General features: G+C 54.3%; 9 protein-coding genes across 29 annotated transcripts; 6 read left to right on the top strand and 3 right to left on the bottom strand.

The window, feature by feature from the left end:
- The first annotated feature begins 15,294 nt into the window (after positions 1-15,294).
- TMEM219 (transmembrane protein 219) lies at positions 15,295-38,038 on the top strand. 2 transcript variants are annotated; one of them, XM_004587132.3, is made up of 5 exons: positions 15,295-15,318; positions 28,571-28,772; positions 28,880-29,069; positions 36,407-36,636; positions 37,901-38,038. In XM_004587132.3, exons 2-5 carry the CDS (start codon positions 28,608-28,610, stop codon positions 38,036-38,038), a joined length of 723 nt encoding a protein of 240 aa, XP_004587189.2. In that variant the 5' UTR covers positions 15,295-15,318; positions 28,571-28,607. The 2 variants fall into 2 exon arrangements, with proteins under 2 accessions (XP_004587189.2, XP_058537090.1); XM_058681107.1 differs by lacking the exon at positions 15,295-15,318 and adding an exon at positions 27,521-27,640.
- Positions 38,039-44,809: 6,771 nt separating this feature from the next.
- TAOK2 (TAO kinase 2) lies at positions 44,810-58,356 on the top strand. 4 transcript variants are annotated; one of them, XM_004586868.2, is made up of 18 exons: positions 44,810-44,941; positions 45,113-45,184; positions 45,289-45,390; positions 45,814-45,859; positions 45,987-46,083; positions 46,184-46,297; positions 46,396-46,487; positions 48,087-48,180; positions 48,269-48,350; positions 49,055-49,222; positions 49,401-49,661; positions 49,823-49,984; positions 51,587-51,952; positions 52,041-52,244; positions 52,541-52,780; positions 55,763-55,975; positions 56,886-57,068; positions 57,165-58,356. In XM_004586868.2, the coding sequence occupies exons 1-18, from the start codon at positions 44,810-44,812 to the stop codon at positions 57,687-57,689; spliced, it is 3,153 nt and encodes a 1,050-aa protein (XP_004586925.2). In that variant the 3' UTR covers positions 57,690-58,356. The 4 variants fall into 4 exon arrangements, with proteins under 4 accessions (XP_004586925.2, XP_058537089.1, XP_004586923.2 ...); XM_058681106.1 differs by having other exon boundaries at positions 49,383-49,661; XM_004586866.2 differs by lacking the exons at positions 55,763-55,975; positions 56,886-57,068; positions 57,165-58,356 and having other exon boundaries at positions 52,541-54,644.
- A 1,161-nt stretch (positions 58,357-59,517) lies between these two features.
- On the bottom strand, positions 59,518-62,976 carry HIRIP3 (HIRA interacting protein 3). Of its 3 annotated transcripts, XM_058680573.1 has the most exons (8): positions 62,469-62,976; positions 61,719-61,839; positions 61,528-61,618; positions 61,260-61,351; positions 60,372-61,223; positions 60,134-60,302; positions 59,954-60,052; positions 59,518-59,868 (listed from the first exon to the last, which is right to left on the bottom strand). In XM_058680573.1, the coding sequence occupies exons 1-8, from the start codon at positions 62,531-62,533 to the stop codon at positions 59,711-59,713; spliced, it is 1,647 nt and encodes a 548-aa protein (XP_058536556.1). In that variant the 5' UTR covers positions 62,534-62,976; the 3' UTR covers positions 59,518-59,710. The 3 variants fall into 3 exon arrangements, with proteins under 3 accessions (XP_058536556.1, XP_058536553.1, XP_058536554.1); XM_058680570.1 differs by having other exon boundaries at positions 60,372-61,351; XM_058680571.1 differs by having other exon boundaries at positions 59,521-59,868; positions 60,378-61,351; positions 62,469-62,972.
- Positions 62,977-63,062: 86 nt separating this feature from the next.
- INO80E (INO80 complex subunit E) lies at positions 63,063-72,034 on the top strand. Of its 5 annotated transcripts, none has more exons than XM_058680577.1 (8): positions 63,063-63,256; positions 63,425-63,495; positions 63,663-63,715; positions 67,218-67,296; positions 67,393-67,501; positions 67,864-67,983; positions 70,423-70,511; positions 70,959-71,086. In XM_058680577.1, the coding sequence occupies exons 1-7, from the start codon at positions 63,176-63,178 to the stop codon at positions 70,489-70,491; spliced, it is 582 nt and encodes a 193-aa protein (XP_058536560.1). In that variant the 5' UTR covers positions 63,063-63,175; the 3' UTR covers positions 70,492-70,511; positions 70,959-71,086. The 5 variants fall into 5 exon arrangements, with proteins under 5 accessions (XP_058536560.1, XP_058536559.1, XP_012783019.2 ...); XM_058680578.1 differs by having other exon boundaries at positions 63,065-63,256; positions 67,867-67,983; XM_058680576.1 differs by lacking the exon at positions 70,423-70,511 and having other exon boundaries at positions 70,959-72,034.
- Positions 71,908-76,554, bottom strand: DOC2A (double C2 domain alpha). 3 transcript variants are annotated; one of them, XM_004586863.3, is made up of 11 exons: positions 76,358-76,554; positions 75,184-75,466; positions 74,739-74,818; positions 74,548-74,622; positions 74,290-74,399; positions 72,950-73,076; positions 72,799-72,858; positions 72,551-72,714; positions 72,345-72,426; positions 72,160-72,256; positions 71,908-72,073 (listed from the first exon to the last, which is right to left on the bottom strand). In XM_004586863.3, the coding sequence occupies exons 2-11, from the start codon at positions 75,455-75,457 to the stop codon at positions 71,928-71,930; spliced, it is 1,215 nt and encodes a 404-aa protein (XP_004586920.2). In that variant the 5' UTR covers positions 75,458-75,466; positions 76,358-76,554; the 3' UTR covers positions 71,908-71,927. The 3 variants fall into 3 exon arrangements, with proteins under 3 accessions (XP_004586920.2, XP_058536557.1, XP_058536558.1); XM_058680574.1 differs by having other exon boundaries at positions 71,908-72,256; XM_058680575.1 differs by lacking the exon at positions 76,358-76,554 and having other exon boundaries at positions 71,908-72,256; positions 75,184-75,567.
- Positions 76,555-82,286: 5,732 nt separating this feature from the next.
- Positions 82,287-83,212, top strand: C24H16orf92 (chromosome 24 C16orf92 homolog). The gene is made up of 4 exons (XM_058680831.1): positions 82,287-82,383; positions 82,562-82,720; positions 82,842-82,929; positions 83,068-83,212. The coding sequence occupies exons 1-4, from the start codon at positions 82,320-82,322 to the stop codon at positions 83,087-83,089; spliced, it is 333 nt and encodes a 110-aa protein (XP_058536814.1). The 5' UTR covers positions 82,287-82,319; the 3' UTR covers positions 83,090-83,212.
- A 660-nt stretch (positions 83,213-83,872) lies between these two features.
- On the bottom strand, positions 83,873-93,535 carry TLCD3B (TLC domain containing 3B). Of its 5 annotated transcripts, none has more exons than XM_058680660.1 (6): positions 93,184-93,535; positions 92,725-92,855; positions 87,730-87,813; positions 85,082-85,316; positions 84,543-84,638; positions 83,881-84,301 (listed from the first exon to the last, which is right to left on the bottom strand). In XM_058680660.1, exons 2-6 carry the CDS (start codon positions 92,847-92,849, stop codon positions 84,014-84,016), a joined length of 828 nt encoding a protein of 275 aa, XP_058536643.1. In that variant the 5' UTR covers positions 92,850-92,855; positions 93,184-93,535; the 3' UTR covers positions 83,881-84,013. The 5 variants fall into 5 exon arrangements, with proteins under 5 accessions (XP_004586919.1, XP_058536643.1, XP_058536645.1 ...); XM_058680662.1 differs by having other exon boundaries at positions 92,725-92,851; XM_058680659.1 differs by having other exon boundaries at positions 93,219-93,535.
- A 6,891-nt stretch (positions 93,536-100,426) lies between these two features.
- LOC118757783 (keratin-associated protein 10-2) lies at positions 100,427-110,273 on the top strand. Of its 2 annotated transcripts, XM_058680601.1 has the most exons (7): positions 100,427-100,487; positions 100,900-101,112; positions 101,462-101,561; positions 101,826-101,862; positions 102,549-102,692; positions 102,879-103,034; positions 109,989-110,273. In XM_058680601.1, the coding sequence occupies exons 4-7, from the start codon at positions 101,857-101,859 to the stop codon at positions 110,100-110,102; spliced, it is 420 nt and encodes a 139-aa protein (XP_058536584.1). In that variant the 5' UTR covers positions 100,427-100,487; positions 100,900-101,112; positions 101,462-101,561; positions 101,826-101,856; the 3' UTR covers positions 110,103-110,273. The 2 variants fall into 2 exon arrangements, with proteins under 2 accessions (XP_058536584.1, XP_036348753.1); XM_036492860.2 differs by lacking the exons at positions 100,427-100,487; positions 100,900-101,112 and having other exon boundaries at positions 101,296-101,561.
- Positions 110,274-110,656: 383 nt separating this feature from the next.
- Positions 110,657-116,014, top strand: ALDOA (aldolase, fructose-bisphosphate A). Of its 4 annotated transcripts, XM_004586860.3 has the most exons (9): positions 111,934-112,152; positions 113,118-113,272; positions 113,525-113,657; positions 113,754-113,965; positions 114,406-114,460; positions 114,580-114,740; positions 115,012-115,095; positions 115,197-115,371; positions 115,503-116,014. In XM_004586860.3, exons 2-9 carry the CDS (start codon positions 113,132-113,134, stop codon positions 115,796-115,798), a joined length of 1,257 nt encoding a protein of 418 aa, XP_004586917.1. In that variant the 5' UTR covers positions 111,934-112,152; positions 113,118-113,131; the 3' UTR covers positions 115,799-116,014. The 4 variants fall into 4 exon arrangements, with proteins under 4 accessions (XP_004586918.1, XP_058536583.1, XP_004586917.1 ...); XM_004586861.3 differs by lacking the exons at positions 111,934-112,152; positions 113,118-113,272 and adding an exon at positions 110,657-110,766; XM_058680600.1 differs by lacking the exons at positions 111,934-112,152; positions 113,118-113,272 and adding an exon at positions 111,058-111,081.
- Positions 116,015-117,423: the final 1,409 nt, after the last annotated feature.

Here is a 117,423-nt window from a genome sequence, read left to right as displayed (position 1 = left end):
AAGTTGTCACCTTGCGACGAGGATCCCATATGGGCATTGGTTTGTATCTTGGCTCCTCCACTTTCCATCCAGCTCCCTGCTTGTGGCCTGGGAAAGCAGTTGAGGACAGCCCAAAGCCTTGGGACCCTGCACCTGCATGGGAGACCCTGAAGAAGCTCCTGGCTCCTAGCTTTGGATTGGCTCAGTTGCGGTTGTTGCAGACACTTGGGGAGTGAACCAGTGGGTGTGGATGGAAGATCTTTTTCTCTGTAGATCTTTATTTTTTAAAAAAAATTTATTTATTTAATTGAAAGTCTGAGTTACACAGAGAAAGGCAGAGAGGGAGAGACAAGAGAGACAAATGGTCACAACAGCCAGGGCTAGATCAGACCAAAACCAGGACTCAGGACCTTCTTCTGAGTCTCCCACTTGGTGCAGGGGTCCAAGCATGTGGGTCATCTTCTACTGCCTTGCCCAGGCCAGTAGTGGGAACTTGGCTTGGAAGTAGAACAGTTAGGTCTTGAACCGGCACCCATATGGAATGCTGGGATGGCAGATGGCAGTTTAATTCCCTATGCCGAAGTACCAGCTCCTAAGTTGACTTTTAGATGATATCGCTTCATTATGTTGCCAAACGCCTACATGATTGCTTACTTACTTTTACTATTTACTTCTTTATTTGAGAAGCAGAATGACAGAGAGAGAGAGAGAAGAGAGAAATCTTCTGTTGATCGACTTTCCACATGGTTGCAGTGGTTGCAGCTGGGCCAGGCTAAAGCCAGGAGCCAGGAATTCCTTCCTGGTCTCACACATGGGTGGCGGGTGCCCAAGTTAAGTCAGTCATCATCCACTGCTTCCTTCCCAGACCCAGGGAGCAGGATCGGCCATGGAGGAGCTGGGGACGCCAGCTAGCGTGTGACATAGGATGCTTAGTTCACAACCATGATGGCAGCCTCTCAAGCTGGCTGTTCAATCACACCGCTCTGTTGCACTGCCAAGTGCCTAAGGTATTTTTTTTTTAATCAACTGAAATGTCACTGTGCGTGTATGTGAGAGAGAAATAGTTTAAGCCATCTTCCCTCTCCATGCAGAAGGGACATAATTTTAGGCTTTCCAAATGATAATTTCATATTCATCTGAAGTAGCTCCTTTTTTTTTCTTGGAAATCTTTAAAGATTATCTAATCAGAAAGTTGTCCTGTTTTATGTGTACACTCTAGGGAAATCTCATCCAGTTAAACAGTCAGAAGTGTCTAGGAGAAATAAAAAGTGAATATAATGTGATTCCTTTGTGGGCACCAAAAAGGGTCTTTATGTCAAGTCTTTGTTATTCTAGGAGCAAGATAAGGCCTTAGAACTAAGACATAAGAAACCCTTTTGGCATGATCTAGTTCTCTAACATTTTGTTCCAGTTTTGTTTTATGTATTTGAAAGACAGAGTGGCATACAGAGGGAGCAATAGAGAGAAATTTTCTATTTTATGTTTTTAAAAGGTTTATCTATTTAAAAGGCAGAGTTACAGAGAGAGAAGAAGATGTAAGGTGAGAAAAAGATCTTCCATCCACTGGCTCACTCTGCAAATGGCTGCAACAGCTAGAACTGGGCCAATCCAAAGCCAGACCCAAGAATTCTGTCACATGGTCGAAGGAGCCTAAGAATTTGAGCCATATTCCACCGCTTTCTCAAGCCATGAATGGGGAGCTGGATCAGAAATCAAACAGCTGGGACTCAAACTGGCATCCAAATGGTTGCTGGTGCTGCAGACAGAGGCCTAGCTGCTACACTATGGTGCTGACCCCAAGAGAGAGTTTTCTGTCTGTCTGTTCACTTACCAACTGGTTGCAATGGCATGGGTTGGACCAGGCTAAAGCCAGAATCCAGGACCTCCATCTGGGCCTCTCACATGGATGACAGGATCCAAATACCTGAGCCAGCCTCTGCTGCTTTCCCAGGCTCATTAGCAGGGAGTTGGATAAGAAGTAGTAAGGTGGGTGTCTCTCCCTCTCTCCTTTGGAGAGGCACCCCACCGCCCAGCTTTCTCTTGGGAGGTCTATTTCCCTCCCCTCTTCTTTCCCTGCTTCCCTGGTCCCTTTGTAAATAAACTTTTCTGTCTGGAAAATTAAAAAAAAAAAAAAAAAAAAGTAGTATGGTGGGCCCAGAGTACTAGCCTAGTGGCTAAAGTCCTCACCTTGCACACACGAGAATCCCATGTGGGCACCAGTTTGTGTCCCAGAAGTCCTGCTTCCCATCCAGCTCCCTGCTTGTGGCCTGAGAAAGCAGCAGAAGATGACCCAAAGCCTTGGGCCCTGTACCCACGTGGGAGGCCCAGAAGAAGCTCCGGGCTCCTGGCTTCGGATAGGCTCAGCTCTTGTCCTTGCAGCTACTTGGGGAGTAAATCAGCAGATGGAAGACCTTCCTTTTTGTCTCTCCTGCCCTCTGTATATCTGACTTTCCAATTTAAAAAAATAATAAAACTTGAAAAAAAAAGTAGTAAGATAATGCAGTCAGGACGGGAAACTGAGCTCCAGGCATGGGATGCCAGCGTCACTGCTGGTGGCTCAACCCACTACCAGCACCCAGCTCTTTAACTTTTTACTTTGCATTTAACAGTAATTGCTTGAACAATACTTCGATTTTTATAAGATCAGGGATAATTTTCTCATGATTTAATCATTTTCAGTTTTTTATATTGATTTTATGAATTAGATAAATTATTCATTGTTTAAAGGATTAATTTATTTCTTGAAAGGGCAGAGTTACAGAGAAAGAGAAGGAGAGACAAAGAGAGATCTTCCATCTGCTGTTGGTTCATTCCCCGAATGGCCACAAGGCCAAGACTGAGGATGAAGCCAGGAGCCTGGAACTTCATCCAGATCTCCCCTATGGGTGGCAGGAGCCCAGCCACTTGGGCTGTCTGGAGCTAGGTAAATTGTTTTTGTTTTTGTTTTTTTGGAAAGGCAGATATACAGATAGGAGGAGAGACAGAGAGGAAGATCTTCCGTCTGGTGGTTCACTCCCCAAGTGACTACAATGGCTGGAGCTGAGCCAATCCAAAGCCAGGAGCCCGGAGCGTCTTCCAGGTCTCCCATGCAGGTGCAGGATCTCAAGGCTTTGGGCTGTCCTCAACTGCTTTCCCAAGCCACAAATAGGGAGCTGGATGGGAAACAGGGCCGCCGGGATTAGATCCGGTGACCATACGGGATCCCAGCGTGTGCAAGGCGAGGACAACTTAAATGTAAGAAATAAATATAAAACATTGGTCACTAAACTCACCTTGTTTTCCTAGAATGAGAATAAAATGCAAAAAAAATGTGAATGCTTTTGATGGCTTTTTAAAAAAATTATTTATTTTTATTGAAAAAGCAGATCAAATTTAGAGAGAGTGAGAGTCAGAGAAAAAGATCTTCCATCTGCTGGTTCACTCCCCAAATGGCCACAATGACCTGAGCTGAGCTGATTCAAAGCCAGGAGCCAGGAATTTCTTCCAAATCTCCCAAGTGGGTGCAGGATTTTAAGGCCATCCTCTGCTATTTTCCCAGGCCACAAACAAGGAGTTGAATGAAAAGTGGAGCAGCTAGGTTATGAAGTGACACCCATGTGGAATCTTGGCGCTTGCAAGGTGAGAATTTAAACAACTACCATTGTGTCAGGTCCCCTTTGATGACTTTTATAAATATCCTTTGCCATGATAAATTGATTGAAATGGCTTTAAATTAATAATCACAGAAAAAGTTTCCCAAATAATTTTTTATCTTGTGGCTACTGGTTTTCTGTTCTATTGTGTCTGGAGAAAAGGTTAGTTACTTTTCCTTTCTCTCTTTCTCTCTTTCTTTCTTCTTTTCCTTTTTTTTTTTTTCTGTGTGAAAGAGAGATAGAGAGGGGACTGAAAGAGGGAGAAAAGGGAGGGAGAAATCTATTCTACGCTTCACTCCCCAAATGCCTGTAATAGCAGGGGCTGGACCAGGCCAGGAACCGGGAGCCCCATCCTCAATGTAGGCCTCTTGTGGGTGGTGGGAATCAAATCCTCGATCCATCACTGGTGTCTCCCAGGGTCTACACTGGCAGGAATGTGTGGTGAAGAGGCAAAGTTGATTGTCCAATACAGGATGAGGAAGTCTTCTGCTGCTTTCCCTGAATCAGAAAAGAAACATCCAGGATCGGAACCTACGCTTGTATGTGACGCCGGCATAGCAGTTGTTGGCTTAGCTTGCTGTGACAAAACTCAAACCCCTAAAATTTTTGAAAATGAGAAAAGAGCTTGGACAGACATTTCTTCAAAGGAAGAATACAAATGGCCAGCAGTCACATGAACGATGAAAGATGATCAGTGTCACTGAGCATTAGGGAGATACCATCTTCTACCCAGAAGGAAGGTGTTAAACAAAACAAAGACTTAGGCAAATAACAAGTAATAAAAGGATGCAGTGAGGCTGAAAGCTCTGTGCCCTGCTGAGGGGAATAGAAAACAGTGCAGCTGCTGTTGGAAGCAGTGTGGCACTTCCTAAAAGAAAGAAAAGGAGAATTGCCGTATAACCTGGCAGTTCTACTTTTAATGTGTATCTAAAGCAATTGGAAATGGGGGCCTGAAGAGCTTTGTGTGTACCCATACTCACAGTGCGTTGTTTGTAGGAGCTGAAAGACAGAAGCAACTTGAACACACCTAGGAACAGTGTTCAGATTCAAAAGGAGGTGGAGCTGGTGCTGGTTGGCATAGTAGGCTAAGCTTGTGATGCCACCTGTTGGAGCACTGGTTCATGTCCCAGCTGCTCCATTTTCAATTCAGTTCCCTGTTAATGACGTGGGGAAGCAGCGGAGGAAGACCCAATCTTCAGGCCCCTTCATCCCCATGGGAGACCCAGAAAAAGCTCCTGGCTCTTGGCTTCGAACTCCCCACCTCCAGCTGTTGTGGCCATTTAGGATATGAACCAGCAAAAAAAAGATCTCTCTCTCTCTCTTCCTAATTCTACCTCCCAGATAAATAAATAAATAAAATGGCTACAATCAGGTTGGCCTTGCAGCACAGTGGGTAAAGTGCTTCAACACTGGCATCTCATTTACAAAGGCTGGTTTGAGTTCTGGCTGCTACATTTCTTTTTTAAAAAATTCATATTTTTAATTCAAAATGCAGAGTTCCATAGGGAGGAGAGACAGAAAGAGACCGTTCATCAACTGGTTAACTTTTCAAATGACTGCAATGACCAGAGCTGGGCCAGTCCAAAGCTAGGGACCAGGAACCAAGAGCTTCCTCTGGATCTTCCATGTGGGTTCAAGGGATGCAATGCCAGCATCTTGTATTGGAGCGTGGATTCAAATCCTGGCTGCTCCACTTGTATCCAGCTCCCTGCTAATGTGCCCTGAAAAGCAGAGGAGGACAGCCTGGGTAGTTGGGCTCCTGTTCCCACATGGCAGACCCCAATGCAGTTTCAGTTGCCTGGCTTTGGACTGGCTTAGCCTTTGAGGCCATTTTAATAGTGAATCAGCAGATGAAAGATCTTTGTTTCTCTCTCTCTCTCTCTCTTTCTCTCTCTCTCTCTCTCTCTCTTCTTTTAGATTCATTTAACAAAAGGAAGCAAACCGTGTTATCAAAAAATTGGATTTAATCTAATAAGCTTCTCTTAGACATTAAGTCATCTTGGATAACAAATTGATTACCCCCATTCAGTCATACAAAGTGACATTCATCCTGATGGTAGATACAGATTTTGGGGTTTAGGTTAATCCATGACTACAAAATGTTCTAAAAACAGAGATTCCCTGACATCTGTAGGAAACCCTATAAGATGGGCAGCAAATAAAAACGCTTTTGAGGCTGTGGCGTATTCAGCTTCCACCTGTGGCACTAGATCCCATATGGGCACTAGTTCAAGTACCGGCTGTTCCACTTCTCAATCAGTTCCCCACATCAGTGAAGGATGGCCAAAGTCCTTGGGACCCTGCACCCACATGGGATACCCAGAGAAGGCTCCTGACTCCTGGCTTCAGATTGGCTCAGCTGAGGCTGTGGCAGCCTCTTAAGGAGTGAACTGAACATGAGTATGGAAGAGGTTGAAAAGCAGATGCAGAACAGAGAATTCCCAGCCAAATCGCATTTATTATCAAAGAGGAAAAGAAATCCACAGAGGGTGGCCGCCTGTCATGTGTAGATGCAGTGACCACATGTCGGAGGCCCGGTCGTTCAGCAGACTGGCTTTTTTATAATTCCCAGTCTTGGGGTAAAGAAAATCCCAAGAAAATGGAGGAGAAGGTGGGAGCCATACCAGTTTTCATAAACATTTCAACCTTTGTAAGCCTTGTTCCCTGGAGGCAAGGAAATGCAGGCACCAAGGTAGGGCAGGTTGGACTCGTCCTTGGAAATGGAGAATCCTAGTTGGAGATTCTCTATACCATCCCTGGGAAGCAAGGGAAGGGCGGATGTAAGGTGTAAACTTGTGTTCTTGTTCCCTTCAAAAGTTCTCTCTCTCTTTCTCTCCATTTCTCTGTAAATCTGACTTGCCAATAAAATAAATAAATAAATGTATATATATATTTAAAGATTTATTTATTTTTATTGGAAAGGTGGGTATACATAAAGGAGGAGAGACAGAGAGGAAGATCTTCCATCCGATGATTCACTCCCCAAGTGAGTGCAATGGCCGGTACTGCGCTGATCCGAAGCCAGGAACCTGGAACCTCCTCCAGGTCTCCCACACGGGTGCAGGAACCCAAGGCTTTGGGCCCTCCTCAACTGCTTTCCCAGGCCACAAGCAGGGAGCTGGATGGGAAGTGGAACTGCCGGGATTAGAACCGGCGCCCATATGGGATCCTGGTGCTTTCAAGGTGAGGACTTTAGCCGCTAGGCCACGCCGCCGGGCCCCATAAATATATATATATATATTTTTAAATAAACTTAAATAAATCTTAAAAAAAAATTTTAATGCTTTGCTATTATTGTAGGAAGAGACATAGTCACATGTGGTCTGACACAGACCCTTCTGGGTATCGCCCACTACAGCAGGGAACAAATAGGAAGAGTATTGAACCGATGTGGGTAGAGGTGATTTTAAGGGTATTTTTGAGAATGCTTCCAGTATGTGTCCTACTTGCCAATGATATCATCCTGGCACAGCTATAGATGTAGGACAAAAGCCAGGAACCATAGCCTTTGGACATTTTCAGCAGAGCTGTGAGTAGTCTATGGAGAGAAGCTTTCTCTTGAGAATTATGGCTGTCATGGTGGAGATTAAAAAAAAAAAAACTGCTTAACTTTTAAACTTTATAACATGGATTGGGGCTACAATCTGTCTTTCCAGTGACAGATATAGATTTTCCTGATGGCTTGTTTATTTTTAAAAGCCTCTGTTTATTCATTAAAATTTTTGTTTGTTTGTTTTTTGAAAAGCAGAGAGAGCTCTCCCATCCACTGGTTCACCCCCCAGATGACACTCAGGACAGGAGCTTCTCCAGAGCTGCCAAGCCAGGGGCTGGGGTTTCCAGCCAGGGCCCTCACCTGGATGACAGGCATGCAACTGCTACCTCCCAGAATATGCACTCACAAGAGACTGGAAGTGGGGGTAGGCCTCCAACCCAGGCACCCTGACATGGGTGCGGTTGTCCTGGGTGGCTCTCGACCGCACTACCCAACACCCACCCCGTCTTTGAGAAACACACTGTCCATATTTTCTACAGGTCTCAGGAAAAATACCGAGAACTAAAGAAACAGGAAAATGCATCATTATGAAAGCTCTCAGAAACCCAGCATTTTGCCACCAGCACAAGAAATAATCCCCTCCAGTCCCTGGGAGGGAGAAAATAACAGACTGCCCTGTGCAGTAGGAATTCCTTCCAGTTCCAAACCTTCCAGTTCTAACCTCAGGGGACTCATTCCTGCAGGGCATTCACATGAAGCCCCTGGATTTTTCACCAACAAGGACAAACTGCATTTCCACAACACTCACCTGAGGAGTCAATTCCATGTGATCCAAACCCTGCAAAAATATCAGGGGAAAAAATGCTCTTGATCCGCCAGGTGACACATACAAGAACTCTCCAAATTGTTGAACCTTGGGTTCGTGTTTCCCAAACTCAAACATCGTCCTCACCCTCTCCGCTTGAAGACAATGCAACTAGATGGGTTGTGTGCCTCTTTGTTCTCTTACAGCTAAATTGTTCATTACTGCCTTTTATACCGTCTTTAACCAAAGTTTTCTTTTTGTTTTAAATTTATATTTTGTTTGAATGACAGAGCGACAGGGAGAGACAGAGAGTGATCATCCACCTGCTGGTTTTCTCCCCCAAAAAGACCACAACAGCTCAGGCCCAGCCATGTGGCAGCCAAGAGCCTGAAACTCCATCCACGCTCTACCCGGAGCCTGTTCCATAGCAAACCTCAGGCTTGCATGCTGCATGCCAGTTTACCCCGTTCACTTAGAGCAGCTGCTGGATCTTTTCATAGATATCAGGTGATGATGTTTGCCTGAAACTGAGGCCCAGAAACCTCCAGAATGAGGCCAAGACTGGCTCCTTGGGGAGCCTACCAGGAGCACACTCTGGAAGTGGCCCTTCCCAGGACAGGATGCAATGGCTGGAAAGGGAATCCACAACGTGTCTCTAAAAGCCATCATCATCAGCAACATCCCTTCTACTCAAGAGCCTTATGGCCAATTGAAGCTTAAAATCATAAATCCAGAGGGCTGGCGCCATGGTATAGCAAGCAAAGCCTCCATCTGTGGCACAAGCATCCCATATGGTCACCACTTCAAGTCACAGCTGCTCCACTTCCCATCCAGCTCCCTGCTATGGCCTGGGAAAGCAGAGGAAGTTGCTTCAAGATCCTAGGTCCCTGCATGCCTGTGGGAGACCCAGAGGAAGCTCCTGGCTCCAGGCTTTCAATCGGCTCAGTTTTGCCTATTGCGGACATTTGGGGAACAAACCAGTAGATGGAAGATATCTTTCTCTGTCTGTCTCTCCTTCTCTCTGTGTGTGTGCCTTTAAAATGAAAATAAAATAAATCTTAAATAAAAATATATATAAACTCAGGAAATATTATTTATAGAAAACACTGCACTACATCTATATAAATATAAACATTTTGGATTTCTTTTTAAAATTTTTTTAAGATTTATTTATTTTTATTACAAAGTCAGATACACAGAGAGGAAGAGAAACAGAGAAGAAAATCTTCTGTCCGTTGATTCACTCCCCAAGTGACTGCAATGGCAGGTGCTGCGCCGATCCGAAGCTGGGAACCAGGAACCTCTTCAGAGTCTCCCACACAGGTGCAGGGTCCCAAAGCTTTGGGCCATCCTCGACTGCTTTCCCAGGCCACAAGCAGGGAGCTGGATGGAAAGTGGAGGAGCCAGGACTAGAACCGGCGTCCATTTGGGATCCCGGGCGCATTCAAGGCAAGGACTTTAGCTGCTAGGCCACGCCACCGGGCCTGGACTTTTTTTTTTTTTTTAAAGATTTATTTATTTATTTATTTTATTGGAAGCTTTCTCTCTGGTTCTTATCTAGTTCCAGCCTTGACTCCCAGCCCTCTCTTACACCTACCATCAGGGTTGCTTGTGAGCCCCAAAATTAGTTCAGATACAGAGACTAACAAAGGTCAGCTAGTTGATAATCACTCAGCTTGTACCTTACTGCTCTGGCTTCCCATTTGGCTTTCCAGATAGACAGAGAGAGACACTGGTACAGAAAGTCTGGAACAGTCAGGGAAAAGGCCAACTAGCCTATAATTACTCAGCCTGTACTTACTGGTCAGACTCCCTATTTGCTTCTCCTGGACTTCAGTAGGTAGAATGTAGGGTTAAATTCTTCCTCATTCACTAGGTTGTTGGGGATTTCCCTGCTCATCTGCCTAAAACTTTTCTATTCTTCAGTTGTTAAAATACAAAGTTCTGTAAAACCGTGCTTAAATCACTATATACTGCAAAACTTAAATTGTGGCTTAAGATTCTCCCCCCAAACCTTTATCAATTTATTACTGTTAATGTTAAGATGTAACTGCATAGAAACTTTGATGTTACGTTTGTAAAATAAAATAAAATAAAATGTCAGAAAACAAACAAACAAAAGATTTATTTATTTATTTATTTATTTATTTATTTATTTATTTATTTATTTATTTATTCTTTCTATTGGAAAGTCAGATTTACAGAGAGGAGGAGAGATGGAGAGGAAGAGCTTTCATCCACCTGTTCACTCCGCAAGTGGCCGCAACAGCCGGAGCTGAGCTGATCTAAAACCAGGAACCTGGAGCTTCTTGCAGGGCTCCCACATGGGTGCAAGGTTCCAAGACTTGGGGCTGTCTTTGACTTCTTTCCCAGGCCACAAGCAGGAAGATGGATGGGAAACAGGGTAGCCCATATGGGATCCTGGTGTGTACAAGGCAAGGACTTTAGCCACTGGGTTATCACACAAGTTATTTTTTATTTTTTTAAGATTTGTTTGTTTGAGGGCCCGGCGGCGTGGCCTAGTGGCTAAAGTCCTCGCCTTGAAAGCCCCGGGATCCCATATGGGCGCCGGTTCTAATCCCAGCAGCTCCACTTCCCATTCAGCTCCCTGCCTGTGGCCTGGGAAAGCAGTCGAGGACGGCCCAATGCTTTGGGACCCTGCACCCGCGTGGGAGACCCAGAAGAGGTTCCAGGTTCCTGGCTTCGGATCGGCGCGCACCGGCCGTTGCGGCTCACTTGGGGAGTGAATCATCGGATAGAAGATCTTCCTCTCTGTCTCTCCTCCTCTCTGTATATCTGGCTGTAATAAAATGAATAAATCTTTAAAAAAAAAAAAAAAGATTTGTTTGTTTGGGGCCCAGTGCAGTAGCCTAGCAGCTAAAGCTCTGGCCGTTGCAGCCACTTGGGGAGCGAATCATCAGACGGAAGGTCTTTCTCTCTATCTCTCCTTCTCTCTGTATATTTGACTATCCAATAAAAACAAATAAATCTTTCTTTTAAAAGTATATAAAAAAGATTTGTTTATTTGACAGAGAGATGGGACTTTTGGATGGAAGATTGAGCTCTCCCCCTCTTTCTCTCCCTGTATCTCTACCTTTCAAAAATATGTACATATATATATATATACATATATTTATAGGAATCATTTTTTTAATCTCTGAAATAGACAAGCTCGAGGCAAGGGGAATTAACCTAGCAGTTGAGACACATGCTAATGGAATGCATGGGTTTCATCCTTGATAAGGCCCCTGACTCTCTTCCTCCAGGGCAGACCCTGGAGGCAATGGTGAGAGCTTAAGGTCCTGCCACCCACAGAGAGACTGCAATTCCAGTTCTTGGATTTGGCCTGGCCCATAAAGAAGGAGCTTGGGAGCCAGCACTGCTGCTTGGTGGGGCAATTTTACCACCTAGGTTGCCAGCATCCCACATGGGTAGCGGTTTAAGTCCCAACTGCTCTACTGCCGACGTATCTGATGTCCCTGGGAGAAGCAGCAAAGGATGGTCCAAGTGTTTGGACCCCAAAATCCACATGTAAGACACAGAAGAAGCTCCTGGCTTCAGCCTAGTCCAACATGGCCCAACCCTGACTAATGCCACATATGGGGAGTAAACCAGTAGACAGAATATCTCTTCCTCTTTCTCTTTTCTCTAACTACCTTTCAAATAAATCCTTATGAAGAAGAAGGGGCTGGTGTTGTTTCATGGCAAGAGGGTGCTTGTTCAGGTCCCAGCTCCAATCTAGCGCCCCACTAATAAAAATCCTTGAGCTCCCACCACACACTCATGTGGGAGATCTGGCGGAAGCTCCTGGCTCCTGGCTTCAGGCCAGCCCTGCCCTGGCCATTGAAGCCAACGGCGGTGTGATTCAGCAGATAGATTTCTTGCTTACTCTTTCTAATTCTGACTTTCAGACAACCAAATAATATTTTAAATTAGAAGATAAGTTGAACTTTGAAGCATATTTTCATGGTCTGGGTTTAATAATCTAGCTCCCCTATCTTTGAGCCTATTAAAGGGATTAATAACCATCTTTGTTTCTGGACATTTCTTTTTAAAAATTTTATTATAATTTTTTTAGGTGGAAAGGCAGATTTACAAAGAGAAGGAGAAACACAGAGAAAGATCTTCTATCCACTAGTTCAGTCCCCACGTGGCCACAAGAGCCGGAGCTTATCTGAAGCCAGAAGTCAGAAACCAGGAGCTTCTTCCAGGTCTCCCACGTGGGTGCAGGGTTCCAAAGCTTTGAGCCATCCTCTGCTCCTTTCCCAGGCCACAGGCAGGGAGCTGGATGGGAAGTGGAGCAGCCAGGACATGAACCCAGCACCCATATGGGATCCTGGCACTTACAAAGGGAGGATTATCCAAATGAGCCATCGTGCTGGGCCCTGGACATTTCCTACGCTGCGTTACTGTGAAGTATTCCAGAGTCTGAAAAGCTACTGTGTGACCATTGTCACATCAGAGAATCTTTCAACAAAAGGAGAGAGAGAGAGAACAGCCTTCATCCAGCTCAAGACAGTCACCTGGTGAGCAAAACTCCAGCAACGCAAAGGCTATAACAGGCTATAACGCAAAGGTATAACAGGCTGCAGCCCTGAGGCCTGTCACCATCTACCTTGGCCACCAACGGAGACTGAGCAAAAGGAAGTTGGCTCTGACACTGTACGGGTAGCCTGGCATGGCCATCTTGGGCTTCATGCTTGACAGGAGTCAGAGTGACACAGCTTGGCGCCTGTTTTCTCTTGACAAACAAGTTTATAGAACAGCGAGTTCACCAAGACAAGGTCACTCGGGGCTGTGTGAGATCAGTCTGTACTCACGTCTGAATGCAGACATTTAGAACATTATCCAGGGGCTGTCGCTGTGGCACAGCATGTTAGGGTGCAGCCTGTCATGCCAACTAAGTGCTGGTTCGCATCCCCCTGCTATACTTCCCATCCAGCCCCTGCTCACGGGCCTGGAAAGCAGTGAAAGATGGCCCAAGTGCTTGGGGCCCTGCACTCATGTGCGAGATCCTGATAGAGTTCCAGGCTCCTTGCCCCATCCCAGCCTTTGTGGCCATCGAGGGAGGGAATTAGCAGACAGAAGAGCTCTCTGTCTCTCCCTCGCTCTCTGTAATTCTTTCAAATAAAGTGATCAAATATCTCTCTCTTTTAAAAAATTTTCTCTTTTCTTTTCTTTTTAAGAACATTATCCAAACTATTTAATCTTGCTCCTTTCCTCTTACCTCTTTTTAAAAAGATTTATTATTTTATTGGAAAGTCAGTTATACAGAGATAAGGGAAGACAGACAGAAAGATCTTCCATCCATTGATTAACCCTCAAGTGGCCGCAAGGGTTGGAGCTGAACTGTTCCAAAGCCAGGAGCCAGGAGCTTCTCCAGGTCTTCCCCACGGGTGCAGGGTCCCAAGGCTTTGGGTCATCCTCAACTGCTTTCCCAGGTCACAAGTAGGGAGCTGAAGGGGAAGTGGGGCTGCCGCAATACGGACCAGCACCAATATGGGATTCCTGCAGGTGTAAGACAAGGACTATGGCTGCTAGGCTACTGCGCCAGGCACTCCTCTTACCTCTTAGATAAAGCTCATTAAGATACCCGGACATAGGAGTGAGCATTTGGCTCACTGATTCAGCCACCACCTGGAATGCCTGCATACTGTAGTAGAGTGCCCAGGTTCAAATCTCCGTTCCACTCTCCATTCCAACTCCTGGCTGATGCACACTCTAGGAAGCAGCAGGTGAGGGCTCAGGTACTTGAGTCCCTGCCACCCACGTGGGAGTCCTGGATTGAGTACCAAGCTCCTGGCTTCAGCCTTGCCCAATCTCAAATATGTTTGGGATGTTTGGAGAGTGAACCGGCAGATGGCAGATATTTCTTTGTCTCCCTGTATGTCTGTCTCTCAGTCTTTCAAATAAGTTCAATGAATAACTAAGTGATATTTTACAAAGATATCCAGGCATACCCCTCCCGCTAGCAGGAGTCAAACCCCTTTCCCTGAGATTCCCTAGAAATCTGTAAGTCATTTCCTGTAAGTCATTTCCAACACCTACTGATGACATGCACACAGTTGCCGTGCTGTGTGGTTGTCCTCACTGCATTGACTTAACCCATATTTGTTCAACTTTTTAAAAGATCTATTTACTTATTTGAAAAATAGAGTAACAGTGTATGTGAGGGAGGGAGGGGGAGAGAGAGAATGAATGAATCTTCCAGCTACTAGTTCACTTTCCAAATAGCTGCGAGGGCTGGGACTAAACTAAAGCCAAGAGCCAAGCTCCATCTGGGTCTCCCACATGGGTGACAGGTGTCCAAGCACTTGGGCCATCTCCATCTTTTGCATTTTTTTTAAAGATTCTACTTATCTTATTTGAAAGGCAGAGTTACAGAGAGAGGAAAAGATAGCAAGAGAGACAGAGTTCTCTCATGTTTTGGTTCACTTCCCAATTGGCTGCAGTGCCCAGGATTGGGCCAGGCCAGAGCCAGGAGGCAGGAATTTTATCTGGAACTCTGATGTGGGTGGCAGTGCTTGGATCACCCACTGCTGTTTTTCCAGGTACATTAACAGAGAGCTAATTCATAAGTGGAGCACCTGGGACTTGAACCGGCACCCATATGGGATGGCAGTACTTACGCAGCTTATCTAGGACGCGTTAGCAGAGAGCTAGATTGGAGGTGGAACAACCAGGACTTGAACCCCATTTCAATATGGGATGCCATTGTTGCAGCGGCATCTTAATTCAGTAAGCCACAATGCCAGCTCCAAGTTGATTTTAGGTGGGTACTTGGTGGCCTTGACACAGAAGGGCTGTGGTTGGCTTTTTTTTTTTCATGAATGATATTGATTTTTTAAAAGTTGACGTCAAACAAATTTTCAACCTGAAATCAGACAAGACATATGTGGATTAAGGCTTGGCTTGGAGGCTGTTGGCTTGCATACCTTGCCCTGGCCGTCTCCCTTCTTGGATGTAAAAGGTTAATGCTGCTATGAGCAATTCCCAGCTATTAACCACCTCGGCTGAACCAGAAATAGAGCACCTCCTTCCAGCTGCACTATTATATTTAATGTTCTTTTCTCCTAAGTCATTCAGAACTCTGTGCACGCTATTCACGCTGTGCCATTTGCAAGGTTGCCTGGTGCATGTGTGACTACAAATGAGGTCAAATCTCTGCTTTACCGGAAGATGCTGATGCCTTCCCATTGCCTGTCGCTTCGTGAGCCTGTCGCCATGGGAACTGTAATCAAGTACACAAGAACACCTCCGTGAACAAATCCAGGGGGAACAAAGTTCATTTTAATGAAGCTGGTCTGACCGCCTAGCGATCTGGAGGACGTCCTGGGCTTCTCTGAGGCGCTGTGCCGCCTCCTGACTTTAAGCTGGCTCTGGAGGAGGAAAAAGTGGAGCTGTCTCAGGTAGGAGCTGGGGTGGAGCCCGAGCAGGGAAAGTCCTCCCAGGCCTGCCCCTCCTGCAGAAGGAGCAGGAGAATGGTCTTGGTTTCCCTGGGGCTGTGCCAGCTCTGCGGGGGTGGGGAAGGCATGCTGGCATCCCAGACTTGGGCTGGAATGTCTTTAAGGATTGCTGCAGCCCAGGAATCCTAGGTCAAAGGGATCCAGTCCTACAACACTTGCTCTGGCCCGTGCAGATGGGAGCGGACAGGCGGGGGGATGGAGTCGCCCCTCCCCTCGTTCTTGCCTTGTGCTACAAAGTGTGCCCTTTACCTGCTCTCCAAAAAGCCTGGGGGTCTGGAGAGGAGTTTTCTTCTCCTTTCCCTGCAGGCAAAGAGCCTGGGGACCCCTAGGCCCCTCGGGTCCTTGCCTCCTTCCTTTCCTCTGTTGGGAGAACCAAGCTTTCTGCCTCGGTTTCCCTGGGCCTGGGGTTAGTCCTGGCCCTTGCCATACCAGAGTACCCTGTCCAGAACTAGGCCCTGGAGTGAGGACCATCATGGTTCCTATGCTTGTCATGGTAAACTGGGCTTGGCAACAGGAGAAACCAATGCTTAGAACCAGTGTCTTATTGGTGTATTAATTGCATTTACTTGTTCTCTTTAATTCTCATTTTATTTATTTGAGAGATGGAGAGACAGAGAGCTTCCATCCACTGGTTCACTCCTCGAATGCCCAGGAGTGGGAACTCAATCCAGGTCACCTGGGTGACAGGAACCCAGTCCCTTAAGCTGTCTCCTGCTGCCCTCTGGGAGGCACCCTGGGTTGCCCATGAGCAGGAGGAACCCTGGAATCAGGAACAGAGCCAGGACTCAGACTCAGGCACCGCTGTCGGATGTGGAGCCATCTAAGTTTTTTAATGGCTAGGCCAAATGAGCCACCAGAACCACCATTTAAAACATAGTTACTATAGGGCCAGTGCTGTGGCATAGCACACTAAGCCTCTGTCTGTATTGCCGGCATCCCAGATAGGCATCAGTTCATGTGCCAGCTGCTCTGATTCCTATTCAGCTCTCTATTAATAACCTGGGGAAGCAGTGAAGAATGAATCAAGTGTCCAGGCCCATGTACCCACATGGGAAATCTGGGGCAAACTCTGGCTTCTAGTTTCACACTGGCCCAGGACCAGCCCTTGAAGCCTTCTGGGGAGTGAACCAGTGGGTGAAAATTTCTCTCTCAATCTCTCTAAAATCTGTCACTCTCCTTTTTCTGTAAGTATGCCTTTTAAATAAAAATAAGTTGGGGGTTGGTACCATGACTCAACAGGATAATCCTCCACCCTGTAGTGCCAGTATCCCATTGTATGAACCAGTTTGTGTCCTGGCTGCTCCACTTTCTATCCAGCTCCTTGCTTATGACCTGGGAAGGCAGCAGAGGATGACCTGGGGCCTTGGGACCCTGCAAACACGTGAGGGACCCGGAAAAGGCTCCTGGCTCTTGGTTCCTGCCTTCGGACCAGCTCAGCTTTGGTGTTTATGGCCATTTGAGGAATGAACCAGTGGATAAAGGACCTTCTCTCTCTGTGACTCTGCCCCTCTGCTGCAGTTTCTTCTTTAGCTTCCCCAAACGCCCTAGGTCTGTACAAGGAAGTACTTGCCTAGTCTTAACAGCTTGAATCAAGCTGATTTGGACACAGTCTGGCGTACCCTGGCCACATAGGAGTGGGTCCATGGCAAGGTCAGGTTTATAGTTCAGGCTTCCAGGCTCACTCCTAGTCCCTCTCTTACACCTGCCCATGCAGCTGAGAAGGGTAGGTAGGAGAGAAGGCGGAACAGAGAGAGAGTGTGTGGGGCAGAATATGACAGAGAGAACAGAGCCTTCTAAGCTTGACCTGGCCTTTGCCTGTCCGTCTTAGCCCCTAGGCCACGTGGAAGGCTGAAGCTTTTTCCTCTATCCCTGTCCAATAAGCAGAAAGGTTGACTTAAAAAATACTATGTTAGTGAAGTTGTAACACACTTGATTTAGAAAAAAATCCCACAGATTGTGTCAAGTTTCCTGTACCTTGACCCCTTGTGCTCCAGCTCACCTCCCAGAGGCCATCACCATGCAGAGTTCCTTGTTTACCTTTTCAGAACATTCTACGCATAGATAAGCGGGTATGTATTTAATCACCTTCCTTTCACAAAGCTGAAATGTCTATGTCGCATCTCAGCTTCCTTACATCATGCTGTTTCCACCTGATGTATCTTAGGGTTTATTCCATGCCTGTTCAGGTAAGCCTGTCTCATTGCATTTCACAGACAGACCACAGCTGGTCCACAGCCCCACTAACAGGACCATTAGGTTGTTTCTGGCCAACTACAAACAACACTGTAATGGACGTCTTTTAAAAAAAAAGATTTATTTATTTTTTGACAAATTTACAGCCAGAGAATGAGAGACAGAGAGAGAAGGTCTTCCATCCATTGGTTCACTCCCTAAATGACTACAATGGCCAGAGCTGAGCTGGTCCGAAGCTTCTTCTGGGTCTCCCACACAGGTGTAAGTTCCAAGACCTTGGGTCATCCTCTACATCATCTGTGCCCTCCCTGGGCCATAACCAGAGAGCTGGATGGGAAGTGGAGCAGTTGGGACACAAACTGGCACCCATATGGGATGCTGGTGGCACAGGGTGGAGGGTTAGCCTACTGAGCTTTGAAACCTGCCCATGTCATGGATATCTTTGCAATACTACTTGGAAGACATGAATGAAGACAGGGTCAGACAAATTTTGAAAAGAAGAGTTGCTGGGTGGGAGGTGTGTTCAGCTTGGCAACTGTTTTCACTTGGTCCTTCCTGTGGCGAACTGCAGCCAGCTTGCATCACTTGCTTTCCCATCCCTTCACCAACGCAGGGTGTTCCCACATTTTGGATCCTGTGGCTTAACTAGTTCGCTCACCACCAGAATCTTCTGAGAATAACCTAAGCCCTCTGAGGGACACAGATCCTAAGGACCCCTCACCGAGCCTCACCTCTTTAAGAGGCCACCCCTTCCCAGTACTGAAACCCTGGGGACAACACTCCCAACACAACCCCCTGGGAAACACCCAAATCCTGACTGAACTACAGCACGAGGTGACAGGTAGAGGAAGTTTTGGAGGGAAAAATGAATAATTTAATTTAGTATATAATAAGTTTCAGGGACCTATATACCTCATATGTCCAAGTGAGATGTCAAACAGATACGGACTGTATGAGTGTTTGGGACTAGAGACATAAATTCGGTGTGTGGGCAAGGAGTACGCGTTTGTCAGACAAAGTAGCAAACATTCTGAGTCAAACAGCTCCCATGGGACTGGAGGTTTATGGTGTGGCAACACTGGTTTGAATCCTGGCTACTCTGCTTCCAATTCAACTACTTGCTAAAGTGCCTGGGAAGGCAACAGAGGATGGCCCAAGCATTTGGATCCCTGTTCCCATGTCGGAGACCCAGATGGAGTTATGTGGTTCCTGTCTTAGCTCCAGCCATTATGGCCATTCGGGGAGGCTCTGGGCCATACTCTGCTGCTTTTCCAGTCCATAAACAGGAGGCTAGATGGCAAGTCAAGCAGCCGGGACTAGAATCAGTGCCCATATAGGATGCCAATGCTGATGCCTGCCTGCAGGTAGAAGGTTAGCCTATAGAGCCACGGCACCAGTCCATTAATTTGGAAAAAAAAAAAAAAAGACAAGAAAAAGAAATAGCTGAATACAGATGCAAATGTCTGAAGCAGGAACTTGTGTTTGGAGAACCATGAATATTTGGCTCTGCTGGAGTTGAAGTACAGGGAGGACTGTAGCAAAGACGGATGAGGCCTCAGAGCTGAGGAGGAAGATGAGTACTAGGGGTGGTTGAGCAGAGAGAGAAACCACCTTTCCCGGGGAAGTCAGTGGACGGTGACCACACAGGCTGGCATTCGAGGCTGAGCTCTCTGACTCAGAGAGAAGGAGCACAGGGAAACAAGGGTGGTGGCACTTTTTGCAGGAGTGACATTGAGAGCCCACAGAGAGGCAACAGCCACAGCAAAGGGATAGGAGTGGTCCGTCTGAAAGACACCTGTGAAGCAGGAACGTACCAGAGACAAAATGGATGAGGCTGAGGAATGGGGATTCATCAAGCCAATTCTTAGCTCGTGAGCTTCCCTGAGAAGCTGGATAGACGGTGGGGTCAGCCAGGGCTGAGCACAGGGAGCGCAGAGAGGGATGTGGAGTGGATGTGTCCTGAGCTCACTGCGAGTTCTGGTCAGTGGTGCCTGTGGGGCTGTCCAACATGTAGTAAGAAGTTGGATATATTGGCCCAGAGGTCAGTGTCGAGATGTTGGCTCCATCTGCCTTAGTCATCGGAGAATCATTAAAATCACAGTGCCAAGAGAAAGAAACCAGTAGAAAGAAGGGCTCCTTGATTTCTGCCTTTCCTTCCATCGCCAACTCCTATTGGCTCCGTAGGCACCTCCAGTTCATCGACTTATCACCAGCTCTGTGGTGACAAATTGAATCCTCCCTGCATCCTAGGGGGTTACTTCTAAATTGTTTCCTTCTCTGCTACTTTGGTTCCTTGTCAGTTCATTTTTTATCTTAATATCCAGAGTGATGATTTTGTTTTTAAAAAGAGAGAATTATTTATGTATTTGAATGAAAGACCATCAGAGAGAGAAAGAGAATCTTCCACTTGTTGGTTCACTCACCAAATGTCCACAATAACTGGGCCTTCACCAGGAACCAGGAAATCCATCCCAGTTTCCCACATGGGTGGTAGGGCCCCAAGCACTTGAGCCATCCATCATCTGCTGGCTTCTGGGGCTCATTAGAAGACAGCTGGATGGGAAGTGAGCTGGAACACTCAAGCTGGTGTTCTGGTATGAGATGCCAGCATATCAGGCAATGGCTTAACCCACCGTGCCACCAGTCAACCCAAGTGATCCTTTTAGGATGAGAGTCCTAACATGTAATTTTCCTTCTTAAACATTACCATCAGCCTCCCATGCCTCCTCTCCAGTCTTCTTGCCATGGTGTGCACACAAGGTCTTGGTCACAGAGCGGCTCTCTGTTCTCTTCTCATACCACTCTCGTCTACTGACTGGTGTTCACTTGCCCCAGCCCCTACAAGCCAAACCTCTCCTCCTCTGGTCTCCTCATGGCTGTTGCTTCTACCTGGAACCCTCACCTCCTAGATCTGCGCAAAACATGCTGTAGGCGTCAAACGTCACTATCGCCAAGACCCCTGCCCTCACCTCTGTCTTCATCTTCGCTTCTGTCCTGGACATTTCAAAGGTTTCTTTCTCAATTAAAAGGCAGCTTTGTGAAGGGTGGCACGTCACCCGACTCATTCCCCACCATAGTCCCAGCATCAGGAATATAGCATTACTTTGTAAGTGCTGAAGGAGTAAGGATGGAAAATGCAGAGAGATGATGGAGGAGCTCTGTGGCAAGGAGAAGTTTCCAGAACACAGTGAGGAGGAGGATCACCTTGGTTGAAGAGGGAGCAGGGGAAGGAGAGAGGCAAGGTTGGATGGGTAAGCAGCGAAAAGTGTTTTTGTGGGGTGAGCAGCACGGGACTTCATGACTGACTGGTACAGCGGTCATCTGCCAACAGTTCCGATGGAACTTCTTGGGGCTGGGTTAAGGATTGGGGAACTGATGCTAAGAGTGGGAGAGCTTTAGGACAGCTGCTGGGAGCAATGCGCGAGGACTCCCACTAACATTTTTGGGGTATGCCATGTGCTAGGTACAAGATTGGGTGTCAATGTCATGGACGTGAGGAGGAAGATGGCTTAGTCATGGCCTCCCAGGAATTCAGAATCCCAACAAGAGAGGCTTTATCCACACAAGTTAAAAAGCAGGGAGGGTTGGGTTTGGAACAGACATAGTTCTGCAGGGACAGGGAGGGGCATTGATGCTGAGAGTGAGGGGACAGGCATTCCAGGGCCTGCGACCCCTGGGCTTGATCACAGGCAGAAGGAGAGGAGGGAGACACGGCAGCCTGGAAGAGAGAGCAGTGTTAGGACAAACTGTGCAGTTGCGGACCAATAGAATTGCAGCTTCGGCGAAGATGGGCGCTGATGGTGGCTGCGAGGGCTGGCCCTCAGGCGCCAACAGGGGGGCACCTGAGCTTCCTGTCCCGAGGTGGGCAGGAGCCTCATTAGGTGGGCAGGCAGCAAGGGAGGGGCTGGGGTCAGCGGGTGGGAAGGGTTGGGAGACAGGTAAACCCTACAAGGAGGAGTGAAGAAGGAGGGTAAGGCCACCAGACCCCTCCCTAGCGATTCGTGGATGACTGAGGGAAGGACGGGCAGCTTGCTTGCTTGCAAGTCTGCCAAGCAGGTTACACTGGTCCAGAGATGTGGAACAGCAAGTAGAGTCCAGGGGGTACTAAGAGAAAAGGAATCACTGTAACATTTTAAGAAACTGCCTTAAGTTACACTAACACAGTTTACCCTTGTCACTGTCCTAATCTTTACTGCTCAGTGGTACTAGCCTATTTCACGTGCGGTAGTCACCACTTCTATTGCTTCTATTGAGTTCCAGAACATTCTCTCTCTCTTCTCAAGGACTCTAATTATGTTTGCTTCTTTGTTTATTTTACTTTAAAAGTCAGAGTTACATGGAAAGCGGGAGAGACAAAGAACAATTTTGCATCTACTGGCTCACTGCCCAAATGGCTGCAGTGGCCAGAGCTGCTCTGAAGCCAGGAGCCAAGCGCTTTGTTCGGATCTCCCACATGGGTGTAGAAGGCCCAAGGACTAGAGCCATCCTCTACTACCTTCCCAGGCCATAAGTAGGGAGCTGGATTAGGAAGTGGAACAGTCAATACATGAATCGGTACTTCTATGAGATACTGGTGCCAGTAGGTGGAGGATTAGCCCATTACACCACCATGCCTCTCCCCGGTCAGAATCTTTTCATCTGCCCAAAGGAAACCCAAAACCATTAATCAGTAATCACTTCCCTCTCCACTGAATCCTTTATCCTCATCAAGCTACCGACTCCATCTGCAGATTTCCCTGTTTAGGATATTTCACAAACATGGACTCAGACAGCACATGACTGCTTATCTCTGGACCTTTCATTCTGCATGTTGCTTTCGAGGTTCGTTCGTGTTGTAACACGTATTAGCATGTCGTTGTCCTTCCTTGTGTCTGTGTTTTAAACACCTCCTACAAAAATCAATTTGTCTTCATTTTATTTGTAAGGCAGAGATACGGAGGGAAACAGACAGAACTTCCATCTGATGGCCTATTCCCCAAATACACACAAAAGCTAGGGCTGGGTCAGGCTGAAGGCAGGAGCCTAGGATTGCATTCAAGCCTCCTCCAAGTGTGGCAGAAGCCCAGGGACTTGAACCGTCATCTGCTGTGATCCAGAATGGACATTACTAGGAAGCTGGAATTGGAAGCAGAGGCAAGAATCAAACCCAGCTCCTCAGGGTATCCCAAGTGGTGACTTCAGTCTGGGCACCAAATGCCCATACCTCCATTTTTATCGTAATAAAACATACATAAAATTCACCAATTTAACGTGCAGCTCCTAGGTGCTGGGCACCTTCACACCGCCGTGCAACCATCACCACTCTCCAACTCCAGAGCTCTCATGTCTTCCCAAGCTGAACCTTGGTGGCCAACACCAACTCCACATTCACCCGAATCCGGGTCAGCCACCTTCTACTTGCTGACCCTATGAATCTGACTGCTCTAGGGCCATGATACAAATGGAATCATACAGTCTTTGTCTCTTTGAGAACAGCGTGTTTCATTAGAAATAAATCCTTAAAGAGAAGTCCACATTACAGGATACGCTAGAATTCCCTTTTTCCCTGAGCTGGAATGCACTGCGTTACACAAGTATACCCCATTTCCTTCACCCATTCATCTACCTGATAGGCTTGGAGGCTATTTCCGTCTCTTGGCCATGGTGGATGGTGTGACTGTGGACGCTAGGACACATCTTTTTTTCTTTGTCTGAACACCTGTTTTTTGATTCAAACAGTATATGCGTCAGGACGGAACTGCGGGGTAAACATGGTAATTTGGTATTCGATTCACTGAGCACTGCCAAACCGTTTTCCACACCACCTGGAACCCTTTACGTTCCACCAAGCCTGGGGGACGCTTCCAATTTCCCCACATCCCTGCCAACACTTGGGAGTTTCCATTTTTTATTTTTTAAAAAGGTTTGGTGTTAAGTATTCTCTAATGGGGCTTTCGATCTGCATTTTCCTAATGACTAATGATACTAAGCATCCTTGAAAAGATGATGATTTGACCATTTGTATATCATATGTAGGAAAAAATGTGTATTCAGAGTCTTAAAAATAGTTCTGTTGACTTGAAAGGTGGAGATGCAGAGAGAGGGAGATGGCTAGAGAGGGCCCACTCACTGGTTAACTCCACAGATGCCCAAGATGAGTTGAGAAGACCTCTTTAACGCTAACGGAATGGTTTTGTTCTCAACAAATTAACCCAAGTCATTCGACATAGCTTTGCTTATTCCTGAGTTTAGTGGGTGTTCAGTGAATGTTCACAACAAATTTATGACCATCGAGAGACTTCCGTGGGACATCTGTGGCACCAAACTTCCCAGCTGTCACAAGTTCCAATCTGTATGTCAGCCAGGACTCACTTGGTGGCATCTTATCAGCCCTGCTGCCACATCCCTGTGCTCTGCTCATTGTCCCACGATTTCTGCTTCAAACTGTAGCAGAATAGTATGTAGCTTCCTACTATTTAATTCCCACACATTTGTGAATTTTCCAGTTTTTAGCCTGTTACTTTCTAAACAGATTTAATTTTTACTTTTAAAATTTGATTTATGGGCCCAGCAAGGTAGCCTAGTAGCTAAAGTTCTCACCTTGAATGCACCAGGATCCCATATGGGCTCAGATTTTAATCCCAGCAGCCCTGCTTCCCATCCAGCTTCCTGCTTGTGGCCTGGGAAAGCAGTCAAGGACGGCCCAAAGCCTGGGATCTCATACCCATGTGGGAGACCCGGAGGAGGCTTTGGGCTCCTGGCTTTGGATTGGCTCAGCTCCAGCCATTGTGGCCATTTGGGGAGTGAACCATCAGATGGAAGACCTTCCTCTCTGTCTCTTTTCCTTTCTGTATATCTGCCTCCATATCTCCATATTGGAGTGCTGGTCTGGTAGCTGCTGCTGCACTTTCCACCCGGCTGTTAACATTCCTGAAAAGCAGCGGATGGTGGCTCAAGCATTGGCGTGCCCACCACCTGGATGGGAGACCTGGATGGAACTCTCAGATCCTAGCTTCAGCTTGGCCATTCCCTGCTCTTCTAGCCAGCAGGAAATAAATCAGCAGACAGAGGGGAGATTTCTCTCTCTCTCTCTCTCTCTCTCTCCCTCCCTCCCTCCCTCCCTCCCCCCGTTTCAATTAAATAAATCCAAACAAATTAACCAACGGAGGAGGTTCCTCAAGACCCCCACATCCTACATGGGAATACCTGGGCTTGAGTTCTGGTTCCACATCCAATTCTAACATCCTGCTCACACATACTGGGGAGGCAACAGGAGATGGCTCAAGTCTTTGGGTCCCTGCCATACACACAGAAGACCCAGATTGAGTACTTACCTCCTGGTCTCAGCCTGGCCCTGCCCTTCTGCTGTGAGCCTCTGGGGAGTGAGCCTGATGAAAATATTTATCTTTAGGAGTTGGTGCTGTGGCAAAGTGGATTAAATTGCCACCTGCCATGTGGGTTCCAGTCCCAGCTGCTTCACTCGCAATCCAGCTCTCTGCTAATACACCTGGGAAAGCAGCAGAGGATGTCCCAAAGTGCCTGGGCACTGCTCCCATGTGGAGGACTGAACTCATGTGGGGCTCCTGACTCATGGCTTCATCCTAACCCAGTCGTTGTCATTGTGACCATTTGGGGAAGTGAGCCAGCAGATGGAGGGCCTCTCTCTGTCTCTAACAACAGCAACAAAAAAAAAAAAAAAACAGTTCTCTGTCCATCTCTCAAATAAAAATGAAAATAAATGAGTGAAAAGTATAGAAGGGGGCACAGCGTGGTGGCCTAGCGGCTAAAGTCCTCGCTTTGAATGCGCCTGGATCCCACATGGGCACTGGTTCAAATCCGGCAGCTCCACTTCCCATCCAGCTCCCTGCTTGTGGCCTGGGAAAGCAGTTGAGGACGGCCCTTGGGAACCTGCACCCGTGTGGGAGACCTGGAGAAGGTTCCTAGCTACTGGCTTTGGATCAGCACAGCACTGGCCATTGAAGTAACTTGGGGAGTGAATCATCGGACGGAAGATCATCCTCTCTGTCTCTCTTCCTCTTTGTATATCTGCCTTTGCAATAAAAATATATAAATCTTTAAAAAAAAGAAAAAAGTATAAGAGGGAATGTGAGTAACTTATGTGCAGATTGCCATTTTATATACGAAACTTGAATTATTGCCAATTTGGGGATCCCTGGGAGGGGTCTTGGGGACAGAGCCTGCTGGCCTACTGAGGGACAACCATACACCTCAAACTAGAATCACTGGGTCACATCACACTTAAGAGTTTTTTTAGCAGGGAGCTGGATAGGAAGTGAACAGCTGGGATAAGAACCCACACTCCACTAGGGGATACCTTTATTGCAAGCAGTGGCATAACTCACTGCATCACAACACTGCACCCCTACACTCCCTAAATAGTCACAATATTCCAGACTGAACCAGGCTGAAGCCAAGGACTACAGACTTCATCCTGGTCTTCCACAGAGACCCAAGCACTTGGGCCATTCAACATTGCTTTCCCAGGTGCATTAGCAGTGAGCTGGATCAGAAATGGAGCAACAGGGCCTTGAACTAAAATCTGTGCTCACGTGGGATGCTGGCATTGCAAGTGACAGTTTAACACAATGTGTCACAGTGCTAGCCTGGGTCCCACTATTCTTATTAAAATGTTTGTAATTTTTATTTGTTTAATTTAAGAAGCCGAGAAATGGAGATCAAACTCATCTTCGGGTTTGCTCCCCAAATAACTGCAATGATAGGGCCTATGAGCCAGGAATTGACGTTAAGTCTCCCAATAGGAGGACAGGAACCTAGATACTTGAGCCATCACCACTGCCTCCCAGGATCTGAAATGGCAGAACGTTGAACAGGAACTGAATCAAATTCAGGCATTCTGATATGGGAATCAGGCGTTTTCTAAACATGCATTCTCCATAGTAGCCAACGATTCCTTCGTGGGTATCATTCATCTTCGGTTTTGCATTTCCCTAATGAATAGTGTGCCCTGAGCATCTTTTTAGGATCTCGCTTTTACATCGAGTTGGTTTGTTGTTGTTGCAGAGTTGTAAGAATTCTTTAGCTTCTAGATAGTCACTTCCTACGGGATACACGATTTACAAATATTTTCTCCCATTTCACTGACTGTAGCCTTTGACGCACATCCCCCAGGGGTTGCCCGGTCCTGACTCCCTGGTCGGAGATCATCTGCCCATATATGGAGAAGTTTGATGCCACACACTTGGGAGAGTGGTGGGACCGACAGGACACGGGCTCTGTCTTCAGGATAGAAATCCTCAACATTCCGCTTCAGGCAATATTTGTCCAGTGCTTAAGGCCTGCGCTCAGTGGTCACTAGAACCCGTTTTCCCACGCTTACTGTCGTCACTTCCTATCGAGATAGTAAAGGAGATAGGACGACCCCACCACCCCGTGCTCAGTGCAGGGCCCGGCGTGGCGGGAGCACGGACAATGAATGCCTGCCCCCTCAGGAAGATGCTCTCGTCTCTAATACAGGGGGTACTAGAAAAATGAAATGTTCAGATGGAAGCCTTAGGAGCCTATGATCAGAGTGGCTAAAAGCTGCGGTGCTGTCCCTTAGGCAGTGTAGCGAACCCCAAACCCCCGCTAGCAGCCCGCAAAACCAATCCTAAAGCCGGAGCCTCACCCTGCCAGGCGTAGCCCGCGTCCTTTCCCGGAACCTGGGCGCGGCTGGGCTGTACTACCGGCGCGGGAGGGACACGAGCAACAGGCACACGCACAAAAATGCCTGCGACAAGATGCTCTTCGCATTTGTGCCCCGCCGCTCCAGAGGCCGTGAGGGTCCCGCCACGTCTCCAACACTAGCTCTCCGGGGGCCCCCTTCGCTTTTCTTCGCCTCCCTCCGAGTTGCTTCTTGGCCTTGACCCCTCGGCGGGTCACCCTCTTGGTACGTCCCGATCCTGACTCGCCAAGGAGGGGCGGGCGCCGGGAGGGGCACTGCGCATGCGCGCGCCGCGAGGGTGGGTGGGGCATGTGGGAAGGGAGGGAGAGGGAGCGCGAGCGCGGACCCCGCCCCTCGGCGGCTGCACGCGTGACGTCGCCGGGGGCGCTGGCCTCCGCCCGGCTCTGAGCGGTGAGAGCGAGGGGCTGGCGGACCCGACGCCGCCAGCGAGATTGGGAAAGGGATGAGGGTGCTGAGGTCCCTCGGAGGGGGCGTGCGGGGGCGGGGAGGCCTAGGTGCGCCAGAGGCCGCTGCTCACCCTCAGGCTCTGGCCTCCCGGGTCTCTTTAGTTTCCCCTTTCCAGAAAGTCCCAGGACTACTGGAGGCAGGGCTGGGGCTGAGCGTTCCTGGCGCTTGCATTTTCGGGTCTCCTTCCTTGCCCCCCTCCCCGTTTGCCCGCCTCTGGCCTTCCAGATGTTCCTTGTCATCAGGTTGTCGCAGCTGCTAGAGGAGCAAATGTCCGGGCCTCGGTTCCTTCGCTGTGTGTGTGCGTGTGTGTTCTTTGCCTCACCTGACTTTGCGGATCAGTTGCATATAGAGAAAAAAGGGAAAGGGGACGGACATTTATGGAGTTTCTGCAGGGCCAAGGAGACACCTGCTCTGCCACGTTTAGTCTTTATCTGATGTTATTCCTGTGTCACAGACTCCTGAGCTCACTGGGGTTGCTCACCGCCTGTCCCTTGGTGAATGAGTAGCAGATCTGAGTGATGGGCTCCCAAGAGCGGTTCTGGTCAGATATTCCCTGCCGGGTCTGGGCTCTGGAAGGAACTGTGTGGCTTCAGGCAAACCCCACACCTCCAGCACTGCTTCCTCCTGTCTGAAAATTCTCCCTTCCTCCTTGTAAAAGGCTGGGGCCTGAATGTCATCAGAAGCGAAATGCTGTGGACATCTTGGGGAATTCAGAGCCTTGCATTCTGATCCTGGCTCTGTTTGCTAGAACAGCCTGTGTGGCCCTGGCGGCATCACCTCTTCACCTGGAGCCTCGGCTAAGCTTTGCATCCATGGGGGGTCAGTGCCTCTTGCAGGCTTTATGTGGCTTACTTTTCCCTCCCTGTCCTCTAGCCGCCTCTCCCTGGAGGCCCGGCTGCCTTTGCTCCCCATGGGCAGCTGCCAAGCAGGGCACAACGTGCAGCTGTGTCTGGCGCACCACCCGCCCCTGGTCTGTGCCACCCTGATCCTGCTGCTGCTCGGCCTCTCCGGCCTGGGCCTTGGGGGCTACCTCCTCACCCACCGGAGCGGCTTGCGCAGCCCCGACATTCCTCAGGTGAGCGTCCCCCTGCCCAGTCCCATCCCTCCTACTCCCCCTCAGGCAATCCTGCACTTGCTACTGCTCCCCTCTCACCTGTTGCCCGTGTTCCTCTTCGCACACAGGACTGGGTCTCCTTCCTGAGGTCTTTTGGCCAGCTGACCCTGTGCCCGGGGAATGGGACACCTACAGCACAACGGCCAGGCTCTCATGTCGTAGGCTTACTGACCACGTTGACTTTTGGGGATGGTCCAGGCAGGAACAAGACCCAGACATTCCAAGCCAGCATCCCAGGCCATCAAGTGGGATTGAAAGGTGAGCTGGGTGGAGGGTGTGGAGGTGGGAGCATGTGACATGAAAGTGTGTAGAGCTGGGCCCTGCCTCTCTCCTCACCAGCCTGGTGGCTATGGGCACATCCTTGGATATTACTTACCACCTCTTTAGTAGAAATTGGGTACTTGTTACCCACGGGAAGCGTCTCAATCAATGGCTTTTCTTTGCGTTTCCTGATTCTTTGAGTCTCTCCTTGTGGTGTGATGACAGGCCAGGTTTGACCCAGTGTTCTTGCTGTCTCCTCTTGGAAGTACCTTCTCTTTCCATGTCCTGTTCAGTTAAATTAGTGCCTTCAGTGCTTGCTGTGTTCTTAGATGAGCCACTGTCAGTTTCCAAAGAGCTTGTCTGCAGGGAACAAGTGAGGGAGAGCGCATCACCAAATGGCCTCTGATGCCCGTATGTATTTGGCTTTAGGTGCCTCATCCAAACAGTAAGGGAAGGGTGCTGGGGTGTGACGGGGAAAGCCACTGCCTGTAATACCGGCATCCTGCATGGGCTCAACATCAGCATGCCTCATGGGTTTGGGTACATGGGAGTCCCAGCTGCTCCACTTGCAATCCAGCTCGCTCCTTGCTAAAGCACCTGGGAAAACTGTGGAAGATGGCTCAAGTCCTTGGGCTCCTACCACCCATTTGGGAAGCCTGGATGAAGTTCCTACATCTGGGTTTAGCCTGTCCCAAACCATGGCTGTTGTGGCCAATTGCAGGATGAATCAGTGGATGGAAGATTCTCCCCCTCTCTCTTTCTCTCTATAACTCTGACTTTCAAAATAAAAGAATAAATCTTAAAAAACGGAGAGATGAAGAGGAAGGAGGGAAAGAATTTTTCTAATTTCCAAGGTTGGAAGGACCTCACAGTTGAAAGTGATACTGTCATTCTAAGATGCTTCTCTGAGTCACGTGGGTGAGTGTATCCACTCAGGCATGCATGGATGTGAACAAACTCCAAGCTTGAGGGGTGCCTGATACGTACAGATTTGACACAGTTTTTTCTACCTTTTGAAAAAAAAATATCTGGGGACCAGTTTGGTGTTGCAGTACGTTAAGCCAGCACTTGCTGCAGCCGACATCAGCATCAACCTGAGGCTTTGAGTCCTGGCTACTCTGCTTCCAATTCAGCTACCTACAAATGCATGACTTATGGCCCAGGTGCTCAGATCCCTGCACCTTGCCCCCAGGGGAAAGGCCAGGGTGGGGTTCCTGGCTCCTGGCTTTGCCCTGGCACAGACCCTGCTGTTGCAGCCTTTTGGGGAGTGAACTAAGAAAGGAGGATCTCTCTCTCTCTCTCTCTCTGGCTTTCCTTTTCAAATGCATACATCTGAAACAAATACATTGCAACTGGTATCTTGGCTTGGTGAGCTAAGCCGCTGCTTGAAACACCCACATCGCATATCAAGAGTGTTGATTCAGGGGCTCAGCGTGGTAGCCTAGTGGCTAAAGTCCTCCTCTTGCAATCCCATATGGGCGCTGGTTTGTCTCCTGGCTACTCCACTTCCCTTCCCGCTCCCTGCTTGTGGCCTAGGAAGGTAGTGGAGGATACCCTAAAGCCTTAGGACCTGACACACATGTGAGAGACTGGGGGAAGCTCCTGGCTCCTGGCTTTGGATTGGTTTAGCTCCAGCCATTGCAGCCACTTGGGGAGTAAACTAGAGGGTGGAGGGTGGAGGATCTTTCTGTCTCTCTTTCTCTCAGTAAATTGACTTTCTAATTAAAAAAAAAGTGAGTAAATCTTATTTCAGTACCCATGCTACTTTCATCATTCTCATGCAACAGTTGAAATATGTGTTGTCACTGATGTTAGTTCAAAAAATAAGTAAATCTTGAAAAAACGTTCAGGTTTAATAAAAATAAAATTTGCAACAAGCTTTTTTTTTTGCTGTAGTAAACATTATCATCCCTGAGATTTATTTGAAATATACTTATTGCTGATTGGAAAAAAATACATTGCTCTTTGGAGTTTTCAGGAAGTTCATAGAGGGGCTGGTGTCCTGACATAATGGGGTAAGCCACCAGTTGCAATGCTTGCGTTCCTTGTGGAGGCCAGTTTGAGTCTCACATGCTCTACTTTCCACCCAGCTCCATGTTTGTGGCCTGGGAAACCAGTAAAGGGTGGCCCAAAGCCTTGAGACCCTGCACCCGCGTGGGAGACCCAGAGGGAAGCTCCTGGCTCCTGGCTTCAGCCTGCCTCAGGCCCAGCTGTTGAAGCCACATGGGGAATGAACCAGCAGATGAAGGATACATCTCTATATTTCACCCTCCCTTTCTCTTTATGACTGTGCCTTTCAAATAAATAAATAAATAAATCTTTTTTGTAAAAAAAAATTAGAGAAATGAATGTTACAAAAGAAATATGATGAAGTTCAAATTTTTTGTACTAAAATAAGCTTGTTTTTGAATCCCGTTTTCCCAAGGTTTTTGAAGTACCTTTGTATGATGGCTTTACAGAGATAGGATTCATAGATGATACAAGTCCCTGCTTTCAAGGGTCCGAGGAAATGGCTTTTAGTGTGTACACAACAGCCTGCAACTGTCACCAGCACGATTAATTTTAAGAGCATCCCCATCATCCTTGAATGGTCTACACCCATTAGCAGTCACTTCCCTCCCCCGTCCCAGCCTCACAAGCCTGGGCAGTCACCAGTATGTTCTCTGCGTATTCATCCTTGCAGGCTTTTTTGTAACTGACTCCCTTCACCTAGAAGCATGTATTTTAAAAATAATAATCATCATGAAATAAGATAATGTATTTATTGTATTTTATAATATAAATATTCTTATAATTTGGATTATATTAAAAGTTATATTTATAACTTATCATTAATAAGATAAATTAACGTATTAAATAAAAGATGAATTATTTTATTAATAAATAAAAAACATTTGTTGACTTGAAAGGGTGACAAAAAAAGAAAGATCTCATATCCACTGATTCAGTCCCCACCTGTTCACAAGGGTTGGGCCAGGCCACAGCCAGGAGCTTCCTCCAGGTCTCCCACGCGGGTGCAGGGCCCGAGGACTTGGGTCATCTTCTCCTGTGTTCCCAGGTGCATTACCAGGAAGCTGGCCTAGAACTGGAACAGTCAAGTCTAGAACCAGTTCCCTGATATGGGATGCCAGCATTGCTTAACTGACTGCGGTACACCACCCCTGGAATCATGTTTTAGAGGTTCGTGGGGTTTTATTTATTTATTTATTTATTGTATTGTATTGTTGTTGACAATGGTTACATAGTTAATTATGGTTAAAAAAAAAGGTTCGGGGGGGGGTATAGGGAAGTGGGTAGTACTATTATGTCCATATTGTTTCCATCATGTATCCGAGGTAAAGGGGAATATTGAGGGAGAAGCCTCACCCGGTTTCCCGCCCACCCCAAGTCCCGGGTGTGGGGCATGCTCTGAGATATTTGCTCAAGTGGTTTTAATAGTTCTCCAATTATGAATCGCTGCCAGTTTTGCTCGATGAGGTTGTCCACTAATTGATATGGTCCATCATAAAGTCTCCGTTCGCCCCATATTTCGCTGCCAACAACATACAGCTGAGATGAATGATTGACCTGTTCTGTCTTCTGTCTTTTCTTGGTTAGAGTTCTGAGTCCAGCAGTTCGATTGGGGAGATCTCCAAAGAAACTTTGAGGTATTCCCAGACCAGATTCTTGTATGTTCTAGAAAGCACAGGACCGGGCACAGTCCATCCCCCCGATCAGCTGGTGGTTTCAATTGCTAGGTTAGTTCTGTTTTCAGCCCCGACTTCCACTGGAACCAATGGGTGTTGCAGTCCAGTCTGGTTCTGCCCAGCACATACTCGGCCCTTACATCAACCAGTAGGAGCTGCAGCCTAGTCGGGGCGACCCACAATAACCCCCACCAGGCCCGCCCCCTACCCTGGTTTGCCAGTATGTGTAGCAGTAGACCAGTCTGTCCCCCATCCCATTTGGCTCTTGTACTTGTCAATGGGTATTAAAGCTTAGTTCCATCTAACCAACTCAACCATCCAGCCCTCACGGATGTTGTTGAGTGCCTCTCTGTCTAGCCACCCCAGCCCCCGTCCTAGTTTTCATGCCCTCCCGCGGGAGTAGTGACCCAAGAAGGGGGAACCCACTTTTTCCCTCCCAGGTCTCTCTCACTCCCGGTTTATGCACTCTTTAGGTGGTTCTGTGGTTTGACTTGACAGAATTAGTCCCCACTGCCAGCTGATGCTGTGGCTAAGCCCAACCATCCCTCACCCACTCTAATTTATGCTTGCACCAGCAGGAATAATCAGCCCAGCCTGGCTTTTCCCTGATCTAGTCCACATGCAGTGCACAGGTGTTGCAGCCTTGCTTAGTCTGGTCTGTCCCCATCCCAGCCCACGCTCTCCAGTGGGAGTAGCTGTCCGGCGAGGGGACCAGCCCCTTTTTGGTTTTTTTTTAAAGATTTATTTATTTGTTTTGGAAAGTCAGATATGCAGAGGGGGAGACAGGAAGCTCTTCCGTCCGATGATTCACTCCTCAAGTGACTGCAACAACTGGAGCTGAGCTGATCTGAAAGCCAGGAGCCAGGAGCTTCTTCTGGGTCTCCCACGCGGGTGCCGGGTCCCAAGGCTTTGGGTGGTCCTCCACTGCTTTCCCAGGCTACAAGCAGGGGAGCTGGATGGGAAGTAGGGCTGCCAAGGTTAGAACTGGTGCCCATACGGGATCCCGTCGAAGACCTTAGCTGCTGGGCCACGCTGCCAGGCCCTGTTTTTTTTGTTTTGTCTTGTTTTGTTTTTAAGGCTCATCCTGTATTAGTTCTTCATTTCTTTTTATAGCTGAATAACATCCATTGTGTGAATCTTACACTTTTTTGTTTACTCATCATTTGATTTCTGTTTGGGTTGTTTCCATTTTGTTGCTATTGTAAGTGATGCCGCTATGAATACTTGTGTACATTTTTGGTGGGAACATATGTTCACACTTCTCTGGAGAATATACTCATGAGTGGAATATCCGATCAGGCTGTGCTTAATCTTTTGAGGAACTGACACACTGTTTTCTGCCCAGCTGTGCCACTGAATGTGCCCACTACGTGACTTGCACTTTCCCTGCCATGTCACCAGGGCTTGTTATTTTCTGTCTTCCTAATGGTAGGTGGCCAGGGTCTGTGTCCCTCTGAGGTTGTGATTTGCATATTCCTGGTGACTCATTTTCGTGTGCTTCATAGCCATTTGCATATCCTCTTGGAACAAATGAATATTTAGAATCTTTCGCATGTTTTTAAAATTGGATGATTTAATTACTATTTTAATTATTACATTAGATTGATTAATAGAATTATTAAGTTGTAATCATCCTTTAATTTATTATTTTATTTTATTTTTCATTGGAAAGTCAGATATACGGAAAGGAGGAGATATAGAAAGGAAGATCTACTGATTCACTCCCCAAGTGGCCGCAACGGCCGGAGCTCAGCCAATGTAAAGCCAGAAACTCCTTCTGGGTCTCCCACGCTGGTGCAGCATTATTTTTTTTAAGATTTATTTGGGGTCCTGGTGCAGTAGCCTAGTGACTAAAGTCCTCACCTTCTATGCACTGGGATCCCATGTGGACTGGTTCATATCCTGATGGTCCCGCTTCCCATCCAGCTCCCAGCTTGTGTCCTGTAGTGACCAGTAGTCTAGGACGGCCCAAAGCCTTAGGACCCTGTACCCATGTGGGAGACCTGGAAGGGGCTTCGGGCTCTTGGCTTCAGATCAGCCCTCTGCTCCAGTCATTATGCCCACCTGAGGAGTGAACCATCGGATGGAAGATCTTCCTCTCTGTCTCTCTTCCTCTCTGTATACCTGAATTTGCAATAAAAATAAATATATCATTTTATTTTTTTTAAAGATTTATTGAATTTTTATAACAAAGGCAGATATACAAAGAAAAAGAAGAGAAAAATCTTCCATCCATTGGTTCACTCCCCAAATACCCACAATGACTGAAGCTGAGCTGATCTAAAGCCAGGTGTTTCTTTGTTGCTTTTAAGTGGGTTCAGAGGCCCAAGGCTTTTTATCACCCTCCGCCGCTTTTTCAGGTCATAAGCAGGGAGCTGGATAGGAAGTGGAGCTGCTGGGATTAGAACCAGTGCCCATATGGGATCCCGGAGCATTCAAGGCGAGGAGTTTAGCCACTAGGCTATCATGCTGGGCCCAGTATTTTCTTATAATACATATTTAAGGCTTTTGTTTTTGTTCTATAGCATTCTTTTTTTTTTTAAGATTTTATTTATTTTTTATTACAAAGTCAGATATACAGAGAGGAGGAGAGACAGAGGGGAAGATCTTCCGTCCGATGATTCACTCTCCAGCGGCCGGTGCTGCGCCGATCCGAAGCCAGGATCCAGGAACTTCCTTCTGGGTCTCCCACGCGGGCGCAGGGTCCCAATGCATTGGGTCATCCTCGACTGCTTTCTCAGGCCACAAGCAGGGAGCTGGGTGGGAAGTGGAGCTGCCGTGATTAGAACCGGCGCCCACACGGGATCCCGGTACGTTCACCAAGGACTTTAGCTGCTAGGCCATAGTGCCGGGCCCTGTTCTATAGCATTTTTAAATATATGTAGATTTTAGTTTACAATGAGAACTAACAGCTTAATGGTATATATATTTTGTTCCACACAGAAATTGTCCCAAGGCCATTTACTGACAAGGCCATCGTTTCCCCACTGATTTAAAATAGGGGTGAGCCTTTTCACAGAGTTTGATATCTGCTGGAAAGCTGCTTTCTTGAAAAGGAAGAACTGGTTTATACAGGCTGAGGTCAGCAGCCTTGCCGGTATTGGCATGATGTGCTGTAGCGATTACAAGCTAAATTCCTTTATGCTGCTGTGAAAGCCCAGTTATTTTCATTTTGCAATGATACAAATGAGGGCATATGAAGTACTTAATTTGAATAGAACTGATGTGGCCGTGCAGCCATCTTCGGGCCTTAGCCCTGCCCTAGTGGAAAAGCTCCACTCCACGGAGAGAGGCCACAAAGCCTTCCCAGAGGTCAGTGTGTGCACAGAACCCCTGCCTCCATGTGTCCAGCCCAGGACCCATTGGCCAAGAAAGGGAGCCACCAAACTGGGGTGCAATATGATTTCCCCCTTGGGGCTTACTGCATTCCTTCCTCCCTTCTGATAAGTCCTGCTCCCGTTCTTATCTCGGCTTGAAATTCGTTTCTTATGCAGAGACAAAAGCTTGAATTATGAGACCCACCCCCATAATATAATCGCTGCCCAAGCACTTTGTGTTCACACAGAGCCTCAGAACTGGGTGAAGTCTGAAGCCAGCCCCCGTCCCACCCCTCATTTTCTCCTCTCTCTTCTCCTGTGCCTCCTGCAGGGTCTTCTGCAGATGAGTCCATCCTCATCACGGCCAAGGTGATCCCAGGAAGGACCCCAGGAACTTGCCTGTATTTTAATGCGGGTGCAGGAATCCTGCCCTCCAGCCAGCCACCCATGCCCTGCCCCGAGGAAGCAGCAGGCAATGGCATCGTGAGCCTTCGGGTGAGGCAGGAGTGTGTCCACATCTGGAGCCACGAAGGCCTGGTGCTCACCAAGCTGCTCACCTCGGTAGGAGCTCCGGGGCAGTCCTGGGAACTGCCTGCATGCTAAGGGTTGAGTCTCAAAGGTGTCTGGAAGCAGTCTTACCTGGCAGCAAAAGTACAGGCCTTCTAACCTTGTCTCGGAGGCCGTGTGACCTAGAGCAAGCATCTGAATGTCTCTGAGCCTCAGCTCCCCAATGTCTAAGAAGGCATAGCCAACACCATCCTTCAGTTCCAACAAATGACTTAAGTGAGAGTGACTGCAAAGTGCCCAGTGCCTGGTTGGGCACATAATAGAGCTGTGATGAATGACAGTGATCATGGTCTCAAAATACAGAAGAACTCCATCTCGACCTCAGAGAAGTTCAGAAATGGAATGGCCTGATCGCTATCCTAGGCGTGTGAGCGGAGTTTCACATAAACCAAGCAGGGGGCAGTTAATCCTCATGCAAACCCATGTGGAGGGCGCCCCAGAGAGAAGATGGCATCTGAGAAAGGGACTTTGGCTGTAGCAGTTTATAATATACAAAGTGCTTTGAGATCCATTATCTTATTTGATCTTCAGGTAACCTTTTGAGGTAGGAGTTATTATGATCCCATTTTGTAGATGAGGAAGCAGCTTGAGAAGGAGGGAGGGAGTTACCTCTGACCACGCAGCTGGCTAAGTGGCAGAGCCAGACTTGTAACCACACCCTCTGCCCTGTCCTGTCGGGGTGATCCTTGATGAATGCGGGAGGCTTGGGAAGGGGGTGCAGAAGGGGCAGGTGAGACTGCTAGGGCCCGATCACCAGGCCAGAATGCTGCGGTTTGGCTCTGAACAAGGGTCCTAAGCAGGAGAGAGAAGTGGGCCCTGAGGCTGGACACAGGAGGTGGGCTGCATTGGAAGAGGGAGGCGGACCAGGAGGCTGCTGTGCTCTGATCTCCCTGGTTGGCAAAGCCCCCCACCCGACCCTGGGGGGAGCATGCCCTGGGACTCAACAGTCAGGGAAAGCCAGGATTCTAGATCTGGCACTTCTTGCACGGCTTGAAAACATCTATGACACTGAGCTTTCCTGTCTTTTGTCAAGGGCTGGGCAAGAAGGTGGTGTGGGACCCATCACGACAAACTTTGGATCATGGAGAAATCACCTTTGCCCTTTGGTTGTTCACTGGATGTAGGGCCTGCTCCCCTTGTTGCAGGCTTCTCACTGTCTCCCGTTGGGCTGGGGTCAGGTGTCTTCCCAAAGGAAGATGCCTCTCCCCGCAGCAGCTCCCTGCCTCATGCCCTCTTTCCTCCCAACACCTATCCCTAGGAGGAGCTGGCCCTGTGCGGCTCCAGGCTGCTGGTTCTAGGCGCCTTCCTGCTCCTCTCATGTGGCCTGCTCTGCTGTGGCACTGCCGTGTGCTTCCACCCACGTCGAGAGGCCCACTGGTCCAGAACCCACCTCTGAGGGCGCTGCCCTCCTTCCCGCCTGGTTCCTAGGTGAGCATTTTTTGTTTTTGTTTTTTTCCTTGTCAATCCTGTGGGAACAGGGAATGGGTGGGATAGGGTGAGGGTAGCAGATCTAGCCTCAAATATGGCTACTTCTGGCCCCCTGAAAACCCAATTCAATGACAGCCTTCCCTGCAGGGATGGAGGACAGTACATGCCCCGAGCAGTCAACATTTTTCTTTTCTTTTTTTTTTTTTTTTTAAAGATTTATTTATTTTTATTGGAAAGGCAGATATACAAAAAGGAAGAGAGACAGAGAGGATGATCTTCCGTCCGATGATTCACTCCCCAAGTGAGCCGCAACGGCCAGTGCTATGCCGATCCGAAGCCGGGAACCAGGAACTTCTTCCAGGTCTCCCACGCGGGTGTAGGGTCCCAAAGCTTTGGGCCATCCTCGACTGCTTTCTCAGGCCACAAGCAGGGAGCTGGATGGGAAGTGGAGCTGCCGGGATTAGAACTGGCGTCCATATGGGATCCCGGGGCTTTCAAGGCGAGGACTTTAGCCGCTAGGCCACGCTGCCGGGCCCAGTCAACATTTTTCTTACTTACTTTTGCTTTATTATTACTATAGAACATTTGACACTCATAGAAAAGACCAGAAAACATAAAAGTACAGCTTGGCAATTTATCTATTTATTCATGTATTTATTAATACATTTGTAGATCCCACTCTGGGGACAGACTTTCTAGCAGCCCAGAAGTCTCTTCTGGTTCCCTTGCAGTGGTGCCCTCCCTTCCCCTGTAAGTAACTGTCCTGCTCTGTGGTTCATCACCAAGTACATATTCCTAGATGGTCTGGTTTGGCTTTACTTATTTCTGAGTTATGTATAAATGACAAAGGCAGGAGCCAGGAACTTTTTCTGGGTCTCCCACATGGGTGCAGGGTCCCAAGAACTTGAGCCATCCTTCTATAACTTCGCAAATCATACACAGGGAGCTGGATCAGGCAGTGGGACAGCCAGGACAGCAATTGGCACCCAGATGGGATGCTGGTGCTTGCAAGCAAAGGATTAGCCTGTTGTGCCACCATGCCAGCCCCACTTTATAATTTTTTGAAAAATATTTTTATTTATTTGAGAGAGGAGAGACGCACAGAGAAGGAGTTTTTCCATCCATGACTTCACTTCCCAAATGGCTGCAATAGCTTGGACTGAAACAGGACAAAGCCAGGAGCCAGAAGCTTCTTCCAGGTGTTCCATGTGGGTGGCAGGGGCCCAAGCACTTGGAACATCTGCCGCTTTCCCAGGTGCATTAGTCAGGAGCTGAGTCAGAAGTGGAGTAGCCTAGACTCAAACCAACACCCATTTGAGATGCCAGGCCATGCTGACAGTGGCATAATCCCGTGTGCCACAGCGCTAACCCCTAGAGTAACAGCCTGCCTGGCACTGCCTTTACCTTGATTTCCCATCCACACTTTTTGGCAACAGTTGTTCGTTGCAAAGCTTCAGGTTTGACACTTTATCTGGATTATGAATCAAATTTGTCTTGCCTTTGCCCTGAAATTTGGAATCTAGCTTTGATGTAAATTTTATGAACTTCAGCTTCATCAGCCCAGAATAATCTGATGACATCCACTTCCTGGGCACAGCCTAGTCGTTCAAGCATTTTACACACACTTCCATTTAGTCATCACCGTGTTTAGGAAAAGCTGAATCCACTAGCAGGATCTTTGGAGGAAGTCAGTGTCACAAAAGTAGCAGTAGGTACAGGGCATGCTGGCCAACCATCTAGCATGTCAGATCAGTAAAGGGGCAGGATAGTTATGCAAAAAACTTCACCCAGTCAGGTGTGTCTCATACAGTTTGTGAGCCATTTGTGCATTCCGCTCTGCCTCAGTTTCCACTGGCTGCTCTGCGCTAGGAAGTTACTGTGGGAAACCCAGGGAACTACTCTGGCCAGAGGAAATGGAAGATCAGCATCAACTCCACTTGCTTTGCTGAGGCCAGGCCTGACAGCCCCAACTCTCTCCTTGGCAACAGGAATAGTGTTGCCCTTTCAGCCATGGACAGCAACCAGAAAGCTGCCTGGCCCTAGAAGATTCTGGGACCCTGATGCCACTTGGTTGGTTGATTGACAATTGACAGTTGATTGACAGTTGTTGCTCCCTCTGCTGCTGCTTGTGTTTCTGGCCCATCTCAGAGCTTCCTCCGAGGGCCTCTGACATGTCCCGTTTGTTGATTTGTTTTCTCTCCAGGTGTAGATCAGCTTCTTGGATCTTGGTTCTGAGTGTGAAGATACAGAAAATGAAGAACTGGAATGTGGGAAGGGGGGAAAAATAAAAGGTTTTTTTTTTTTTTTTTTTTGCCCATTCTTGGCTTAGGTACTTGTTGGGGATGGGCTGACGTGGAAATTACAGTGTAAGCAGGATTGGCAAATTTCTGGTTGATGCTAATTTTTGCTATAGATTACATTAGGTTGGGAGTTACCTTTAGCTCCTCCATGACTGGGATTGGCTTTTGGAAAACCAGCAGATGGTTTTGGTCCCAGGCTTGCCACTTTAGGTCTTGTTCCCTTCCTTCCTGTCTTTCTTAAGATTTATTTTATTTCTTTGAAAGGTACAGTGACAGGGAGATACAGAAAAAAGATCTTTCATCCCCTGGTTCACTCCCCAGATGGCTCCAACAGCCAGGAGCCAGGAACTTCATCCAGGTCTCCCGCAAGAATGGCAGGAGCCCAAACACTTGGGCCCGTCTTCTACCACCTTCCCTGGCGTATCAGCAGGGAGCTGAATCAGGTGGGGCAGCCAGGACTGAAATTGGCACTCTGATATAGGATACAGGTGTTGATTATTTCTTCCATAAAATCGATCTTACTAGCCAATCGTGGAGATGCGTCTATATTTGTTGCCCTGTGACCTGGGGCATGTCATACAACTCTGTAGAGCCTAGGTTCCACGAAGGAATCTGGCCAACTGAGTTTCATTGAGTTGCAAAGATGCCTCGCACCTGGGCCCCAGCGTCCAGGTTGGATGGTTCCTAGCCCCGCAGCCATCCACTTTCCCGCCTTTTCCGCGCCCAGCAGTGGCCCTCCCTTCCCTCTCCCAGCCGCCCGCCGTGCACGCAGGCGCAGACTACACAGCCTGCCTTCCACCCGCGCCCCCTCCAAGCTTCCCCTAGCAACAAGCTCTGGCTCGGAAGGAAGGCGGGGCCGGCGCAGGCGCCGCAGCTCTCTCCACTGCCAGTCGCCGGAGAGACTCGGCAAGCGGAGCCCTTCTCCCCGCCTCCTCCCACCCGGGGTCCGCGTGGCGGGGCGCGCGCGCACTCGGGCTCGCCGGCTGCCGGGCTCCCGGGCCAGGGCAGTCAGGGGAGAGGGGCGGGGCTGTCCCTCGGGCGGCCCCGCCCCCTTTGGCCCGGCGTTCCTACTGCGCCTGCGCGCTCCCGCCCGGTCTCCATCTTGGAATTGGAAGGAAGAGGGAGACCGGGACGAGACCGGGGCTGTGGTGCGGAGAGCGGCTGAGACGGACAGGCGAGGGAGAGAGTGCAGAATTGTCAGCTGCGCCTTCGCTACAATCTTCCGGTTGCTCTCAGGAGAGAGAAGGGGCTAGAGAGGAGGCTAGGGCTGAAGCGAGGGCTGTCACCCTCGGACCCCAGCGGAGAGGGGCCGTGTGGCCAGACGTCCTCGGGGTGGGCCCCCTGTCGGTAGCCGAAGACCTGGGGCTGGCTCCCCTGGGTCCCATATTTCCGGGCTTAGCCCCTCGCTGCTCCAACACCCAGGTATATCAGCCCTCGTCTTGCCGATACCTGGGACTCCGGTCCCGACCTTTCTAAACCTGGGTCTCTGTTTGATAGAATTTCAAGTCTCTGGGATTCAGGCCCCTGCGTGCATCCGTCTCCGGGGTTCATCCCCCCACAAGGCGTTCAGATATTGGATTCCGTTTCCCCCTGCTCCAATATACGGGGTTCAGACCCCACCGTCCGAAATCCGGGATTCAGCAACCATCGCCCTCGAGGTGGGGGAGGACTGGACCGCGAGGTCAGATCGGGTTGTCACCCCCTCCCCTCCAGGGGAGGCTTCCCGGGCCCGCCCCTCAGGAAGGACGAAAGTCGAGGAAGAGGTGGCAAGGGGAAAGGCCTCCTTGCCCCTCTCCCCGCTGGGCTGTGCCGCTGGAGGACCCTGGGCGGAAGCGGAGGCGCTGGGGCACCAGAGTGACCCCTACCAGGTGAGATGCTGGGTGCACGGGCACGGGGTCCTGAGCAGGCAGTGTGCACAGGAAGGCCTTCACAGCTAGTGGTCAGCCCCCGGCTCGCCTGGCCTGGCCTGGCCTCCCTCTTCCCCTTCCTCTTCCCTTCATTGTGTCTGGATGATAGGGGACCACCACGGGTGACAGGGGTTTTTGTATCACCAGGGGTCACATCCTGAAGTGCTGGAGCCCATTGGGTGGGTTTCCCCCTCTGGCCTCTGCCCCTCCCTGATTCTGCCCTGGGGATTGAACCTCATGACGGGGTTGTACGTCTGCTTTTCAGACCTGGTCTGGCTGGGTTTGTTGTGCTGTGTGTGTGTATGTTTGGGGGTGGTGGTGATACCTGGCTGTGTTTCCCCCACCCAAGTGCCTTCTAACCTTTTGCTGTGATGCTGTAAGCTCCTGTGTTTGTCAAGCCGTCTAGTAGAAAGCGCCTTTTCCGCCATTCTCTCTTGAGCCACGTCCCCCTCCTTCTCCCTGTGGGAACTTTCATGTTTCCATCCTCCCATTTCACAGTTAACAACACTGAGGCTCTTGAGAAGTCGCCCAAGGTCACCCAGTGGTCGAGCATTGGAACCCCGTGTCCTCTAACCAGCCTGGGCCCTGATCCGCAGTTTCCTGGCATCTTTTCTGTTGAGCCTGGACTTGGCTGGGGCGGGGGGAGTCCATAGGAGAAGTTAGGGTGAAATGTAAAGCTGGGGGTGAGATGAGCCCCCTTCCTACTGGGGACTGCCCTCAGGTGCTCTTCCTGGGGGTGGAGTCCGCCTCCCAGCTTTGCTGTGACCTTCAGCTCTACCCCTGATCCCAGACATTGGCCTGGTGATCACCCTTGTGCACAGCTCCTAGCAGTTGGAAGCCCAGCCATCAGGGTAGGATGAGGGGCCAAGGTATGGGGACCTCGTGGTGAGAAGTCGTAAGGAACTTCAGAGCCCTGTTGCTGTCCCTTCCCAGCAGGGGTGGGGGGGAGATGGGGTGGATGTAGTGCAGTTTAGAGACAGATGGATTTGGGCTTCCTCACCTGCACACCAGTTAACGCTGTTTGCAGTTATCGGGAGGAGGTTTCGCGAATAGCCCCATCCCTTCCCTGTGGCCTGCATCCTAGGTGGACATTTGTGAGTGTGGGGCTGGTTCAAGAGGCCAGGAAGCTTTCTTTGGCAAGTTGGGGAGCACCTGCTTCTGTGTGTGGGTGTGTGGTGCAGGTGATGGGGGCTTGGCACAGCCGCTGGCAGAAGCCGGGAGAAGGAGGCTTGCCTGGAGCCGCCTGCTGAGGGCTGGGCTGAGGGCTGTCACTCAGGCTGGCAGGCTATTCTGAGTTCTGAGCCCCCTGGGGGCTGCTGGAGAGGCAGGCTCCCCACCACACCCGTGCCCTCTAGCTTCCAGTGGGGCTGAGAGACAAAATTAACAACACAACAGGAAACAATGCACAGCAGAATATAATTACACGCTAAAATTGTTAGGTGCTTTCAAGTAGCTAGAACTGTGCCATGGGAGTCCAGCTGCGCTGAAGGCTGTTGGTGCCGGATTCCAACAAGTGCTTAGCCGCAGGGGCATGTGCTAGAGTCCCCTGAAAGATGCTGGTTCTGCAACCCTGCAGGCACTTGGGCTAGGTGCTGTCCTCTGAAGTGTTCCCCAAGGGCTGCTGTGGTCAGGGAAGGCCTCTTGCAGGAGGCTGCTATGCCCAGGGTGATGAGCGCACAGGCTTGGCCAAGGACGCGAAGGGGCTGTTGTCTGACCTTGGACTAAGTCCTGTTCCCCTTGGGTACCTCACTGTGACCTGTGGGAAAGGGTGGCCTTCCACCTCACCTCTGCAAGCCTATTTGTTTTGTGTACAGTGCTGGCAAGGTCGTGCTGAGGGGCTCTTAGGAGGCACTTGTGGTACCTGCAGATCCACAGGTGTTGCTTGTACCCTGCAATTGGTCCTATGTCATGCGGTCCCGGGAGTCCAGACCAGGCAAACCAAATGAGACCAGTGAGGAAGGCCAGATCAGAGAGACAGCCAAGCCAGATATCATTTCTATCCTGTCTTTTTGCATTCTAGCCCTCCTCCCTGCCACTATGTCCCTACCCATTGTGAGAGGGAGTGTGGGCCAGTACCCACTTGTAACAATGGCCGGATTTCCACCTCCTCCGGCCCCAGCCATTTCCTGTTCTCTTCCAGGGTGTGAGAGGCTGAGGGAGGAGGGGGCCTCTGCACCCAGGGGAACAGGAAGATGCTGGGAAAGAATTGAGCAGGCTGGGGGACCAAATTGGGGTTCCTAGGACGTGGGGGCTGTGGTGGACTGAGGAGGTGGGGAGGGTGCTGAGCGTCCCAGAGACTTCCTGGCAGTTTCAGGACTCCAAGGACCTGCCCCCCTGCCAGCTGGTTGCCAGGGCAACTCCATTTTTGTGGAGCTCTGGTATTCTAATCTCCCCCCTTCCCTTCCCCAGCAGTTCTTCCCCCTCATCTGGGAATGAGGGGAAGAAGAAGGCAGAAACTTGAGAGGCCCCTCCTAAGAATCTCACCTCCCTCCCACAGGCCAGGCCCTACTGTCGGGGCCCCCAGGGGCCACCATGCCAGCTGGGGGCCGGGCCGGGAGCCTGAAGGACCCCGATGTGGCTGAGCTCTTCTTCAAGGATGACCCTGAAAAGCTCTTCTCTGACCTCCGGGAAATTGGCCACGGCAGCTTTGGGGCTGTGTACTTTGTGAGTTGTGTCTTGGGCAGGAGAGGGTAGGTGGTGGGGACTCCATTCTAAACCCCTGTGGACCCACTTGACCACCTGGCAACCTTGCCTGGCCTCTCCAGCCGGGCCTGCAGGTTTGCCCCTGCCTCGTGCTCACCATGAGCCCTCTCCACCTCTGCTTTTGTCCCCCAGGCCCGGGATGTCCGGAACAGCGAGGTGGTGGCCATCAAGAAGATGTCCTACAGTGGGAAGCAATCAAATGAGGTTGGGCAGACCCCAGAGGAGCTGGAGGGGTGGGAGCAGGGTGCCCCCACCCCATCTCAGGGTGCAGCCTTGGTGACCCCACTCTCACCCTGACTTCCTCCTAGAAATGGCAGGACATCATTAAGGAGGTGCGCTTCCTACAGAAGCTCCGGCATCCCAATACCATTCAGTACCGGGGCTGTTACCTGAGGGAGCACACAGCATGGGTGAGCTGGTCTCTGGGCTCTGTTCGGCATTCTCCTGTGGGATCTTGAGAGAGAGGAAGTCTCTCAGGACCACTTTGGTTTTCAGACAAACCCGAGTCACAGTGTCAGTGCAGAGAGAAGCTAGGCTCCAAGAGTGACGTGGCCTGTTAGCAGGTGGAAAAGGGCATGTGGGTTGGCATGGATGCAGAGAGCCTAGAGCTTTGAAGAGTCTTGACTGGGTGTGGCTGTTGGTGTCTTGGACTCTTTCTTGGGGAGGCCCTAAGTCTAGGGATTGTCCCATCACCCCCTCCTTTTCTGCACTTGCCCTTCCTTCCTGTCATTCCCTAGAAGGATGAGCAAGGAAGGTCAGTTTTAAGTTTGTCTGAGGGAGCTAGGCCAAGGTGGCCAAGAACTGCTGACCTCTGACCTTTGACTCTTCCTTAGCTGGTGATGGAGTATTGTCTGGGTTCAGCTTCTGATCTTCTAGAAGGTGAGTGACTTGCTGGCTCTTGACTGGGAGAAGAGTGGAGAAGCTGCAGGGACAGGGTTGGGGAGAAGCAACTGTTGTACTGCTGCTTTGGGCTGTATCAGTTTCATGATGCCCCCTCAACTCGCAGTGCACAAGAAGCCGCTGCAGGAGGTGGAGATCGCAGCGGTGACCCACGGGGCACTTCAGGGCCTGGCCTATCTACACTCCCACAACATGATCCACAGGTACAGGCAGCCGTAACCGGGGTGGGGCCTGCTTTCCCCTCCTCGCTCCCTGGGCTGAAGGAGAACCCTGTTCACCCACCCCTGTTCTTTGTTTTGGCAGGGATGTAAAGGCTGGGAACATTCTGCTGTCAGAGCCAGGCCTGGTGAAGCTGGGGGACTTCGGCTCCGCATCCATCATGGCACCCGCCAACTCCTTCGTGGGCACCCCGTACTGGTGAGTGAGTGGGTGGCAAGTAGGTAGTGCTCCCGCAGTGCTGGGGGTGTGAGTTCTGGCCAGATGATGAGCCTCTCTGTGCTCTGGTCATTCCCCAGGATGGCACCAGAGGTGATCCTGGCCATGGATGAAGGGCAGTATGACGGTAAAGTGGACGTCTGGTCCCTGGGGATAACCTGCATCGAGCTGGGTAAGAGCAGTCTCTCCTCTGTTTGCCCTTCCTGTCTGCTCTGTCCCCACACCCCACCCTAGCCCCCGGTTGCCCAGCCTCTCCTTTTCAGGTGGGCTCTCAGGCTCCTAACTGCATGTCTGGACACCACCGTGGAGTTACCCAGTACAGCCAGCTGTCCGTTCCTGCCAGTTCTTAGGCCTAAAGATTTTCTGGCATTTGTCTCCTCCTGTCCACTTCCTAGTTCTGGATCTGATTTGAGTGCCTGCTGTGTGCCATGCCCAGTGCTATGCCCAGTGTTCTGGCAGTACAGCAGTCAGAGATTTTGCCCTTGTGGGGCTTAGGTGTGAGATACGTTCCAGGAGTGCACAAACACGAAACAAGAGACCTGAGACAGTGTTGTGGCCAGGAGGTGTAAACAGACCCACTACACAAAGAAGGGCTGTGTGGGGGTAGGGGAGACATTCCCTACAGAGAAGGTGCGAGTAGGCAGGGGCAGGTAGGAGCATAGCCTGGAACATCAGAACAGCAAGCTCAGGAGGCCTTGCAGCCAACCGAGCAGGACTGTTCACCGGTGGCACAGCCGTCAGGAGTGATCGTAATGGCTCTGGCAGGTGAGGGGTCATTGCCCGTAATTACAGCTTCCTGCTGTGACCCTGCCTGCTGCCACTGTCCTCTTGCTCCCTGCTTGGAGCCATTGCCCCCCTGCAAATTGAGTCATCCCGTCCTTCCTTGCACCAAGTTATAAAGGCTCTGCCTACTGCCACCAGCCTCTCACCCTCTTGTCTGCCTTGCTGTGTGTCATCTCCTCCACCCTTGGTCAGAGTTTAGGGTGCGCTCTGTGCCCTGCCTCCATGTCTGTATTCAGCATTTGAGGCCGTGATCAGCTTGGTGACAGAATTGTATGAGCCAGGTCACGGCTAAGGAGAAGCTGTAGATGGGGACAGGGCACAGTTTTGTAGTGCTGGGAACACATGGCATGGGTGCCCCTCCTAATCAAGCCTGATGACCAAAGGCAGCTGACACTCTGAGTCCTGAGTGAGGAAGCTGGAGCTGCCCCCACTCTCCTTGGGACCCTGTACCCATGTGGGAGACCCAGAAGAGCTCCTGGCTCCTGGCTTTGGATTGGTTCAGCTCCAACCGTTGTAGCCACTTGGGGAGTGAACCTTCGAAAGGAAGATCTTCCTCTCCTCCTCTCTGTATATCTGCCTTTCCAATAAAAATAAATAAATCTTTAAAAAAATAATAATAAATAAAATAAAAAAAAATCTTTTCATCTGCGGGTTCACTCCCCAAATGGCCACAATGACCAGAGCTGAGCCAATCCAATCCAAAGGCAGGAACCAGGAGTTTCTTCCAGTCTCCCACATGGGTACAGAGTCCCAAGGCTTTGAGCCATCTTCTACTGTTTCGCCACGCCACAAGCAGGGAGCTGGATGTGAAGTGGAGCACCCGGGACATTAACTGGCACTTATGGGATCCTGGAACTTGCAGAGGGAGAATAAGCCAATTGAGCCACTGCCCCAGGCGCGGGATTATGGATTTGAACCCAGAGCCACTACATTTCGTTCCAGTATCCTTGTCTCTGTTTCATGCTCTTGCCTTCTGCTTTCTTTGTAGCGGAACGGAAACCACCACTGTTTAACATGAATGCGATGAGTGCCTTATACCACATTGCACAGAATGAGTCCCCCGTGCTCCAGTCAGGACACTGGTGAGGACTGGGGCTCCTGCAATCAGGGGTGAGGGACGTGCCTGGCTCACACCCCACCATGCTTCTCCTGCCTTCCTGTGACTTGCAGGTCTGAATACTTCCGGAATTTTGTCGATTCCTGTCTCCAGAAAATTCCTCAAGACAGACCGACCTCTGAGGTTCTTCTTAAGGTGAGCACCTTCTGGACTTGCACGCAGGAGCCATGAGAAACCCCCCGGGGAAGGTGGGGCCTCCTGACGCTTCCCGGGCCCAGAATTTGGGGTCCAAATCCCCACCCCACCCCAGGGCCCCAAGAATTCCTTGTTGCACAGGGTCTTGTCTACCAGACTACCTGAGTTTATTAAGTCATCATTTGTTTCCTGTATTTTATTAATCCAAGATGTAAGTTGATTGCCAAATAGAGCTTCTTGTTAGTGTACAGTAACCAGGGTTACCACACTCATGTCATTCCAGCCAAAAGCCTGTGTGTGGTTTCCTAGATTCTCAAAACCAGCGGGGCCCTGTTCCCTTCACAGATCCACGGCTGCCTAAGGAGCCCAGCTCGGATCTGGTTTAGGTTTTCTCATTTGACCTATTGGTGTTACAATCATGAGATCCCTGTTGTAACCCATAGATGTCTCATGACATGCCCAGTCACAAAGCATCTTGGCAGAGGAGCTGGCCCAGAATTCACTTTTCTTGACTGTCCCTGCCCGTCAGCCATGCCTAGTGGAACAGGAAACTGGGGAGAAGAAAGTGGGAGGAGGGGTCAGGACAAGGGAACTGGTAATGGCTATAGACCCACAGGGGAGTGCCTTAGATCAGAGGGCATGCTAGGAGCCCTGCTCATGGGCTCGGAGGCATTGGCAGCAGGCCTCACGTTCTCCTTCTGCAGCACCGCTTTGTGCTCCGGGAGCGGCCACCCACAGTCATCATGGACCTAATCCAGAGGACGAAGGATGCCGTGCGGGAGCTGGACAATCTGCAGTACCGCAAGATGAAGAAGATCCTCTTCCAGGAGGCACCGAATGGCCCTGGCGCAGAGGCCCCGGAGGAAGAGGAGGTACCTTGGCATTTCCTGACCCCCTTGACCCCTTTCTTTCCCGCTCTGCCAGTACTATGCTCGCATTACCCTAGCAGCTGCTTGGCCCCCTTCCCTTCTCCCTCCTCCTACCTTGGGTCTCCATGCACACTCCCCATCCTTCTCCTTCCCTGCCCAACAGCCCACGCCCTGTTCGCAGGAGGCGGAGCCCTACATGCACCGGGCTGGCACGCTGACCAGTCTAGAGAGTAGCCACTCAGTGCCCAGCATGTCCATCAGCGCCTCTAGCCAGAGCAGCTCAGTCAACAGCCTGGCAGATGCTTCAGACAATGAGGAGGAAGAAGAGGAGGAAGAGGAGGAGGAGGAGGAAGAGGAAGGCCCGGAAGCCCGAGAGATGGCCATGATGCAGGAGGGGGAGCACACTGTCACCTCGCACAGCTCCATCATCCATCGGTTGCCGGTATGTGCTCCTCCTGAGCGATCCTGAGACCAGAGGCTGGACCTGCCTCCATGACTACAGCTCTTCTGTATTCGGACTGGGTCTCCCCGGGTGACTCCAGTTGGGCCCAGCAGCCTCAGCACTGCACACATCCCTTCCACCTTCCCTTGCCCTTCCTCCAGGGCTCCGACAACCTGTATGATGATCCCTACCAGCCAGAAATGGCCCCAAGTCCTCCCCAGCCACCTGCAGCCCCAGCTCCTGCCGCCACCACCTCCTCTGCCCGCCGCCGGGCCTACTGCCGCAACCGGGACCACTTTGCTACCATCCGCACTGCCTCCCTGGTGAGTGCAGCCATCCTCGCCCAGCCTGCACGCTATCCCACTCCTCCCTGCTCCTGGGGCTCCCAGCCAAATCACTGAGTCTGGAAATGCTCTCCTCCCAGGGCCACAGATGGAGTCCAGGATCTCTGTAACTCTCCTTTGCCATTTCTCTTTCACCTTGACCCTCCCCATAGACGACAGTACCAGTTCCTCTGCCCAGTCTGGTGTTCCTAACTTGATGAACTCTGCCTCCATTTCCAAGGTCTGGTGTAGCAAAGGGCTCCTCTTGGGTGCTGCCAAGCAGGTGCCTCCTGGCCCAGGGCTCTGAGCCATGGGGTCCCTGAACAGTCCTGGGACAGGTTTGCTGGATTGTGTGCTGGAAAGGCCTGGACTGGAGGTTGGGGGCTCTCAGGTGTCTGGGTCATTGTAGCATCCTGACCGAAGAGGGGCTGGAGTCCAGTTGAGGAGCTCTGGGGCAGGAGGCTGCTTGCCTGGGCACTTACCCAGGCTTGTGAGGGCTTTCAGATTCTGCATAGTCAAATCACAGAAGAAAAACCCTGGCTAGATGCTGTATGGAAACATAGCTTTTCATCCGGGCTTCAGATAAGCCTGTAGGTCACATCTCTGCTAGCAACATTGACCTCAGGGCTTTAGTGAGTGCTTGTAGCCTTCCCTTGTGGCTGGTGGGTGAGTTAGCTAGAACAGCTCTTTAGCTCCTGGGGTGCTTGGCAGCCAGGTATGTCACAGCCACGGTCTGGACCGGAACCCCTAGACTGATTGAGAACCTCTGGCAGAGCCAACTGAGAGTGGGCTCCGAGATCAGACCGAGATCCTGCAGCCAGGAGCACTGGGTCTTCCAGGCTGAGTGTGTGTGGTGTTCCAGGATTTTGGGATCCAGTTCCGACCATGCAGTTTCCTGGGCCCCAGGGGCTAGCTCAAGGGGAGGAAGCTAGTACTTACTGGTTGAGAAAGTGTTAGTGTTGCGCGTCTGTTGCGCGTCTATCAGACTTACCCACCCAGCCCCACAAGGAGGTAGTGTTGCCCCATTGAACAAGTGAGAGAGAACAGATGCTTTGGAGAAGTGAGCGTTCTTGAGACCTCATAGTTAGTAAGACATAGAGCCAGGATTTGTCTGATTCGATCTTTCCTAATTTTTTTTTTTTTTTTTTTTTTTTTTTTAGTATTTTCGATAATGCTTACGTAGTTGAGAAGGATGCATGCCAACGTGGGCCTCCAGTTAGGGTGGGGAGGATGGAGGTATGGAGGCTGATGGGTGAGATGAATGATTTCCGTTCTTTTATTTTTCTTCCTCCTGTGTTAGGGTCAGGTAGGGAGTGAAGAGGGGCCGCTCCTTGCTGTAAATTACATCAGCACCTGGTGACTCAGTCTTGAACTAACCTGAGTTGTGCTGCCTTTATGCCAGGCCCTGTGCCTGCTTCCTTCTGTCTTCCTGTTGGGAGGACACTGGCCTGTGATGTAGGTAGTGCCTGCACTTTGCAGCAGGGGATGTTGGTTCAGAGAGGCTAAGTGTGAGGCAGGCCCCTGAAGCCCATGTCCTGCCCCTGTGGCACATGAGGATGAGCTAGGTGCCTGAGTCCCAACTCTTGCTCACTCCTGCCCCAGGTCAGCCGGCAGATCCAGGAGCATGAGCAGGACTCAGCCCTGCGGGAGCAGCTGAGTGGCTACAAGCGGATGCGGCGGCAGCACCAGAAACAGCTACTGGCACTCGAGTCGCGACTGAGGGGCGAGCGTGAGGAGCACAGCGCACGCCTGCAGCGGGAGCTTGAGGCCCAGCGGGCAGGCTTTGGGGCCGAAGCAGAGAAGCTGGCACGCCGGCACCAGGCCATCGGGGAGAAGGAGGCGCGCGCGGCCCAGGCTGAGGAGCGCAAGTTCCAGCAGCACATCCTAGGCCAGCAGAAGAAGGAGCTGGCCGCCCTGCTGGAGGCGCAAAAGCGCACCTACAAGCTGCGCAAGGAGCAGCTGAAGGAGGTGCCCGAGGACCACTGTGGGGTGGGCGCTTTGCGGACCAGGTGGGGGCCAGCCCTGACCCCCTCCCCCTATCCTCTACCCTTACCAGGAGCTCCAGGAGAACCCCAGCACCCCGAAGCGGGAGAAGGCTGAGTGGCTGCTGCGGCAGAAGGAGCAGCTGCAGCAATGCCAGGCGGAAGAGGAGGCTGGCCTGCTGCGGCGGCAGCGCCAGTACTTTGAGCTGCAGTGCCGCCAGTACAAGCGCAAGATGCTGCTGGCTCGCCACAGTCTGGACCAGGACCTATTACGAGAGGTGAGCTCCCTAGAACCCTGCCTTTGCCGCCCACTTGCGCTGCCCCTCTCCAGTGGCCTCACTGAGACTACTTTGCCCCTGTCCTGTGGGGTGTCAGGGGCTGGTTGCCCTTCAACACACCTGTTCTCAGACCATCAGAGCCACCTTGGAGGCCAGTCAAGACCTTTTTTGGCTCCCTGCCTCCTTCTCCTCTCCCCAACACACCCCTTGGCCCCCTCCACTGGGGAGTCCTGGGATTTCACCTCCTTGCCAGCAGTGAAGTTTGCTGAGGAAACCCTGCCACCCTTCTGTCTCAGGACTTGAACAAGAAGCAGACACAGAAGGACTTGGAGTGTGCATTGCTGCTCCGGCAGCATGAGGCCACGCGGGAGCTGGAGCTGCGGCAGCTCCAGGCCGTGCAGCGTACCCGGGCTGAGCTCACCCGCTTGCAGCACCAGACGGAGCTAGGCAACCAGCTGGAGTACAACAAGCGGCGTGAGCAAGAGTTACGGCAGAAGCACGCGGCCCAGGTTCGCCAGCAGCCCAAGAGCCTCAAAGTACGTGCAGGCCAGCGCCCCCTGGGCCTCCCGCTCCCCACTCCTGGTGCTCTGGGACCACCCAGCCCAGACATGCCTAGCCAAGAGCAACTCTGCTCAGCTGGCCACGAGGCAGTCCTGGACCAAAGGATGTTGGGAGAGGAGGAGGAAGAGGAGGAGGAAGCCGTTCCAGAGAGGAGGATTTTGGGAAAGGAAGGGAGCACCTCGGAGCCAGAGGAGCAAGGGACCTGGGGGGAAGAGTCAGTAGCCTGTAACCCTAGCCCCCAGAAACATGGGAATCTAGTCGATGAGGCAGTTTGGGATCCACCTGAGGATAATGGGGAGGAACTCAGGGTCTTGTCCGTGTCGCCTGAGGAGAGGAGCATTGTGGGCCAGGAGGAAGCCGGGGTGTGGAGGGTGTGGGAGAAGGATGAGGGCCTTCTGGAGGAGGAGCTGGAGCTTGGCTGGGACCAGGGCCCGCCACTGACTCCTGTCCCTGAGGAGGAAGAGGAGGAGGAGGACGGGGCTCCTGTTGGGACCCCCAGGGACCCTGGAGATGGCTGTCCGTCTCCAGACATCCCTCCTGAGCCCCCTCCACCCCATCTGCGGCCTGGCCCTGTTAGCCAGCTGCCTGGACTCTTGTCGCACGGCCTCCTGGCCGGCCTGTCCTTTGCAGTGGGCTCATCCTCTGGTCTTTTGCCCCTACTGTTGCTGCTGCTGCTCCCCCTCCTGGCGGCCCAGGGTGGGGGAGGCCTGCAGGCAGCGCTGCTGGCCCTGGAGGTGGGGCTAGTTGGCCTGGGGGCCTCCTACTTACTGCTGTGTACTGCTCTCCACCTGGCCCCAAGTTTGTTCCTGCTCCTCGCCCAGGGCACTGCCCTGGGAGCCGTTCTGGGACTGAGCTGGCGCCGAGGCCTTCTGGGTGTGCCTTTGGGCCTGGGAGCCGCCTGGCTCCTAGCATGGCCAGGCTTGGCTCTACCTCTGGCAGCTGTGGCCGCAGGGGGCAAATGGGTGCAGCAGCAGGGCCCCCGCATGCGCCGGGCTGTCTCCCGACTTTGGCTGCGGATTCTGCTACGCCTGTCACCCGTGGTCTTTCGGGCCCTGCAGGGCTGTGGGGCTATAGGGGATCGGGGCCTGTTTACACTCTACCCCAAGACCAACAAGGATGGCTTCCGCAGCCGCCTGCCTGTCCCTGGGCCCCGGCGAGCTCATGCCCGCTCCTTCCATCCACTAGCCCTGTTGGCCAAGGTTTGGGCCTTGTGCAAGGGCTGGAACTGGCGCCTGGCACGGGCCAGCCAGAGTTTAGCTTCCCGCTTGCCCCCTTGGGCTATCCACACACTGGCCAGCTGGGGCCTGCTGCGGGGTGAACGACCCAGCCGGATTCCCCGGCTACTGCCACGCAGCTTGCGCCGACTGGGGCCCCCATCCTCCCGCCAGCCTCCGCCAGGGAGTGTGGCTGGGCGGAGAGCCCGAGCCCGCCCATCCCGGGCCCTGCCTCCCTGGAGGTAGGCAGCCCAACCCCACTGCTGAGCATCGAGCACTTTATCTGCCACCACTCAGCAAAGTTTTGCAGCCCCAAGTCCTCTCAGGCCCACCCTCAGGCCTCTGGAGAGGCAGTCGCCTCCCTGGGGAGCCTAGAGGTTCCCCTTTGTGTTCTGACCCCCCTAAGTTATTGCTGTCCTCCCGTTGTGTGTGTGCTCATCCTCACCCTCATCAACTCGGGCCTGGGACCAGGGGGCACTGGAGGGTGGGGGAGAGTCATGGTTTTTTTGTTTTCTCCTCTTTGATTTTGTTTTTCTGTCTCCCTTCCAACCTGTCCCCTTCCCCCTACCAAAAAAAAAAAAAAGACAAAGACAAAGACAAACACAAATAAAATATCTGAGCGGAACTGTACCTTTGGCCCAGGCTGCCTCTGTCTGCTTTGTCTGCCGCCTAGCCTCCCCGGTATGCCCCCAGTCTGGACCCTCGGCCCCCAGCTCCATGATTTCCTCACCGCATCTCCCTGATCTCAACCCCTGTCACTCCTTAGCCTCATCCTGTGCCTCCATAGCTTCATTGCACCATGACCGCCGCAAGTTCTGGGGTCCGGGCCCCACCCCATCCTCGGGCGCATCCACAAACCTTGCCGGTCCCACAATTGGCCTGTTGGAAGAGCTAGGTTCAAAAGGTCCTTTGACTTCCTCATCCCTTACCTTTCATGCTGACCCACCCCTACATAGTCACCCTTGTTTGGGAGCCATGTTTCCTGCACCAGGCCTTACCCTAGAGGGTTGAGGGGTAGGACTGCAAGCCCCCACAGCAGGCACGGCAAGTTCAGAGGGTCCAGGCAGAGAGTGTGGACATGCAGATGGGGTTGGTGTGGGCTTGGAATGGGAGCCCACTGCAAACGGGCCAGACTGGGGTGTGGATCTGGTCAGGGTGGCACCCGTGGTCCTGTTGAACTTGTCAGGCCCTCTCTGGCCACTTCCTTAGCCCGGTTCTCCTCTGTGGCCTAAAGCAGGGCAGTCTCTTCTCCACTTCTCAGCTTCGTGTTTCTCCTTCCCTGCCTTCCTCCCCTGTCCCCAGTCGTGCTGCTAACGTCCTTAGGTGTGTATGGGTGTGTCTGTGTGAGAGATTTCCCACTCTGTCTTGTGCTCACATGCTCCTGTCTCGAGGGGCTTCTTTCCCTCGCATGGTCCACGCTGCTTCTGTGCATCAGCGCTCTCAGTCCTCACTGTCCGTGAGCTCTCGTGTTCCTCCTTGTGGTGTTCCACCCTGTTCTGGACATGCCCTTGTTTTCTCTGCAACTCTTGCGAGTCGAGACCTTCCTTTCATCACAGTCCCATCTTATGTCTGTCTGTATACAGCTCCCCCCGCCCCCTCTGTCTAACATGTTTTCTGTTTCTCTCCCTCTCCCTGTCTGCTTCTGTCTCCTCTTCTCTCTTTTCTCCCCCTTCCTCCTGGTTGTTCCTTTTTCTTCTCCTGCTCTCTCCCGCCCCATCTCCCCTTGATCCGTTCGCTGCATAGTCTAAGGAGCTGCAGATCAAGAAGCAGTTCCAGGAGACATGCAAGATCCAGACCCGGCAATACAAGGCACTGCGCGCACACCTGCTGGAGACCACGCCCAAAGCTCAGCACAAGAGCCTGCTGAAGCGGCTCAAGGAGGAGCAGACGCGCAAGCTGGCGATCCTGGCCGAGCAGTACGACCAGTCCATCTCTGAGATGCTCAGCTCACAAGCGGTGAGGCCTGGGATCCAGGGAGGGTCCGCAGCCGAGATTGGCTCTACCTGGGGGCATGGCCAGAGCTGGAGCTTGAAGCTGGTGCGCTCCAGTATTCCCACAGCTGGTCGTCTTCACAGTGAGGGTTCTGTTGTTTGTTGTTCTCCACACTCTGATTATTCCCCGTAATATTCTCTTAAGGTCTTGACAAGCCATCCTGCCTTCCCTGCCAAGAACCAGCAAGGACAAGAATGACAGTAGTTTGTCCCTGGGCCTGAGTGAGCTCCCTGCATTGGCAGGAGGCAGTTAGAAGGGAGTGTGGCCTCAGGTCTGTTTACTCATACCACTGTGGGTTTACTCAGATGGCGGTGGACCTCCCCTCGTGTGCGTCCACCTGCCCCATCAGTGGGCATTCCCTCACCCTGTCCCACCTCTCAGAGCTAACTTGCTGATGACATACCGTAGAATTTTTCCAGTGCCCATTTTGGAAGGTGCTATGAAAACTTCAAGCGCAAAGGAAATCACACTTCATGTGCTGTTGTCAAACTTGCTTTTCCCAACTGTTTTTGGACCTCTTTCCCATCAGTACACAGAGCAACCCTCCCCATTTTTTCTTAAACAGTGTAGTTTTCCCTGGTATAGCTGTACCATGATTTACTTAACCCATCCCTTATTGGTGGACATTTAGGTTGTTTCCAGCATTTTGCTCTCCCAACGCCTCCGTCAACAGCTGGAGCACATGTGCAAGTATACCTGGGGGATAGATTCCTGCGAGTGTAATGACTGTGCCGCAGGGTATGACCATCTTCCGTTATGATAGATGTTGACACTGCTGCTTCTCGAGCCTTAGGGCCCAGGCCTACCTGGGGCAGGGGAGGATGGTGGGGGCTGCAGCGGAGGTCCCTAAAATGCTTCTTTCCTTGCTCTCCAGCTGCGGCTTGACGAGACCCAGGAAGCGGAATTTCAGGCCCTGCGGCAGCAGCTGCAACAGGAACTAGAGCTGCTCAACGCTTACCAGAGCAAGATCAAGATTCGCACGGAGAGCCAGCACGAGCGGGAGCTGCGGGAGCTGGAGCAGAGGGTAGCCCTGAGGCGGGCGCTGCTGGAGCAGCGGGTAAGGGGCCTGGCCTCTGGGCAGGGCACAAGGGAGGGTGAGAGGGCTGCCTGCCTGCCAGCCTGGGCTCACTAGCATCCCTTCTGGGTGCCCTAGGTGGAAGAGGAGCTGCTGGCCCTGCAGACTGGGCGCTCTGAGCGAATCCGGAGTTTGCTTGAGCGGCAGGCCCGAGAGATTGAGGCCTTCGATGCTGAGAGTATGAGGCTGGGCTTCTCCAGTATGGCTCTGGGGGGCATCCCAGCTGAGGCTGCTGCCCAGGGCTACCCCGCCCCACCCCCTGCCCCAGCCTGGCCCTCCCGCCCTGTTCCCCGCTCTGGGGCACACTGGAGCCACGGCCCTCCTCCACCAGGCATGCCTCCCCCAGCCTGGCGCCAGCCATCTCTACTGGCTCCCCCAGGTCCACCAAACTGGCTGGGACCCCCAACACAGAGTGGGACACCCCGCGGGGGAGCCCTGCTGCTGCTCAGAAACAGTCCCCAGCCCCTGCGGCGGGCAGCCTCCGGGGGTAGTGGCAGCGAGAATGTGGGCCCCCCTGCCACCGCCGCAGTGCCGGGGCCCTTGAGCCGCAGCACCAGTGTTGCCTCCCACATCCTCAATGGCTCCTCTCACTTCTACTCCTGAAGGAAGGGTGGTTGAGCAGATGAGGCGGGCAGGCACTGAGCCCAATGCCCACTTGGGCAGGGACGGGATATTGGCTCCAGCTCCCTCAGACCTCATCTCATGAGCTTCTTGGGGCTGGCCAGTGGCCCTGGGCCAGCTTTGGCATCAATTGCCACAAGGCTGGTCAGGAACCCTGCCTCCCCGCCATGGTGCCAGGGTCTCCCTCCATCACTGCCTGGGCAAGGAGGGAGCTTGTGTGTGTCAAATATTCATCAAGTCCCCTGGGGGAGGGGAAGGGTGGGTCCAGATATTCTATTCAGAGAACTATACTACCCTCAGTGGGGCATGGACTGGGGGTGACAGGGCCCCCAAACCCGGGACGTGGCAGAGCAGGTCTGGGCCCAAGGCGGGGAGAATGGGAGTCCTTCCTTGGAAGGAAGGGTCTGGAGAGGGTCTTGGGGTCAGGAGGCCTGCAGATCTCCAGTCCCCGTGCTGTCTGACGTCCTGTGCCGTCTTGTCCTTTTTCTTTTCTTTGTTTTTTTTTTAATGGGATTAGGGCTGGGGCGGGGGAACAAGGGAAGGACCCTTGGAGGGACTGCCCTCCGGTCCAGGGCAGCCGGGGAACCCCTGTGTCCACTGTGGGGCCGGCAGAGCCCCAGGACAAGCTTTTAATAAACTTGGTTATTCTAACAGACCTCAGCCTCACCCTTTCTGTCTCAGACATGTGTGAGGAACTGTCCAGTGGCAGATGGTAATGACTGCTTGTGTGTGAAAGGAGACAGTCTTGGGCTGCATGGCTGCAAAGGTCAGGGACAGTATTGACTTCAGGGGTCCAGGGAGGGCCTCCACCTCTGCTTCCCTTTCCTTAAAGACATCTATTTGAGGGGCATATTTACAGAAAGGGGGAGAAACAGACAGCTCTTCCAACTGCTGCCTCTCTCCCCAAATGGCTAGTGACCAGGACTGGGCCTGGGCCAAGCCAGGAGCCTGGAATGTTCCCCGGGTCTCCTTCGTATGTTGGTCTAGGAGCCCCAAACACTTGGCCATCTTCTTCTTTGCTGGGCATATTAGCAGGGAGCTGGATTGGAGCTGGAGCAGCTGGCACTCTGAAACTAGCACCTATGCAGGAGGCTCAGACTGCAAGCACCAGCCCCACACTCTGTTTAGAAGCAGCTAGCCCAAAGTCCTAAGGTGACTGCTAGTTCTACCTGTAGCCAGAGGCCTTGAGTGCTGATTGGTCAGGACTGACCCTTTGCCCCACCCCTTTAGGGCTGAAAGCTGACCCCAGAGCCGAGTGGCGGTTTCCACAGGAAAGGGTGGGAAACATTAGCTATCCCCAAGTCATATTTTTAAAGTCTTTTTAAAAAAATTATTTGAGAGAGAGGAGAGTTCTTCCATCACTGGTTCAGTCCCCAAGTGGCCAGGACTGGTCCACACTGGAGTCAGGTGTTCCATGTGGGTACAGGGGCCCAAGCACTTGGGCCATCCTCTGCTGTTTCCCTGGGTGTCTTAGGAGGGAGTTGGATTGGAAATGGAGCAGCCATATGGGACGCCAGTGTTGGAATTGGCCGCTGAACCTGTGGGGTTACAGCGCTAGCCCCTTGTGCTTCATGTGTTAATACCAGTGACTTACCAGGCCCCACTAACAGCAGAGGGACTAGACAGGTCAGAGGAAGAAGTCTGGAGGTACACCATTCTCACAGCGGGTGGGAGACGTGAGAGGGGGGTACTGACTACAGGCTGGCCTTTAACTTGGGGGACCTGGAGCAGAGGGACAGAGGGAAGCAGTGTCCAAGGTACGGAGCTCAGAGCCAGACCAGCTTGAAGTGATTACAAACACTCCTTTATTGAGTCCTAAAATAAAATATAAACCTTCTGAACACTTGTTTCAAGAGAACACGAAGCTAAGAAGCGATGTTCTGACAGCTTGTGTCCCTGGGGCTGCCGACCTGGCAGAGAAGCATCATGCATGCACAAGGCAGGTGGTGCTGTGTGTATGGCAGAATGGAAGGAGATCCTGTGGGGGGTGGAGGGCACGAGGCTCAGGTGCTCTCGCCATCACTGCTGATGATGCCACGCATGTGTGACCAGTCTGTGGGGGCCAGGCGGGGTCCTTCCTCCACGTCCAGGGTCCTACGGTACAGCTCCCCGGGGGCCACTGCTGCTGAAGGGTTCCAGGCTGTACTTCTTCGGGATCGGCCTGCAGGTCAAGGCAGACAGGACAGGGGCTGGCTGAGAAAGCCAAAGGCCCTCCCTACTCCCAGGAAGTGAGAGTGGACCCTTACCCGAACTGCTAATGATGTTTGCCACATCCAGGGAGGCCACCTCGGCCGCCGTCTCCCGCTGCTCCTTCAGGGCCCGGCACTTCTCTAAGGTGGGGTTCCCTGTGGGGGCAGACACAGCTTGCAGTGAGCCTGGGGATCACTGGCAGCCCCAGCAGCCCCCAGAGTGTCCCTAAGCCTCACCCTTCATGCCCAAAGCCTCCAGTTCGGCCCGGAGGACATTCAGGCGCTCCTTGTGAGAGCGGCAGGAGCCCAGCAGCTTCTTATAGTTGCGATGTGCACCGCAGGCCCGGATGTAACGCTTCAGCCGTGTCACTGCCGGGTGGTCTTCACCACGGCGCCCAGAACCAGCCTGACGAGGGAAGAACAGTTGAGGGCCAGGCTGGTAGGTACTCTCCCCTGCTGGCTGCAGCCCTCCCACCCTCACCTTCCTGCCTTTGGACTCTGGACTTCCTCCCGAGGAGGACGAGGAGGAGCAGCTCCGGGCCCGGCCCTTCCGGGAGCTCTTTCGGGCAGAGCGGTTCTTCCTCTCCTGGACGCTCTCTGGGGCCTCGCTGTCACTCCCCTCCCTCTCCAGGTCGCTGTCTTCATCGCTGGTACCGCCCAGGTTAGCCGTCTTCGCAGGGCCTTCAGTGGCCGATCCCACCCGCGGGTGGACATCAGCCCCATCCTGGCTGCTTCCACCCCTCCCGTGGGTCCCCTCCTTGCTCTTCAGCCGCACCAGGGGCTCCTCATCGCTGTTGCTGCCTCTGCCAGCCTCACTGCTGGCTGCGCCAGGGCTCTGCCCACCGCTGCTGTCCCCTGAGGCTCCAAGAGGCCTGCTGTCCCGCTTAGCTGACCGTCTACGGCTCCCAGCCTTGGGTTTCCAGTCTTCCTCCTCCTCGCTTTCCTTGTTGCTTTCCGTGTTGTTCTTGGCTCCTTTCTTTCTTTCCACCCTCCTGGCTGTCCTCTGAGCAGGTGCCTCCCTGCTGTGGTCACTGTCGCTCCTGGCCTGCTTCCTTTCCACAGAGGCCTCTCCCGCTGCCAGCTGGCTTTGGGTCCCTGACTTTTTCCTAGGCCTACCCTTGGAATCTTTCTCCTCATCCTCTTCCTCACTGCTCTCTTCCTTGTACAGCTTGCGGTCTCTGACACAGCCCTCCTCCTGACTGCCTCCCTCCTGTAATGCTGTCTTTGCAGGCAGGTCCTGCTGCTCCTGTTCATCGCTGCTCTCCTCAACTCTTTTCCTGGAGCTTTGCCTTTGCTTCTTCTTCTCCTCCAGCTCCTCCTCCTCCTTCTCCTCCTCCTCCCCCTGCTCCTCTTCCTCTTCCACCTCTTCCTCGCCTGGGCCAACTTCTGCTACTGAAGGTCCGTTCTCAGCAGGGGAGCCAAAGCGGTCTGGGCTGGAGGCTGTGGAGCTGGGATCTGGAGGACAGACGGGAAGGTTGGGGTACTTCCTCCGGGGCCTACCCCCAGCAGGGCCAGCAGAGGGGAACACCAGGAAACATGGCTATCGCCCACCCATCCCGGTACTCGACTCTGCCCTCGCCCACCCCACCTATGCTCACATCTGGGACCACAGTGAGGGAGGAACCACTGACCTGACCCCGAATTGCAGCGGAACCTTTTCCTCTCCGTGTCGCCACAGGGGCTAGGAGGCCTCTTGGCCTTCTTGGCACCGGCTTCGTCCACCTGTGTGTGCACCAAATGGGGAGCGAGGGGTGCACAGCATGTACCAAGGCTATGTTCGACCCCACCCCATCCCTTCGGCCGCCCCAGCGCGCGCCTGCACCTGCATCTTCAACAGCTCTTCCTCCACCAGCCGCTTCAGCGCCTGCTTCTGTTCGGCTTCCAGGTGGTCCCGACCTGTGTGAGCCAAGAACCTCCGCCGCACGACCGAGTGCGTGAGCGTGCTGCAGGGACACGGCGTCAGTGTTAGTTATTTAAAAAGATTGGTAGAGTTCTAGTTCATACAATATTACGATATTATTATGATATTATTACGCGCTGCTAATTCCCACAACCTGGTTCTTTACCGTGAGCTGAAACACACCAGACACAACGAGGTAACTTAGGAGGTTTATTCCAACGGGGCAGGAACGGGTAGAGGTGGTGAAAATCAGGAGGAGAAAAAGGGGAAGGGGAGAGAGGGATAAGAGAGGGATAAGAGAGGGGTAAGAGAGGGGTAAGAGAGCGAGCCGCACCTGGGGGGGGCCTTTTTGTCTTCCAGGTGTAGGGGGTGGGGATTGGGAGGGATTGAGGCCAGGCCCCCAGGGGATTGGCGCCTGCAGGTGAATGCCTAGGGATGATTGGCGAGTGGGCGGAGTTGGGGAGGGGGCTGGAAGATTGGGAGGTGGGATTCAGGTGGAATGCCAGGTTACATCCGATTGGTGGATAGCTAGGCCAGCGCGAACTTCATGAGCTGTGAGGAAGAAGGAATGGCGATGGGTCCAGGGAAGGATATTGGAATAACTCCTGACAGTCAGCACAGTCCGCCTCCACCCCTTGCCTCTTCCACCCCCAGCTCCAACCCCCTAGGCACCTGAGGTCCGGCCGGCTTCGGAACAAGCTGCGGGTGAACGCCTGCATCTCGTCCTCCCACGCCATTTTGGCCCACCCGGGATTGGCGGCTCCCGCCTTTTCCAACCCCGTCTCCGGGCCTCCGTCGGCGCGCCCGACAGCAGCTGGCGCGCTGGCGCCGTGAGAGAGGGGCCGTTGAGCCTCGTCTGCGGACCGCTCGCGGCCGAGGACCTTGCCAATCAAATTGTACTTTCCCAGGGCAGTTGCAGAACTTCGTGGCCCCTACGCGCTCTTAGAACGAGTCGTCCATACAGCTCGCGTTTGAAACAGTCGACGCGGCAACCATTCGGGCAACTGTCATCAGTCCGCGACGCTGTCTTTTCTTCCGGGGGCACTAGCTAAGCCGCTGTTATTTCAGAAGGCAGAAAGAGAGAGGCCACTCTCCAGGAGACTAGGAATCTCTAGGGCAAGTCTTTTTTTGCGACTACAGGTTTCGAATTTGAAAGTCAGGAGTGGAACCCTACGGCGCCCACCATCCTTCTTACGTCACCGAGGCGCCACTGCCCCATCGCCCTCGTGGCCACGCCCTCCAGGCGCAGGGCACGACGGGAATTGTAGTCCGAGCGGGCTCCGGAAGTGGAAGCGTGAGCGGCCAGGCTTAGCCGACTGGTGGAGGGCTGGCCGGGGTCGCGGGACTCGAGACGCTGGGCCGCTGCTCCCGAACGGGTCATGAACGGGCCGGCGGATGGCGAAGTGGACTACAAAAAGAAATACCGGAATCTGAAGCGGAAGCTCAAGTTCCTCATCTACGTGAGTGCCGGAGAGAGGGAGGGTCGCCGGGGAGTGGAGTGGGCGGGGTGCGGCCTGGACGCCGGGAGGACCTCTGGGTCGGGGTTGACCCGGTGTGCGAAGGGAGGTGGGGGGGCCCATGACGGAGGGAGGGCCATTGGCCGAGCGCCCACTGTGCCTTCGCCTCAGGAGCACGAGTGCTTCCAGGAGGAGCTCCGCAAGGCCCAGAGGAAACTGCTGAAGGTGTCCCGGGACAAGAGGTGAGGTCCGCCCCCCGGGGAGGCAGGTGCAAGTGGCCCCAGGGGACTGTGCTGGATCGCGACCCTGGGGTGGAGCTGGGGGCGCTCAGGGCCCTGGGATCGATCCCAGGAGAGCGAGATAGGGTCGCACTGAGCAGCCGTGTTTTCTCCCGCTGCCTTGCCTGCAGTTTCCTGCTAGACCGACTCCTGCAGTACGAGAACGTGGATGAAGACTCCTCTGGTGAGCAAGGTCACGGCCGTTGGTGGAGGACTCGGCCCCCTCGCTGCTGCTCCTCCTCCTGCTTGACACTCCAGTGTTTCTTGGGCACCTGTTGGCGCCTGGCCCCGGGGGACATAGTTACAGAAAGGGACAAAGCCTGTGTGGCCTCTTCCAGTGTGCCATTTTCACTGGGGTGAAGAAATAAGTAATCTAGAATGTTCAATATCATCGAGGGCTGAAAGAGGGTGCAAGCTGTGGTGGAGGACCAGCTGGCAAATATCTTAGGTACTGGAATAGAGAATGTTTGAAGCAGCTACTTAACCCAGTGGAAGGGCCAGGAAAGCTGGGTTTCTATAGTTTTATTTATAAACACACATCTTAATGTTTTTGGACACCACACATGGTTTTTCTTAGGGAGCGTTTCCTCAACTAATGAAGAGTGTTAGAGAAGCCACGTTCAGCTGGAGGAGCACAGCAGGCAGGCAGTAGCCCATTCAGAGAGTCAGGGCTGAGCTGGGGCCTATGGCAGGTGGAACCAGTGGGCTTACGCTTGTGGGCACCTTGGGGAGCTCCAGGTGGGCTTTCGTGATGAGAAGAGGGTTGCAGCAGATGCGGCTCAGGTTTCCAGACTTGGCTGTGTGTGTCGTTTCTGGTGAGCTGTTCATGCATACAGATAGAAAAGGAAAAAGGAAACATAATGAGAGGTGGTCAGAATCACAACACAGGACACGTGCTGATGCTTCCCCTCGTGTGGGTTGCCAGCTGACACAGTGATACCGGGGTTGATGTGTTCTTATTGGCAAGGCGGATTTACAGAGAGAAGTTCCATCCGCTGGTTCACCTCCCAAGTGGCCGTAACAGCCGATGCTGAGCCAATCCTAAGCCGGGAGCTTCTTCCAGGTCTCCCACAGGGGTTCGTGGGCCCAAAGCTTTGGGTCGTCTTAGACTGCTTTTCTAGGCCGTAAGCAGAGAAGTCGAGTAGCTGGGACACAAACCAATGCCTGTATGGGATGCCAGCACTTGCAGGCCAGTTGAACCACCACACTGGGCTCAAAACAGTGATTTCATGACCTACCAATTGTGGATGTCCCTGGTTTGGAAAAGCCCAGAAGTAGAAGGGGCATATGTGGGCCACAGCACCAGGTGGGCTAACAACCAGTGCCACTGTAGTTTGTGTAAATAATGTTTTGGACCAAAACTACCACTCGCCTTACAGGAGGAGCAAAGCCCAGAGCAGACCCCAGCAGCAGCTGGGGTCTCTGGCAGAAACCGCAACTCTGACTGTTGGCTCTCCCTTGCTGTGGGAGACTAGTTAGCCTCCTGTGTGAGAGGAGCTCCAGGACATGCCCTGGAGGGAATCCAGCAAGTAGGTGGTCTGAATGGGTTAGGGCTGAAGAGAAAGAGCCTCAGGCTGGCCAGGGAGCCACCCGCAGGTAGCATTTCTCAGCACAGGGTGAGCAGAGCTGTGACAGCGAGAGGAAAGGGTTCTGGAAGAATCTGCAATGTACAAGGCCCTAGGGTGGGAATGGCATGTTTGTTGGGTTTTTTTGTTGTTGTTTTGTTCTGGTTTTTCCCTAATTGGAAAGTCATATGTACAGAGAGACAGAGAGAAAGATCTTCCATCTGCTGGTACACTCCTCAAATGACTACAGTGGCCAGAGCTGAGCTAATCCAGAGCCAGGAGCCAGGAGCTTCTTCTGGGTCTCCCACACAGTGCAGGGTCCCAAGGCTTTGGCTTGTCCTTGACTGCTTTCCCAAGCCATAAGCAAGGAGCTGGATGGAAAAGGGGGCAGCTGGGATACAAACCTGTGCCCATATGGGGTCCTGGCACATGCAAAGCAAGGACTTTAGCCACTAGGTTACTGTGCCAGGCCCCACTGTGATCAATTTTTTTCTTTTTTTTTTTTTTTAAGATTTATCTATTTTTATTGGAAAGTCAGATATACAGAGAAGAAGATCTTCCGTCCGCTGGGTCACTCCTCAAGTGTCCACAACAGCCAGAGCTGAGCTGATCCAGAGCCAGGAGCTTCTTCCGGGTCTCCCAAGCGGATGCAGGATCCCAAGGCTTTGGGCCATCCCCAACTGCTTTCCTAGGCCACAAGCAAGGATCTGGATGGGAAGCAGAGCCACCAAGACATGAACTGGTGCCCATAGGGGATCCCAGTGCATGCAAGGCGAGGACTTAAGCCACCTGGCTACCGCTGCAGTGTCGCTGTCCTGCAGCGATGGACTTGGTGCACGGAGCCGATAATAACACGCTTGGACTACTGACTGATGATCAATAGCCAAAATTTATTAGGGGCATCAGACTTTATATGCTGAGGGTCATACAGGATTAGGGTAGAGATACTTAGTTCATCAACAGAACCATCAACTGTTTCTATGCCTTAGTTTGGAAGTCCTTTTGCCTTGTATATTACTTCCCACTCAACTGTTCTTATACAAATGATATCTCATCAGGTATACGAAAGATAGCCATACAGTTGCTCTCATGCAAAGGATATCCAACCAGTCACACACAAGACATCCATTCAGTTGTTTATCATACAAATATTGTCCCATCAACTGTAATCCCGTGCTCGCTGACTATGGTCGCTGACCTACGGTCACAATGTCCTCCTACACTGCAGGTCCCTTAATCTACTTCTTAAAGGATGTGACAGGACAGATTTGGAGCGGCATGCATTCCATGAAGTGGTTATTCTGTTTTTTTCTTTTTTCTTTTTTTTTTTTTTTTTAAGGATTGATTGATTGATTGATTTGAAAGATAGAGTAACAGAAAGGGTAGAGGTAGAGAGATCCATCTTCCGTTCGCTGGTTCACTCCCCAAGTGGCCAGGCTGAAACCAGGTCTCCCACGTGGGTGCAGGGGTCCACACATTTGGGCCATCTTCCACTGCTTTCCCGTGTGCATTAGCAGATAGCTGGATCTGAAGTGCAGCAGCCGGGACAGGAACCAGCACGCGTGGGTGGCAGCATCACAGACTGCAGCTTAACTGCTGCGCCACACACCAACCCCTGTCGTGGCTGTGGAGTGCACAAGGAGCTTTTCCGTGACCCAGGGGGGAAGTTTTGTTTTTCACACAGCTGGATTAGCATGAAACAGGGTACAGTTGTGGTAGGAGGCCCTTGGAGTGCGAGCAGGCTGTGGGGGGTTGGGGAGTTGGGATCCCAGAGCAGCCTCACCTTGTGGCAGTTGCGGTTGGGAATGAGCAGGCCCCTGGATTTGGGGGGCATAAAACTGTCAAGAAGCTGGTGCTTCAAGGTCAGGTGCCGGCCCCCAGCCTTTCCTTCCGAGGCTCAAAGACATCATCCGGAGGTCCCAGCCTCCCCTTCGTCCCCGGAGGGTGTGATGAAAATGAGGAGGGACCATGAGTGGGAAAGAGCCTGGCAGGCAACCAGTGCTTGGCAAAGGTGGCAGGGGTGGGGGAGCCAGGGAGTCCATGGGTCTCCCTATAGCACCAGCAAGCCAGCTGGGAGTTGAGTTCCCCTGGCACCCCACTCATCCGCTGTCCCCCTCCCAGACTCCGATGCCACTGCCTCTTCAGATAACAGCGAGACAGAGGGAACACCCAAGTTGTCGGACACACCAGCTCCCAAGAGGTGAGAATCGGTCAGCACCCCTCTCCGCGGGGGTCCTCCACTACCACCCCTCAAGCAGCCCCACTGCCTCTGACCTCTCCTCTCTCGTTCTGGCAGGAAGAGAAGCCCTCCCCTGGGTGGCACCCCCTCCCCCTCCAGCCTCTCCCTGCCTCCTGCGGGATTTCCCCTTCAAGCTTCTGGGGCCCCGTCACCATACCTGAGCTCGGTGAGTCAGGGTTTGGGGTGGGAAATGGTGAACCCATATGCCTGGGACTCCAGAGGGGCACCGCTTAGGCTGAGGGGCTGAATGGCAGGGTGAGATGAGCCCAGCACTGGGGACTCGTGTGGATGCAGAGGGGTGAGTGGGGGCTGCCAGCCCACGTGTGCTTAGGAATGGGGGCCAGACATGACGGAGGAGAGCAGCCCCCGGCCGAGTCCTGCTGCCGCCCCCCTCCCCTCTGCTCCACGGGCCCGGGAGCCACACTCATCACCATCTCTTTTGTTTTTCCATCCTTCCTCCTGTTCGCATCTTTGCCCCTTCCCCCCTCACCCACTCCACACCTCATCTCCATCTTCCATTCCTCCCAGCAGCTGGCTTCCCCTCCCTACACCCCATTCCCTTCCGACTACCTGGCCCTGCAGCTGCCCGAGGCCAGCCCCCTGAGGCCCAAGCGGGAGAAACGACCCCGCCTGCCCCGGAAACTCAAGGTACCCTGGCTTGGGGACATCATGGAGGGGCCTGAGTGACAGAACAGCGTCTGAGGGAGGCTCGGACGGGCTGGGGCCCTGCCAAGAACATGGCAGGATGGATCCGGGGCTGGCAGGGCCACAGGCCAGGGCAAGGCACCAAGGCTGCTGGACGGACCCAGGGCAGGACCTTGCTTGGAGAAGTCGGCGAGGGCGCCTGCCTGGTACCATTGTCAGGTGACCAGGGACAGGGCACCTGTGTCCATAGCCCCCAAGGAGAGGCACAGAGTGGAGTTGATGCCAAATCCAGGCCTGAGCAGGTCTCTCCGACCTCGGGGTCCCCTGGACTGTGTCCCCATGAGGAGCTCAGATTGGGTCATAGTCAGTGTCCCCACAGTGCTGACTTTGTGCAGTGCTCAGGGCTCAGAGCCATGAGATGACCATGAGCCAGACAGAACCCCAGCCCCTCAGGGGGCTCCAGCAGGAAAAGGGTGGACAGGAACTGATACTGCAAGTGGGGTGGTACGGGGTGCTGTTTGCTCAGAGGCTCAAGGGAGATGAGTGCCAGCCATTTGGCTCTGTCCGTCATGCCACCAGTGCCCAGGCCCCGTGGCACGTGCGTGTGTCACTTGTTGGAGGACGCGGCCCATGTGGTGGGAGGAAAGTAAGAGGAGAGGCTGGTCAGAGCAGGCATGGGCTGAGGGGTTCCACCAGGTGTGGATTTGTCCCGTGAGTGAGGTGGCAACCCATGCGGAAAATTGCCCTTCTACACCGATGACTGGCACAGCTGGGAGGAGGCAGACCGGGTGTGGGGTTGAGGGTGCGCCCACGGACATGAGGAGGCTACCGCAGGAACCCAGGAGAGAGGCTATGTGGGTGCAGTGTGCACAGAGCTCCCTGAGGAGCAGGTGTGGCCTGGCCTGAGGTGGCCGGGCTGTGGCCCAGAGCAGGTGGGGAGGGAGAGAAGTCCAACCTCAGGCAGGTTGAGATGCCATCTGGACATGCCACACAGACAGTTGGGGCCAGGAGCCTGGGCCCAGAGGCGGCGGGTAGAGGACAGATGAGTGCTGGGCATGGAGCTTGCTGCCAACCCCACCCAGCTCAGAGTCCAGGCTTGGCCAACCCCGGCTCCAGAGCCCAAAGCAGAGTGGGAAGCCTCATTTGGAGTCACTCAGAAGATAGGTCCTAAAGTCTGTTCCCCAGCTCAGCCAGTGGCTTCTTCCTGTGTGACCTTGGCCCCGTGTCACTGTGACCAACAGGGCTTTAGCAAGGGTCCTGGCACTGCCCACCTGGATTTTGGTTTGTGGTCTGACAGAAGCAGATGGTAGAGAGGGCCAGGGTAAGTGGAGCTGGGAGCAGGTGCGTGGAGGGATGTGGCCTCAGTAGTGAGAACTGTGCCAGAGGGAAAGTGCCACCTAAGGGAGGGACCCACAGCAGCCACCATGGGATGGGTCAGGGAAGCGACCAGAGCAGGTTGTATTGGAGCCCAAGTAAGTGAGCTGTGGGTGCTATGGGCCGAGCAGCAGTGAGAAGGGGACAGGCACACCGTATTTTGTTGTCTGGGCTGAGTCAGCAGTGAGAAGGGGACAGGGACACCGTGTTTTGTTGTCTGGGCTGAGTCAGCAGTGAGAAGAGAGAAGGGGGTAGCCAAGAGAAATGGGAGTGGGTTCCAGAAGACCCAGCAGCCCAATTCTGGGACACCCATAGGCCTCTGTGGGGCTGATGTGAGGATCTGGGAGGCTGTTTGGCTGAGCAGAGGCGGGATGTCAGGACACCAAGCGTGTGGACTCCGTCACGCTCCGGCCATGGCAGCACGCTCCCTGAGCCTGCTTGTCTGCTCCGTGGGATCATCGGGAAGATAAAGCACATTCACTTCCTAGCCTGCTGCCTCGGCCCTGGTGAGCCGTCAGGCACATGGGGCAGGACAGGGACGGGCCTTACTCAGCTGCTCTCATGCCTGTGCTGGGGGTGGGGGGACAGGCAGGTGGGTGCCTGGCACCTGGTGAAGGCTGCTGCCCTGAGCAAGGGCTCCTGTCTGCCCAGAAGATCCTGCCAGGCTCCTGCCCCTGAACCATGGGCCACGGCTCCTGGAAAAGCTGGGGGCAGGCCTGTGGCCATGTAGGGAAGTGCGTGCACATTTCCTGCCATGCCCCAGGACTGGACCAGCATCTGCCCTGTGGGGACCTGGCAGGCCTGTGCCTCAACACTTCTCTGGCTAGGCCAAGGACACCTGCTCCCTTCCACAACTGCCCAGTGCTAGGGCCCATTAGCAAAGTAGACCCCTGCAGGTCCTGAGGGGAGGGCTGGTGAGGCCCCAGAGACAGGCAGGATGAAGCCCACCTCCAAGGTCAGAGGACAAAGCAGGACTTGGGCAAACAGAGGAGGGCCACTCCAGGTGGAGGGGCCAGCCTGTGGGGAGGCCCGAGGGGAGGCTGTGACACACTGAGGTCTGTGTTCTAGAGAGATCCCTCTGGCTGCAGTGTGGAGGAACTGGATCTGGGCGAGGCTGAAGGCAGGGAGTCCAGTTAGAGGCTGGTCCCATAGCACAGGTGAGCTGAGGAGGGCTTGGCCCAGCCCAGTGGCTGCGGGGATCCTAAGGAGGGGCCCTTCCAAGGGGGCCTAGAAGCTACGGGGGGGCCAAGAAGCTGTTCAGGCTCCTGGCTTAGGCATCCTACGGTACCTTCCACTGAAACAGTAAGTCCCACAGTTGGAGGAGGGCAAGGAAGCCAGAGGCGACAGGATGTAGCAAGGTGCCCAGAGGCGGGAGGCGGCCACCTGGGCAGGCTGGCGCTGCGGTTACCCACCACCCCAAGTTTCCCCCTGACAGGGCATGGCCAGCCTTCCCCTCCCTTCCCGTCAGCCTGCCTGCCCCACCCCACCCCCTCCATGCCCACCCGTCATCCCTAGGCACGCTGAAGGGGCTAGTGTGCCCAGCCCTACGTGGCCCCCAGCGGACCCCCACTGACGAGCCCTCCCTGTTTCTTTCTCTACTGCAGATGGCCGTGGGAGCTCCCGACTGCCCCGTGGGTGGGCCGCTCACTTTCCCGGGCCGGGGGGCTGGGACCACCCTGACCCCCTTGCCTCCCCCCAAGATGCCCCCGCCCACCATCCTGAGCACGGTCCCTCGGCAGATGTTCAGCGACGCAGGCAGTGGGGACGACGCCCTGGATGGGGACGACGACCTGGTGATCGACATCCCGGAGTGAGCCGCCGCATCGTGGCTGATACATGAGCCCCCAGCTTGCTTGGAGCTGTTTATTGACGCCTGGTTGCCATGCTTTGGCCACTGACACAATCTGAAAAGGCGCAGTCATGCACGCGCGTACCCCGGGACGGTGGTGGGGCCCTGCCCTGGCATCCCAGCCCCCTCGGGGACAGTTGTTTAATGGAGTAGTCAGGAGCACCTGCCACCTCGTGGGCAGCAGAGCGCCTGTAACAGTGCCCCCTCTCCCCAGTCAAGGGCAGCTGTACAGGGCTGGGGTGGGAGGGGTGTATGTGCATGTGTGTGTGTATGTGTATGTGTGTGTTTTTAAATGAAAACTGTTAATGGAGTGGCTCGCTCTGTCCTCTCCTGCTTAGCAAACATTCTTCTCCAAACCTCCCCTAATCCGACCTCCTCCCTGGGTGGCAGTGGGGGCCGGGGCAGCCTGGGGAGGCAGGAGAAAGGGGCGCCGGGAAGGGGCGAGGAGTTGGGGGGCTCCCCGCAGATGTGCAGAGGCGGGGCGCTTTGCATATTTGCAGGTAATAGCGAGTCAGGCAGGAGTAAGTTTGCATATGTGAGTACAGATCTCCACAGTCCCTCAAAAGCAAGACAGCCCCACGGTCACAGAGACTCTCACGAAAATAAGACAGTTAGTGTGAGGCAGGGGGACACCCTACCCCATGTAAACGTGCAACACGTGCGAAGATTGGGTGCTGGACCTGGCCCCCAGGGACCAGTGCAGTGTGGTGACAGTTGCAGCAGCTCAGGCTGAGGGCAGAGCCCCAGCAGCTGGGGGCAGTTCGCTGGTCAAGGTGTGCCAGCGCTCCAGGGCTGTGTCCAGCTGCTGCAGGCAGTCGCACCAGTGTTTCCGGGCCTCTCCACGGGCACCCGGCCCCAGCGACACGCCGCCTGGCGGCATGTACGGCACAGTAACCAACCAACCACCTTCCACCACCCTCCCTCGGCACCCCCCACAAGCACAGCTCCCCCCTCACCAATGAAGTCGTTAGATTTGCCGATGTCATAGTCCCAGACGGTAACCTCCAGGGTCTTGGCAGCCAGGGCGGAGAGCTCCATCTCATAGAAAAACTCCTGGGGAGACCAGCCGCACCTTCTGCTGGGGCTCTCCCCGAAGCCCACACCCAGCCCAGAGCCGCCTTCCCTTCCCTGCCTCATTTACCTCATGAAATTCTGGATTTAGCGTCTTCTTCTTTACACACGTCTTGTGCTTGGATTTCTTATCCACATCCGGTCTCAGGTACCTATGGGGTGGGGTGCAGCTGAGAGGAAGCCATACTGCACAGGGTCCTGCCGCGGCCCTGCAGGAACACCAGGCAGGGGGGCAGGCTCCTTGGGGTGGGCAGCAGGCCACAGGCAAGGGCTCACGTCTTGACGTAGGGGTCTGAGTAGCCGTTGACGTCCATGGCAGCCAGGTGGGCACAGCGGATGATGCCTACCAGCAGCCCCCGGCGCCGGGAGCTGTAGCTGAGGCTCAGCAGGATGCGGCCACGCTCCTCCAGCAGCCCAGGCCCCTGCTCTGCCTGCTCCAGCTGTAGGAACAGGGCCAGCGCTCAGCTGGGACGTCCACTACCTCCCCCTACCCAGCAAGAGTCCCTCCAAAGGGGCAGCCTTACCTCCTTCAGGTAGCAGGAAATGCCCCTCAATGCTGCCGACATGGAAGAAGGTGAAGCCAGCTAAGGAGGGGGAGGGAGACAGAAGGTTCTAGAAACTTGGTCTGCCCTGGAGGTTTCCCCTTCTGGTGCCCCTATAAGCCCCTGCACGGACCGGGACCTGGCGTTCAAGGCAGATGTTAAAATGCTTCTTTTGTGAAGGCTTGAGGCGGCGAAGGGGCACTCGGATCTCCCCAATAAACTCATTGTGGCTCAGCTTGTCTTCATCGCAGACGGAGATCCTGGAGGGAACTACAGGGTCAGAGCACCCAGGGCAAAGGGGCTGGGCACCCCCTCCAGGGTGGGAGGGAGATCCTCAGACCAGTGCCAGCTCTGCCCTGAACTGAGCTGAGCAGGATGACCACACTTGCCTGGTCCCTCAGCCCTTCCTCCTCCGGCTGCCCACACACAGCCCCTGGTCCATGAGAGCCCCCTCCCCTCACCACCCATGGACCAGATCCAACCAGTGCCTCAGACATGCACCAGTACGCATGAGCACAGCGGGGGACCCTGGGATGCTACAGGGTGCCCTCTCACCTCCTGTGCAAAACAGGGGCCTGGCCTGGCAGAGACCCAGGGACCCAGCTGTAAGGAAAAGCTCGGTTCCCTTCCTCTGTCCCCTTCCCCAGCCCTTGTGCCGCTGCCTCTGCCAGTGGCCACTGGGCTGAGCCACCATGGCATGTGAGGATGCCAATTGCCAGCCAGCCACCTGTAGGACCCTGGGGAAGTCACTTCACGTCCTAAGCAGCCACCCCCATCTGCAAAAGGAGATAATGAGCAGCTGCCTCCTAATGCTATTATGAGCACAAATGAAATAGATGTAAAAAATGCGTGGCCCAGGCTGGGCACCAGTGAGCAGCAGTATTTTTAGGCCTCCGATTCTCTCACATCTGAAAGCCCAGACGAGCCTTTCTGGTTTTTTGCCTTTGTCCTCCTCCCCTGCCGTCTGCCCCCGCAGCCACCACCAGCGTGAGCTCTGGAAAACAGCCCTGGCCATGCCCTTTTCCGTGGCTCCCAGGACTGCTTGAGAGGCCAGGCAGGGGGCCTCTGGTGGCCTGGGCTTGTTACTCTCCACTGTCCCTAGGGTCACAGGGCGCGTTCCCTGTCGCAGAAGACTTCAGTGCTTAAGAAAAGTGGACACTGGGGCTCCAACAGGAAGCTGCGAGTCCCAACTGGCCAGGCGAGGAACAATGAACCTGCCCAGTCAAGAGAGTGGTGGTCACCTATTCCAGAGGGCAGCAGGAGCTATTGGGGAAGGGATGAGGGCAGGGGGCTGGAAGACCGGGAAGATCTTTGGGCAGGCTGCTGGGGAGGCACAGATTGTTCCTGAACATCAGAAAAGTAGGAGCTTCACGGGACTTGGCAATGGATGCGCTAACCACAGGTTAAATGACAGGGGCTCAAGGAGAATGCCACCAGGCAGGAATCCCTGTGGCACTGGCGGGGGGACCTCACCTGAGCACCTTATGAGTGATGTCATCAACTGTGATCCCGCTGTACGTCAGGTCCTCGTTCCACACGGGATTCAACGTGTTCCTCTGAGTCTTAGTTTTTAGCTTATTGGCCTGGGACCCAGAGACAAAGAGATTGAATGACACATCCCCCACTGACCCACACAAACTGAACACAAGGGTTGGGAGGGGGGTGTCAGGGGTCTGGGACACTGGGCCCAGGTCCAGGCCAGGTGGGGGCAGACTGGAAGGAGGCTGTTACCTTGCAGGCTCCAGGCAACAGGTGCAGCTTAACATAGGGGTCAGCCAGGCCGTTGAAGTCCATGGGCTTAAGGCCCTGCAAAGAGGGAAGAGGGTTGCGGCTCCTCCTCTTCCTCTGCAGAGGGGGTAGGGAGGGGGAAGGAGGAGCTGGCTCCACCCTGCTCCTCCCAGGTCAGAGGGGAGTGCGCCTACCTTGGCCCTGAGGATGCTACAGTGCAAGGTGCAGGAGGCCTGGTCATACAGAAGGTCAAACTCCAGGGTGCCCAGGGAAGCTGGGGAAGTGGGGACAGAGTGTGAGTCAGTATGCCGTGCCAGGTCAGGCACATGGCATAGGGTGTGTTTGTGTGTGTGCCCATGCGTGTACCAGCAGCTGAGTGGGCATGTGCGTGTGTGCGTCTGGGTCCCTGGCTTGGCCGCCAAGCGGGACTGTGTGGGTGGCAGAAATATTGAATATTGAGCCTCGCTGATGCTGAAACCGCCACACACCGGCTGCAGCTGTGCCGGCAGTCCCCACAACCCGTCGCCGCCACCACCACCACGGCCTCCGGCCGCCCCCCCACCCCCACCCCACCCTGCGCCCTATACACTCCCACAGCAGCTCCCACAGCCCCCTCCCCCCCATCAGCACCCCACTCACTGGCATCGTCCGAGTCGTAACTGTCCACCTCGGCTCCATCCTCGGGCGTGCTAGCCCCAAGGAGGGCGGCTGGGGGGGCCAGAGCCAGGGGGGCCAGATGGGCAGAGGCCTCCCCGCAGCTCCCAACGCCGCCACCCCCTCCTTCGGGTCCCGGTCCCAGGCGGGGGAAATAGTCGGAGATCTGGCGGATGGGCCGGATGGGCCCGGGGCACACGTTGATGGCCATGTGCTCCTGAATGTTGATGGTCATGCGGTCGCCCCTGCGGCCCCTCATGCAGCGCTCCTGGCCGGCGAGGGGTGACAGTGTGAGCCCGGCTGCCTCCCTCCACCTGCTGGCTACTGGCCGCTGGCGGAGCGCCGGGGCAGCCTGCGCCGCTGGTGACCCTCACTGGCCTGTCCTGCCAGGTGACAAAGGAGTAGCCACCTGTGCCGGTCTAGGGGCCACAGCCACCGGAGCCCTGGGCCCTCACTGCACAGAAGAGGCTGCCAGCCCACTCCCCCAGACTGGTATCTTTAGACTGGTCACCCTCCTGCCTCCTTCTGGGCTCTGGGCTTCCCCCAAGCCCTGGCTCCCCTGGAGGTCCCACCTCTCTCTCTCCGGTCATTCTCTGCACCAGGCGCTGCTCGGGTCAGGGTGCCCCCGCCCCTCCGGGCTGCCTATGCCCTGCGGTCCTGTCTTCACCCAAGCCCAAAATCCCTGTGCCTGTCTCGTCCTTCCCTGCCCCCCACTGCCACCCAAGTAGGGGACCCCAGCCCGAGACGCCTCCTCCTCTTGAGCGTGAAATTGCAGCCGCAGGCACGCTGAACACCCCCCTTGGCCCCTTCCCGCACGCCCCCGGCCGGCCCAGCCCCCTGCACCTGCCTCTGTGCCTCCAACAGGTGCCCGGGCACTGCGCTGCCGGCGGGGCGGCGGCGGCGGCCAGCGAGGAGAGCGCCGAGTCCGGCTGTGCGAGCCGCCGGGGGAGCCCGAGCCGCGAAAGTGCGGGGAGGAGGCGGAGGGGGGTGAGCGCGGGGAAGCGCCGAGGCCGCCGGCGCCGGCAGCGGGGGGCGGGGCGCGAGGCCGGGCCGGGGAGGGGGCGGGACTCGGGCTCACCCCCGCCGGGCCCCCACGGCCGTGCCCACGTGGGCGAGCTCACACGCACGCACCAGCCTGCACGCGCGCTCGCACACTCACCGGAGAACTTCGCAGACGCAAACACGCGGGCTTCTTGCGCCACCGGGAAGGCGCAGGGAGAGCGCCCGGGGTTGGGGTTGGGGAAGCGGGTGAGGACAGGAGGGACGGGTTTCCCAACTCGTCCCGGGAGACCCTGGCCGCCGCCCACCCGAGCGCTCCGAGTCCTCAGGGCCGCCCTCCCCTCCTGGGGCTCCCGGGCCCGACCACCGGCCTTGTTGCCATGGCAACGCCGGCTCATCTCTCCCCCACCCCACCCCACCGCACCCCACCCGCACTGCTTCACGCCCTTCCCCCCAGCAAAGGACGCTTGGATGAGGGAGGAAGGCGTTGGTCCCCCCCATCCCAGGGCCCGTAGGGGCGGGGCTTAGAGATCCGCAGTGACTTGGATCCTGTCTGCCCGCCGCTGCTGGGCCTGGGATCTGCGGGGGTCTTCCAGGAGGGTTGGGGGACCTCACCGTGCTAGGGAGAAGTCAAAAGTCCCAGGCTGCGGTTTCCCCAACGCCTCCTCCTTGGCCACTCCCCAGGGGCCAGTGCCCCCTCTCAGGGGTGGCATCTCCTTGGAGAATCCCACACCAGCAGCAGCCCTTATCAATAACTCAGTGTCCCCGCCCCACCCCATTGTCTGCCCCCTCTCACCTGGACCCTGCTCCACACCTGCCATCCATGGCCCCTCTACCCTAGCCACTTTTGATCTTGGCTCCAGCTTGACCTGGCTGTGGTCTTCAAGGCCTTTTAGCTGCCCACGCTGGCTCCCAGCCTTCCCCACACAATTCCTGGAAGTTCCTGGACATCCACAACTCTAGAGCTCCGTACCTTGGCTCCCAAAGGCTCCTCAACCTGAGACACCTTCCTTTCCTTCAGGGGTCATCTCAGGCCACCTCCTCCTAGGAGCCTGCCTGCAGTAGGCAAGCTCGGCTTGCCTGGTTCTGGCTTAGTTGCTCCCTGCCTGTTGACATGTCTGTCTCTCGCACCAGCCAATAAGCCAGTGGCAGGTTCATCTGAGTCCTCCAGTGCCCCACCCTGGGCCTGGCGCTAAGTCAGCACCGTGGAATGGCAGGGTTAAAAGGGGGCAGTGTGGTTGTGCAACAAGAGTGAATACTCATGCACCTGCTGTATACCACCAAAATGAGTGCAGGACACCTGTAACCTCTACTGCAATGTCTGGGTTCCTGGTCCAGCCTCCTCTAGATGCGCATCCCGGGAGGCAGTAGGTGGTGGCTTGAGTACTTGGGTCCTTGCCACCCATGGAGGAGACCCAGATTTGAGGTTATAGTCCCTGCCTCAGCCTGAAACAGACCCAGCTGTTTCTGGCATTTGGGGAATGGACTAGCAGATGGAAGCGCACTCTGTGTTTCAAATAAAACAAATCTTACATTAAAAGGCAAAATGACACATAAAGGGTCCCAGCACGGAAGCTTAGAGGCTAAAGTCCTTGCCTAGGAACATGCTGGGATCCTATACGGGGCACTGGTTCTAATTCCTGCCTTGCTTCCCATCCAGCTCCCTGCTTGTGGCCTGGGAAAGCAGTCAAGGACAGCCCAAAGCTTGGGACCCTGTACCCACGTGGGAGACCCAGAAGAATCTCCAGGTTCCTGGCTTCCGATCAGCTCAGTTCCGGCCACTGGGGCCACTTGGGGAGTGAATCAACAGACGAATGATCTTCCTCTCTGTCTCTCCTCCTCTCTATATATCTGACTTTCCAATAAAAATAAGTAAGTCTTTAAAAAAAAAATGGCACGGGAGAACCCAAGTATCTATGTAATTGTGTCACATAATACAATGTAATTACTGAAGTTAAATAATAAATATATAAAAAAAAAAAAGAACCTGAGGGGGGAAAAAAAAAATGGCACACAGAGAGAAAAAACTTTTTGTGTGTCTGCTGGTTTACCCCCCAAATGCCCACAATAGCCGGGTAGTGTGGCCTCCCACCTGTGTAGGCAGGAACCCAAGGACTTGGAACATTTTCCACTGCTTTCCCAACACATTATCAGGGAGCTGGATTGGATGTAGGGCACCCCATGGGACTTGAACCATCTCTACAACATGGCATATCCCAAGCAGTGACTTAATTGCTGTGCCAGCCCCCCACCCCGGCGGCAGGATTTTAAGCAACAGAAGCACATGCCTTCCAATTTGTGCTGATGGATGGCTGGGCAACAGGTCACAGGGAGTGACTGCACATGTGGATGTGGCTGACCCAACCTGAAGGCTGTGGCTGTAAACCCAGAGAGACACAACGCTGTTGGCTTACGTGAAAAGAGAACACAAAGCAGGGGTGAAGTGGGGGGATTGGGGATTGATGTGGAAGCAGAGCGAACAGCTCTTACTGTGGGGATTGCCAAGGAGGAAGCAGGGACAGAGCTGGCTCTGTGTGCGTTTGTGTGCGCGCGCGCGCGCCTGATGAGCCCATTCGCTGAGATGAAGAGACAGCAGAGGGAGCAGGCTGAGGAGTCGGATCACCCAGGGCCCCACGTGGGTGGCACGGGCATCTGGGATGTTCTTAGATTGACACATGCAGACAGGCACAGGAAATGGGATCTGGGGGTCTGTAGCTCGGGGGAGCGAGGTCTGGGCTGGAAATATACATTCGTGGTGAGTCACCAGCCTATAGCTGGTATTTAAAGCCAGGAGGCTGGGTGAGATCACCTTGGGAGGAAGAATATAGATCCAAGGCCAGGTCCACGGCTGAGCTGGCAGTAGGAGGAGGGAGTGGAGCAGCCCTGGGGACTGGGGGAGTGTTGCTGTCCTGTGGGAGTGAGGGCTGGGTGCACCCTGTGCTGGACAGAAGCCATGCAAAGGAAAGGGAGCATCAAAAAGATGCCATTGGTGGGGCCGGTGCTGTGGCATACTCTGTTCAACTGCTGCCTGCAGCACAAATGTCCCATATGGGCACTGGTTCAAGTCCTGGCTGTTACATTTCTGATCCAGCTCCTTGCTAATGTGCCTGGGAAAGCAGCAGCAAATGGCCTAAGAACATGAGCCCCTGCTACCCATACGGAATATCTGGATGAAGCTTCTGGCTCCTGGTTTTAATTTGGCCCAGCCTTGACCATTGTAGCCACTTAGGGGATGCACCAGTAGGTGGAAGATCTCTCTCTCTCTCCCTCTCTCCCTCTCCTTCCCCGCCCTCTCTCTCTCTCTCTCTCTCTCTCTCTGTCTCTGTGTAAGTAGGTTTCTCTCTGTAACTCTGCCTTTCAAGTGAAGAACCTTGCACCTGTGTAGGAGGCCTGGAAGAAACTCCTGGCTTCTGATTGTCCCAGCTCTGGCCATTGCAGCCATTTTGGGAATGAGAGCGATCTTTCTGTTTCTCCTTCTCTCTGTAAATCTGATCTACTTTTCCAATAAAGAAGAAGAGCTGGGCCCGCGCAATAGGCTGAAGTCTTCGTCTTACATATGCTGGGATCCCATATGGGCACCAGTTCATGTCCCAGCTCCACTTCCTTGCTAGCTCCCTGCTTATGACCTGGGAAAGCAGTCAAGCACGGCCCAAAGCTTGGGACCCTGCACCCATGTGAGAGACCCAGAAGAGGCTCCTGGCTCCAGGCTTTGTATCTGCTCAGTTCTAGCCCTTGTAGTCACTTGGAAGTAGACCAGAGGATGGAAGATCTTTGTTTCTCCTTCTCTCTGTAAATCGGACTTTCAAATAAAAATAAATAAGTCAAAGGTGGCTTCCGTGGCGCAGCGGAGGCCAAGTCAGAGCTGCAGCTGTGGAACACATGGAAAGCGAGGCTATGGAGGTGCTCAGTTACAGCCATGTAACCCCGGTTCTCACCCTGTGAGCTGGAGATTGGTTTGTTTTGTCTGAAAGGCAGAACCTCAAAGAGAGGCAAAAAATCAGAAATCTTCTATCTGCTGGTTCACTCCCCAAATGGCCACAACCACCAGGGCTGGATCAGGTTGAAGCCAGGAGCCTGAAACTCCATCTGGGTCTCCCACATGGGTGCAGCATTTGGGTCATGATCTGCTGCCCTCCAAAGTACATTAGCAGGTGCATTAGCAGGGAGCTTGATTGCAAGTGGAGGTGCTAGGACTGGAGCCAGTACTCTGATAAGGGATGCCAGCTTTGCAAGCAGCAGCTTAATCCTCTGTCCCACACCACCAGCCCTTTGGCTTGGTGGCTTCTGGCCAAGTCATAACCAGAGTCCAGCTCAGCATGTAGCTCGAGGCCAATATGTTCATTGAAAGGTTGGATGGTGGGTAATTCACTACGCAAGTGGAAAGGGCCTTTCCCAGCAGAGTGCAGCTGTGTGTGTGTGTGTGTGTGTGTGTGTGTGTGTATAAAGGTTTTTATTTGCAAACCAGAATTACAGAGATGGAGCAAGCTCCAATTTCCTAGCCACAACAGGAGGGGGCTGGACCACTTTGAAGCCAGGAGCTTCTTCTGGGTCTCCCACGCAGGTGCAGGGTCCCAAGGCTTTGAGCCATCCTTCACTGCTTTCACAGGCCACAAAGAGGGAGCTGGATGGCAAGTGTGGAGCAGCTGGGAGTTGAACTAGCACCCACATGGGATCCCAGCATGTGTTAGTTGAGCCAGAGCGCTGGCCCCCAGCTGTATGTATTTCTTCCAGGCAACTGAGGAAGCTCCCAAATCCATTCCTGCTCCCAGCAAACCCTGAGGAGAATCTGCTGGCCAGCCTGAGGTCAGGATGGAGTCAGGGACACACACACACACACACACACACACACACGAGCCTGTGCCTGCTACTTTTAAGATTTTATTTATTTGAGAAATACAGTGATTTCCATCTGCTGGCACGCTTGCTAACGGTTGCTAATGATTAGGGCTATGCCAAACAGAAGCCAGGAACTCCACCCGTGTCTCCCAGGGGAGCGGCAGAGCACATGGGCCCCCTCCATTGCTTTCTCAGGCTGGATCCAGAAGCAGCACAGCCAGGAAGGACTCAAACCAGCGTGCAGTAGCCACAGCCCAGCCTGCAGTGGCTTGTTTCTGGAGGAGATAGTGCGAAGGAAAGCAGCCCACACAAGCCACAAGGGGCCCATGTGGGCAGATTCCCTCGGTCATACCTGCTTGCCCTCATTCACCCAGCAGAAAGCAAACTGTGGAGGCGAGTGCTGGTAGGTGGCTGCGATCAGGTTCCCTAATATTGGGGGTTCCTTATGGAGAGCAAGGCAGAGCCTCCACCCCTGTCCTGTGGGGAGTCACTGGTCAGTCCCAGGCTTTTGATCAGATGGGCGGGGCCAAAACAAGGAGACCCTGAAGAGTCCTTGGGTTCGGGTGGGCGGGAACACTTCTGTGACAGACAGCCCTCCCTACCAATCAAAGGACAGCTACCTCTTAAAAGCTGAGGTGGAGCCACGGGGAGTGAATACTACAGCGCCGGGAAGTGACAGCAGCGCTGGGACTAGAGGGGAGACAGGATGGCCTAGGGTGGGGGAGGGGGGACACCCACGCGTCACTAAAGGGGAAACTGAGGCACGAAGAGCAGAATCTCGGCAGGCCCTGTGGAGGGCCAGGAGACCTGCCCGGGGATGGTGTGGAGCGCTTCCAACTCCGGGGCGAGCTGCCGGCCGCTGACAGCCTCCGCTGCTGCCGGAGGCGGGCGCGGGGCCTGCGGCGGCCACCGCACCAGCGCGGGCACTGCTGCCACCCAGTGGCTCGGCCGGTGCCTCCCGGCTCCTGGCCCGGTCGCTCCTCCGCAGACTCCGGAGGACTTTGAAAAAGGAAAGGGGCCACCTCGCGCCCCTGAACGTGGGAGGGGAGTCTCGGGGGTGGGGTGGCACACACCCCCAATTCCCCAGCACGAGGGCCGCTGGCACCCCGGTCCCACCGAGTTCCGCCCCTGTGGAAACCCCTCCATCAGCACTGCCATTAGCATCATCTTCACCCTTCTGCCCTAGGGGCTAGCATGTCCTCTCACTTCACCACCTCAGGGGCCCCCATCGGAATGGCTCCAGGCTGTGACATCATAGAACCCGGCACCCCGAAGCCATCCTGGTCATGAGGCTGCGGCTGTGGGTGCTGGTGTGGCTGTGGCTGACCAGGCTGAGGGCGGGGGAAGCAGGTGGGAGAAGCTGGGCGGCCAGCTGCGGGCGAGGGGCAGCGGCCCCTAGGCACATGTAGGCCAGTCGTGGCCTTCCTTTCTTGTCCAGCCTCCCTCTCCCAGTGCACCTCAGCCTAGGGGGGTGCGCAGGGCAGTGCCCCTCCCTAGCTGTTGTCACAGGTGTCCTTCTGGCTCCCAGCACCCAGGCCAGCACTGGCTAAGGCGTCCACCCCACGAGCAGTGGATCCACTCTTCGTAGACAGGCCGGACTTCTTCGACTACCCGGACTCAGACCGAGACAGCCTTCTGGCTGTGGCCCAGTTCATCGGGGAGAAGCCTGTTGTCTTTGTTGCCTCAGGTAGGAGCCACCTTGTAGAACAGCCTCTCACTTCGCCAGGGCACGGAGTGGGCTACCCCGGACATGGACATGTCAGGCCCAGCAGAGTCAGCGGGCCCATGTCCCCCTCCTTGGCCAGCAGATTCCAGTTCCAGGTTCTTCCACCACATCCTGATGGGCGCCATGGTGGTGGCCTTCTTGTTTCTCCTTTTCCAGTTCTGCACCCACATGTAAGCCCTGCCCTCTCACCGTCCAGGACCCCATATAAGCCACACCCTCCTGTGAGCCCCGCCTTCCCAGGCCTGCCCACCTCCCTGGGGACCCCTGAAGCACCCCAAAACGCCTCCACCGATCTCCACACCCCATAGGAGCTTCCAGAAAGGGGCCTAAGGAGCCGACGGAGCACCCATGTGCACCCTTCTGCGCCCTAATGAATAACTGGCTTGGCCACATTCCTTCCTTCACGACCACTCTGTGGCCAGCTGAGCCCTGTGGGCACTCAGCTCCAGGGTCCACGGGGTTCACGGGCTCCCCGGGCTCCCCCGGCTCCCCCATCTCCTCCTGCTCCACCTCCCAAGAACTGGGCCAAGACAGGGCAGGGCAGTGGTGGCTGTTGACGGAGATCAACTTTATTAGCGGCTGGGAAAGCACCTCCCAGGCACCCTGTCCCCAGCTCAGAGGACGCCTGGAGAGATGTGTAGCACCAGGGACATGCCAGGGCCCGAGGGCGAAGATGTGCGGCCAGTGGAGAGGGACAGGGCGCCCCTCACCTGCCCCCGGGGATGCTCAGCACTGGGTAGAGGCGGAGGGTAGCAGCCTCTTTCCCCCACCCCACCAAACTAGTTGGAATTCGGGCAAATAAATACGATTTCTCAAGCCGGCCTCCCCGGGAGAGGTGCTGGGGGAGTTGGGAGGCAGCGAGACCCACAGCTTGGTAGAGAGTGCTTGCCCTCTTTCTGAGTTGCAGCTGAGGAGTGGGGCGGGTGCTGGGCGGCGGGGCCTCCCCACGGTCTCTGATCTGTCGGCTGCCCCACCTCCCTACACGCCCTCCAGCCCCAGCAGGGAGAAGCGTGGTCCTCCTCTCTTCTCCTGCCCAGGGAGTGCATGGGGGAGAGGTCCCCTCTGATCCTGCCCCCTGTCATCTGTCACCCCTGCCCCAGCCCCCTCTCCCCGGGGATGAGTTCATCTGTCGTCCTGGAGCTGTCAGGGCCAGAGGCGTCCCCCCACGTCCCTTCCCTCCTGCCCGCATCCCACCCCCTACCCGTCAGCCCCAGAGCTCTGTCCCCGCTCCGCGGGGCGGGCAGGGTGCTGCTCTCAGTCGCGGGTCTGGCAGGGCGAGGGCGGCGGGCAGCCCCGGGGCCGGAAGAGGCGGCAGGCCCCGCGGCAGATGAGGAAGAACCAGTAGAGCTGGGGGGCCAGCAGCAGCGCAGCGCCCAGGTTCACGTGCGCGGGCAGGGCCGAGGGCACGGCGAGCAGCGGCAGCCCCGCGTGGCGCCCGTAGGCCCAGTACAAGTAGGGGAACAGCAGCACCCGGCAGCACAGGAAGCTGAGCAGCATGAGGGCGCCGTTGACCTTGTGCAGCAGCGTGTGCTGTCGTTTGTACTGCGGGCACAGAGAGGGCTGCCAGGGGGCGGGACAGCGCCCAGACACCGCCCCGGCCCCGCCCCGTATCGCCCATAACCACGCCCCGACACAGCCCCGCCCCGCCCCGGCAAGCCATAGCCCCGCCCCGGTGCCGCCTCTAGCCCCGCCCCCGCTCCGCCTTGTCCGCAGCCCTGAGCATCCCTGCCGAGAGCGCCCCCGTGTGGCTGTGCCCCCTCTCTGGCCGCAGACGCCCCCTCACCTGGATGAGGATCTTGCCCAGGCACACGAAAGGGGTGCTAACCTCCGCCATCAACATGCAGCCTAGAAAGAAGTCTCCCTTGCCCTGTCGCCATACCTGAGGGGAGGGACAAGTCAGTGAAGGGACAGCCACCTCTGCCCTGCCTCTCCCCAGTCACTCCTGCAGTCACTCTGAGCGTCGGGATGGGTGCACAGCAGCCACGAGGGGTGCGGGGGCCGGGGGCCGGGGGCGGTGCATGACCTTACTGCATCCCTCCTTGTCACCCCTCAGGGAAAAGGCACACCTTCTCCCAGCACAGCAAAGGAGACTCAGAGACACGGGGCAGAGGAGGGAGGAGATCTCAGCACCCCAGCTGGGCAGAGCCCAACCTTCCTCCAGATGCAGGTGCCTCCTGCCACAGGGGCTGGTGGGGGGGTGCCCAGCAAGCCTTCTCTGGCGCTGCACCCTGCTGCCAAGACCCAGGGGTGTCCTCCCAGGGTTCCTGTGGGGGTAGATGCACGCAGGAGGGCCGAGGCTCTGGGCCAGCCCGGAGGACTCACCACCGAGAGTGGGAAGCACACCAGCACCATGACGGCGTGGTGCAGCACCATGAGGAACTCCTTGTGCAGGTAGCCACGCACCACAGCCCAGGTGCTGCCGGCCGCGCGGGCCTCCCCGGCCTCCCTGCCATGCTCTTTGACCTGGTGCTTGTGCCAATGGCAGAGGAACATGGCGTAGATGTCATAGATGAAGTAGGGCACTGCAAACTGCGTGTAGGCGGAGGACAGCCAGTGTCTGTTGGGCAGAGAGAGAGAGATGTTTCAAGGAGGGCCAGTGGCTGCGCAGAGCTGGGCACCCTGGCCAGTCAGAGCTCTGGTGGTCTTGGCAAACACCCCCCAAGACACAAATGGACTCTTGAGTTCCGGATGATGGAGGTCCAAGGTCAGAGGCACCCAGTTAGTGGACCCACGTCAGAACACACTCAAGTGCCCCTGCCCCTGCTCTGCTCTAGGAAGGAGAACAGGGAAAAGAAACTAGAAGATACCCACGACCAAAGGGCATTCAAGTGCAAGTGCAGGCGAAGCCTGGAGGACGGTGGCTGCTTGGACATAGGACAACAGTACGAGGAGGGCTGGGGGGGCTCCAAGCGGGGAAACCTCCTCTGGCTACTCACTACGCACAGGCCCCAGGCTAAGCTTCTACGGCTCTCACATGCACAAGACCCTGGAAGAAGGCTGTTGTTAACTCCAGGGAGAAGGTGGAGAAACTGAATCGCAGAAGGACCAGGTAACGCAGCCCAAGACAAACAGAAGTCTGGCTGCCTTGAGGCCCCTGGAAGATTCGAGAAGTATTAGAGGCTGGCTGTGTTCTTGGTGCCCAGGCTGGCACTGTCTGTGCATCTTGTTCTGCCCAAGGGAGGCCCCATCTCTTGCTTTTTCAGGTACGGCCAAGCATTAAGGAGAAATTGCTGAGCTGAAGGTGCCAAGAACAGACCAAGCTCTCCCTTCTTGGAGAGTAAACAAAAACGAGAAGGGCATGAATATGCAACATTGCATTTTCCCTCTTGAGTCAGCATATTGGCACGCTCCTCGAAGCCCTGGAGTCTTGCGAGTGACCGTCCCAAGGTGGGGTGTGTGTGGTGGGGGGGGGGACCAGCAATGGAGGTCCCTGGGAAGGGCCCAGCAGGAACTCATCCACCCACCTTGGCAGAACGGTGGTGGGGAAAAATATCTAGTGCAAGGAAATGCTGAGGGGAAAAGTAGAGAACTGGGGTTGGACCCAGCTGAGGACAGGGGTGTGGCAGGGGCAGCTGGAAGAGGTGAGGCCGTCCACCGTCCAGCTGCAGACACACATTGCTACAGCATGGGACTGGGAGGCAGCAGCCTGACAAGGAATGACAGGAATTTGGGAGAGAAGAGTGGGGAAGACCTAGCTGGCCCATGGACAGCTCCCAACAGGAAGGGCCCAGTGAACCCCCAGCACCCCCATTGTGGAGCGAAGCCCTGGGCCAAGGGGAGGAGGCTCAGGAGGTACTATGTGTCCTGGGCTGCTCTGTGACTAGTTAAACTGGGCCCCGCCCTCCCAGCAATTAGGTGCTAAGAACGGGAACAGCTGTTGCTCGGATTTAATCCTTATCCTCCTCTACCTGAGGATTAGAGAAGGGAGACGAGAACAGACCTAGTTGGGGTGGGGTGAGGGAGGGAATTCAAGAACTGGAAGGTGACCTGTGGGTGTTGAAGGAAGGTAGGACATGCGTGGGCGCCCGGATTCCTCTCGGGCCAGCAGTGGAATGGCCCCAGGGAGAAGGACGAGCAGGCGCCAAGTCACCCGGTAGGCTTGGAAGAAAGAATTAAGTGTCCACCACATTTAGATCAAGGCATCTGTCCCACATCAACTTAGTTGTTTCTCGTGGCAGCCCACCTGGGAAAGGAGGCGACCTCTAGAGACGAGAAAACTAATGCGTCTACAGGAAAAGAGGGTACACTGCGCATCGAGCGCACCCTGGGAGTAGAGCCATCCACACAACGTCCCCTGGGACTCAGGGCCACCACAGGAGGAAGGCAGAGCCCTCAGCTGAGGCACCTGCAACTCACTCCCGTGGGTCCCGTCAGCACCATGGACAGAGCCGGCGGCCGCCCTCTGCTTGCCTCCCCACCTCGCAGGCCCTGGGGCCTCTTTGGCAAGCGGCAGGCACTGCAGCAGCTACCAGTGCCAAATTTTGGCCTCTTCACCCTCCCTCCCGCCCCCACTGCGTGACCGTTAGTGGCCTTGTTTGTGTCATCTGCCCTCTCGCTTCTGCCTCGTGCTCTGAGCTGGGGCCGGGCACCTGGATGGTGGGAGGAGCTGAGCCATGCAGCAGCTGGAGGGACACCCCAGGTGGGTGCAGGTTAGAAGTAGGGGCCAAGGGGGGCGTGAGAAGGTAGGGGAGACCATGACCACCACCTACTAGGACCCAAGTGACCGAGCAGTGGCCTGGAGCCGCCCCGAGGATCCTCTCTGATCCCCGCTCCTTTTCCCCACTCTGACCTTTAAGGACAGCATGGGATAAATTTATCCCTAGGTGTTGAGTTGCAGTCACTGCAGTTAACTTGCTCAGGCCCAAGTTCACGGCTTAGGGACCACGGACAGAGTTCCCTAGAAGGGTAGTTCTCCCTTACCTCAACAGCCCCCCTGTACCCAGGGTCCGCAGGGGTCAGAGGGCACTTACTGGTCATCTATGATGTGCCTGCAGGAGGTGGAGACGATATACCCAGCAGTGGAGGCCATGATGGCCTGGACGGAGGAGACCAGCCTGGAGGGGCGAGAGGGAGGCAGCTGGGAAGGCAGGCAGGTGGGCTCCAAAGTTCCTCTCTGCCCAGGAAGTGGCTCTACTCCTAGACCTGCTCGCTTCACACAGCCACCCTCACCTACCTCCTCCCCAGGCTGGGCTTGCTGCCTTCTGACACCCCAACCTCTCAGCCATAGCCATTCGCCTGTCCGCCCCACTCCTCGCTGCCTGTCTTTAGCCTGGCCTCAGTTGTGGATCCCTAGCCCCCCTCCCTCTGGGAAGGGGATCCTGGAGGGGTGAAGTTGAGGTGAGGCAGGGCAAGAGGCTGGCCCTGGGAGGAAGGGGGGTTAGACTCAGGGGCTGAAGGAGGGGTGCCCTGTACCTGTCCCCCCTCAGCAGTCCAGTCATCCTGCCACCTGCCCCTTGTCCCCATCCTGGCTACTCCCCCACTTTCCCTGACTGGGACCCCCATCCCAGGCTGTACTCTGCCCTGTCCCTTGTTGCTCCAACACTGGCCCCCCTGCCTTCTGCCCTAGTAGCTAACAGGAGTGTCTCAGTGACTGGCCATGCTGGAGGTGGAAGGGGAGTGCGGACAGCAGAGAAAGCAGTGTGCATAGTAGACCAGATGGCTGGGTTAGGATGCCGCCTCCCAGGACAGCAAGTGATGCCCTGGGGGGCAGTACGGCAGGAGGCTGGGAGTGGACAGCCTTTGACCATTGCAGCAGCTCCTGTCCCCAGAGCACCCAAAGGGACAGGGAACGTGCTGGGGGTCTCTGGCATCTTGGGGCCCCGAAGGGGAAGCAAAGCCCTTTTACCTGGCGGAGACAATCACGGCGTCGGCCTCCCCCCAGCGCGGCTGGGGCAGCCGCTGGAGGGTGTGCTTGGAGAGCAGGAAGAGCCCGGGGAAGACCACCCCCCCGGCCACCATGGGGGTCAGCATGGTGTCTCGGGGCCGACCAGGGACACAGGAGGGCGGGCCGAGAAGGGACTGGCAGGCCCAGCCTGAGGGAGCTGGGGAGTTGGGGAGGGGAAGGGCCGCACAGCCGCGGGTCTTAGAGGGAGAGTGAGCGAGGGCCAGGGGCACAAAGGGGACAGGGCGGGGACGGGATGGGGCAGGGACAGGATGGGGCAGGCAGCTGGCCCAGCCCCGGGAGAGGACCGCTGGCCAGAGAGCCGGGAGAGCACCCCCGGAAGATGCCAGGGAGTGAGGGCGCGGGCGAGAGCCGGGGAGAAGGCTGGGGAGGACTGGGCGAGAGGACCGCGAGGGCGCGGGGACGGGAGGAGGGCGCCGCTGGGGGAGGGGCGGGAGGGCCGAGGCAGGTGGGGAGGGGGGGCTTACGTGGAGCAGCGGGGAGGGCCCGAGGAGGCGGGCTGGGGGATGGGGGTGGGACCGGGGTGCCAGCCCCGAGCGGGGGAGGGAGGCGGCACGGCGGGGAGCCCGAGGCGCGGGCGGCCCGGCGAGCGGTCAGCGGTCAACCCCGCTCTCCCGCCGCCGCCGCCGCCGCCGCCTCTCGCTGTGGCCACGGCCCCCGCAGCCCGGCGCACATGGCACTACAGGGGGTTGGTGCCCAGCCCCCCGCCCCCCCTGGGCGGAGGGGGAGGGGGAGGGGAAGCCGCCAGCTTGGGGAGGGTGGGGGGAAGGGCGGGGGAACGGTGGCACCGACCAGACACCAAGAAACCGGACCTGCAGCGGCGTCGCCCCATGCAGCTCTGAGCCACAGCAGCGGCTGCGACAGAGATGGGGGGGAAGCAGGGGGGAGAGGGAGGGGAGGCCCTTAAAGAGACAGCAGCTGCGGCAGGCACAGGGGCTGCTGGGGCAATGAAGGCCAAGGCAGGAGAGCTAGGTCCTGGTGGAGGCAGGTGGCCTGGGGTCCCAGAGGGCCAACCTCTGCTTCCCATCCAGCCCTTGGCCAACCCCTGCCATGTCCGGCCACCACGGGAGTCCCAGCTTGCGGACACCTGGTCCAGCCAGGCAGACAGGATTTCCTGGCACTATCCTCTTGTGGAAGGGAAGGGAAGGATTGGAACAGAACGCCTTGGCTGGGCACCCATGGGCTTGCCCTCATGGGAGGGCACAGGAAGACACAGGAGCCTGGCTCTTCTGCTGCCACCTGTCCGCCATCCCCAGGTAATGACTGACACAATACGGGTGAGGGGTGTGTGTGTGTGTGTGTGTGTGTGTGTGTGTAAGTTGCACCAGCACCTTTGCCACCCAGCCAGTGCCCTGGACACTCACTGATGGATGCTGCCCAGCCACGTGGTGATGAAGTGGCAGGGACGCCCACGGTCTAGGAAATCACCGTGTGGCAACTCTGCCCGGCCTCCCGCTGTGCACCTGCTCACCCAGCCATCCTGCACCCCCCCCAACCCCACCAGCTTTCCCACTCTCTCCTGCTCTCCTCCCTCTGCCACGGCCCCAGAATAGTCCAGATTTGAAATGGGAAAAGGCCCCCAGGGATTGGTTGCGGCAAGCCCCCTCATTCAACTCCCAGGGCAGTAGGGCTCAGAGACTAGACCAAGGCCACCTGCAGGTCCAAGGTCATCCGCTCAGCGTAGCAGGGGCTCTCTGCATCTCTGCACTCTACATGACGCCTCCCGTCCAGCTGGGTGCAGCTTCTGCATGATACAGGGCCTGCTGCCCTAACTATGGCGTCCAACTGGCCCCTGACAGACACCACAACAGCCAACTCCACCAGGGACTCTCCCCTGTCCCAGGTCCACCTCGGGCTCTAAAAACAGAGCTGGGGGCTTGGGATTTGCAGTTTTGTGCTGCCCTCTAGTGGCACACTGTGGGAAGGCCCTGGAAAAGTCGCCTAAGGCAGCAATTAGAGATCTTTCCGGATCAGTCCTGAATAGAGACAGTCCGGATTCAGGCATCATTGGGGGTAGGGATCCAACTTGCTGAGTCTTTTCTCCCTGCTGATCACAGGGTAAGGCGATTTGTACTGATCCATATTTAATAGTCACAGAGGCAGGATAGATTTTATAGGAGAAACAGGTTTCGAAGTTAAAACAAAAAAATCAAGCTTCCTGAGTTGCCACAGCTACGAGCACTGGTTAAGCTGGAAGTCAAGCCCGCCTTTGCCTCACTCAGACTGCAGTGGGAGAGCCCGGGTCTGCCAGGGTTCAGCTCCACAGACTCCGCTGGCTGCCCTGCTCCTACCTGATGAGAGCTTGCTGTATCGACTATGTGGGTGTTCACAAAGTTTCTTCAAAAACTTTGTAGAAAATAGAGCTTAAAAAAAAAAAAGAGGGCCCAGCGGCGTGGCCTAGCGGCTAAAGTCCTCGCCTTGAAAGCCCCGAGATCCCATATGGGCGCCGGTTCTAATCCTGGCAGCTCCACTTCCCATCCAGCTCCCTGCTTGTGGCCTGGGAAAGCAGTTGAGGACGGCCCAATGCATTGGGACCCTGCACCCGCATGGGAGACCCGGAAGAGGTTCCAGGTTCCCTGCTTCGGATCGGCACGCATCGGCCCGTTGCAGCTCACTTGGGGAGTGAATCATCGGACGGAAGATCTTCCTCTCTGTCTCTCCTCCTCTGTGTATATCTGGCTGTAATAAAAAGAATAAATCTTTAAAAAGATGGAGCTGCCGGGATTAGAACCGGCGCCCATATGGGATCCCGGGGCTTTCAAGGCGAGGACTTTATCCGCTAGGCCACGCCGCCGGGCCCGAAAATGAATAAATCTTTAAAAAAAAAAAAAGAATGAGCCTTGTGGCGCATCAGCCATTGTGCATCACCTGTAATGCCAGCATCCCATAGGGGCGCTGCTCCACTTCCCATCCAGCTCCCTGCTTGTGACCTGGAAAGGAGCAGAGGATGGCCCAAGTCCTTGAGATCCTGCACTCATGTGGGAGACCTGGAAGAAGTTTCTGGCTCCTGACTTCGGATCAGCTCAGTTCCAGCCTTTGCGGCCACTTGGGAAGTGAGTCAGCAGACGGAAGATCTTCCTCTCTCTCTCCTCCTCTCTGTATATCTGACTTTCCAACAAAATAAATCATGATTTACATATTTATATTATATTATATTATATTATATTATATTATATTATATTATATTATATTATATTATATATAACAGGCCAAGATCTTCTGTCTGCTTCTGTTCATTTCCCAAGCAGCCGGAGCTGGGCCAGGCTGACGCCATCAGCCTAGAACTCCTTCCTCCAGATCTCTCATGCGAGCAGCAGGGACCCACACCCTTGGGCCATCCTCTGCTGCTTTCCCAGGTGCATTAGCAGGGAGCTGGATCGGAAGTGGAGCAGCCCAAAGTGGAACTGGCACTTACATGAGATGGTGGTAACACGGTGACAGCTTCAGCTGAGGCATCACAACGCTGGTCATTATGTTTTGTTTTGTTTTTAAATCTTTTTTTTTTTTTAACAAGGTTTTTAAAGTGCCCCCATAGGTCAAAAATGTGCTTGTTGAGGACCCAAGCCAGTCCACAAAGCATATTTTATTTGCCAGTATGGTTGTTTTCTTGAGTTCTAAATTCCTCGCCAATGTCCTCAGAGTATGTCCCTCCAGCTCAGGACGCACGCCCCCACGCATGGAAACTCTCCCTGCCCTGGGTCATCTGCCTTACGCAGCATTCCCACAAGGAAAGCGGCTGTTCTTAGGAAGCACAATGACAAACGGGGCGGAGGACGTTGCAGGGGTGCAAGGACACCACGAAAGATTCCGCAGCCTGCACCGTAGGGCCCCAGCCCACCCTCCTCCCATCCCACCTTCCTCCCATCCCACCTTCCTCCCATCCCACCTTCCTCCCATCCCACCCTCCTCCCATCCCACCTTTGGCTTCAGCCTTCACCGCTAACCCTTCCTTCAACGGGGGGGGGGGGGGAGACTCTCCTAACTCCAGCAGCCCTGCCCATGCCCCTCCCGGGGTGGTCGGTGAGGCGGACACCGTCTTTCCCCTCTTCCTTTGTTTTCTTACTTGGACGCCACCAAGACAGCCTCTGATGTCTCCATCCGCAAACTGGCGAGGTTCTGCAGGGCCCAGCGCAGGGCGGCAAAGCATAACGGGAAGAAGGCGCAGCCTAGTGCGAACAGCAGGGTCATTCCTGGCTGCGGTGAGAAAGGTAGAGGGCAGTCCCCAGCGGCCTTCAGACCCCACCCCCTGCCCGTGCACCTGTAACCCCGGGCATGCCCCCAGTGGCCCTCTGCTCCAACCTCGTTGGATCCTCGCCCTTAAGAGTATTCCTCCTCAAGGGTCACTGCGCACCTGAGGGGTGTGTTTGTTGAAAACCCAATCTGCTCAGTTCATTCCTTTGTGTTAGGACAGCTGAGGTTGGCCTGCACACCGCCCTCCAGCCCATCGCAACCTCGCACTGTCGTTTTCCTTCGCTCCTGGTATTTCCCTGCCTGTTCTGTAACTCTCCCTAGCACCCCTCACCTTTGCACCCTCCGCCCCTCTTCCTGGGCACTCACACTTCTCACTTCTGAAGAGCCAAAGTGGGAGGATGACGAGGGAGGGTGGGAAAAGGCAGAACAAGCCTTAGCCCATGAAAAGGGAAGTGTTAGCAAAAGCCTGGAAACAAATAGCTTTACACCAATATCATTTTTGTCTCCAGAGGCCTCCCCTCCCACCCACTGCTGGGAGGAGAGGAGCGGGGCAGGTGCAGGCGGCAGGTGCGGGATCCCGGCCTGCCATCCTGCATCCCTCAAGCGTCCAGGACCGCAGCCTCCTGGGGTGAAAGGAAGGCGTCAAACTGCAAGCCCGCGAGGCTGCGGGGCGGAGGCAGTTGGAGGTGCCAGGAAAAGTCCCTTGTCATTGGTGGACAGCTGGGAATGTGCCATCCTCCCATTGGCCAACCTTTTGACACAGGCACCCTCTCATTTGCTCCCCTGCTCTGGATGGGGGCCAGGTCCTAGCGCCCTGCTGTCGAATTGGCCAATGACAATGGCTTGTTGATTTGACGGACAGCTGCGTTTCAGGGGTGGAGGTGAAAAGTAGGGACCAAGGAAGAAGAGGGGAAAATTCGAATGGGGAGTCCTGGCTTGAAATAGGCAGGAGGAGGGCCCGGCGGCGTGGCCTGGTGGCTTAAGTCCTCGCCTTGAACGCCCCGGGATCCCATATGGGCGCCGGTTCTAATCGGATCGGCGCGCACCGGCCCGTTGCAGCTCACTTGGGGAGTGAATCATCGGACGGAAGATCTTCCTCTCTGTCTCTCCTCCTCTCTGTATATTTGACTTTGTAATAAAAATAATAAATCTTAAAAAAAAAAAAAGAAATAGGCAGGATGGGAAACAGCCAAAGATGGGGCGCCAAGGGGTGTGTGGGCCTCAGATTCTACGCACAATAGGGGGGTTGGGGTACAATGGGAGCAACACTGAACCAAGGGGCAGGTGTGGACTTGGGGGATGAGAGACCCCAGTACGCCCCACGGGCATTTGCTGGGCTATGCACATGCGTGTATGTGTGGAGCCACAATCCTTTTTATGGTGCATTTGAAGCTAAAAACCTTCCCAGTTCTAAAGAAACATGCCCTCTGATCGCCTCTATAGTAGTGGGTAAGACCTTTGCCCTTGCGCCCAGTACGGTAGCCTATGGCTAAGGTCCTCGCCTTGGGTGGGGTAGGATTCCATTAGGGCACTGGTTCATGTCCTGGATGCTCCACTTCCCTTCCAGCTCCCTGCCTGTGGCCTGGGAAAGCAGCAGGAAATAGCCCAAAGCCTTAGGATCCTGCACCTGTGTGGGAGACCTGGAAGAAGTTCCTAGTTCCCGGCTTTACATCAGCTCAGCTCTGGCTGTTGTGGCCATGTGGGGAATGAACCAGCAGGTGGAAAATCTTTCTCTTTCCTTCTTTCTCCAAATCTGCTTTTTCAATGAAAAATAAATAAAAGCTTTAAAAAAGAGAGAGGGAAAAGAAATTAGCCTATATTTTGTTTCTTTCTTTTTCTAATATTTATTTGAGACAAAGACTAAAAGAGTAAATGCACCTGCCTGCTGGTTCACTTCTTTACAGCCTGCCACAACGGGGCTGGTCCAGGCCGGGGCAGGAGCTCAGATGGCAATCCAGGACCCCCCATGGGTGTAGGGATCCAAGTCCATAGGCCATCACTGCTTCTTTCCAGGGAGTGCATTTACAGGAAACCAAATTAGAGCTGGGATTCGGGCATCTTAAGCAGTATCGAAAGGGCTAAACCCAAAGCTGCCCTGAAGGAGACACAGCAGGTCTGTGTGAGGCGGGGCTGAGTGCCCAGGGTTGAATGAGGCAGGGCTGTGTGAGGCAGGGCTCTGGGGCTCAGCTCTAATGTCCTGAGCTGGATTGGAAACCAGGCAGTCTGTTCCAGTGAGGAATGCCAGAAGGTACAGGGAGAGAGTTGTGGCTCTGTACCTTACCTTGGAGTGTAGGGTAAGGGTGGGATAAGAGCCCGTGAGCTATGAGCTGGCAGAGGTCAAGTCCAAGTTGCATCGGGATCTGAACCCTCTCCTACATTTTTCTTTCGTCACCAATTCCTTCTTTTTTCAACCGAGATAAGTCCAAGGTTTCACAGGCTCACCTGAGACATCAAAGGAGGAGAGGGAAAAGAGTGGATTCCCACACCTTTTCACAGTCACCCATACGAGCTTCTTTGCGTGCCACGACTTAGCCCACACCCACACACAGACCCCCTCCCTGGCGATCCTGAGCACGTCACCGTTTGGGGACATTTTCCAGATAATTCTCTCCCAAACAACTGGCCATGACTCCTGAAACCAATTTCGTAATGACCCAAATGGGAGAAGCTATGGCTTAGAGTAATGATTCTTGACCTTTTTAAAAATTGCTTTGCCCAAACACATCCTTTTTTAGACTCTTTCCCCCTCTAATTGCTGCCCAGCATAAAATTTTAATGACACAGATTTACTGTCCGTCTATTTATGTCTATCTGTGCTGGTATGTATGTAAGAGCAGTTGGATTTGTTTTGTTTTGTCCTCCAAGAACCAATTTTTGCCCTCTTGGGGGCGATATTATCCCAACTGAGAACACATGAGTGCCATCAGACTCCGTTTTTCGAGCCACCCTGACAGACACCATGCAGAAATCGGAAGAGATGCTGTCACTCCTATTTTGTAAAGAGGCAGAGAGGTGACATGTGAGTGCTTAAAAAGGTCACCATAGGAACCTGGTGTGATAGCCTAGTGGCTAAATCCTCACCTTGCATGGGTCAGGATCCTGTATGGGTACCAGTTTATGTCCTGGATGCTCCACTTCCCTTCCAGCTCCCTGCTTGTGGCCTGGGAAAGCAGCAGAGGGTGGTCCAAAGCTTTGGGACCCTGCACCCATGTGGAAGACCTGGAAGAAGCTACTGGCTTCAGATCTACTCAGTTCTAGCCGTTGTGCTCACTTGGGGAGTAAAACAGCAGATGGAAGATTTTTCTCTGTTTCTCCTCTCAGTAAATCTGTCTTTTCTTTTCTTTTTTTTTTAAAGATGTATTTATTTTTATTGCAAAATCAGGTGTACAGAGAGGAGGAGGAGACAGAGAAGATCTTCCATCTGATGAGTCACTCCCCAAGCTCGGGCTGCAATGGCCCGAGCTGAGCCAATCTGAAGCCAGGAGCCTGGAGCCTCTTTCGGGTCTACCACGCGGGCTTCGGGCAGTCCTTGACTGTTTTCCCAGGCCACAGCAGGAAGCTGGATGGGAGGCGGGGCCACTGGGATTAGAACTGGCAGCCATATGGGATCCTGGCACATACAAGGTAAGGATATTAGCCGCTGAGCTACCACATCAGGCCCTGTCTTTTCAAGAATAAATAAGTAGGGCCCGGCGGCATGGCCTAGCGGCTAAAGTCCTCGCCTTGAAAGCCCCAGGATCCCATATGGGCGCCAGTTCTAATCCTGGCAGCTCCACTTCCCATCCAACTCCCTGCTTGTGGCCTGGGAAAGCAGTTGAGGACGGCCCAATGCATTGGGACCCTGCACCCGCGTGGGAGACCTGGAGGAGGTTCCTGGTTCCCGGCTTCGGATCGGTGCGCACCGGCCCATTGTGGCTCATTTGAGGAGTGAATCATCGGACGGAGGATCTTCCTCTCTGTCTCTCCTCCACTCTGTATATCTGACTTTGTAATAAAAAAATAAATAAATCTTTAAAGAAAAAAGAATAAATAAGTAAGGCTTAAAAAAAAGAAAAAATTTCACCGTAAATGGAATTGAAAGATGAGGTTTCCTCTCCCTTTTTAAAAAAGTCTATAATTTACAGAGAAGGAAAGGGAAGAGGCAGGAAGAATTCTCCCATCTGCTGGCCTACTCCCCCAAACAGCCAAAACAGCCAAGCCAAAGTCAGGAGCCAAGAGCTTCCTCCAGGTCTCCCACGTGGGTGCAGTAGCCTAAGCACTTGGGCCATCTGCTGCCCCTTTCCTAAGCATATTAGCAGGGAGCTGGATGGGAAGTGGAGCAGCCAGGACACAAATGGGCACCCATATGGGATGCTGGTATTGCAGGGGGAGGCTTTCCCATGAAAAATTGGTGTATCCCCAAGCATATTGAATTCCATGTGTAGCTTATTTTTCCATAATATTAATTTCCATACCCTTTTTGGAAGCGCCCTGGTGTTCATGATTCAAGAGTTAATTGGCTGGTAGTTAAAAGAGGAATCTAGAAACTGCCCAAGATCCTGGCTTAGGTTCTTATCTTCTCTGTCCTTGGTCCCCCACCACATGAAATGCCATGGGCCTGCTCCCATGGAAGGCTTGGGCTTGTGTGTTGCTGACTGCTGCTTGCCCTACTTGATCTGACCGAACACTTTTTACAGCATGTCCTATGTGTCGGGCGCCCATTTAAGCTCTTTATTTCCATGAGCTGGTGTAGTCCGCACGGTGACGCTGCAGTTATATTCTCTGTCCAGAGGAGGGTAGGGACTGGCAGCTCTTTCAGGGTCCCCCCAGTTGGGAAGTGATCCAAGTACAGGAATTTTCAGTGTGGACTTTAAAAGGGAACTCCTCACCACTACAACAAACAGAAACCCCTGATCACCTGCTGTACATAGAAAATAGCATATTACACAGCAAATGAAAACAAAGATTTTTAGCATTGTAACTGTTTGTTAGGCTGCTACTGGGACTGCCCAGTCTGCACTGCAGGTGCTCTCTCTCTCTCTGTCTCTCTGTGTTAAAAGGAAGAAAGGCAGAAATAGATAAGCACAGATACAAAGGTGCTAAAGGACTTTTGGCAGCAAAATGGGACTTTGTCCCAGAGTAATCACAAGTGTTGTAAGGGAATTTGAAAGAGACTAGCTTTCCAGGCATATGTGTGTGTGTGTGTGTGTGTGTGTGCTGTCACTGAACCGCACATCACCTAAAGCAAACCACCCAAGGTCAGAAGCACTCCACAGCCCATGACCATGACGGACTCCTTCTCTGGACATTCCGTAGACCCACCACTGGCCTGCAGGTGCACAGGTACAGGAGCAGCCTGGGGCCCGGCTCAGTGCAGCGGTTCCTGTAGACCTCAGCCATCAGCTCTCCCTCCTGCAGCCCAGCTCCCATGTGAGCGTCCCCCTCCCAGGCTATCCTCAGAGACCTGCCATCCAGTTTGCTCCACCTGGACTTTACCGTTTCCTATTCCCGGTGGGCTCCTCTGTCCCAATGCTGTTTGGCTCATCATCTCTGCCTGGGTGCCGCGTGGATGGGTGCTACAGGTACACGGGGCTGTTCTCAGCAGAGGAGGCTGTGAATAAGTAAACGTTAAGCAGCCAGCCATGGCCTGTTTCCCACCTGATACCCAAGGAAGGGTCCAATTCCCCCAACCCGCACGCCACGGCAGCATCCCTGCCAGGGTGTCAGAGCATTTATTATTTAGTGCTTTTATTTGTACTGCCTCAGGTCAGCTACTATTCAAGCAGTTGCAGCCCTACCTTTTATCTGCATACCAGAAAAAGGCCAGAGGCATAACAGGTGTGATGTAGTCAGACGGCTCAAGGTTCAAGGGCCTTTCTTCCCCAATTGTCTGGCTGTATGACATTGGCCCAGTTTCAGAACCTCACTGGGTTTCTGTTCTATGTTCACAAGGTCCCAATCATGGCCAGAGTCCAAAGCCTGCCTCTGCTACTTGCTATCTAGCTGTTCTTGTGTGAGCCTCAGGCTTCTATCTATAAAATGGGAACAATAGCATTTCTTCTTCCCAGGGTTACTGAGACATGTGTGCAAGGCGCAGTTCCTACTTACATACATATTCATTAGTGATTGTCCATCATTGCTAATGAGCCCTGGCTCAGGGCTCTATTACATTATGTGTAATCATCACCCCAAGCCCTGCCAACACAAGACTGAGGTCCAGTGAGCTCCACTGGCTTCCCCCCAGGGCTTCCCAGAAACGCCATGGGAGGGAGTACTTAGAACTCCAACAACCAGCTGGATCCAAAGTTGATTGGGTTGTGCTTTTTTTTTTTTTTAAATAACTGGGCCACAGTTCCTTCAGGTCTGTAAAATAGAAATGATGGTTCCTGCCACTGGTAAGGATTAAATAAGGTTTGTGATGAGGCCTCTGTGGATGCTGTGGGGCGGCTCAGCCTCTCCATTTCCCCAGGGAAATTCTCTAAACCCACATCTCTCCTCTCCATCACCAGGAGTCTCTGCGGGCCAGATCAGGACCAGAGCTGTCAGCGCCCTCTCCAACTCCCCAGGCCTGGGCCTCCCAGGATCTACCCACCCTTGGATGATGCCTGAGTGGTTCCCTTTTCTCCCTTTCCCCTGGGGTCTTGGCTTTGAACTTCAGGTTGCAGGGAAATCTGGCAGAGGTCTGATTGTCTCCCAGCCTCCCACAGATGCGTGATTCGAGCACAAGTGTGGAGCTTGGCAGTGGGGGAGCCCTAATCACCCCTCCCACGCTTTGCCTGGCAGCGAGCTGGCCCTGCACACTGTCCACCCTGCATAATGTATGAGCCCAATAGCAGGAACAGAATACGATCGTCCACGGCAGTGACTCTGACCGCTGCTGGCCGTGGACGTGATTGGAGGCCTTGCCAAAGCTGGCGTCACTGAGTTGGCAGGAGACAGGGAGGGAGGGAGGGAGGGAGGGGAGTGTGTGCCTTCTGAAGCCTTCCTGGGGCTGGGGGAGGGATTGGCCACTTCCCAGATTGGTCATTGGGGATGTCCTTGTATCTTAAAATCAGCAGTAATGACACTGGGGAAAGTTGCAACACCTGGGAGGGCATGGGGCACTGGCACCTGGCCTGTGTGTGTGGAAGGTGGGAGGGGAGATTTGGGACTTGGGGTTGGGGGAGACACGGATTTGGGAAATTTCCATGCTGCTGCCCCTAGCTGTGTGTTGAGGAAACTCTCTCCTGGAGGGGCTGGTTTCTGAGGGTAAGGGACCCTGAGGAGTGGGACTTCGGGTGGCAAAGCTGGGAGGCAGTGGTTGTATAGGAGGCCCTGTGAGGAGCGTAGGAAGGACAGACAGAGGTCCTGGTGCCTTCCTAGTCAAGGGTTGGGGAGCTGCCAGAGACGAGCCCAGAAACAAGACCATCCTGAAATGGAGTCATTCACAGAATTAGAAGGTGTTCACTGAAGGCCCCCCTGCCTCTTCGCCCAGTCTGGGCCGAGAGCTAGGGTGGGGGCCATGGATGGGAAGCAGGCTGCAACATCCAAGCGGAGAATGAACCAAGTGTTACATCACTACCCCGTGCACAGCAGCCATCCCTGTCCCCCGGGGTTTGGGAGGACCTCACCCAGCCCAGACAGTCCACAGGCCTAAGGGAGGAGCAGGGACACGAGGTTGGGTGTTCTAGTCCTGGGGTGCAGTTCTGAGTCCCCCAAGAGCCTGTGCAGAGCCCACGGCACACACGTGTCATGTGTTTGTAAGATTTCCAGTGTGTGACCAGGGACACGGGTGAGGAGTGGGAGGGTGTGTGCACGCAGGGAGTGGGACCAGGGCTCCCAGAAGCTTGGTGTGGACAGTTGTACGATTTTTTGTTTTTATTTTTATGATTTATTTATTTTCATTGGAAAGGCAGATTTACAGAGAGAACAAAATAGAGGAAGATCTTCCGTCCTCTGGCTCGCTCCCCAGATGGTCACAACAGCCAGAGGTGAGCAGATGAAAAGCCAGAAACCAGGAACTTCTTCTGGGTCTTGCACACGGGTGCAGGGTCTCAAGCCTTTGGGCCGTCCTCGACTGCTTTCCCAGGCCACAGGCAGGGAGCAGCTGGAAGGGAAGTGGAGCAGCTGGGACACGAATCAGCATCCAAATGGAATCCTGGCGCTTAGAGGTGGAGGATTACCCAATTGAGCCATTGCATCGGGCTCTGGATGGAGCCCTTGTGCCTGTCCTGGCAGCCCTGGGAAGCTTTTGAAAGTTTACAGATGGAAAAAGAACAGGAGCAGGATTTGAAAAAAGGGAGTCAAACTGGAGAAGCGGGAACGGGCTGAGCCAAAAACTGGCTGCCTTTTCTCCCTTTGTTCGGGAGAAGTCACAGAGCAAGTGGGTGTGAGGCCTGGGAGGGGGTTCAGCTCTCGCCTTGTGGCACCCCAGAACCCAGGGCACCTCCCCCGAAGTCCAGTAATCAGGATCCGATCAGAGCTGGGTGATGTAGCGAACCCACTATTGTTTGGGTGCCGTCATCCCGTCTTAGTTAAAAAGAAATCTCGGGGCTTTGGAAGATCCAGCCGGGAAAAAGCCGGGCGGGAAGGAGGAATTTGGGGCTCGACGGCTGCCGTAGAGGCCCGCGCTCTGGTCCCCATGGCAGCAGCCAGAAGCAGCGGAAGGCTCCTGGGCGGCGCTGGCACCGAGACGATTGGTCCGAGCGCTGCGCGGAATCCGTGAACTGCCCGCGGCCCCCTAGGGTGCAGGTGATGGGGCTGAGGGTGCCGAGGGACCCCGGGCTGTGGGGACAGCGGAGGGGGGCCGGCCTGGGTCCGATTGAAGCCTGCGAAGGCGGCGCCGCCCTGGGGTCCCTGGATCCCTGACTCCGGCCATGCGGGCCAGAGGCCATCACCAGGACTCAGTTTCCCCTACGGGAAATGGGAGGAGGAGGTGCGCATCGCACCCAGTCTGCTGGCCCTCTCCATCTCCCCCCCCCCCCCTTCTTTCTTTCTTTCTTTCTTTCTTTGCAGCTCCAGGACTTGAGTGGTGCTTTTTTATCCCATGGAGGTGAGTCCAACCCCCTCCCCACTGCCAGGCTGCCCTCTCTTCATCCAGGACCCACCCTGACGTGGCCGGCTTCGGCAACCTGGAATGAGAAAGATGGTTTTGACTCACTTTAGACCCTTCCAGCCAGGACAAGAACTGTGAGATGGTGCCACCGGTGGGCACTTTTCTGACCTTGGCTGGCAAGATCCAGGGGTAGCTTGCCAAGTGGCCTAGGAGAAGAAGCATGGGGTGGGGGGCCCAGAGCCCTGGGCATGGATGGGCCAGAGACCTGGGGAACAGCACGTTTGGGTCGCTGCTAGAACTCAGAGTGGCTGGGCATGTGGGCAGGGAGGGAATCCTGTGCAGGCCTAGGTGTGGGGCTGGGTTAACCTGAAGCCACTGATGGGCTGTAAGGGAGGTTGGTGGGATGGAGGGGCCACACAGGACAGCTGGTGTGGAAACAGCCAGTAGTGCAGGAGGGAAGGCGATGCAGAATGAGGGATGCTCTCAAGTCCAGGCAGTGTTGGGAGAGAAAGAGCAGGGTGATGAAATGGGAGGAAGGCAGGTTTGGCAATGGGTAGTGCGCTGGGATGTGTCCTGTGGATGCCCTCCCACCACACCTGCAGGCCCCACCCCCCCCCCCCCCCCCCCCCGCTCCCTCCAACCTCCCATCCTCCCATCCTCCCTTCCCTCTGTGCTCCTTGCAGGCTTCCTCCAGCCCGTGGAGTCCAACCCCAGCTCCCGTCGGCAGCCCCGCCTTGCTGCTTCCCATCCCCGCCATTGTCTTCATCGCTGTGGGCATCTATTTGTTGTTCTTGGGCCTGGCGCTGCTCACTAGGCGCTGCCTGCTGGTGAGGGGCCCCACGAGGGATAAAGGGTGGGACCGGCAGGGAGAGAGGAATCGGTTAAATTGTTCTCTCCTCTGCAAACTCTCCCCCTTCCTGCTTGGTGGGATCAGGGTGGCCCTGTCTTCTGGTAGCCTGCCCCTCTCCTCGAATCTCTGCCTGGCTCGGATGCTCACCCCTGCCCTGTCCTAGGCCCAGGGCCGCTGCGCGGACTGCAGCTCCCCCTGCAGGAAGCAGAGCACCTCAGAGCGCCAGGACTGTTGCTGGACCTGCGCTGAAGCTTGTGACTTCCCTCTGCCCCGCCCCGCCCACCTCCTGGATGCCTGCTGCCCCCAGCCCAGTGAAACTGTGAGTGCTCCCGCTAAGGCTGCCCAGCCTAGCCCTGCGCTAGGCGCGATCTGGGTCTCTATGTTGTGACATTTATTACGGAGCATCTGAGCCCGGCTAGGCACCTGGCCAGATCCTAAGTCATGTGAGGACAGCCTGAACCAACATCAACACTGGGGGAAAGGAGGATGACAGCTACTTGAAGAAAGAAAACCAGGGGACAGCTGAAGCGGTGCCTTTGAAAACACTCCCGATAGCCTGGTGGCTAAATCCTCGCCTTGCATGCGCCAGGATTCCATAAGGCGCAGGTTTGTGTTTTGAATGCTCCACTTCCCTTCCAGCTCCCTGCTTGTGGCCTGGGAAAGCAGTAGAGGACGGCCCAAAGCCTTGGGACCCTGCTTTTCTCTGTATATCTGCCTTTCCAATAAAACAAGCAAACAAAAACACAGCTCAGCAGTAACTTCTGCTCTCTGAGCAAGAGCGGGGGTCCAGAGGCACTGTCAGAGATGTGATGACTTTTCCCAACGCCTCTGAGAGCTAGTGTTAATTTTTTAAATATTTATTTTATTTGAAAGACAGAGAAGGAGGGACAAAGAGAATCTTCCATTCACTTGTTCATTCCCCAAATGCTGGGGCTAGGCCACATCAAAGAGTTAGGCTCTTGGGCCATTCTCCACTGCCTTCCCAGGTACATCAGCAGGAAGCTGGATTGGAAGTGGAGCAGCTGGGTCTTGAAGCAACACTCTGATACGGGTGGCATGAACCTGTCTAGTATCAGTGTTGTATGAAGACACTTCAACAGCTCATAGAAAATCAATGAAAAGAGACCAGTATTGTGGCATGGTGGGTAAAACCTGCTGCCTGGGAAGCTGGCATCACATGTAGGGCTCCTGCACAGAGGTGGGAGATCCAAAGAAGCTCAGCTCCAGCCAGCTGGGGAGTGAACTAGCAGATGGAAGATATTTCTGTCTTTCCCTTTCTGTCTATAGCTCTTATTTTGAATGGATGGATATATTTTGTATAAAGTTAAGCTGCTTTTATCACACTTTTGAAATCTATGCATAACTTTTTACATAATGTGCCTTTTCCATGAACTTTAAAAAAAGTTGTTTTTTTTTTTTAATTGGAAAGTCAGATATATAGAAAGGAGGAGAGACACAGAGAGGAAGATCTTCCATCTGATGATTCACTACCCAAGCGGCCTCAATAGCTGGTGCTGTACCAATCTTTTTTTTTTTCTTTTGCTGTACCAATCTGAAGCCAGGAGCCCAGAACCTCTTCTGGGTCTCCCATGCGGGTTGGAGTGTCCCAAGGCTTTGTGCCATCCTCAATTGCATTCCCAGGCCATAAGCAGGGATCTGGATGGGAAACTGGGATTAGAACCGGAGCCCATATGGGATCCCAGCATGTGCGAGGACTTTAGTCACTAGGCTACTGTTCCAGGCCCTCCATGAACTTTTTTTTTAAGGATTTACTTATTTTAATAACGAAGCCAGATATACAGAGAGGAAGAGAGACAGAGAGGAAGATCTTCCGTCCGATGATTCACTCCCCAAGTGAGCCACAACGGCCAGTGCTGCGCCGATCCGAAACTGGGAACCAGGAACTTCCTCCAGGTCTCCCACAAGGGTTGAAGTGTCCCAAGGCTTTGGGCCGGCCTTAACTGCTTTCCCAGGCCACAAGCAGGGAGCTGGAAGGGAAGTGGAGCTGCCAGGATCAGAACTGGTGCCCATATGGAATCCCGGCGCGTTCAAGGCTAGGACTTTAGCTGCTAAGCCCTCTCCATGAACTTTTTGAAGTCTTGTTTATTTTACTAGTATTTGTAAGAATATTTTACCACAGCAGCTCCCTGTCTTCTGATGTTTATAAGGTGTGTATGTATATGTTTACTTACTTATCTGGAAGGCAGAAAGAGACAAAGATATCTTCTATTTACTGGTTCCCTCCCTAAATACCTACAATAGTTGTATCAGAACTGTCCAAAGCCAGGAGCCAGAACTCAATCTGGGCTTCCTATATGGGCAGCAGGGACTCAAGTCCCTGAACCATCACCTGCTGCTCCACCCCCTCGCTCCCACACGCATACACACACAAGGTACACATTAGCAAGAAGCTGGACTTGAACCCACTTAAACCTAGGCAGCCTGCTGGGTGTGGGATGTGGCTGGCTTAAGTCCTGTCTGTAGCCCCCTCCCAACATTTGTCCCCCAACTAGCCCGAGGTAACTTGCCCTAATACCTCGGCCACCTATCTGTGTCTGCACACATGCACACACAAGTGAGTAGTATTCCCGTGAAATTGCTCACCTAGTTTGTTGGTTTCTTGGAAGAGTGTGGTTGAGCAAGTCCTTTCCTAGCTGGAACTCGGCCCCTGGGGGCAGAAGGCTGGCCTGTGGCCATTTTTGCAGTTGCTGGTTTATGGATGTTGAGCATAGCCAATCACCTTCCTGGGCGGGAATTATTTTGGATTTAAGAGATTTAGATAGCAAAGCTCCTGTCCTTGGGGTGGTGACCTTGCCTTGGGGGGCGGCAGGCATGGTGAAGATCAGGCCCCAGCAAAGGTGTGGTGGGGCTGACTGCAGCTGCTGCAAATCCCTGGCAGATGTGTTGAATTTCAAAATCAATGGTGTGGCAACAGTGCTGTCTTCTCTCAAAGAATCTGCTGCTGCAGTGTCCCTGGGGTTGGGGCAGAAGAAGGGATCACAGGGCCAGAGCTAAGGGGGATCAGGGGAAGAGGCAGTGAGCCTTGAGTTCTGAATACCTTAAAAAAAAGTTTGTTTTTTTTTAACTTGAAAGTCAGAGTTATATATAGAGAAAAAGAGATCTTCCATCCGCTAGTTCATTCCCACATGGCTGCAATGGTCAGAGCTGGGCTGGTCTAAAGCTGGGAGCCAAGGAGCTTCTTCCTGGTTTCCCACATTGGGTGCAGGGGTCCAAGCACTTGAGCCATTCTCTGCTGCTTTCCTAGGCACGTTAGCAGGGAGCTCATCGGAAGTGGAGCAACTGGGACTGGAACAGAGCCCATATGGGATGGTGGCGCCACAGATGGAGAATTCGCATGCTATACCATGGTGCTGGCCCCAAACACTCCCATCTTTTGGGAGATGCTCATTTCTTTCTTTTTTTTTCTGATATTTTTATTTATTTGTTTATTTATTTTTGACAATCTTTATATAATTAGGGTAAGAGATGCTCATTTCTAAAAGCAATTCTGATCCCGTGTCCTGGGGATGCCACTCCTTCTCCCATCTGTCTTCACAGAGTGTTCCTGGGGGAAAAGATAGGTTTAGGGATGTTGCCAGCAAGGAGCTGTGGGCATTTCCAACCATGGAGTGCAGAAAGAGTGCCTGGCTTCTACTGCCATTTTTATTTATTTATTATTTTTTTTTTTTATTAAAAAGTCAGATATACACAGAGAAGGAGAGACAGAGAGGAAGGTCCTCCGTCCGATGATTCACTCCCCAAGTGAGCTCAACGGCCGGTTCTGTGCCGATCTGAAGCCGGGAACCAGGAACCTCCTCTAGGCCTCCCACGTGGGTGCAGGGTCCCAAAGCATTGGGCTGTCCTCAACTGCTTTCCCAGGCCACAAGCAGGGAGCTGGATGGGAAGTGGAGCTGCCGGGATTAGAACTGGCGCCCATATGGGATTCCGGGGCTTTCAAGGCGAGGACCCCAGCCGCTAGGCCACGACGCCGGGCCCCCCCTTTTTAAATTTATTTTTATTGGAAAGGCAGATTTATAGAAAGAAAGAGATACAGAGAGAAAGATCTTCCCATTCTCTGGTTCACTCCCCAAGTGCCCGAAATGGCTGGAGCTGAGCCAATTCAAAGCCAGGAGCCAGGAGCTTCTTCTGGGTCTCCCACGCGGGTGCAGGGTCCCAAAGCTTTGGGCTGACTGCGACTGCTCTCCCAGGCCACAAGCAGGGAGCTGGAAGGGAAGTGGAGCCAGTGGGACACAAACCAGTGCCCATATGGGATCCCAACATGTGCAAGGCGAGGACTTTAGCCATAAGCCACCGCACTGGGCCTTTCTGCTGTCTTTTGAATGGTAGGAAGATGGCAGAGGAGTCCTGTCCTTCCCCAAAGTGTGCTTGAGTTCCTCTGTCCTTTAGTCTCTTTATGGCAGTGAGCGTGATCACAAAGGTCCCAAGGCACTGACCCATTGCACGGAGACACACAGTGACGTTCACAGAGGCTCAGATGGCTTGCCCAAGGTGATGCAACTGGGTCGGCCAGCACCTCGAGTCATTCAGCAACGATTTAAGGTCTTGTACTGGGCTCCAGGGACTTGGCAGAAATGAGAGAGATGAGGCACAAGCTACCCAGGGCTTGCAGTCTGGGGATAGATAGATAGGCAGTTACAGTAGGGTGGGGAAAAGGACCACATTTAGTGGGCAATCTGCATACTAGTGTGTGATCTAAAGTGGGTCCCGTTCTCCCTCCCTCAGAAGGTCTGGGATGGGCCAGGAGGTGGTGAACTTACCATGTGAAGTTGTGATGAGCGGACCAGCTGTCCCTCGCTGAGCGCTCACAAGTTTTTGGGTAGCCCACCCCTCCTCCTGCTCCTCCACGCCCTGTTATCTCCATCAGGGGGGCACAACAAGGACTGCTGGCAGCTCACGGTCTTTTTGTCTCAGAGATGTAGGCATGGAGGCTGCACATGTGAGTGAGCCCCGCGGATCTGCAGCCCCAGGGCTGACCCCACTGCAGGGCCCTAGCTGTAGGCAGTGGGGCTGATGGCAAGTCCTCACATAGTCATGGGGACACACAGTCACGGGGACAGAAAAAAATCAGCGGGAGAAGTGCAACCCCGGGGGAGCCTGAGGCAGTGCAGGGGTTAATGCGGAGCCCTGGTTTCATGTACTTAAATAGCAAATTCCTTGCAGGAGACACATGGCGCTGGTAGGAGCAGAGAAACCCATTAGCAGTTATTAACACTGGCTCTGAACCCTGCCAGCTCAGCCCTGAAGCCAAGAAGTGCTTTTAATCCCTTCTCTTCTGAGGGGAGGGCCGCAGACTTCTGGCTACCAGCCCTGTGCATGGAAGGACTGCGTGGGCCTCCTGAACCTACCATAGCCCATGCTCCCTCAGCACTGGCTCTGCCCAGAGATGCCCCAAACCACATACCTCACCCAATATTCAAAAACCATGTCCTCGTCTCCCTAACACCAGGATGCAGCTTCCTGCATGCACCCTTTCCCCACGGGTGGATGATGGGTGACCCAGCCTTAACTGGAGCCCCTAATGACACCTGACCTCACCAGTCAGCTGATACCGCACCCCGAAACCTCAGCTGTTGGAAATGTCACACCCCTATTCCTGGCCTGGCCCCGGTCTCTGATTGAGCTGTGCAACTGGGACTGTCACTAGTTCTGGCTCTGGCCTGAGGAACCAGCAAGCTTTTGTCACAAGGCCATCCTGAGTATGTGGTTGTAGATCAGCTCTGTCCCAGCGTGGAGAGGCAGACATGCTGTTCCTATTTCCCCGGGGACTTGTCTTTCCCCCACCAACTCCCCCCCCCCCCCGGGCCACCAGCGGGGACCTCCAGAGGCCCTCTCTGCTCTCCTTTCCACAAAGAAGTAAAAGCTGGGGGGCTAGCATGTTGGCTAAACTGGCAAATCCTCCACCTCCAAACACCTGCATCCCATATGGGTGCCGGTTCATAGCCCAGCTGCTGCACTTCCCATCCAGCTCCCTGCTTATGGCCTGGCAAAGCAGAGGATGACCCAAGGCCTTGGGACCCTGCACCTGTTCCGGAAACCCAAAGGCAGCTCCTGATTCCTGGCTTCAGACAGGCTCAGCTCCAGCTATTGTGACCATTTTGGGAGTGAACCAGCAGATGGAAGATTTTTCTCTCTGTCTCTCTTTCTGTAAATCTGCCTTTCCAATAAAAGTAAATAAATATGCATATATATATATTTAAGTCAAAACCATCTGCTTAAGATTCATCCATTTATTCCCCACTCATCTGCCCCCCTAGCCACCTGCTCCATGAGTGAGCTCAGAGAACTTGGGGTGTCCCAGGTCTAGTAACCCTTGGAAAAAGTAGCTGTTCCTGGTGTAGGGAGGCATTGGGAGCACAGGATTGGGGCTAGCAGACCCTGCTTCAAGCCAGCTACTGGCGAGTAGCACTTCGGCAAGTCACTTCACTCTGAGAGTTCTGATCATTACAAGAGCTCAACTTTTTCCTTTTCAGGATTTGTTTATTTTTATTGGAAAGGCAGATTTGCAGAGAGAGGGCAAGATGGAGAAATATTCCATCTACTGGTTCACTCCCCAAATGGCCACAATGGCCAGAAATGAGCCAACCTGAAGCCAGAAACCAGAGGTCTACCACATGGGGTCCAGGGGTCAGGGTCTTGAACCATCCTCTGCTTTCCCAGGCCACAAGTAGGTAGCTGGATGGCACATGGAGCATCCAGGACACAAACCAGCATCCATATGGGATCCCAGCGCTTACAAACAGAAGATTATTCAATTGAGCCATTGTACCAGGCCCTTAATATGCAACTTTTATGAACATTAATGTTCTTTAGGTATTACAGAAATTGCCATCATCGAAGAAAATCAGATGTTAAAAAAAAAAGAATGAAATCGCACAATTTTGTCCCTTTCTAGAAAGATCCACGCTGCATTCTCATGCTAGAGAGGAAAAATGGGGGTTTGCTTGATCTCCTGCCGCTCCATGGCACAAAGCCTTGACAACATGGCAGAGTCATCCCTGAGCCAGACACTGGGGTACCTGAATTCCCGTGAGAAAGCCAGGGCTGCTGGTTCTGTGTCCTCCTCCATAACATGGTGTAGGCAGAGCGTGCCTGGGACCCCCCTCCCAGCTCTCCTGAACACAATGTGCATGGCCCTGGGAAACTGCTTTACTGCCAAGAATAGCCCATGGTGGCCTCCCAGCCTGCTGTCCTCCCTCCTCCTCCCCCTGTGAAGAACAGCACACCCCCTCAGTCCTTACCTTCTCTCCCTCAGGGTTGGGCTCCTCGCTGCCCCAGCTGCTGCCCGCTCTGTGACTGCGCCTGTGCTTGCCAACTGCCCGACTGCCAGAGCCTCAACTGTCTCTGCTTTGAGATCAAGCTGCGATGAGTCTCTGACCAGGAGCTTACCCTCTGGGGAGTGGCCGGCCCCCAGGGCTCACCTGCCCCCCTTGCTGAGGAACCTCAGTACCCCTTTCTCCAGCACCCTTCCCCACCCCACGGACACACAAATGGCTGGCCCAGCTCGGTGGCCTGGGACCTGCCAGTGGAGGGCCTGGTTCCCCGTGAGCCCACAGAGCCCTTGGGTAGTTGGTGGACCGCAGGTCCTTTGGAGGATCAGAAGAAAGAGGCGCTGCGTTCCAGAATGTGGCTCCACTGCCTCTCTGCTTCTCCAAGTAAATTGTAATATTTGAAGGTGAGGGTATGGGACAGGGCTCGTCAGAGCATTCTGGGAGAATTTGGTCTTGACTGTGGGGGATGCAGGGGTGCCCCAACCACGCCCTGTCGTCTTGGTTATTTTAGGAGTGCAGTGCCTGCATCTGCTCTCCCTCTTTAAAAAAAAAAAAAATCAGAAAACCCGAGCAGCCACTTGCCAGGCCCAGAGTTGGGGGAGGGAAAGGGAGGAGCCAGCAGGAGGCAGGCTGGGAGGGGTCAGGGTGACCTAAGGCCCCTTACCCTTTTTCCTACAGATTCCAGCCCAAACACAGGGTAGCTCCTGACCACCACGAGCCTCCTTCTGGAATCCCAAGGAAGACATTTCTTCTGAAGTGCCAGTGAGTAGTCGGGGAGCCCCTCTTCCCCATACTCTATCCCACACCCCCTCCCCAGCAGAGCGACCCAAGGCTTCCTTCTCCTTCCCCCACACCGGGCCCCACGCTGGCATGAATGTCAGGGGCTTCAGGTTTCCCTAAATATAGGTCCTGTCGGGGATCCGTGGCCGGGGAAAGGGCAGGGGTCATAGGAGAAGGTCGGGGACACTTGTTCAGGGCGGGGGCAGGGCAGAAGCTGCCTTATAACCCAGGCTGGGGACGACCCGCTCACTCGCTGCTGACCACTCTGCCGGCTCCTTCCGCCTCGCCGCTTAGCAGGTGGGCCGCTAACCTAGCCGGATCAGGAGGGGGAAGAGTAAGGAGGGCAGTGGAGCAACTCAGGGACGGAGTTTATTTTGGAGAAACAAGGCAGGTCCCAGGGACTTCCTGGGTGGGGAGGGGGGACTAGCGGTGGCCCGCTGTTTTCCACGTGGTCGGCTTTTTGGTTGGGGGATCCACGCCACCACGCTCCGGTCGGCTCCAGCCCCACGCGGAGAGCGCGTGCGCCACCAGGAGCTCGGTTGAGTCTCTGGAGCGAACCCCGGCACCGATGCCTGGATGCCTTCCTTGGTAGTCAGAGCTTGGCACGAGTGTGCAGGCCTCGCCTCCAAGCCCCTGGCAGCCCCGGCGCCCTCTTCAGCGCTCCGGGCACCCACCCGTCCTGGCCTGGACTAAGCGACCTAGGGCTATCGGCTCCACGCCCAGAGGCAGGCCCGCGCACGATCTCTCCCTCTGGCGACTGACACACGCTGCAACCGCGCAGGCCGGAAGCGGGACTGCTCGCGGCCGCCAGATCTGGTCCTAGAAGAGGAAGCGGGGAGGCTCCTTCTCAGCCTCTTCCGCCCCGCTTTCCCCTTGCTTCTCATCTCCATCTACTCTGCGGCCTTTATTCTGGCTGAGTCACGGCGCCCCGGAACGCGCCAGGCCCGGGCAGCGGCCCGGTGAGGGGGAGGGGAGGGCGCCGCCGACCCGCGGGATGTGGCCAGAGTCACGTCCGAGGCTCGGGGGCGGGGGAAGCAGCCCGCTCGCAGGCACCGCCTCCGGGGCAGCTTCGCGGCTCGGGGGACTGGCCTCCCACCTAGTTCCTTTCCCGCAATTGGACGCCTCCTACCGCACCCCCTCCTCTGCAAGGGAAAAGGCCCGGCGGAGGGGTTTCGCGGCGCCTTTAAAAGGCAAGGGCTCCACCTCTCGCCCGCCCCTTGCGCCGCCCCCTTCGGGAGCTGAATAGGCTGCGTTCCTCTCGGAACGCGCCGCAGAACCGGGTCCTGGTGACGATCGCCGCGTTCTCTTCCCCTGCGCGCTCTCCAGCCCACCGCCGCCGCAGCCCTCCAATCCACCCTCCCGGGCCAGGTGAGCGTCTCTACGCCACGTGTCAGGGTCAGAGACCCTAGAGAAGGGTCTTGGTGGGGAGGCGGTGGCGGGTCGGCTGGGAGACCCTTTCCGTGCTTCTCCCCAGGCCACCCTCTCTCACTCCCACACACACCCGCAGGCGCCCAGCCCCGACTCCCTAGCCGTCGGCAGCTTGGGCTCCCTGGCTTAGCTGCGCAACGCGGCAGCTCCGCTCGCTGAGTCATGGCGGGGGAGGAACAGAGCGAGAGGGAAGCTCTACTCCCCTCTCTTGCAGGGGACCCCCCCACCACACACACACCACCATCACCGGCACCGTGCAAAGGATTAGGGCTCCTTCGTCTCTAGGGGTCCCCTCCAAAGGCGAGGGGGCGGGAGCCGGGCCATCTATCACCTCAGGGTTCCCGTAGGTGAGGGGTTTATTCGGGCCAAGAAGTAGGGCGTGCCGGCTAGGAGGGGGAACCCCATAGTCTGGCTTGATGACCCATTAACACTTTGCTATCTTTCCTTATCGGGTGACGTTGATTCTGAGCCTGGAACAGCAGCTACCAGCCGTGCGAACAGACAGGAGCATTTTTCAGGGACAGGGGTGGGGCGCCTGGCGGCTCCTCCACGTATCCTTTCCCTGTGCAAGCAGTGAGAAGGGCAAGCCTCACCCTCTCTGGGCCCCAGCCAGGATCGCCCAGCTGCTCTTTCCCGGAACTCTCATCACCTTCCTGCACCCCCCTCCCACACGCACCCTTTTCCTAATTCCCTGCCCCCACCCTTGGGGTGGGACAGCCTGACCTTGAGATGTCCTTGGAGACTGAATGGCCCAGTCTCTTCTATCTAATCTTGGAACTGACCCTCCTCTCCCCACCAGGGTGGAAGCACACAGAACTTTGCCCTTCTCTGGGCGGTGGGGTCTCTGGCCCCTCCCCATGCCCTGGGAACTCTAAAATCCTCTGGTTGTTCGATTTTGTTTCTAGGCAAGGTGACCCCCATGGCAAAGCGCAAGCCAGATGGGTCCAGCTTCAACATGACCCGCCTGTCCCTGGCTCTGGCATTTTCCTTTCCCCCGGGTGCCAGTGCGCAAACCCAACCTCAGCTGGGCACCACCCAGCAGCAGACAGAGTTAGGAAAGGTACAGGGGGCAGGCCTAGTCTAGGGAAGTCGGGAGAGCCGGGGACAGGAAGTACCCCAGGACCCGCCCGGGTGCGGGGGCATGGGAGGTAGGGAACTTGGGGGACAGGAAGTACCCCAGGACATGCCCTGGGTGCGGGGCAGGGGAGGTAAGGAACGTTTTGCCCTGACTGCAGGCAAGGGGCCCTGCTTGCTGAGGAAGGCTGCAGGACAGCTCATCTTACCCCGTCTCCTGCATCCATCTCGCTCCCAGGAACTTGCTACCACCAGCACCATGCCCTACCCATATCCAGCGCTGACCCCGGAGCAGAAGAAGGAGCTGTCGGACATCGCTCACCGCATCGTGGCCCCGGGCAAGGGCATCCTGGCTGCAGATGAGTCCACAGGTGAGAACAGGAAGGAGGGCCCAAGGTGGGAGTGGTAGGCTGATGGACAGCCTTCCCTTCCTGTCCCACACACTGACCCACCTGCCCCCCCTCCAGGTAGCATCGCCAAGAGGCTGCAGTCCATTGGCACAGAGAACACGGAGGAGAACCGGCGTTTCTACCGCCAGTTGCTGCTGACCGCCGATGACCGCGTGAACCCCTGCATCGGGGGCGTCATCCTCTTCCACGAGACCCTCTACCAGAAAGCCGATGATGGGCGTCCCTTCCCACAAGTGATCAAGTCCAAGGGCGGTGTTGTGGGCATCAAGGTAAGGGGGCAGACTGTTGGTGAGGGTGGACCTGGGAAGGGGAAGTACTGAGGGGCAGGGCAGGGCATGACCCCAGGCTTGCAGGCCCGGCGGATGTGGGTGGACGGAAGCCACAGATGGTTGACTGATGGTAGCTTCTGGGTGTGGCACATTCAAGCCTCCCAGTTCCAAGCTAAGGGCTAGTCCCATTGTACAGCTGCAGACCCAGGAGGTGGGGAAGAGGGACAAGGTGACTTGCTGACAGGAGGTGCTAGAGAGCACAGGTCTCCCTGTCAAACCATAGTCTGGTGCAGCCTACTGCCCAGAACAAGATATTGTAATATTTGCAAGTCCTGAAAAGGCCATTGCAGAGGTTTAAACAAAGCTGGGAGAGCACGAGGAACTGTAACCAGAATTCATGTTCTCTGTCTCATGTCACTGCCATCCTCCCATCCCAACAGGTGGACAAGGGTGTGGTACCCCTGGCAGGAACTAATGGCGAGACCACCACTCAAGGTGAAAACTCCCCCTCCCTTAGCTGGGTGTCCCTTCTTGGATTGGAAGCCAGGTTCCAAGGAAGTGGGAGCCACGTGCCCCTCTCTCCTCCCCCTGCCCTAACTCCTCCATCCCTTCAGGGCTGGATGGGCTGTCGGAGCGCTGTGCCCAGTACAAGAAAGATGGAGCCGACTTTGCCAAGTGGCGTTGTGTGTTGAAGATTGGGGAGCACACCCCCTCAGCCCTGGCCATCATGGAGAATGCCAATGTTCTGGCCCGATACGCCAGCATCTGCCAGCAGGTGGGTTCCCTTCTCTTCCTCCCACAGTGGCAACAGGCACACACTGCGCCTGCTAGGACGGCTGCCTCCCCCAGAGCAGCTGCTCCCCAAAGCTTGTCAAACCTCACGCTGGGTCTGCAGCCAACACTTCAGGATGTCGTGAGACAGCAGGCAGAGGAAGGAGGGTGTGAGCGGGTACCCAGTGCTGCGGTCCTCGCTGAGCCGAGCTCTGGCTGGGGAGAGTGTGTGTGTTAGGAGGCCTTCGTCAGCCCATCCTTCTCTTCCCACAAAGAATGGCATTGTGCCCATCGTGGAGCCAGAAATCCTCCCCGACGGGGACCATGACCTGAAGCGCTGCCAGTATGTCACGGAGAAGGTAAAGTGACATGCCTGCCAGGCCAGCCCTTGGCAGTGGGGGCTTGGGGGTGCTTGAGACCAACCGCTGTCCTCTACCCCCGTCTTGTGCTGCTCCCCTAGGTGCTGGCTGCTGTGTACAAGGCTCTGAGCGACCACCACATCTACCTGGAAGGCACCCTGCTGAAGCCCAACATGGTCACCCCAGGTCACGCCTGTACCCAGAAGTATACCCATGAGGAGATTGCCATGGCAACCGTCACTGCCCTGCGCCGCACAGTGCCCCCTGCCGTCACCGGTGAGGCCCACGCTCCCCATCATGGTCTTCATAGCCCCCCTGCCAGAAGCTCCTCCTTCCCAGCCCTTGGGGTGTCTCTGACAGTGGTCACTCTGCCTCCCTCACCCCACCTGTTACACCTGTTCCCACAGGAGTCACCTTCCTGTCTGGAGGACAGAGTGAGGAGGAGGCGTCCATCAACCTCAATGCCATCAACAAGTGCCCCCTCCTGAAGCCGTGGGCCCTGACCTTCTCATATGGCCGTGCCCTGCAGGCCTCAGCCCTGAAGGCCTGGGGCGGGAAGAAGGAGAACCTGAAGGCAGCCCAGGAGGAGTACGTGAAGCGGGCCCTGGCCAACAGCCTCGCCTGTCAAGGAAAATACACCCCAAGCGGCCAGGCGGGCGCTGCCGCCAGCGAGTCCCTCTTCATCTCTAACCACGCCTACTAAGCGAAGGTGTCCTCAGGCCGCCCCCACTCAACACTCCAGGCTTCTGCCCCCTCCGCCTGCACACTCACTCTTGAAGAGGGGCTTCATGTGGGGGTTCCAGGCTGGGTTTCCCGTCACTCTTGCCTCCCTTGTGACTTTGGTGCGTGGTGTTGTCTGTGAACGCTAACTCCATCACTTTGTCCAGCCCACTGCCAATAAACAGCTATCTAAGGGGGAGTTTAATGTGTGTACCTCTATTTTTTTTTTTTTCTTAGATTTCTTTATTTGAAAGGCAGATTTACAAAAATGGCCAGAGTGGGGCCAAGTGCTTCTTCCAGGTTTCCGACTTGGGTGTAGGGTCCCAAGGACTTGGGCCATCCTCCACTGCTTTCCCAAGCCAGAAGCAGGAGGCTGAATCCAAATTAGGGCAGCTGGGACAGGAGCCCCGGTACCCATATGGGATTCTGGCATTGCAAGGTGAAGATTATCCTGTTGAGCCACTGGGCAGGTGGTCCCCCTCTCCCTTTCCCCACTAACTGTACTCTTGATCACAAGAGAGCCAGGTCATGGAAGCGCCTGGAAGAAGCTCTTTTTTTCTGGGCAGGAGAAGGGGTGGGATGGGGAAACCTCTTCTAGCTGCTCTTGACTTCACTCCTTGTGGCAGCATTTGAGCAGGGCTCACACTGGGGGTTGTGGATATAAAAAGTCATGGGTGGGGGGCTGGTGCAGTGGCCTAGGGACTAAAGTCCTCACCTTGAGTGTGCTAGGATCCCATATGGGTGCTGGTTCTAATCCCAGCAGCCCCGCTTCCCATCCAGCTCCTTGCTTGTGGCCTGGGAAAGCGGTGGAGGACGGCCCAAAACCTTGAGACCCTGCACCCCTGTGGGAGCCCTGGAGGAAGTTCCTGGCTCCTGGCTTCCTATTGGCTCAGGTCTGGCCATTGTGTCCATTTGGGGAGTGAACCAACAGATGGAAGATCTTCCTGTCTCCCTTGTTTATATCTGACTTTCCAATTTAAAAGTTGTTTTCTCATCTGTTACCTCCATCCTTAGCACTCCTCCAAGCTATGGTCTGCCTTTTTACTCCACTCTGGGGAAACCAAAGTGGAGGGGCAGGAAAGGGGGATAATAAACAGGGAGTATCATCTACAAATCTTCCAGTAAAAAATAACTTCTGCTTGAAGCTAGAAGCCATGGAAGAAGAAGATTTAAAAATAAAAGATCTTCCATCTGCTGGTTCACTTCCCAAATGGCTGCAACTGCCACAGCTGGGCTGGTCCAAAGCTAGAAACTTCTTCCAGGGTCTCAGGGACCAAGGCTTCTTACAGGTGCATTAGCAGAGCACTGGATCAGAAGTGGAGCACCCGGGTCCAGAACCATGCCCATATGCTGCCAGTACAAGGTGGAGGCTCAGCCTGCTATGCCATAATGCTGGTCTGAAGAAGAGGATTTTAAGTGCCAGTTTGGGGCATTTGAGAAGTGAGAGGAGAAAACTAGGACTTGAGTACATAGCTTTCCTGAATTAAAAGTTTGACTTTTAGTCAAATCCAAAGTTTGTGCAGCTGAGAGCTTTTGGACAAGCTTGGACTGGGTCATGCATCCTCTACAGTACAAGCCCCCAGGTAGTGTGGGGCCGGCATGGTGCAG

This window comes from Ochotona princeps, chromosome 24 (genome assembly GCF_030435755.1).
Source record: "Ochotona princeps isolate mOchPri1 chromosome 24, mOchPri1.hap1, whole genome shotgun sequence".
NCBI classification, from domain to species: Eukaryota; Metazoa; Chordata; class Mammalia; order Lagomorpha; family Ochotonidae; genus Ochotona; species Ochotona princeps.
Note: the sequence above shows the minus strand (reverse complement) of the source record. Positions and strands in the feature narration are given on the sequence as shown.

Excerpts from the sequence above, each read along its gene's own strand:
- TAOK2 (XM_004586865.3), top strand. The coding sequence starts at position 44,810 with ATGCCAGCTGGGGGCCGGGCCGGGAGCCTGAAGGACCCCGATGTGGCT. Across the intron at positions 46,084-46,183 it reads TCCCACAACATGATCCACAG|GGATGTAAAGGCTGGGAACA; the intron begins GTACAGGCAGCC and ends TTGTTTTGGCAG. Across the intron at positions 52,245-52,540 it reads ACCAGGACCTATTACGAGAG|GACTTGAACAAGAAGCAGAC; the intron begins GTGAGCTCCCTA and ends CTTCTGTCTCAG.
- ALDOA (XM_004586860.3), top strand. The coding sequence starts at position 113,132 with ATGGCAAAGCGCAAGCCAGATGGGTCCAGCTTCAACATGACCCGCCTG. Across the intron at positions 114,461-114,579 it reads TGGCGAGACCACCACTCAAG|GGCTGGATGGGCTGTCGGAG; the intron begins GTGAAAACTCCC and ends CCATCCCTTCAG. Across the intron at positions 115,096-115,196 it reads GCCAGTATGTCACGGAGAAG|GTGCTGGCTGCTGTGTACAA; the intron begins GTAAAGTGACAT and ends CTGCTCCCCTAG.
- C24H16orf92 (XM_058680831.1), top strand. The coding sequence starts at position 82,320 with ATGAGGCTGCGGCTGTGGGTGCTGGTGTGGCTGTGGCTGACCAGGCTG. Across the intron at positions 82,384-82,561 it reads GCTGAGGGCGGGGGAAGCAG|CACCCAGGCCAGCACTGGCT; the intron begins GTGGGAGAAGCT and ends TCTGGCTCCCAG. Across the intron at positions 82,930-83,067 it reads TTCCAGTTCTGCACCCACAT|GAGCTTCCAGAAAGGGGCCT; the intron begins GTAAGCCCTGCC and ends CACACCCCATAG.
- TMEM219 (XM_004587132.3), top strand. The coding sequence starts at position 28,608 with ATGGGCAGCTGCCAAGCAGGGCACAACGTGCAGCTGTGTCTGGCGCAC. Across the intron at positions 29,070-36,406 it reads CCATCAAGTGGGATTGAAAG|GGTCTTCTGCAGATGAGTCC; the intron begins GTGAGCTGGGTG and ends TGCCTCCTGCAG. Across the intron at positions 36,637-37,900 it reads TCACCAAGCTGCTCACCTCG|GAGGAGCTGGCCCTGTGCGG; the intron begins GTAGGAGCTCCG and ends ACCTATCCCTAG.
- HIRIP3 (XM_058680570.1), bottom strand. The coding sequence starts at position 62,533 with ATGGCGTGGGAGGACGAGATGCAGGCGTTCACCCGCAGCTTGTTCCGA. Across the intron at positions 60,303-60,371 it reads CCAAAGGCAGGAAGGTGAGG|GCTGGTTCTGGGCGCCGTGG; the intron begins GTGGGAGGGCTG and ends TTCCCTCGTCAG. Across the intron at positions 59,869-59,953 it reads AAACATCATTAGCAGTTCGG|GCCGATCCCGAAGAAGTACA; the intron begins GTAAGGGTCCAC and ends CTTGACCTGCAG.
- INO80E (XM_058680576.1), top strand. The coding sequence starts at position 63,176 with ATGAACGGGCCGGCGGATGGCGAAGTGGACTACAAAAAGAAATACCGG. Across the intron at positions 63,496-63,662 it reads AAGGTGTCCCGGGACAAGAG|TTTCCTGCTAGACCGACTCC; the intron begins GTGAGGTCCGCC and ends CCTTGCCTGCAG. Across the intron at positions 67,502-67,863 it reads CGTCACCATACCTGAGCTCG|CAGCTGGCTTCCCCTCCCTA; the intron begins GTGAGTCAGGGT and ends CATTCCTCCCAG.
- LOC118757783 (XM_058680601.1), top strand. Across the intron at positions 102,693-102,878 it reads TCACTAGGCGCTGCCTGCTG|GCCCAGGGCCGCTGCGCGGA; the intron begins GTGAGGGGCCCC and ends GCCCTGTCCTAG. Across the intron at positions 103,035-109,988 it reads GCCCCCAGCCCAGTGAAACT|GGTTGGGCTCCTCGCTGCCC; the intron begins GTGAGTGCTCCC and ends TCTCTCCCTCAG.
- DOC2A (XM_058680574.1), bottom strand. The coding sequence starts at position 75,457 with ATGAGGGGCCGCAGGGGCGACCGCATGACCATCAACATTCAGGAGCAC. Across the intron at positions 74,623-74,738 it reads GTAGCATCCTCAGGGCCAAG|GGCCTTAAGCCCATGGACTT; the intron begins GTAGGCGCACTC and ends CCCTCTTTGCAG. Across the intron at positions 72,257-72,344 it reads TAAATCCAGAATTTCATGAG|GAGTTTTTCTATGAGATGGA; the intron begins GTAAATGAGGCA and ends TGGTCTCCCCAG.
- TLCD3B (XM_058680660.1), bottom strand. The coding sequence starts at position 92,849 with ATGACCCTGCTGTTCGCACTAGGCTGCGCCTTCTTCCCGTTATGCTTT. Across the intron at positions 87,814-92,724 it reads GCTGTCTTGGTGGCGTCCAA|GCTGGTCTCCTCCGTCCAGG; the intron begins GTAAGAAAACAA and ends TCGCCCCTCCAG. Across the intron at positions 84,639-85,081 it reads TGTGCTTCCCACTCTCGGTG|GTATGGCGACAGGGCAAGGG; the intron begins GTGAGTCCTCCG and ends CCCTCCCCTCAG.